Genomic DNA, 141,194 nt, shown 5'->3' with positions numbered 1-141,194 from the left:
GTAAGCTTTCAAAACTCTCCGTTAGTGTCAAAACATACAAAGAAACTGGAGCCTACCGATAAGCTTTTCTATCTGTATATACCACTCCAACTCATACTGATTCACTAGTGAGATTGCTACCCCAGATCGTCCAGCACGAGCAGTCCTTCCTACTCGATGAATATAATCCTGCGACTCACTTGTAGTTAGAAAACCAGGCGACAGTATTTCAATGATACAAGTACTAAACAATATTTTTTTCTTCAACCATTCTTCCTTTGAACTACCTAAATTGTTTTGAGGACGCATGATTTTCAAACTCATCATAACATGGAAAAAGGTTCAGAATACCAGGGAGATAAAATTTCAATAAAGTGGGAAATAAATAACAATAATTCAATTCCACCAGTAGAATCCATGATACGTTGGGGAAAGGAAGGACAATAAGGCTATATCAAAGACATTACTACTACTATCACATGCTGGTGATAAGTTTCATAATTGTATTCGAGTGCAACAGAAAGTGCTCTCAGTAATACCACAACTACAGAAACTAGGATAACTTTAGAGTGATATAATAAGGGGATCCAGATCTTCCCATTAAGTTACAAATGCAGCTTCAAAGTACATGGTATAGTTGTTTTAAACAGCATCAACTCCTCAACTAAGTAGCAAACATACATATTAAGACCCTGACACAAATGACAAACAACCAGCCCTACACTACATTAGCAAATAGAAAGCCTCACCTTAGAATTTGAGGGAATATCATAATTAATAACCATATCCACCGATGGAATATCCAATCCTCTACTTGCCACATCAGTGCAGATAAGTACATTACACTCTCCAGCTTTAAACATATTTAAGGCACCAAGTCTTTTTGACTGCCAAAAGGATGACACAAACAAGGTCAGAAAAATTCCATAATATCAACCAACTGAATATGCTACAAAATGAGTAAAGACTGGCAAGTGTTAATTCAGCGTAACATACCTGGCTCATATGACCGCTAATAGGGGTGGCTCTTATGCCAAGATTTCGAAGCATCGTAGCCAATAGGAGTGTTGCATCACATGTACGAGTAAAAACCATAGTTGTACATTGACACTTCTCAGTCAGAATATATACAAGATAACAGTCCTGTACGCACAAAAGTAGTGAACTTGAGTTTATATCAAAGGGAGTTGGACATTATACAACAACAAAAACAGCAGGAACTCCATGCACAAAGTAAAACTGCAAGCCAAAGTATATCTGGCATTACATCTCATTTACAGTGCACAGTATATTTCAAATGCTCAATAAATGCTTGATATTTGTCTGTCTTTGTGGCACCATTACTACCCTACAACCACCATTCATGTCTGACTACAATAGTCACTCATGCCATTCCCCTCCCTAAGCACACACACTTCAGGATGTTCAGCAGATATATAAATGAGTCCACTTCAGTAGCTATAATTGCCAGAAGGTTCAGAAGTTCCTGACATCTGTTTGAATGTAGTGTTTTAGAATAGACATATTTCTGTACTCTTGTGAGCAATTATTAGCAGCACGCTGAGCCCTAATATACTTTACTTATGAACATGAGAGTGCATATGACATCTAAATGAGTACAGGCATATCATAAAGGATTAAAAATACTAAAACTAGAAGAATAACAAAAGGGAAAGAAACCTTATGCTGGGACGGCAGAAAACGATACTGCTGCTTTAGTGTATCAACGGTAGAATATTTAGATGCTACTTCAATCTGAGATAACTCGAGAAATTAGGTTACAATTTGAGAGAAATTTGTGGAGAATGAACATGTTGCAGGCTCTCATCATACCTTCACAGGGTTCCTTAGACAAGCCCTTTGCAGCTTCTTGACCTGCAATTTTATAAGCGCAACTCTTTTAACTCATATAATAGCTAGTCAAGAGATTCTGAGTAAAATTTGTAAAACAAAAATATGTTCAAAAGATAACTTCTTCAAGAATGGTAAATGTCCAATCAACCTATCACTTTACAGTGTGTAATGTCCAGCATTTGATGGTACAAAAGGAAAATAATATCAGTAATACATCCACAACTGTAGATTCATTGAAATTGTTGAACCATACCTTTTTAGTCATGGTAGCAGAAAACAAATATGTTCTCCGTTCGCGAGGGATGACTTTCAGAATGTCATCAAGTGTCTTTTCAAAGTCCTCATTAAGCAATCTGTCTGCCTCATCTAGAACCTGCTCAATTGAAAGTAAAACGTTTCTTAGCATTTCCAGACAAGTATGAGATATGGGATATATGAGGTCATAAGAGAAGCGAGACGACTTGATTTAGGGCAATCATAAATAACAATGTCACTTTTCTTAATGGAAGGGAAAGAAGGTGCGAGATGTAGTCTAGGAAAATGAAAACAGGCTATTGTAATGACATAAAAATTCAGCAATAGTACAAATTTATGCAGAGTCTCTTATTACTTTTAATTTTTCTTTATACGATCTTCCTATTTTTCTTTCCAGTCAGTCTTCTTTCACCCTCTTGGTATTTACTTTCTCCTTTTAACAATCTTCCTCTGGTTCTAGTCTACATTGAATATGTTCACACCATCTATTCCATCTAAGTTGAAATTGCATCTACAACAGAATAGTGAAAATCATCGGATCAATGAGATCTTACCAAATACTTCAATGTGCGAAGAGAAAATCCTTTTGTGTTGGATACATGATCCATGAGGCGTCCAGGTGTAGCAACCTTCAAGGGAATATAACAGTAAAAACAACAATAAGTACCTAACAACTTACAGAAATTTCTATATCCTTTACGGATATTCCTATGTCGGCACAGAAATACCTACAGATCTATAACAAATTAAATTATGTTTTCTATCAGGAAAATATATCATATTTAAAAATTTATTTAAAAGCATTCGTAGGATAATATAAGAACAACATAAAGACAGACTTCGTTAAACTATACCTTCATTATGAGAAATGCCTAAGTCAACAAACCAATATTCTAAAAAGCCCAGACATCCAAGTAAACTATAGTACAGATGTTAAGGAAATCAAGCCTCGACTAGAAAAATAAAAACTTACAATAATGTGTGGCCTCTTTGCAAGCATAATAGTCTGTTGGACCATATCCACTCCTCCAACAAGCTGAAAGGATTAGGTAAACGAAGCTAAGAAGCATAAACAATGATTACATATACATAAATCAATAAGAAACTATGATGCAACCAACTAATATAGAAGCACTTGAAGCAATTAAAGTTATGCACACAATTTGATTTCATTTTCCGGTGAACTACAGAACTAGAAAAAATACACTAAAGAACCACCCATGTGCCACAACCTAGAGAGTACACACACTAGCAGAAGATTGCTTGCATCAGAAAACCATTAAGATGAAACAAGGTCAGATACTTAATGCAAAGCTAAATCGGGTTATATAGACATCTACAACGTCCATCCATTTTGTTCAACCAATACATATACTCGCAAAGCACATAAAATCCTAAGCTAGAACACTATAAATACGAAATGCTCACCACTGCGGACTTGGCACCAAACTCATACCCCAAAGCTTCAAACTGCTCAGATATCTGAATTGCAAGCTCCCTGTAGATTATGCAACTCACATTAATTTTTAAAAAAAAAAAAAAAAAAAAAAAGTAATCTTTGAGCCGAGTACAATACCTAGTTGGGGCGAGAACACAAGCAAAAAATGCATGAGGAGAATCAATGAGAGCTTGCAATATGGGAAGGGCAAAAGCAGCGGTTTTACCCGACCCGGTTTGGGCGAGTCCGATCAAGTCCTTTCCTTTAACACCAAAAAAATCAATATTCACAATCAGTAACCACAAAATCAATACTTGAATTGAAAAATTCGAACTCGAAAACTGAAAAAGATTGAATCTTTAGAGGAAAATGAAGGAGGGGAGATTCAGGGAACCTTCTAGGGCATGAGGGATTGCTTCGACTTGAATAGGGGTAGGGTTTTGCCAGTCCAGCTTCGCAACGGCCTCGACCAATTGGTCGCAGAGCCCCAAGCTCTTGAAGGTCTTGACCTCGCCGTCTAGTTCGTCGGAGGCCATTGTCGAATCAATGGGAGTTGCAGAAGAAACGGCGCCGTTGAGGTCGTAGGAAGATGGTGATTGGGTCGACGGCTTTGGCGGTGAGGGTTTAAGGGTTAAGGCGCAAACGAGCTTGGGGGTTTTAGGGGTTTGGGGCTCTACAGATATATCCTTACGTAGACTTCTCAATTTCCTTTCACCCAAAAATAGAAAAAAAAAAAATTGGTTATTATTTTGATGATTTCTTTTTTCTTTTTTTTTAAATATCAACTCCTTTCACTCATCAACAAAATTACACATGTGAATTCTCATATTTCAGTGATTTCACTGTAGGTGAAATCTTATAATGATCGACACGCATTAAACTCTTGATCAGATTGTGTAAAAGAAAAATTACGTAAATTATGACATTATGTATCAAAATTTATTCATAATTTGATTTTGGATTAACTTGTTCGTCTAATACAATTCTTTTGTAATTAACGTATTTATATTTTTCACTCAGTTCTCGATATTCAATTAACATTTATATTAATTAGTCGCAAGTATGAAATTTTAAAGTAGAAATAATATTCTATTCTCAAAAAACATTTATGTTCCAAATTTAGCATTTGGACCGTCATCTTTTTTAAATTGTTATTAGATTTTGTCAATTGATATGATTGAAAAACAAATAAGCACATAGAGAGAGGAAAAAAAAAAACATGTACTCTTCTTACCTCCACAACAAATCTTATCAATTTTTCTTTGCGGAGTGAAATTTATACTTCTTATTTTACAATTCACAATTCATGTTTTCTTTTTTAATATCTTAATTTGTCTTTTTTTTTTGTAGTTACACCGTCGTAGTATGAATTTCATTCTAAAAGAGAAAATAAGGAGAATGAATTGCAAATTTAAGAGTGTGAAATTCATCTTATTTTTAGAATTGTCCCTTCAATAGTTCAAATGTTCAAACTCTCATTATTTGGATTTTTTTTTTACATACTCACATTATTTAGATGCCAGAGGATACATTCATACATATGTGGAAATTTTCAAATTGCTATACAAAAGCCCTAATATTAATTGGTCCCAAGCCAAAGAAAAATAAAGACATGAATGAAAGATGTCACTCTCCCTCTACACATCCAAGGTCCAAGTTTGATAGTGAAGCCTGAAGCAGCAAAACGCAGAGCTGGCTAGCTCCTGCAGAAAATTCTCAGCTCTCAGGCTCCACCTTCCAATCCCAAACCCATCTTCTTACCTCCCCATTTCCACACGCAGAACCTACCTAAACCCAAAACCCATCTCCCTCCAATGCCTAGAACAACCCCAAAACCACGGCACCCATCCCCTTTCAGACCACCCCAACCCCGAAATCTCATGCTTCCCCCACAAGGGTTTCTCCCAGATCACCCAGGAAACCTCCGGCAAATCCCTACACGCATTGTGCGTAAAGGGCATTGTGCCTCTCAGAGCCTTCTGCTCAAACACTCTGGTCAACATGTACTCGAAATTTGGTCGTATTGGATATGCACGCAAGGTGTTTGATGATATTCCTGAGAGAAATGAAGCTTCTTGGAACACGATGATGTCGAGCTATGTGAGAGTGGGGTTGTATTCTGACTCGGTTAGGTTCTTTTGTGAGATGGTTGGCTGTGGCGTTAGGCCGAGTGGGTTTGTCATTGCTAGTTTGGTTACTGCGTGTGATAAGTCTGGTTCTATGTTTTGTGAAGGAATGCAAGTCCATGGCTTTGTGGTGAAACTTGGGTTGTTGTGTGATGTGTTTGTGGGTACTTCTGTTTTGCATTTTTATGGGACCTATGGTGTTGTTTCGAATGCTAGAAAGGTGTTTGAGGAGATGCCGGAGAAGAATGTGGTTACTTGGACTTCTTTGATTGTTGGGTATTCTAATGGTGGAGATTTGGGAGAGGTAATGAGTATATATAAGCGTATGAGGCGTGAAGGAGTGTGTTGCAATGATAATACTTTAGCCATAGTGTTTAGTACTTGTGGGGCGCTGGGGGATGAGTTATTGGGTCAACAAGTTCTTGGAGATGTTGTGAAACTTGGACTGCAGACTAGTGTTTCTGTGGCAAATTCGCTCATATCCATGTATGGTAGCTTTGGTAATGTGGGTGAGGCGTGCTATGTATTCGATCACATGGATGAAAGGGACACAATCTCATGGAATTCTATTATTTCTGCTAATGTGCAAAATGGGCTTTGTGAAGAATCATTACGGTATTTTCATCGTATGCGGCATGTTAATAAAGAAGTGAATTCTATAACAGTTTCAACGTTGTTGGGAGTCTGCGGTTCCACAGATAAACTGAAGTGGGGCAGGGGAATTCATGGACTAGTGGTGAAACTGGGGATGGAATCAAATGTTTGTGTTGGCAATACTCTTTTAAGTATGTATTCTGAGGCTGGAAAATCTGAAGATGCTGAGTTAGTTTTCAAAAGAATGATAGAGAAGGATATAATCTCATGGAACTCCATGTTAGCATGCTATGTTCAGAATGAGGAGTCCCAAAATGCCCTCAAACATTTTGCTGAAATGCTGCGGATGAGAAAAGCAATAAATTATGTGACTTTAACAAGTGCATTATCTGCCTGTTCAAATCCAGAATTTGTAGTTGAAGGAAAGATTCTTCATGCTCTAGCAGTCATTGCAGGCCTACAAGACAATCTGATAGTAGGAAATGCATTAGTTACCATGTATGGAAAGCTTAGTAAGACGCTTGAAGCAGCGAAGGTGTTGCAAACAATGCCCAAGCGAGATGAAGTTACTTGGAATTCTCTCATCGGTAGTTATGCTGAAAACAAAGAACCAGATGAGGTAATTACAGCTTTTAAACTCATGAGAAAAGAAGGAACTGCAGCAAACTACATTACAATAATTAATGTTCTTGGTGCTTTCCTGATTCCTAGTGATCTACTAAAACATGGGATGCCCATCCATGCATACATAGTTCTAACAGGATTTGAATCAGAAAAGTATGTGCAGAGTTCCCTTATTACGATGTATGCTAAGTGTGGTGATTTGAACTCAAGTAATTCCATATTTAGTGGACTAACTGTCAAGAACTCCATTGCATGGAATGCAATCATTGCTGCAAATGCTAACCATGGCCTTGAGGAAGCTTTGAAACTTGCTTTGATGATGAGAAGAGCTGGAGTGGACTTTGATCAGTTCAGCTTATCTATCGCACTTTCTGTTAGTGCAGACCTGGCTATGTTGGTAGAAGGTCAGCAGCTTCATGGCCTGGTAGTTAAGCTTGGTTTTGACACAGACCATTATATTACAAATGCTGCGATGGATATGTATGGAAAATGCGGGGAGATGGAAGATGTTCTGAAGATGCTTCCATCACCAACCATTAGGTCACGATTATCATGGAACATCATGATATCATCGTTTGCCAAACATGGGTGTTTCGAGAAGGCTAGGGAGAGCTTTCATGAAATGGTAAGTCTGGGTGTGAAACCTGACCATGTCACCTTTGTCTCACTTCTCTCTGCGTGCAGTCATGGGGGTCTCGTGGATGATGGTCTTGCATACTATAATGCAATGACTACAGAGTTCGGTGTCCCACCAGCAATAGAACATTGTGTGTGCGTAATTGATCTTCTTGGGCGATCAGGAAGGCTTTCTGAGGCTGAAAACTTTATTAAAGAAATGCCAGTCCCCCCAAATGACCTTGTGTGGCGGAGCTTGTTGGCTGCATGTAAAATTCATCGCAATTTGGAATTAGGGAGGAAAGCAGCAGACCATCTTCTTGAGTTAGATCCATCAGACGATTCAGCTTATGTTCTTTTCTCAAATGTTTGTGCAAGTACTGGAAGATGGGAGGAAGTAGAGAATGTAAGGAGGCAAATGGGTTCGAGAAACATAACGAAAAGGCCAGCATGTAGTTGGGTCAAGTTGAAAAGTGAGGTGAGTAAATTCGGGATGGGAGAAAAGTCTCACCCACAGACACAGCAGATTTATGCCAAGTTGGGAGAGCTTATGAAGATGATTAGAGAAGCAGGCTATGTTCCTGATACAAGCTACTCCCTGCAAGATACCGATGAAGAACAGAAGGAGCAAAATCTTTGGAACCACAGTGAGAGAATTGCCCTTGCTTTTGGGTTGATCAATACTCCAGAAGGTTCACCTGTTAAGGTTTTCAAGAATCTTCGAGTCTGTGGTGATTGCCATTCTGTGTACAAGCATGTTAGCGCAGTAGTTGGGCGGAAAATCATATTGAGGGATCCATACCGGTTTCACCATTTCAGTGATGGCAAGTGTTCTTGTTCTGACTATTGGTGAGGTCAAGAGGAGCTACCTAAAGATCCTCAAATACACAGTACCCAGATAAAGGGATCAAAGCTAATTTGATACTAGGCATAGGATAGGATCCAATTCCCATATCTTCTACATCTATTGGGATAGTATAACTTGGTTGAGGTCTAGTTAGCCGTTTAGGGTAGGAGAATGCCATCATTTTTTGTACCATCTAGAATAAATTTTAGGAACAGAAATTGATATAGCATATTTACCAAGCTAAATTGTGAACCTAACTCGGTCACTAACAGTGCTTTACAATGAATTTTCTAATCCTTAACATGAGGTCCATTTTTAATTTCTATATATTGATCACCCCATCAAAGAGATTTTATCCAATGATTTAATGTTATAAAGAAGGTTTTCATAAACGAGTTGGATTTCAGTTTCATTGACACACCAATTAATTAGGGTGGATTAGAAATTGTAAATTCCCAGAAGATTAATACCTCGACAGGAAGATTGACAAAATCCTATTCAGAGCGCTAGACATGTCATTGAAAGAGTTGAACATGCCTATGGTTTCATTTGGATTAGTAATAGCAGTTTGTAACGATTTGAATGTTAGAATCAAACTTGGTAAAACGCAATCCAATAGCATCAACCCTCCATTTAAGATGGATAACAACATGGTGTCGACTGCTGCATCTTGATATTACCTTACTTTTACCAGTTACAACTTACAAAAGAAAGAATCATAAATGGATTTAAGCTACATGTTGTATTGTGCGAATTAACCCTGGGTAGACATAAAACCTATTGATAACGAAGAAAAACGAAACATGCTATGCAGAGCACAAGGGCAGAGATCCACTGCTAGTGTTGCTTTTCACCCTTTGATTTTCCAATTATGAGCAGACCGGGGTGCAGTTTCAATCCCCTCGTAGTATCTGGATTCAAGCTTTTTCTTGTTCCAAGCTTTCACAAAGTCTGAAAACAGTTGCCGTGCAGATTCTGCAGAAAGATCAGAGAAGAACACCTCTTTCTCTTCTTTCAGCCAAGTGGAGAACTCATTGTTCTTAGAGAAATAGTCATCACCGGACAGTTCTTGGATCTCAATGTTCTGAAAGAGAAAAGATAATTTCCTAAGTACCAGCTACCAGAAAATCAATGCTCAGGAAACTAACAGATTATGCAGCGTGACCAACTAGATGCGTACCATTAACTATCAAGTACAAATATTTAAAACAGCACACTAGTGTCTATATTGAAACCAATATGTATATAACTTAAGAGTTCACACATTTTTACCAATTCATTGAACTAATGCTAGATAAATTTTATTTTCACAGGAGATAGCCTTGATGCAGTAAAACAAGGGAGCAAACATTTGTGCATTACTGCATTTATAGAGAGAGTTTATCTAAGCCTTCCAATAGGTTGAACTCTAAATTGCAATGAGAAATGCTTCCACACAAGTCTGTCTATAATCTAGCTGACTGCATAAGACAAGATAACTTCTGCTTACTTGCAAGTTGCAAGAAAGAATAAACAAGAACAAACAGTGGTAGCAAGATTGGTAAAAAGTTTGTTTTCTAGGTTCTTTAACTGATAATCAGAAGTAGGCAACTAATGGAAACTATGTGTTGCTAGTCTTCCTGTTCCCGCATTTTCTACATATTGCCCCACACAATCTAAATTTTCAATGCTCTGGAGATAATACTAATTACCAATGACCACAAGAACACATCTAAACAATCAAAATTAAAGTGTTGCAGACTTTAGAGATTCTGTGTAAATTTTAGATTAACATCACATCATTACCTCTTAAAGTTACCTACTTGTTCAATAACTGAGATCAGTTAAAGTATTCAAAAACTTATATTCGAGATTTTGTACTATCTTAAATGTAATGACAGATAAGTATTCTTTGTAAGATTGTGAACTTTGATATCCGTTGCTTTAAAATTTAAAAGGCACAGGTAAAATTCGATCATCAACAGCTCACAGATGGTAAAACAGAAACCATCAAGGCCTTATTAGTTATTAGAAATAAGATAACTTACCAAGCGGCGATGTTTACTTCTATGCTTATCCTTTGTCTTCTTTTCTGAGGCACAACAAGGATGTCAATATCAGAATCAATTTCCCATAGAAGAACGTAATCCTTAATAGGCCAAGAAATTAGTAACGCAAATTTCCTGACTCATAATCCATTAGAAGTAACATCATAAGGCACATAGTGTCATCTGATCTAGTTAGTCCCTTTTTCTTTTGTTTACTTTTCCATGTTCGAAACAACTCTGAGCTAACAGAGCATGTAAATACCCCAAACAAAAGATGCATCTGATAACACCACATACTGTACACTACTGGTGTGAATCGAAGCCTAATTTCTATCATTCCTGAACTAGCAATCCTGAATACTTAAACAATGACGGCATCTCTTCCCAACTAAGAGGTCAAAACAAACTGAACTTTACTCTAGGGGAATTCGATTAGGCCCAAAATCCATCTTAAACTAGTGAAGAAAATCAAAACAACATTCTCAATTAGTTCGAATTGAATACAATTCTAAGCCCGAAACGTCATAAACTTTGAAAAGATGAAGTGGCAGCCTCAGACTTATAGGGGTATATACCTTTATCAGAATGCTTATGTGATCTTTTCTTGTCCTTCTTGTCACTCTTTCTGCTCTTTCTATCCTCATCTTCCACTGTTCTATGCCTCTTACCTTTCCCCTCATCTGTAATTCCACAATAACAACAGAAAAAAACAAATTGTAAGAAATACAAAGCACATTAGCCCAAGAAAACCCACTTCGATATCATAATGAAATTGGAAACAAGAAAGTTATTTTCTTATTTGCTGGACATTAAAATTTCGAGGCTTTCTCAGTCGGAAAAACACAGAAACCAAATCCGCTGCTAACCCTAGCCTGATAGAGCTATTTTGACTCAATTGGGAATAACCAGAACAGCAAAAGCTATGAAATTGAGAGCTTTTTTTTTTATATGCTTTTCATCCTAGTTCGTTTTTTTTTTTTTTTGCTTTGTTTTTTAAGAGTAAGCAAACTGGGAAAAGAGAAAGAGTACCTTGTGCAGGTGAAGAAGAGCTCCTTTTCCTACTCTTCTTCTTCTCCTCCGGTTTCCTGTCGCTTCCCATTTTGGCTCAACAAAATCTTCAATAACAGGAATAAGCCGGATGGGGGTTTTTAACACTTTTATAAGGAACGGACGACTCGGACCCAAACGGGTTTGTTCATCCTTTAAACGGTTGAACCGGTTAAGGGTTGGGGACTTAGAAATATAAAATAAAAAAAATCATGAACCAAACCGAAGCTAATTAGGTTTGATTATCTTTGATTTTGGTTTATAAATTCCGAAAACTTCCGATCACACATTAACTAATGTTGTTTTAGCTATTCCGAGAACTTCCAATCACACGTTAACTAATGTTGTTTTAGCTGTTTAGAGAATCAAAACTTAAATCAAATTATGAATCGAAGACTTGGGATTTTGGCGTACCAGATGTATGAATGACGAGTTTGGAAGTATTAGAATCAAACCAAAGGATCAAAGGATTTGAAGTAATGAAGTGGGAGTTCAGGGAGATCATATAGTAAAACGGTTAGTATCATACGAGCTCGTTTTACTTCTTTATGATTTCCAAGAAAACATCTAGCCCAAGTATAATGTATTTGGGCTACTTCTTCAAGAGTTCATCAATTTAGTGTCAACTATGTTAAAGTTTTGGTATTGTTTACATATTTTTTGTTGTCCAAATTGATTTAGACACACTTGTACAAATTCTTTTCTTGTCTATCTCATTATGTACGATCAAATCATTTCTACAAAAGAAATTAAAGATCATTTTGTCATCTTAAGCAATATTGGACCGATTTGGACACGTGACAAGCTATCTCTAGATTTTTGCTTTTAAAAAAAAAAAAATAACTTGTAAGAAATTGTGGTTTTCCAATCAAGAAAGTCAGAAAGACATGAAATTTTTAGGCCTTTTCTTATGATATTTGATATGATCAAAACTATTAGTTTCTAAACCGATTTTCTAAAATCATCTTTACAAAAAAAAAAAAAAAATCAATCATTTGTCATCTCAAAACTCACTTTGTTCTTATAGTTGGGTTTGGTTAGTTGGATTGCCCTAACCAAGAAATACCCAGCCCAAAAGGTTAATCAAATCGACCCGACTCGGTTCTAGAAACTAGTGTAACAAACTCTTCGCCCAAGGAGCTCATTCTGTTTTTCATTTCCCGCTTCAACCCACACACTCCCACTCTCTCTCTCTCTCTCTCTGGCTCTCCTTCACAAACCGAAACGACGCCGTTGCAGACCTCACGAGCTCGCCGGCGCCGTTGAACAAGAAGAAGACGAAGATGTTGTTCGAGACGAAAGCGTGGCTGCTCTTCTTCGTGGCAGTGATCCTCTCTCTGCGAATCTCGTTGAACAATCCGAGAACCGGCGAATCGAACGGGAAGCCGTCTCTCTCTTCCTCCGACGAACCACTCGTCGCTTTTGTTTCTCTCGCTTCTGGCGACGGCGGCCTAGACGACTTCTTCTCCGAGACGACGACGACGGACTTGACGTCGCAGACTCTCGAGTACGACTTCTACCGGAACACGTGTCCTCAGGCCGAGGGGCTCGTGAGGTCGAAGATGGCTTGGATTTACGGCCAGCACAGGAACGCCTCGGCTCAGTTGCTTCGTCTCTTTTTCCATGACTGCTTCATTGAGGTATAGACCTCAGATTCTGAAATGGCTTTAATTTCTGTATTTAAGCACTGAAATTAGGGATTTCTTGGTTCTTTGGATTCTGTTCATCTAGGTAGTATCAAATGCTTCTTTTATGAACTGTTGTATTGTACATTGAAATTTGGGGATTTCTTGAGTCTTTGGTTATTTTATGAACTGTATACTATATACTGTGTATGTTTGTTATGAACTTTGTATATGGGGACTTGAAGAAAATTGTGCTAGCTGTCATGGTTGTACTGATTATGGCTATTAATTGGTTCCTGATTTCCAAGGGTTTCTTGATCTGGTAACTCTTAAGTTTCCTTTATGTTTAACATGAAGATTTGTGGTTTAAGGAATTTGGTATACCAGCATTCTTCCATTTTCCGATGAATTTGATTGGCTTAAATTTCTTCAGCTATTCTGCTTTTGGCTATTGAAATTAGGGACTTCTTGATACTTAAATTCTATGGATGTTTGTAAAGAGAAATATTGACCCTCTGTAGTCAATATGATGATGCTCTTTATGACCTGTTCTGGACCGATTTGAACTGCAGGCTTTTTCAATTGTATGGAAAGTTGTTTTCAGTTCAATTTGTCTTCTTTATACTTGCTAGGACAGTTCAGAGCTTTAATCAAATTCCCTGACCACAATACTATATTGTGTATATTTCTTAAGAAACTTGAATGTAGAGATTTACTTTATAATTATGACTTCAGTTGGTTCTGAATTTTATGGGTTCATAATCTCCAATTAGGTTCTTGTGGTGGTCTGGTAAGTGCTATGTTCTTTTTGTGTTTAACTGATGCTTAGTGTGTGTACACTATTTAGCTCTTCAAGATTTTTTTTTGGGAATTGACCATGTTATGAATATTGTGGATTTTGTAATTTCTATCAGTTATACCTGTTGTTCCTAATGTTGTGAACTTCTTGAATCAGGGGTGTGATGCTTCCGTGCTCTTGGATGACAGCAATGGGAATACAAACCATGCCATAGAGAAGCAGGCTATACCCAATAAGTCCTTGAAGGGCTTTGATAAAATTGATCAGATCAAGGAGATGCTTGAAAATGAATGTCCGGGGGTGGTATCTTGTGCCGACATACTTACTCTCGCCACCAGAGATGCCATTGTTCTGGTGTGTTTACTGCTACTCTAAATCTTGAGATGTTCCTTTCACTGCTTTGTTTTCTGCAGTGTTATCTTTACTTGATTTTTCCCTTGTATCTAAAATAGCTTTTTCAGGCAAAAATTTCCGGTCTCTCTCTTTCCTGCCTATTGTTATAAATACTAAATTAACAGAAACCAATAAGAAACTGAACATATCACACATGTAGTTGCATTGATCTTTGTTTGGTTTCAATTATTGGAAAAATCAACAATACAGTATTTAAGGTTTTCAGTTTCTCATCCTTTTCCCCTTAGTCCCCTAGTACTTAAGACGATGGATACATACCTCTTTCAATTTTACTGTATTTCTTGTCTTGACTCAATTATCACACATTTAGTATTATTGGAATACCACATACTACAGGTTTTGAACTTTCTCTTCCTATCCTCCTTAGTTCCTTGGAAATTCCCCTTCACATCAGAAAAGCTGCGTCGTTTCTGATGTATTTGTAATATCTGAAATGGCAGGCTGGTGGCCCCTTCTATCCAATTTTAACTGGAAGAAGAGACAGTACCCGCTCATTCTTTAATGAGGCAATGATGGGGATTCCAAGGCCAGATGACAACATCAATCAGACATTGCATCAGTTCTCGCTGAGAGGTTTCGATGAGAGAGAAACAGTTGCTCTTCTCGGTAATCATTAATTCTGTATTTCTTATGCTCTTGTTATTTGGTTTTGGAAATGTATCAGTTTAATCTATGAGTTGTTTTTTTTCAGGAGGGCACAACATTGGAAAGATAGGATGTGAGTTCATTATGTCACGCATCAACAACTTCAAGGGCACAGGGCAGCCAGACCCAACTATTCCTCCTGAATTTCTCAGAGAGATGAAACTGAATTGCGAAGATGATAATAATGAGTCAACTAGTACTGCTGCTGCTGCATCTCCTTTGGTATCAAGGGGACTGAGTGAGAGGTTTACCACAGATGGGATGTCATACTATCAACAACTGTCTTCATCGGTATCATCAGGGGCTGGTTTTGACAGTCACTATTACCAAAGCTTGTTGAGGGGAAGAGGACTCCTCTTTGCTGATCAGCAATTAATGGCTAATAAAAGGACTGCTCGATTGGTCGCAGCATATGCTTCAGATGATGGATCAGCCTTTCAAATGGACTTTGCCCGGGCAATGATGAAGATGTCAGATCTTAATGTTCTCATTGGATCCCAAGGTCAAGTCCGTTTTGACTGTTCTCTCCCCACCCACAGTTCCTAACTGTCAAACTCCCACGTTGTGGAAATCGAGGCTGTGCTGAAGATGACACATTTTTTAGGAGAACTTCTGTAAAATTCTACACCCTCTTGTTGTCTAGTACATCAGATGGTCTCAGAGTCTAAGATAAAAAAAAAAAAAATGGTATATGAGCAGACAGCAGTCTTTCATATGGGCATGCCCTTTTGTTCTTCTTCTTTACCCTTTTGGGTTTAGTGAATTGTTAGTACATGCATGATATATAGCCCCTCTTTTGGTTTCTGTGAATTCTAAAATGCCTACAAGTTTAATCAAGCTTACTCATTCTTTCCAAATGAACATTATTAATTGTGCACCAGATCATTATATTGAATGCCTCAGGCAATGTTGATCAGACTGCCTCTATCAAGTTACCGAAACAAGAAGGTTACCTCCTCGATCAGTTGAGTGCACTAGCTCATATTGTAGTGCATATAGTTGCTTATATGTATTTGTATACCGGGTACTTACTGGAAATGTTGGTGTTCCTGATTTTCCTAGGTTTTCTAGGAATACGGCTGCTTTGCTTACTAACACCATACACAAATGATCAATAATCAAAATCTCTACCCTTATGTACTTGGTTGAGTTGGATCAAAACAAATCATAAGGAATGAAAAAGTCACAAAACATGCGTCTTGTGATGGGCTCACTCTTAATGGTAGCTGTTGATGATATAACTGATCTTATTCCTCAGTCCTCACTAGATTCCATCTCGGTGTCGTACAAACTTCTTATTAACCTAATATTGATGCATCCGATTCAAAGAAAATTAAACATTCCCCAGAGTGTTGATTTTGGAAAGATAGACTAAACTTGTGACTTGTGAGAAAAGACTTCTCTCCCGGCAGCACAAAAGGGCTAAAGGAGTAAGTACAAACGATTGCATTAAAGGTTTATCAGAGACTAAAGAATTTCCTCTCATGTACAACAAGAGGGTGACGGGTTTAATGAATTCAGTAACTAAAAAATATGTCAGCTCCATCACACCCCCTTGGTTTATACCTATACTGTTGGAGTGTGTCAATAACTATTGACTGGGAGAGAACAGACCGATCGCACCTGACCTTGAGATCCAGTGAGGACACCAAGTGTTGACATCTTCGTCATTGCCTGGGCAAAGTCCATTCGAAATGCCGATCCATTATCTGAAGCAAATGCTGCGACCACTTGAGCTGTCATCCTATTAGCCATTAATTGCTGATCAGCAAAGAGGATTCCTCTTCCCCGCAACAAGTTCTGGTAATAGTGAGAGTCAAAAACTGCCCCAGATGATATGGACAAAGACGATTGAGATGCATCAGTATTACTGGTCGCCCTGTTAGCATTGTCTTGGCATTTTAGTTTCATCGTAGTGAGGAGATCAAGAGGTAAGGCTGGGTCGGGTTGCCCTGTCCCAGTGAAGTTGTTTACGCGTGACTGTATGAACTCACATCCTATCTTTCCAATGTTGTGCGCTCCTAATACAAAACAACTCAAAAGATTAAAATGACGTACTACAATCATAAGTTTGAATAAGGAATTGAGGGTCAGTGAGTACCAAGAAGAGCAACTGTTTCACTCTCACTGAAACCTCTACTTGAGAACAGATGCAATATATGAGTGATATTGTCATCAGGTTTTGGAATCTCCTCCAATGCCACATCAAAGTAGGACTGGGTACTATCTCTTCTACCTGTCAAGACTGGATAATATGGGCCACCAGCCTGCCATTTTCGATATTACTACCACATCAGCATGATGACTGAGTTTCTGATGTAAAAGGGAAATCCTAAGGAACTACGAGAAGGAAGAGAAAAACTCATTAACACACCAGGATAATGCCATCTCTGGCGGCAAGAACAAGTATATCGGCACAAGATACCACCCCTGGACAAACATTTTCGAGCTCCTCCTTGATCTGATCAATTTTATCAAATCCCTTCAAGGACCTATTTGGTGTCGCCTGCTTCTCTATAGAACGGTTTTTATCCCCATTGCTGTCATCCAAGAGAACGGAAGCATCACACCCCTGATTCAAGAAGCCCCACAACATTAAGAATGACAGATAAATAGCTGGAAAGAAAGTACAATATCCAAACTTGTTCATAGCTTGGACCAATTCCCAAAATAATAACAAGGTTCACATCTTGATGGTCACCAGTAAAAATCAGAAGAAGCTTAATACAATAGAAAGCTTCAGTCAAAGTAGCAAACTTCCAAATTCACCAAATCACAAAGGATCGATGAATTTCTTCCCCTGTTTTGGATTTGATGTAGCTCTATGTAGAATTGAGTCAAAGTTGGCTTTAAACTACCAAAACCAAGAAACCCTATTTGGAAACCAGGAATCGATAAAATTCAGAACCAATTTCAGAGAAATCATTGCAGCTAACACGATTTCTTTCGGTCTCCATATACCAAAATCATAAGAAATACACAGCATATATAGTACTGGTTTTGGAATTAAAAAGTCAATAAAACAGAAGACATTTAAATTAACAAAAATATTTATTCAGTTCAACCCTACAAAATATAAAACAGGTCACAATGAGCATCGGATTAAAGTACAGAAAAAGGCTAAATCCAACGAACACCCAGATGAAAAACACAACACCCATTAGGAAAATCCAAACAATGAAGCTACATTTTAAGCATTTCAAGAGTCAAGAAATCCCGAAATTACAAGAATCAATAAATCCCTAGATTTCATTGGTTAAGAGCAGAGCAACTACAACCGATTTGAGCAAAACCCCAAACCACATTCAGTGCCAAGCTGATCGGCCACAAACAATCAAGAAATCCGTCATTTCAAGAATCCATATATCCCTATATTTCGATACTTCAAAGCAAAAATTTATTAAACCCATATCACAAAAAACCTCACACCAAAGTCATGAAGAATTTGAGTTCCATACCTCAATGAAGCAGTCATGGAAAAAGAGACGCAGCAACTGGGCCGAGACGTTCCTGTGCTGGCCGTAAATCCAAGCCATCTTCGACCTCACAATGGTCTCTGCCTGAGGGCACGAGTTCCGATAGAAATCGTACTCCAGATTCAGCGACCCCTCATCCGTCGTCGTTTCGGTGTAGAACTCTGCTTGGCCTCCGTCGCTAGAAGCCATAGAGACCAGAGTGACCAGTGGCTCTTGGGACGCCGACGACAACTTCGCCGGCGAAGAAGAAGAAGAAGAAGAGAGAAAAGGCTTCTCTCTCTCCGACTCAACTCTCTGTTTGCTCCGCGAAACCACCACCGAGAAAAAAACCACCGTCGTGAACACCCAACGCGCCTTCACTGTGCCCAACATCTTCCTCTTCTTCCTTTCGCTGGTGTCGAGCTCGCAAACGGCGTCGTTTGAGGGTCACGTTGAAGCGGGAAATGAGAATCAGAAAGGACGTAGAAGTTAGTCATAGACTTATTATAGTAGGTTCTAGACGCTTTAAGGAGAAACGAGCTTGGTCGACCCGACTGAGGTCGACCGAGCCCATATTCTTTTTTTGGGTAGGTTGGGGTTTAATGATTCTTAACATGAAAAGCCCTTGCAATACACACAGTGTTCAATTTTTTTAGCCCTTATTTTTCTCTTTACACCCTTCTTCACACCCCACACCTCACTCACCTCTACCTTCATAATAATCTAGCACCCCACACCTCCACACCACTCACGCCTACTTTCATACTACCCACATATAGTATTCCTAGCACCTACTTTTGGTTATGACCTTAGCCCCCTAGGTAGTTCTACTGAAACGATATATTGGAATCCACTAATATATTGTACGATTTTTCACTATCACCTACCAAATCACTATATGATCTTCAATTTGAGAACATTGAAAATAAATGCAAAATTTTGAAGCCACTAGCTAGATTTACATCACTAATAATAAAATATATGGAGCTTCTATTCATACCTCTTAAATTATTATTTGTTGTAAATATTATTATCTATGTGGATGTCCATGTAAATACTCATTAGTTATGTACTTTGATGTAAACTCTACCTCTATATAAAGGAGGCTAATGCCTAATGAGACTGAATGATAACACTGTTTGGACCTAAAATGAGCATTTTTGCCTGACAAGGCACGTCTTGGAGAAATTGAGCCAAAGTCAGTGGCTCAAGCTATATATTGTCGACAAGTTCGAAATATATATTTAGAGGCTAAATAAAGCCTACTATGGAAGCATGAAAAGTCAACTTTAGCACATTTTCCTACTTCGGCTAGGAGAAACCGAGCTAAACAGAAGGAGCGGCCGCCTGACCAAATGAACTCTAAATGAGCTGAAACTCTGTATATCCATTCTAGACAGCCCAAGGATCATTTCTTATGAAGAGTGCCAGAGCTAGTTTTGAGTGGAAGGCCTTCAAACAATCAGTCCAATTTTCTGCAGAAGCAAAACTGGAAAACTGGACCTGTAAGAGGTCCAGCAGCGTTTCCGGCCCAACCACATGGAAGAAAGCTCTGAAAATTTGCCACAATGATCTACACTCATTTTGGATCATTTGATGTGAAGAGGTCAAAGGCCCATTTTGAGTTCTTGGTGGAGATATAGCTGCAGCAAAATTGGAGCAGTAAGTGCTTAAACCTAACATTCCATTAGTGTTTTAAGTGCTTAAACCTAACATTCCATTAATGTTTAAGTGCTAAAACCTAACTCATTATGAGTTGTTTAAGGCCAAATAGTGTTGCTTGGTAGCCTATATATAGAGGCTACAACAAGTATCAAAGGACAACAACACAATTCAACAACATCTCTAAGATGATCTAAGTTCTCTCTAAAGCAACCTCTCTAAGAGCAACTCCTCTCCTTCTCTTTCTCTTATCGGTGATCACACTCCTAGTCCTAGTCTTCTCAGAAGCCGACTTTCAGTGCCACTAAACCCTCTGTCAACGTGCTTCGGTCCTAGTCTCCTCGGGAGCCGACGGTAGTGCCGCGACCACAACGGTTATAGAACCAGCCAAGCAAGGGTAACGCCCTAGCAACCCAGCCAAGCTAAAGTCACGCTTTAGCAAGATCTCAATACTTCCCGGTGATTTCGCTCTGCTCAATCTGCAATATTGAGTATCGACTTGTGAACAAGAAGAAACTTCAGCAAAGTCCTCACCACGAGGCACAAAGAATCCCACGACGAGGTTGGTGCTCTCCTCGTCTACAATCGCTTGATAGAAGTTAGGTCAAGGGACACCCCCGACGGCCGCACCCGAACGGTGCTGGCACGCCCGCGCAGAAAAGAGACTGTTGACCAGCTGCAACAAAATTGGAGCCAAACATTTTGGCACGCCCAGTGGGACAATCTGGACAACACTAGAGTCTTTTTGTGTTCGCCATCATTGGGATGCCAGGGGAAAATCTTTACCAAAAGAAATTCTTAAAGTGACAAGATGGCCAATGTTGCCACCATTGGCAATATTGACATTGATGACGAGTTCGAACCACTCATCATTCCACCAGATGCTAGCCTGGATGAGAGGCTTCGCATCCTTACAGTGCATAGTGAAAATTATGGGAAGCATCTGGCAGCTTCGATCGCGAAAAGGGAACAACGAATTCGCGAGTTGGAGCAGCGAATGAATCAGAATGCTCAGAAAGCTAAAGAGCAGTCACAAAAGCTTTTCTCGAGCAGAGACAAACAGACTGCCCAACCTGCCGCAAACATAACATCTGAGTTCACAACCTTGCGCAAGGAGGGTTCCATCTTGGCTACCCAAGTCGGTTCACAGCAAGGAGAATTGAAAAGTCAAGAATCTGCTCGCGAAGAGGTGGTTTCTGAGGTTGAATTGCCTACAGATGGCGATAAACCTAAACGCCTCACTGGAGAATCACAGCCTTACACAGAGGTTGCTTTTGGAGAAGATGATCCACAAGATTGTTCTTCTGACAATAAAGTTGTCTCTGAACAAATATCTGAATTCTCCACTGACCCAGCCATATATGTGGCTACTGATCAGATTCTTGGGGGGCAAGATGGAGCTCATGTTCATTCTGTTGATCACCAAAATAAATTTCTTAAAAATTCTAATAGCCAAGCGGTGATTAAATATGATCTAGGCGACCAAATTGTCGTTTTTGAGGCTCTTGATCATGAGAATTCAAACCAACAAGTGGTCGTCTATAATGGCCAATCTGTGGCTAATTCTATGCCAACAAAGATACTTGGGGGGCAAGATTACTCCTCCTACGAGCTAAATTTATTCCAATTTTGGCACGCGAAGTATCTTTGTTGCTTTCCTTCAAGCTCTCACAAGGGGGGTTTTCATGCTATAAATTTTTACGCATCTGAGCTTGGAGTGAAGCATAGATGGCCTCCCCCGTGGCCTTCTGGAGGTTAGCTAAACATAGTGCTGCTAACTTCTTTCTTTGTTTTTAATTTCCTGTCAATTTTCAGTTTTCACTTTTATTTTCGTCATTTATATAAAAAAATATATATATATAAAAAAAAAAAAGTTGAATTTGGTAAGGGGTTGTGAATCATAACGGAATAGGTGAAGTCTCTTTTGTTAATATTGGCCTAAACTCCTTATTGATGCCTAGTTCAGGTCTCTTAAGGTTAAGGGCGGCTTTTATTAACACTTGTTGAACTGTCTTCACACTTATGACATTTCTCATCTTAGTAAGTATAGCCTATGTGAAATGGTGTCTAGAAAGGGGACAACGTTCATGACAGGTTCTTGAATCCAGAAGTGCGTGCAAATGGGCCTAAACCACTATGTGGGAGTAGCTCATGCCAAAATGGATTCTGCCTCTCTTGTTCGCCCTCCCCCACCTGGCCATTTCAGTAAGGTTGCCCAAACGATTTGAAAGAAAATTTGTGTCTAGGCGACTATACTTGGGCCGCATGTCTAAACATTGATTCACCTTGTCTTATTGAATTCAGCTACTTATTATAAAAAAAAAAAATACAACTCTTAGGGGACAATTCTAAGTGTTCCTACAAAGCTACTAAGCCGAGTCAGCGGCTCCGGAAACTTTTTCCAGCTTTGCCCTCGCAGGAAAGGCTGAGCTCAAGGGAAATGTGAGAGCCACCACCGTGACCGCCACCTCCATCGGAAGTAGTCTTCATGTTGCCAAAGATGTCCTCACCATGCATGGGGAACAGAGGAAGGGTTTCAATCTCCATGTTCATAGATCCATAACCACCATAGTTCCCCATCTGCCCGTTAACAGCAATCATCACACCAGCAGAAGAAGCAGAAGCAGGTGCAGATGAATTGGCAACATTGTCATCACCAACAAGCCCTGATCTTTGCATGGGCACATGAACATCCGAATTGGACTTCTTCTTCTGCTTCTCCCGAGCCCTTTGGTTCACGAACCAAAAATAGAGGTTCTTGAACTTGATCTTGCCGTACCATTTCAGCTGGAGATAGATCCTCTCAACCTGCTCTACAGTTGGGGACCTAACTCCCTTATTGTAGAAAAGCTCCTTGGGGATTCTTATCTGATCTGTAGTGGGAGTCCACCTACTCCGCTTATAAAGCATGTTAGCACTACTCCCGGCTGCTTTGTTGCTTCCTCCATCCTCGGTTGGTTGCTGGGTTTGTGGTTCCATTGGTGATGGATTGAGAGAATGCGAGAATTGAAGAGTGATGATGATGAGTAATTAAGAAAGATTGCTGTTAGAAATATTCGAATTGATGAAATGATTTTGGGATTGGAAATTTGGGTTTATAATGTGGAGGAAGATATAGGCATGCAAATATCCACCCTTGGATGGACGGTCAAAGAGGAGTCAAATCGATGTCAGTAAATCGAGATTAGTGATTCCAAATCTCGGGAAAAAAGGGACTAGCAGCATGTGAGGAGCGGTTTTTGAGGAGTTAGCTATTATTAAAGGATTAATAGCATGTGGGGAAACCGAACGGTTTTCGAGGAGGTAACTGTTCTTTTCACGAGATTATTTTTCACGACTGTTGTTTTTCAACGAGTGATTAGTGCATTAAATCTCGGAAAAGAAGGAGTTATTGACGCTAAGAGTTTTGGGTTGGGAGCCAGCAAGTGGATCCAAAAAAATATATATTTTCTCAAAACCCTCGCCGCAAGGCTCTTTTTGACGCGGAACATATTTTAAAAAGTTCATATTATTTTCAATATACAACTATAGGGGCCTATATTTGGGGCCTTGCGAGACACAATTATTGGCTTCTCACGGATATTTGGATATCAGGATAAGAAAATATTATTGTATTCATAAAGTGGCTTTGCGGCCAAAAGCAGTACATTCATTACAAAGCCAAAAGTGGCTACAATACAAAACAGAAATCTTCGGATATCTTCTGAATCTTTTCTCAAGTGGAAGCAGCTATGGAATCCAATGTCGGGTTGAGCCGCGCCATTATCTCAAGGAGGAGCAGACTTCAGGGAAGGAAAAAGAGGAGTAACAGAGCCCCCGCGCCCATTTACATGGAAGCGGTAGAGGAATACAACATAGGCTTGGCCAACGCCATTATCCATGAGAAGGGGAGAATCCAGTGAAAGAAAATGGAGCCCCTGAGCCCCCTCAATTGGAAGCAGTTATGGAATCCAACGCCGGGTTGAGCCGCGCCATTATCTCCTGGAGGGGCAGAGAGTGAAGGAACCGAATATCAACTTGAGTCTCTGCACCCCCTCTAGCCATGGTAACCACCATTAGTTGGACGTGAAGTATAGGAACAGCCATTCTGTGGCTTGAACCCATTCCTTCAAAGAGTCCATCCCTTCTCATCCCTCCAAGATTTCTATCAAGAAGAGAAAGGGGGAGAAGGAGGTGAGAACCAAAGCCCCTTCCATCTGGAGGGCACAACACGGGCCGGGTCCAGAAGGAAGAAAACAGAGGAGGAAAGACGAACCTCAGAGTGGCCGTCCTCCCTTTCTCCGTTTCACTCCGCGTGTAGGATTATGACAAAGATGATCTCGCATGATCGTGGATCCCACACTCGGAGCCCCCTCGCGTTTCTAAACCAATCTGAAGCCTGGCATTGTTGTTGCAGGATTCCAGAAGGAGAAACAAGGCGTTGCCTAAGATTACGCCATAAGGCCTAACCCAGGCTTAAGATTACGCCATAAAGCCTAAAATTTAGAGGCTATAGGTCATTTCATGAGGGGAAGATTTGTGAAGAAGGAGAAAAAGAAGCAAGGACTGAAAGGCCATTTCTTGAATATTCCAGAAAAGTTGTTGTGAGTATTCCCTTCCCTAAATACAACTATTTATAGGGACTTCAGGCAAATCCCTACCCTTGGATGAAGCTCAATTTCAAAACCGATGTCAGTAAATCGAGAACGGTTTCCAAGAAGGTAACTATTCTATTCACGATATTATTTTTTCACGACCATTGTTTTTCAACGAGTGATTAATGCCTTAAATCTCGGAAAAGAGAGGTAGCATGTGAGGAGACCGAACGGTTTTCGAGGAGGTAACTGTTCTATTCACGAGATTATTTTTTCATGACCGTTGTTTTTCAACTAGTGATTAATGCCTTAAATCTCGGAAAAGAGAGGATTAATAGCATGTGAGGAGACCGAACGGTTTTCGAGGGGGCCTACAGAGATTGGCTCACAAAGCTCAATTTCAAGCAAAGTTCCTCCACGCGGAGGTTCGCCGCAATAGCACTAGCTTCGGCCTGAGTGGCCCGTTCTCTGAGATGGGCCAGGTTGCGGCCCATTTCTTCAGAAGCTGTCAGAGGTTCATCGAGTTGGGCTTCTTCTGTAGCAATCGCATTTTCAACAAAGGCTAAACCGGTATGGAGGTCCTCGATCCGAAGTTTGAAGTCGGACCTTTGGATTTGTAGTTCCCGCAGTCGGTTGGTTCGCTCATTTAAAATATCGCGAGAGATGTCCATTTCTCGAGAGAGGCTATTCAAAGCTTCTCGAGTGTCATGAGTCTGGGCGTTCGCGGCCGGTTGACGTTGGCGGGCCTCACCAAGTTCATTCAGCAGATCGTCAATGGCACTAAATTGCTGCAGGGTCAATGCCTTCTCCTGGCAAAGATACCTTAGGGCTTCCAAGACTCGCGGGAGGATGTCAGTCTCCAATACCCGAGGACCCAGATGTTCGTAAAGCACCACCTTAGCCTCATCCACAGCAGAAAGAGGAGTTACCTCCAACACCCTCATCAATCTCTCGAATCTGGTAGGAGGAGGAGGCGGCAGAGGCGCCACAGGATCACGAACCACCAATGCAAAAGGGTGGACGGCTTCCTCAGTTTCTTCATCTTCAATAGGTTGGTCTGTCCCTTCAGCCGCGGGAGAATCTGGAAATTCAACTCGCGGCTCACCATGGGCAAGTGGAGCAGATTCAAGCACAGGGCCCTCGGCTTCGACGGTTGTCTTATTTATTCGCGAGACTTGGGGGGCACCACCACCGTCAGTATCATTTTCCATCTCTAGGGTGACTGTCCGGCCGATAGGACCCTCAGCGTTTGTAGCCACCTCCTCGGTACAAACAGAATCCTGGTTAGATTCAGAAATGTCAGAAAGCGGGGTTGGATCTAAAGGGAAATGGAAAGTATTGGCCAAACAGTGGCTTACTTCTCGAGCTGTCAGGTCAATATCTGGTACGTGGTCACCAAGAGGAAGAGGCCCCACCTCATTCACCTCTTGAACCTCTAGTGCCGCAAGAATCTCTGTCGTCATCAGTTCCTCATAAGCGGCAGAAGTCTCAGAGTGGCTTTCCACGCTTTCATCCTCCGAGGAGTCGTCATCAGAGATCGTTATTAGAATGGTAGGACCTTGCAGATGCTCTGTAGATGTAGGAGATGGAAGAGGTGCCACGGGGTTAGTTGATGCTTGAACTAGCGAGAGAATTGGCTCTTCTACAGCGGCTGAGGATCCAGCCTCACTCAGGCGAGAGGGATCAGTGGTCCTGTGACGGACCTGTCAAAAGATACATAATGAAGATCCTGCCAAGATTCTAAAATTTAAATAAAATAAAACAGGGCCAGAGCTTACCAGCCGCATTGACAGAGGCTCGTCATCCTCAAAGTCCTCTTCAGCGATTTGGGCGCGACCGCGTTTGCAAGTATGAGCAGCAATTACCTGCACAGAAGAGGAATCACAACTCAGAAAATAGAAGGGGTCTGGAAAGCCAAATGTGCAAAGTCAGAATTAGTCTGGGGCAGTTTACCTCAGCAAGGCTCACATCGTCATCATCAGAGGACTCCCCCTCAGGAGGCTCCTCGGCTACTGCCTTCTGTTTCCCGGCCTGAGTAGAGGCTGCCCTGCTCCAGGTGGTACGCTAAAAATAAAACAAATGCACTTAGCAATAAGGATTGATACTCAAGCCAAGGAAAAGGAATGGTGAAGAAAGAAAAAAACATACTGTTGCCCTAGGCTCGTGGATTTGTATCCCTGGACGCGATGAACGAGAAGGTAGAATAGGTCGCGGGGGTTGTGCTGCAGGGTTGAAGAAGCGCTCAAGAATCTTGCGGTTCTCCGGACTAGGACTAGTCATGCCACGAAAGATCAGGACGAAGAGTTCGTCATGTGGCGGGTCCCAACAGTTCACGGACACTTCTTTCCACCAATCAGCATAATCATCGTCTACATCATTGAGGGGGTACAGCGCTCTGACCCAAGGGGGAATCACTATCAAATTAAACCGACTTTGAAAGGGGGTAGACCCAGGTGGGGCTAATCTCCGCCAAGAGGTGTAGTAATTGGCAGAATCAACCAGAGGCCAGGGTACCAACTGGGCCAACCCAAATTGGCGAGCAAAGTGGTTAGGGGCATAGAGCTCATAACTTACGCGGTCAGTGGCAAGACGAATATCCAAGCAGGAGATGGCGCGACGAAAGGCCAGGAGGGCTCTTTCGCTATGATCCCGTCCACTGGGCAGAAAGCCATCATCAAGGGGAGGAGGAAATCGCCTAGAAAGGACTATTTTTGGGTCTGGCATCTCTCCCAGCAAGTACAAGAAAATAAAACACTCGGAGTAGGGTGGAGCTCGATACCTTACGTTGCGACAAAGCCAGTTCCCCAAAAGGGAATCAACTGGAGGTTCCTTTGGAATATCACCGCGACGGAAGAGAGGGAAATAAATCTGCAGCCAAAAGGCAAGGATCCAGAAGGGGCCACTAATGTCGGTATCAAATGGGCGCATTACGGCTCTATAAAGGGAGCGATATAACGCACCCAATACAGGTTGCCCAAGGCCAACACAAATACCATTGTAGAGAGCAGTGGCCAGAGAATTCCAAGGCCCAGTAGGTTTGTTGGAAGAAGTGCAAAAGATAAATCTGCAAAGCCAGAATTCCAGGAATGCAATACCTTCTGTATGGTCACGCAGGGTGCAGTAATAGTCGCGCCAGGATAGGTAGGATCTGCTGTGATGCCCTCGACCAGCCATATCCATTCTCAAAGAAAATTGAGTGCCATCAAACTGACCATGCACATAGGGGTCAAAGTCAATGGGCAACCCCGTGATGGTAAGAACATCCAGCAGAGTTATGCTCATCTGCCCAAACCGGAAATCGAATGTATTGCTGGAGGTGTTCCAGAAACAAAGAGCGGCGGCTAGCGGTGCAGGGCTAGTATTATTGGGAAGACAGAAGCATAGATCGATGGTTTGGGTGATACCCACCGCATCCCATCGGGCCAAATCTCTCGCTCGGACCTCCTGATACCAAACATTTTCCTCGGGAGCGACGGTAGGCCAGTAGCCCACTTTCCTCCTTGGTCCCCAACAGCTAAAATCACCAGGCACCTGCCGAAGAGCCGCTATGGGACGGCGGATGGGAAGCGCATAATAGGCCATAGCATCATCTGGCAAACGATCGCGAGGTGTGGGACCTAGACTCGCTTGACTATCACCGCCACCAAAGCCCATCAGTCGACTTCTCTCCTCTCCGGTCTGACTTCTACATCAAACACTCATGTTAGTCCGCCAGGCGAATGCGGCTTTCTCAGTGATTTCATCTGCCTGATCGATAACGAATGGTTTCTTGGATGCCATTTCTAGGTCGCAGAGAATACTTCTCCAATACGCCTTGATTTATAGCTCAAATATGTTTGGAGATTAATTTATTAGCTGGGCCAGTAAGTGGCCCTAGTTGATAATTAATGAGTCATTATTCCATCTTGAGAATCGCATCTAAGGCGACAGTGAAGATACTTCTCCAATACGCCTTGATTTATAGCTCAAATATGTTTGGAGATTAATTTATTAGCTGGGCCAGTGAGTGGCCCTAGTTGATAATTAATGAGTCATTATTCCATCTTGAGAATCGCATCTAAGGCGACAGTGAAGATATTCCACCTTTTCCTACCACCGCAGGGCCAGCATAGTGGCCTGATGTTTTTTAAATAAAACATGATTAAAACCGATGCGGTTTTAGATGCTAAAGTTGCAGCAAAATATGGTGGTTTCACTTGGTCACACGTCATGATGACGATAGCCATGATCCAATCATCCTCTTTGGCATAAGACTCGCGAAGGATTAAATGAAAGCAAACAGTTTGCTATTTTGCATCTTATTTCGCCAAGTACTATAGGCCTTCATCTAGCCAGGAAAGCGGCTCCAACACCTACATTTGAGAAAATCAACAGAGAGCCAGCAAACAAGGCAGATACTTGTTGCTATACACATAGCGAAGCTACCACCAAGAAAGAGAAGGATCCTCATTCGCGATCAAAAGCAGTCTCCTTCACATGGGGGGCACGCTAAATTTTTGATTGCCTACAACCTGCCCAAGTTTCGCTAGATCCATGGGGGGCAATAAAGTTGGCAAAGGAAGCGTTAGTTCATGACAGAGGCATTTCAGATTACGGCATTCAAGCTTTATGGCCTATTTAGAGGCCTATATGGAAACAGTCAAGCCAATACAAGTGGTTTTGGAGCGACAACATTATAAGAGTAGTGCTGATTCAAGACCTCTTCAGTCAAGACGAAGACCTTTGACTTCGAGGTCTGGGGGGCAATGTTTGGACCCAAAATGAGCATTTTTGCCTGACAAGGCACGTCTTGGAGAAATTGAGCCAAAGTCAGTGGCTCAAGCTATATATTGTCGACAAGTTCGAAATATATATTTAGAGGCTAAATAAAGCCTACTATGGAAGCATGAAAAGTCAACTTTAGCACATTTTCCTACTTCGGCTAGGAGAAACCGAGCTAAACAGAAGGAGCGGTCGCCTGACCAAATGAACTCTAAATGAGCTGAAACTCTGTATATCCATTCTAGACAGCCCAAGGATCATTTCTTATGAAGAGTGCCAGAGCTAGTTTTGAGTGGAAGGCCTTCAAACAATCAGTCCAATTTTCTGCAGAAGCAAAACTGGAAAACTGGACCTGTAAGAGGTCCAGCAGCGTTTCCGGCCCAACCACATGGAAGAAAGCTCTGAAAATTTGCCACAATGATCTACACTCATTTTGGATCATTTGATGTGAAGAGGTCGAAGGCCCATTTTGAGTTCTTGGTGGAGATATAGCTGCAGAAAAATTGGAGCAGTAAGTGCTTAAACTTAACATTCCATTAGTGTTTAAGTGCTTAAACCTAACATTCCATTAGTGTTTTAAGTGCTTAAACCTAACATTCCATTAATGTTTAAGTGCTAAAACCTAACTCATTATGAGTTGTTTAAGGCCAAATAGTGTTGCTTGGTAGCCTATATATAGAGGCTACAACAAGTATCAAAGGACAACAACACAATTCAACAACATCTCTAAGATGATCTAAGTTCTCTCTAGAGCAACCTCTCTAAGAGCAACTCCTCTCCTTCTCTTTCTCTTATCGGTGATCACACTCCTAGTCCTAGTCTTCTCAGAAGCCGACTTTCAGTGCCACCAAACCCTCTGTCAATGTGCTTCGGTCCTAGTCTCCTCGGGAGCCGACGGTAGTGCCGCGACCACAACGGTTATAGAACCAGCCAAGCAAGGGTAACGCCCTAGCAACCCAGCCAAGCTAAAGTCACGCTTTAGCAAGATCTCAATACTTCCCGGTGATTTCGCTCTGCTCAATCTGCAATATTGAGTATCGACTTGTGAACAAGAAGAAACTTCAGCAAAGTCCTCACCACGAGGCACAAAGAATCCCACGACGAGGTTGGTGCTCTCCTCGTCTACAATCGCTTGATAGAAGTTAGGTCAAGGGACACCCCCGACGACCGCACCCGAACGGTGCTGGCATGCCCGCGCAGAAAAGAGACTGTTGACCAGCTGCAACAAAATTGGAGCCAAACAAACACTTCTACTTCCTCCCAATTATTCTTTCTCTATCTTCTTCATACTTTATAACACGTTATCAGCACATTTTGCTCTGTTTTCTTTTCATTTAACTCTATGATGATCCATGAGGTTTATGGTGCAATTCTATTGCCTTGACGAATAACTTCGATCTATGAGTTTTCTTTTGTCTTTTCTTTGCTCAATTCATGATGTTAATTGTTCTATTTCTATGATCATGATAGAAGAGCCTTCATCTCATAGACGTTCATATCTAGGGATAATTGGGCTTTATGTTTGCGTCAATGCACAAATCCAATATTTGTTTTTCGGTGGGTATCAAATAATGTTTGTATCTATCTACTTCTAGTTTTTGGTTTTCTAAACCAAGCCAACGCATGTCGTTTTACGTTTGGTCTTTCAAATTCAACAATCAACATATACAAATATGCATCAATTTATGTTCCAGTGCATTTAATTTATTTAATGCGAATTTCATCTGCACCTCTTCGTCGCCTGCATCTGGTAATAACGTTTTCTCTATTGCTTCTCATCCGTTCTTATTGGCCATGGCCATGAGAGTATGATTATATGCTACTGTTTGTTATCAATCACTATTGATTGCACTATGGTCTATTATTTCCATTTATTTTATCTTTATATGGTCTGTCCATATGTATATCAACAACTATACATCAAGGTTTTGTGATTGAAGAACCAATCCATTGCACAAACGACCACTACCTATGGTACCCAAGCATTGGTGCACTGTGACAATCAACACATTTTTTTTTATTAGATATGTTCATATATTTATGATCAATTGATTCGATTTGTTTATCCGATTCAGGGGCTCTGAATTGCAATCCAACGAGATCGAAACCTGAAGTTTTCTGATCTGATTACCTCATGTTCCTCAGAGCTTCTGTAATTATGAAGGCCAGAAGATCTTCAAAGTTATACAATTGAAAACCACATGTTTTCTTAATCCCCAATAGTATGAGGGCCTGAAGTTTCCTCAACTTTTCTGATATTGGGATTCACTCCTCCATATGACATGTGGTTTTGAAGTTCAATATTGGCAAAGGAGGTAGCTATACATTTAGCTTGAGGTTCTACATATGATACCCTCGTGCTGTTAGAGGAGAGAAAAGGATATCATATTTTGTAAAGTTAACCGGACCAGAAGTTCTGTGTATTATTCATTTATGGAACCAGAAGTTTCCATCGTTAAAATATTTATTTATTTATTTTCTTCACCGCAATATTTCTATTTTATTGTATATCTTCATTACAGTACATATTTTTTTTTTTATTTATATAGGCCAGGAGCCCTATGTCTCAAACATATAAATTTCGAATGTAATATTTTTGAACCAGAAGTTCAAAATTTCACAGTAGAACCTGAAGTTCTAACAGTAAATCTCAAACCCGAAGCTTTGAGTATAAAATATAAATTAGTTAAAAGTGAACTTGAAGCTTCACTTTAGTCACCTCGAACCTGAAGTTTCGAGTACCAAAATTTATTTCAACCCGAAGTTCAAATTACGAAATTTTAGAACTTGCAGTTCATAGAAAAAAAAAAATTCGAACCTGAAGCTTCGAATAAGCATATAATTCATTCATAGTTTATTTGACTTTATGTCAAATCGAACTAGAAATTTCGAGTAAATTTTCATATGTCGATTGATACATTCTTCTTTATGCCTGCTTAAAGCATTCCACCTTAGAGCCTGAAGTTCTAATTGTGCAGACTCGAGCCATAAGTTTTGAGTGGATATATGAACAATTTATCGAAGAGCTTTAACCTCAAACCTGAAGTTTTGAGGGAATTATATTGACACCAATTTATACGTAAGCATATATTCAACCATTGGTTTATGACGAATGAGTATGAGTATACCCTTTGAATACAGGTACGTCATTTCATTAATTTAATTATGTCAATATCAATTTTCTCCTTATCATAAGTTTCGAGAATTTTGTAATTAAAAGAGATCAGAACATGTAGTTTCTTGATCCTTAATTACATGAGGACTTGAAGTTCCTCAGTGATCATACTCACTAGATGACAATCTAAAGTCCCTCACTTATATAGTATGATCGTGAAGCTAATCATCTCAAATCTTACATATCTGATTACTGGCTCCAGAAGAGCACATAATATTATTACCAAAGATGTACAATCTCGCACTACCATGGTCTCATTGTATAATAAGAAAGCCGATTGACATGACAACACCATGAAATGCCACCAGAAGTGGATCATGGCAAGAGAAAAATCATGAGTCAATGCAAATACTGCCCTAACATTCATACATGTGAGGAAATTGAGAAATGGGCGTGTCTGCGGTACACTATATGGTGGATCTTTCTCAAGCCACTTTCAAAATGGTACTAGTCAAATTAAATTTCATTGACTAATAAGAACATTGAGATCATCACACATCCCTGATGTCTTTTGCTTACAATAAGCAAAGTTGAAAACACTATTGTGTTATTCCACAGATTTATTGTAACCTCTTGAGTTTTCATTGAAACTAAATGTTTCTAAATCCGATTATCTAGGAACCTGATGTTCCTTAAGAGGTTGTTATAAATGAAAAAAAATCGAAATCTCAAGTTTCTTGGATCTCCAATTATATGAGGGCCTGAAGTCCTTCCTCTTTATGACTACACATTTATATGTGATGCAAAACTTGAGGTTCTCCACATGATAAAGTTACTTGTTATTATGGATTGTAGTCTTTAACTTGAAATTTCGAGTATATCATTTTGGCCAGCTGTTCAAAATGAAGTGAGTCCATTCCAATTATCAGTATTTCACAATTAATGTTTACTGAAGCTAAGGTAACACCCATATCAAGAGTTGTAGATCTTGATCTATGGCTCTGAATGAGCTACTATCATGTTACCAAATTTGAAATATTGTTGCATTAATTGCCTCCTATATGGTTAGATGTGACTTTATGCCATCGGATATATACTGTATCGAATTTTCTGTAGTAAACTAAGGCATATTATGTCATGAACCTGAAGTTCCTCGAACCAAATACATTATTTTGGCATGACCGGTTACGTCATCTTTTGTCTACCATGTTGCATGGAGGCACTTACAAGTTTTGATGACTGCTAACCTTATATACAAGCAAATTATTTATTTACCGCATATTTGCGAGTTGTCACTTTAATAAGACAATCCTCCTGCCATGAGGGGGAGAAAGATTGTTCCAAAAGAACGATATGAATTGGTGTGAGATATTTATCCACCGTCTCATTTTGACTTCGAGAAATATCAAAACTAGTGAATTGATAAAAGAAAGTGACAAAATTATATGCTAAATGCAAAGGCATCTGCTTGGGTTAAAGTCCTTGAGACCGACCATATTAATACAAACAATGTAGACTCCATTTGATTTTTGGGATGCAAGTGTATCCAATTGACATGGTTCTCCTGAAGAGAATGTCATTAAACAATATCACAGCTCCTAATATGGCTACACATACAAAGGTGTAAGTACGCCATTATGAAATGATATCTTAGTGATACAATAATAAATCAATATGGTTGATGCTAATGGACAAAACATTTTTGACCTAAAACTTGGTTTGGGTTCGCCACCAGCCAATGAACATCTTCACTCTAAAGAAAGTAATAGATTTTTGAACGCATCTTTTGAGCATGGTCAAAATAAGACAGTCTTCCAGCCGTTAGGGGGAGGAAAGACTACTGTCATTTGAATAACGGCGTGAATTTGTGTGGATTATATCCACCAGGTCTAAAGTTTTAAGCTCCCAAAATAGGGAAGATTATACAAGCCCTATAAATGCTTATACACGAGATTATAAGTAAAAAGATCGACATTCGTTACATGACTTATCTATGAGAAATGATTATCCGAGAAGCAACAATGTATGCCCCAGAAGTGGCATGGGTACCCCAACAATGTATGCCCTAGAAATGATTATCAATAAGCTTATTATAGCTAATGCATGCATATAAGAATGTGTGGGATCTATGATTGTTAATCATCGATGATAATTTACATTTGGTAGCTACCAAAAATCTTTAAGGGCTATATGGATGCTATACCACGTTTCACCATGAATGTCGACAAAGTATATTATTGGCCAAATTGGAAAGAGGCAATTCCAATGAAATTAAATATTTGAAAAGTGATGAAATACTTAGACCTTTAACCCTACATGCTACAAAAGGGTATTTATCAAAAGTGAAGATAAATCACTATGACACAATGTCTATTTATAGAGACATGAGATTGTGAACATCTTCCCTAAACGAATGACAATTTTCTATAAATACAGTGTTACATATAACTGTCATATTGACGAGAGATTTATAGCACGTTGTCATCGTACATTATGAAGATCTTAAAGATGCATTGCTAAAAGCAAAATCTCAAAAGTAAAGTGTCATAATAAGCGTATTGCTTATCAAATCCTCAAGGGATTCAAATACATGAATGATTCAAGTCCATGAAAGGTTGAAAGAGCCTGAAGCTCTGTAACATCCCGTATCTTAATTCACCGGTTTATTAGTCATTTGGACAGTAAACGACAATTTGATTTACTTTTACTCTTTTTCGGTAACTTTAGTGGCCCTAAAAGTTGACTTTTTGTTCGGGTCAAAATTTGAGAAAATGTTCTTCATGAAAGTTGTAGAGGACGTTAAACCGAGCGCGTGCATATGTGGTACGTAAAAATCGGAGTTCGTATGTGAAAGTTATAAGCGAAATACTAATGTTACTGTTCATATGATAAGTTTCTATAAATAGCCGAGTTACTGTGGTAAGTTTCCATTTTCGGAAACTTACCGAGCCCTCTCCCTTCTCTCTCCCCGACCCTCTCTTCCTCTCCGACCTCTTCACCTTCTTCCGGCCATAACTCCTCCATCCGGCGACGGATTTTGACTTATAAGATGTCGTTGGAAAGCTCTCTTCATATTCTTCATTTCTGGGTACGTTTCGTAGCTTAATATGAACTATGGAAGGTGCAGCAACGAGAAGAAGAGGACGGTCACTGTAGCAGTTTTGAGTCAACGCCGATATTTTCCGATTCCGGCAGTCTCCGGCCACCAAACTGGCATCGAAGGTTCGGTTTTTGACATAGCTCATTTGCCCTAAGGTCTTTCATTTCAATTTGCAGTGTAGAGGTCGAATTAACAATTTCAATTTCTAGGGTTCTTGGAATTTCTGGAAATTTTTCACCGGCCAAATTGGAGCTCTTCCAGGTAAAATTGGAACTTGTTGTAGTTGAGAAAGAGGTTGGGTTTGTTGAGTAGATGGTGCTGCCAAATTTTGGTGGCCATCGGAGGTGGTTGCCGGTAGCGCGTGGGGCCCACGCGCTGCCACTGTTGGTGGCGTGTAGAGGCGTGTAGGGCAGTGTTTTAATTTCAGTTTTTAGCCCATTAAATTGTAGAATTGTTGTAGAGCTTGTATGTGAAGTTTGGTGAATTTTGGAGGGGTTTGGAATTCTTTGTGAATTTCCGAAGTTTGAAGTTTTGTGATTGAATTGTGGGAAATCCGGCCGTCGGATTTCCCTCGTTTTCGTTGTGGAATATATAAATTGAGGAATTGGTGTTGTGGAAGAGATTTGGGTTGAATTTGAGAAGTAATGGAGATTGGGATTTTCGGGTTTCGTTTAGGTTCGTAATTATTTTATCGGATTGTCGTTTACGGAAATATAATTGTGTACAGGGCAATGCCGCGAGCTACGGTTAAATGAAGGAACTCGTTTGCGTGGTCGCCCAATAGTACTGTGAGTGGACTTTTATTTTTCAAAGAATGATGCATGCTTTTATTTAATTGGTTCCGAGGTTATAATTTGTTTATCGTATTAATTTCCCAAGCATATGGTTAATTTTCGGAAATGGTTTTGGATAATTTAATTATTTGAAAGTTTTATGGCGTGCGGGGTCACGTCATTGGATGATGCTTATTTTCTTTTATTTATTTATTTCCGATGTGATTTCCGGATTTATACTATTTATATTATATTTATATTCGGCGATTTGAGATTTTTGAAATGAGATTTCGATGGAGTAAATCTTTATATTTATTTATCTCCTATTTATTTTGAACTTGAGATTATCTTGGTGTGTGGGACACGTCGTTGGAAATTCATTTACGAGAGATGGGGAAGCTTTATGTACTTATGGATTTACTTGGTTTTCGGGTTTCTTTTGCCATACTTTGGGTGACTTATCATTGCTAGCATTGATTTTCCGCCTTTGTGGCGCGGTGATGGGATCACCGTAGCCCTTCCGCCTTTGTGGCGCAGGTTACTGTCTCTATGACAGTAATTCTGTAGCCCGGTATCCTATCGCTACACTTAGTGGCATAAGGGTATATTACGGGAGTTATGGGAGTATTTTAGCCTGGGAGGCTATCACCCGAGCCTGGGAGGCTCACTCGTATGGCTATCGTCTTCCCCTACTCACTTTACTATTTTTGACTAGCGGGGCTGGTTCGATTTCCGTTTAACCCGTGGGGCTGGTCCTATTTTTCTTGAGTACCGGAGTTTCAATCTTTTCTTTTAGTTGTGACTAGCGGGGCTAGTCGGTTTTTCTTGTACAGAACTTCTCTTGTTTTGTTGTCCTTAAACATTGCATGCATCGGGAGTTTTTAGAGAAATAAATGGGGAAAGTATTAAATTTCCTTTTGTTAAAATTTGTTTATTTTTGTCCACTCACGCTAACGTGTTTTTCAATACTTTTCCCCTGGGCCCTTCGGTTTCAAATGCCCAGTTTGCAGGCGAAATTAGTTGAGGTCGGGCGTACATGGAGTCGAGGCATAGCCAACAGTATTACTTCCGCGTACTCATTCTATTTCTGTTTTTCTTTGTTACCTAGTGGATTAGTATTGCTCTGATAACCTATGGGATTAATATTGTTTTTGGGTTGAGACTGATATTTGTGAAATTGAAGTTGTGATTTGGGGAGCAGATGGCTCCAGAAGATTAAGGATGGATGATTTAGAAGTGTAAATGTTTTCCTACAGGTTTTGGGTAGCCTACTTTTAGGGGAAGTTCCGCCAAATTTTTGGTAGAATCTCTTATAAAGTAGGCCCCGCAGGGCCACTTCGGATTTCAGGGTGAAATCTGGGGCAGGTCCTGTCAAGCTCACTCATGGAATCAAAGAATCTTAAGCTAGCTCATATGTACTCATTCCGTTATAGTTAACGCGACCCAAATTGCCTCGATGAGTACTATGACAAGACTACAAAATCGAATTCGAATTATGATTATAATGTTGCAACATATTCTAACTTTCGTAAAGTTATGAATTACTTAGAGCTCTTGAAGAGCTTATATGAGACATATCAATACGCAAAGATATTGATGTGTATGGCTAGGTATGCCATGATGATTTTTCAATGTTTTAAACTATACAAAGTTAAATGTGTCAATTTATTTATATTGTTTAACTATTACTTTGTGTATGAATTTGAGCATATGAGATTGTTTCTAACCTTATCATATGAGGTAAGGCTTTGTCGTCTAGTTTTGTTGGTATTTCTTAAACTTTACAAGTATGAAAATTTGTGATGAGCCCCTACATGCATGCAAAGCACACATGGTCTCACTTCAGTGATAGACACATCAAACTACTATACATGGTACATGTAGCTTATCGCATACATGAATGAGGCTTGCAACAATCAGGGGGAGATTCTCATCAGGGGGAGCATCCAGAAGCATGCAACCTAGGACATATGCGCGTTGTGCTCTTTTTGTCCTTTGACCAGGGTTATTTTTGTCCCACTGGGTTTTTGTTACCTGGTAAGGTTTTTAACGAGGCAACAATAAGAGCGTCCAATATCATCATTCATTGGTGGACATCCAAGAGGGAGTGTTGTAAATATTATTATCTATGTGGATGTCCATGTAAATACTCATTAGTTAAGTACTTTGATGTAAACTCTACCTCTATATAAAGGAGGCTAATGCCTAATGAGACTGAATGATAACACTTCTACTTCCTCCCAACTATTCTTTCTCTATCTTCTTCATACTTTATAACATTATTATTGTTTTTTATTTTTTTATTTTTTGAAAGAAAGCAAAGCCAATATATTGATCAAAAGCCAGAATGGCCCTTACATACCTTTCCGCTGCCATCAAAGACAGACAAGAAGATGTGTTAGTACCCACAGTGGTACATAGAAATTAGGTCACTCATTTGACATTGAATACATCGTAGACATAGTGGGATCCCCCTTTGGTACTACGCCGGAGGCGCTAGAAAGACCCAGCCCTCCCAACCTAACTCGGAAACAGTAAATCTAGTCGCCTAGAGACCTCAATTGGTGTACAACTAGAGACATTGAGAATTAAGTTGACAAGACCAAGACCCAATACTAAATACCTCTTAAATTATTATTTACACCTCCACTGAAATTTTTTTCTCAAAATTTTCCAATTTTATCCCTCATTGGTGTTTCTCTCTACACCTCCTTTCTTTTCAATTTGTACTAGCCCTTTCTACCTTCAGCAGCCACTTTGAAACTACTGCCGTCAAGACCAGATCGCGTGGCCCTTATTACCTTTAATCCTCTATCTTGACCGCTAAGAAGAAACTGGTTCCCTTTCTTTCTATTGAAAAAAAAAAAAGCAGGAAAATAAGAAACTGGTTTTGTATTGTGGTGTTCGAAATGAAAATGTTTGATTGAAACTTGATGGGGCCAACTGAAAATTTAACTAGAGAATTAGAGATGATGATAAGTTAATTGGTGCTATGCTAAAAATAGCACGCAATTTAAAACCCTTTTTATTGTCAAGTTGTAGTAGTGAAAGTAAGGGGTCGTTCTACGCCAAGGATCAAGGGTTCACCTTCAATTTACGTAACCTACAAGACAAAGAAAACTAGAATATTAACTATAGTACGAAACAAATTGAAAAACACAATTGGGGGGGGGGGGGGGGGAATTATTGACTAATTCTGCGGAAAATAAAGTAAGAACAAAAGATGAATCTCAATAAAGTTTGTGAATATGATGATGAGCAGTTAGGAGTTCATTATCCACCACTAAATACAATCCAAGTTCCAAAGTTTCTTCCTTTCTTCCTATGTTTATTACTAAGTCATGAGAAAGAGATTGACCAAGTTACAAAGCTAGAAGCGCGCTATGCCAAAAAAGCTATCAAACAACACACATCAGACGACATATAAATTAAATGTGTTGTCTGAATACATATAGAAACCCACTTGTTTTATTTTGAATATATAGCCAGATTTAGACGACACTTATATGTTGTCTGAAAAGATGGAAAAAAACCCTAGCAAAAATTTTAGATCTCCCTCCAACAAGTTGAGTCTTTTCCCTCTCAAGAACCCAAACTCTATAGCTAACTAATCAATGGGGTGATATTCAGACAACACAGTTAAGAAATTGTGTTGTCTGAATAAGGTGAGTCTGACTTTTTTTTGTTTTAGGTCTCTTTTGGCATATCAAAAACTCTTCGTGATTTTTCATTCCCACAAAACTCTCTCTCCTTCAACAAAACCCCCTCTTCCTCTCCATCTCTTTCATTTCCTTCCCCAAAACCCCACAACCTCCCAACAGACCACCGCAATCAAAAACCAACATGCCCCAAACTCGCCTCTTCCTCTTCCGGCTCAACCCTGGTTCAGATCCAATCCCCAGAAGGCTGCTTTTCCCAAAGACAATGGTTTTTTTTTTAATTTGGGCGTTTAGGGTTCTTCTGATTTTGGGGTTTGTCTGGTTTCTTACATTTTTCTCATGATTTTTCTTACTGCAGATTGAAATTGATGAAATCTCTCTCGCAAAGGCTATGCTTCGAGGCGTGGCCGGAGGAAGTGCGACCTGGCGTAGACTCGTGGGGCGAAGGGAAGGCAAAGTGGTGAGGAATCTTTGGGCGAGGACTACTTATACAGGCTGGGCAAAGAGGCCGATAACAAGAACATCGCCGTAGGATACTGAGGCGACGTCGTCGATGATCTTTTCGTCGGCAAATCCCTCAATCGAGACTCCGATATCGTCTTTGATTATCGATAGAAGGTCACCAGGACACCAGGTCCTTCCAGTACCTGCAAGGCAATTATTACATTGCGCCTCTCTTCATGGTATGATGGACTTCGATAACCTTCTCGACTTCGAGAACGACGACCCACTCCTCAGCCCTCTGCTAAAAATTGGTGGGTCTTCTCTTTTGTTCGATTTGGTATTTAGGTTTTCTTGCTTTCTCACTTTACTTTCTTGAATCATTTAAATGTTTTGTATTTATTTTGCTCTCTTAGAACTTAAAATTTCATTCTTTCTTTTTTGTTCTTGACCTTTTCAACTCTTGAGGTCGATTGAACGAGATTACTGTTCGAAATTGTCATAAATTGTTGGACTTGGAGTGAAAAAGTGAGAGCCCAACACTTAAACATGATCTGTTTCCATTTAAAATCATAGCAGATCTTGCTTTTGCATATACGTTAATGTGAAATTAACACTACAGGAATGCTAATATGCTAATTGTACAAACTGGCTAAGCATGATTAACGCGATGAGAGGTCTCCAACTTAAACTAACAGAGGCTTAAGACTACACTATCTAATTCTACTAATTGCTCCTATAGTTGACTTTGACTTGTCCACTTTTGATGCATTTCTATAGCATAGTCTGAAAGAAAGCTTCATCACTAGCTAGCTTCATTTTCTTCCCCAATTACACACTTTACATATTTTTTGGTCTATTCATTACTGCAGCTGCGGTTTGAAGTGGCTCACAAGTTTTGGCGTCCTTAGTAATTTACCCTGGACACCCCAAGATATATATATTTTGTCTAATCTACTGCAACTGCAATTTTTTGTTGTTATAGCTTTTGTCAACTGAGTTCTAATTTTGTTTTCAATTTTATTTTGGAGTGGTCAGTGGCATTAGACCAATGGTTAATACTAAACCAAATAGATTATGGATTTCAATTTGATTTGTTTCCAGGTTTTGTTGATCTCCAGACTTCAACCCAAAAATTGTTGTAGTATCACAAAAAAAGAGTCCAGGTATACTCTTGATGCTCTTGTATTCCATTACTTCTCAATTTAGCCCTCTGTGTTATACTTAGTTTGAGTCTTTAAATAAAAGTACCCGTGTCTTATCTGAAAAAATTTAAGAACTTCTTGAGTGGCTTAATGTGTAGGTTATAGATTTAGAATGATGTCATCTCAAGTTATGGAACAAATGCAAAGCAATGTGGTTGTGAAAGAGCACTCAGAGGACCTACCTCTTACATCGTCATATGAATCTGCCATGGAAGCACTTTCCTCTCTCATTATAAGTAAAAAACGTGGAGACGGATCATCTGTTGGTGGTAAATATGAAAAATTGGAGAGGATGACGTTGTATCTCAAGGTATGATGCTGACAAAACGATTAGCACAACATGCTCTTAGTAGTTAGTTAACAATTTGATTTACTGTTCTGAGGTTGAAATGCTGGATGATTGTTCTTACAGATACTAGACTTGGAGAAATACATAGGAGGACTCAGAATTATTCATGTAGCTGGAACCAAGGGACAGGTGTTTCTTCTTACCATAAACTATATATGCTTGATAAATCAGACTTAGACTTTCAGACACTTAGCACCGTTCTTTGAAATATATTATGATATCAAACCGTCATAATGCCATTTACTAATAAGGTCCTCAAACAAGGACATGTTTCTTACCTGTTAGATCAGATATGAACAGCCAACACACAGAGTCAGCAATGCATCTCCATATCTAATGCTATAGTTTGAAAACGTCCTTATTAGATGTGTGCATGTGTTTGTATTTTTAATGCAATTGAATTATGCAATTCTGTACATGTATAGTTGCTTTAAAAGGGTTCAAGGTGTCTGACATGATTAAAATGGAAAATGTTTTTGTAGTTTAGTACCTGCTTCTCTCTCTCTCTCTCTCTCACACACATTCTATTTTGGATTTGCGGATTTGCGGATTTGCATATAAGGGTTCAACATGCAAATTCTGTGAAGCTATTTTACGGCAGTGTGGTTTTCGGACAGGACTGTTCACTTCTCCTCACCTGATTGATGTGAGAGAAAGATTTCGTATAAATGGGTTAGTATTTTAACACACGACTCAGCTATATGGATTATCTTTTGCTTGTAAAACACACACACACAAACCTCAGTCTCTCTCTCTCTCTCTCTCTCTCTATTTCTATCTCTTTCTCTCAATAAGAATCGGTGTTCTAAACTAATAGGTGGTAGCAAGCCTCTAGTCCTTAGAGTTTCCCAAATTTGAAGAGTAAGAGCACCTAAATTTTCCATGAGTAGATAGTCTATTTGTACCTCATTTGTTTTGGCATAACCCCTTGTGGAAAAGAGTCTCATTAATTATTATACTGGAATTCCTTTTTTTATTGAATCTTTGAAATAGGTCCATCAAGTACATTAGAATTGAAGAGGAGATAAACTAGATGAAATGCAAACAAAAGTTCAAAAGCCTGTTTTCTTCCACCTCCTATTTTTGCAGAGACAACTATTAGAAATTATTTCCAGCATGCAGGATTGTTGCATTGCTTTTGGTAGCTGGGTTGTGGTTTTGCGCTTTGTGGTATTTTTGTGTCTTTTCTTGAATATGATATCCTCAGCAAATATCTTTTCTAGCTTCAGTTTTTGTGCACACAGTTAGCTTTGTTAATTGAATGTCTAGTTATAATGTAAACAAGTATTAATCCTTGTTCTGAGCATGACGCAGCTGCAATGTGATATGTGGTTATGTACTATGTCATCTTTGCTAAATTTCTGTGTTTGTGTTGTCTGCAGACTGCAAGAATTATATAGAACAATGGCAGTCTTCTCTTCAAAACTTTGATGCCTCAATTAGCTGATATCTCTGGAGGATTATCCGCTTCAAGAATCATAGCTGTTACATAATTGGCTAAATTAAAGCTTCTACTACTTAGTCACTCTAGATTAGTTTAGTTGCTCCAGATAGTAGTTTTTTTGCCTTATAAGTTTATTGAGCTGATGCTCTAGGTTTATGTATGAAACAGTTATGGATGTATGTGTTGATTGTAATGACAGATTGAATAATATATGCCAATTGTGTAGTTTCCAGATTACATCCTAATAGGAATACAAATGTGACCTCTGAAATACCATGCAACCACTAAATCAAAGCCAAAATGTGTTGTTGGAGCTACGTAAGAACAACATAATTAAGGAAAAATCTATTGTTATTTTCCCACTCAAACAACAGAAAATTGTGGCCTTACAATAAAAACAAAGTCAAAAATATGTAAACTTTTGTTGACTCAAAACAAAAACAACAACTTATAATTGTATCTTAAATGAATGTACAACAACAAATACAAAACAACATCAGTAAATTGTTATTATAAGTCTTGTGTTGATAGTTTAAATAACAGTTAACTGTTATTAAAATACAAAACAAACATCAGTAAACTGTTATTATAAGTCATTACAAACAACAAATAACTATCGTCTGAATTTTAATCAGACAACAGACAACTTGAAAACCTTCTGTCGTCTTGGGTTTAATCAGACAACAGATGACTTGAAAAACTTCTGTCGTCTGAAAAATCAGACGACAGAGGAAATCTGTCGTCTGATACCCGCAAGAGACGGCACCGTACTAGACAACATAAAAAATTTTCATCAGACGACAGATCTGCTCTGTCGTCTGATTGCTTTTCTGGCATAGTAAGCAAGCTAAGTACCTTATATTACTTCCCTAGACTGTTCTAACAAGAACAAGCGCCGTTATTAGAACATTTTAAAAACATGCAACATATAGATCACAAGCGGATCCTACATTTAGCAAGTTCTAAAGCATTAAGCACATATGGAAGGATGTCAATATAAGTGTACAAACTAGTACAACAAGCGTGTCTAGTGGCATTCCTCATCTTTGGTACACACCTTGGCGAGAGGCTTTACTACTTCGTTTAAAATCACAAAACTATTAGGTGAATTGTTATTTAACCTAGCATCAATTACATGCATATCCTATATATTTGCAACCACATAAAACATACATATAAAAGACTCATCTAATCCAGAACCAAAGAACAATCTCATCGACAAAGTAACTAAAACTAGCCCCTAACACAAAAGTATTTAGCTACTCATTGTTCTAAGGTAAACACACAGTAACATATTGAAAATAAGAAGACAAAGTCGCAGAAAAGGGAGCGAAGAGGCACGGTGGATGTTGCTTGAAGATGGATGCTCACGGTGGTGGCAGATGGCGACTTTGGTAGCTTCTTTTCCTTATGCTTGTATGGAGCTTCGAAAATCAGAGATCTAGGGGTGTTTTTGAGGCGTGAAATCTATATGATATGGTCTGCCAATGACACAAAGCAGCCTCCTATTTTTATGGTTTACAAGCCCCTTGCTTTTCTCCTCAAAACCGGGTTGAGTTCTCCTTATTCTTCTCCAATTCCACTTGCTTAGCTGCCACACAATCTTTCTAAACCTTCCTTAAGTCTTTCTAACCATCTTTTGATAAGTGCGTTGCAGAAAAAATCCAATAAAATTCGTCCCAATTCCCTTTCCTTTCTCAACTAGGATTGATTTTCCTCTCCTTATTTGACGAGGGTTTCTAGCAGATTCGAAGATGATATTCTGCCACAAAATACTTCTGATGTCACTCTTCAAAACCATGTAAAAAGCTTCTAGAAAGTTTCTTGAAAAGTGGCCCAACAACGGTCTTGAAAATGCTTCGCAGAAAGACTTGTCAGAAATTCCAGATTTTCCTTATCCTCTGCTCATATTTGCAGCATCATAACTTATGCGTTCCACCACCTTTCTGGATGATTCTTGATTGTAAACTGCTATACAACATATAGTCTTCAAATATGGGCAGAGAACTTCATGATTTTTATCCTTTAAGTTCAGTAGAAAAGTCCTTGAAAAAGCTTCCTGAAAAGTTGATGGAAACAGTCTTCTCGGGGTACCAACTTTGAGCACAGCCTCCGGTTTCTCTTTATCATTATGGACCAACTCTTTGCCTGCAGTTATATTAGAACATATGGTTTCTTCATAATTCCACTCAAAAGTTCTTCAAAACAGCTTCCCAAAACAGAAGAAAATAAGGTAGATTCTAATACTCTGTTTTCTGCTTTTCGGCAATTGTTTTGCTCGACAACTTTCTCCATTTTCTCTTGAGTTTTATGACCAATGAATGATCACAATCCATCCTTTGCATCACTACTACATGTGAAGTGCCTTGATTGTCCCATTGTAGCTCTCTTTTCTCCTTAACTGCTTCTCAAAGTACCTAAGAAAATAACAAAGTTAAATTGATATTTTTAAGGAATAAACTAAGCAAAAGTATAAATGTTTGAACTATAAATTCATCGCATTTTATGCTCCTATCAATTTGTCCTCTAGAGACGACTGGTGCATTTAATTAATTGGTCTTTTACAACTTACACAAAAATGAAATTGGGTAGCTGGTGTGTGAAATGAAGACCACCATGCTGACGTATCTCTACCTCCTCAACTCATTACCACGTTGTTCCTCCATCCTTGTTGACTCCCTCGGTCTTCTTAACTTCCTAAAAACTTTCAACCATTTTCATCTATCTACTCCATTGCTCCTATCTTTCATTCTTGTCTTCATTGGTCTTTTTTTTTTTACCTTAAGGACAAAATAGGATTTTAAAAAATTACTAAAAAATAGGGAGGTCAACGTACCAATTTGAGAGGTATGAATAGAAACTCCCTAAAATATATATATATAATTTTTTTTTTTTTGAGGAGAAACGTGAACACTTTCATTACTTCGGCCAACAAAGTTACAAAGGAACCCGCCACGTGTGTGGCCCCGTTAAAATGAGAACCTAAACATAACCCTATACTGACAAACACAGCACGCTCTAACGGTAGGGAGAGAGAGAAGGGCAGTACTCAAAAGAATGCCTCATGTGAACCCTAAACCTCCCCTACCGAGCTCCGTTTCATTATTAACAATACAACGAAAACAAAATAAAAAGAAAACTAAAAAAGAAATTAAAGAAAAGGATTAAATACTGTTTACTCCCTATACTTATAGGGTTTCATCGTTTCAGTCCCTGACATTCGAATTTCACCTAAAAAGTCCCTGAACTTTCAATTTCCTCCCAATTGGTCCCTGCCGTCAAAATTTTCTGTTAAAGTTGCCGAAAATGTCTATTATGCCCTCACTTACTTTGTTTTTTTTTAATTTATTTTTTCTCTCTCTTTTATTTCTTTTTTTCATTTCACCTCTTGAAGGTCTGTGGATTGGAACCATCTTGATGAGGAGATGAACAGAAGGAGGCGAGAAAGCCGGAAGAAGAAGAGGTAAAAAGAAAAAAAAAAGAAAAAATAAGAGAGGAAGAGAAATATTTTTATTTATTTATTTGTTTAAGTAAATGAGGGTATAATGGACTTTTTAGGGGAAGATAACGGAGTTTTTTACGGATGTTTGACGACAGGGACCAATTGGGAGGAAATTGGGAGTTCAGAGACTTTTTAGGTGAAATTCGAAGGTCAGAGACTGAAACGATGAAACCCTATAAGTATAGGGAGTAAGCAGTATTTAACCCTAAAGAAAACTAACTATCGAGCTCCCTAGCCCAATAGCCAACCAAAAGCCCATGGCCCATGACAAACCCTAGCCACCATGGACCCAAGCCGCCAGCAGCCATAGGTCCGAAGCCAGCGACACCTCCACTGCTAGCAACCCTGCCGTCTGCAGCGTCGGTCTTGCCATCTCTGCTGCCAACCAGAAACTCGCCACCCGGATCAATGAGCCAAACCGTAGAGCTTCCTTGAAAGGGAGGGTCTTGAAGCACTGAGACCACCGCCACTGGATTAGATGCCGGGAGGAGCCCCACCATCGACACACACTGGCCCGCACCACCGCTAGCCATGGTGGCCAATAGCATCAAGAAAACCGGACTGAAACCTAACAAAAGGATTGGGGGAATCGAGGGAAACAAGGAAGGCAAAACAGAATGCGAAGAAGGAATCCAAACTGAGGAATCAGTCTAAATTCAGGGAAGTGGATCAGAGATCTGATGACTGGGAGGAATATAGCAAGATCGGCCTTGTGGCTACAAAGGGAGGACGAGGAGAAAGGGTTTCTCGCTCGGACGTCTTGCTACTTTGGATTTAATTTTGATTGTTTCCCTAAAATATATTTTAATTTGTTGCATGATTGTTTGTCATTCTCTCTCATCTCATGGGTACGTAATAAAATAAGACTTTTGAGATATTATTGATACTGATGGATCCATCGTTTGTCATTCTCTCTCATCTCATGGGTCATAAAATAAGACTTTTGAGACATTATTGATACCGATGGATCCATCGTTTGTCATTCTCTCTCATCTCATGGGTCATAAAATAAGACTTTTGAGACATTATTGATACCGATGGATCCATCGTCTTCACCTTATATTTTTTTTAAAGATTTCACATTCAATTTACGAATCATTCATGAATTAATAGTTAACGGTTCCGGTTTGTGCTGATTTTTTTCTTTTATGACCGAAGAATTAAAACCCTATCGAAAGTTAGGTGAGGATACAGACCCTTTTGTTTATCCTCTTCTTTTTCAATATTGATTGCTATTTTCTTTTTTCTTTTTTTCATCGGACTTTGCTTTCTCTGGTATGCCTAAGAAGATGTCACTCTTGACTTTTCATTCTTTTTACTTTTCCCTGGTATGCCTTCGAAGATGCATGTCACTCTTGACTATTGTAATCCAAGTTAGGCCTCTTACAGCTTTCTTCTCTAAAGATACAAAAAGCCTTCAAAGCCACCTGGATTGAAAAAGTCTCTTACCTTGTAAAAGAAACATCGAAATATGATGACAGTTTTGTGCACTAAGTTTAATACACACACACACACACACAATACTTCCCACTCACAGTGCACTACTACAATTTTATGCAACAGCGACCTTTTATTCGACCTGAATTAAACAATCGGGGGTGCCGGATATTGTATGATAAAAAATCTACCTATTTTTCACATGCATGGTCATTGAAAATTCCTATTATAATTGTAGCAATGGACCCTTCTCTCCTCTCTCAATTCCTATTATATTTGTAGCTTCGTACCTTTGTCTCCTCTCATCTCTCTCTTCAGTCCTCCTTCACTGCCATCTTCTTTCTCTTCTCCTCGTACTCACCGAAACCATCATCCAATGAATCAATCCTTCAAATTGTTAACCCCTGTTTTAGTTCTCAACGGATCGACCTACAAATTTCTTCTAATCCAAGACTGAGTTTTGTGTTTAAGAGCTAGAGCCAAACAGCTAAATCACTGAAAATATGAGTACTACTGGATTCCCAGTATTCATTGTTTTAAGCTTTGTGTTTCTCTTCCTTCTGATCTTCAAGATCTATCACACACAATGGCGGACTCCCACTCGCCTACAGAAACTGATGGGTCTGCAGGGAATCAAGGGCCCTTCTTACAGACTTGTCCATGGAAACGCCAAAGAAATCTTGAACTTGAAGAAGGAGGCCATGAGCAGACCCAAAGGTTTATCACATGACATATTTCCTGTAGTTCAACCTCAGTATCACTCGTGGCTTAAGATATATGGTAACAAATAATAAACTCGATCGATATCATGAAATATGGCTTTCAAATATTTAGTATTTCCAATTAACATAAGTGAACGTTGCTGTGTTTTGTGACAGGAAAGATTTTTCTTCAGTGGTTAGGTACCGAAGCTCAGTTGGTGGTTATGGAACCTAAGTTGTGCAAAGAGATACTGAATAACAAAGACAGAGTTTATCTGCAAATGAAACAACAAGGGTTTGGGAAGAAGCTGTTAGGAAACAGCCTCGGGACTTCTGAAGGAGAACAATGGCTAAAACTTCGAAAGTTGGCCAACCATGCCTTCCATGGAGAGAGCTTAAAAGTAAGCTTTAGTTATTCATCGCAATTATTGCAAATTAAGACTGTACGTAGATATGGTTCTTTCAATTAACTCCTTAATTATAAGGAAAGAAGCTCCCACAATATGTGCACATGTCACTCAATTACTGATAATTCTTAGATTCACCATAAAGTGAACGTACTCATTCACCATTTTATCAAACAGCCTATCATATATTAACACGCGTACAATTTAAAAAAAAAAACAAAAAAAAAACAAAACAAAACAAAACAAAAATCACATTCAACAACTACAATGAACATGTTGGGTATTAAAAAATGTTGATATCATAAAAGATTAAAAATTAAGAAAGAGAGATGATGAAGGACAAACTTGTTCGTGCGTAGAGAGAAGAACTTTGATAGACCATTTTTTTTTTTGTTGAAGAGGAAACTTTGATAGACTTTTTGAAATCTTTGGTCTGGAGGCTGGAAAATTATTGGAGTTTGGTATGTATAGTTAACACTACAAAGTCCATGATTATCCATGATTTTCTAATTCCATAAGTATGAATGATATTTTGAATACCTCTGTACTTTTATTCATTTTTAAAAGTCTTAATTGAATACCCCTAGATTTTGGTGGAATTCATGAAGTCTTTAAAAATCCTAATTGAATACCTCAAGACTTTCATGGACTGTTAAAAGTCTATATTGAATACACCCAGACTTTTAAATTCCATAGATTTCTTTAAAAGTTCCACTAATTCCATATACAATACACCCCCCTTAGTTTTTTTCTGTGTTAAACTGTTAACTCACGCGATTTATCCATGATTCTTATCCATTCTAACTGACACTTGAAAGTCCTACACTTGCCACCCCCAGCCTAGAAACAAAACAAATTTGTGTCTCTCTAAGACCCAAAGTACTAAATATAACATGTGGCTCTGGACCAAATTGGATAACCATCCCATTTCTGAAAGCTTGTGGGCAATGGACTGAAGAAATTCAATGTTGTCGCTCAATTCTGATTTTGGTTTGAATGCCAAAAGGCCAATAAAGAAGATGAATTCAACAACTGTTGAGGAAATGGTTTCTTCAACATTGCTTTTAACAAGAAAAACTAATTGGATATATGGCTACTCGGTCATTGTGGTTGGAAAATGAATGACATTATAGATGGGAGGGAATCAGGTTCATTGAGAGAATAGATAATTTTTTTAAAAAATTATTTTTTTTATGTAAATAGATGAGAATTGAGTAAACGGTGAGAGTTAACGAGAAGTCAGTTAATAGTTTTTTTTCTTTTCTTTTTAATAAATGTACATGTGTCAATATATATTATATAGGGAAAATGATCATTTACCCGATTTTAGGCTAAAAATTGCCCACTTGCTCCACCAACTGTTTAAAAACCCCATTTACCCAAAACACTCTAAGGGATTATTTCCCCTTTACCCAATTAATTCTTTTTTCTTTTTTTTTGAGACTTTTTTGCCCTCTCCTTCTTTCTCACTTAGAGAGAGAAGTCACCTTCCACCTTGCTGTGCTCCGGTGACCAATGGCCGGCGCGGTCTCCGGCGACCGGCGACCGGACTCCGGCAAACGGTGACCGGATTCCGGCGACCAATGACCGGATTCCGGGAACCGGTAACCGAAATCCGGCGACCGATGACTGGAATCAGGAATCCGGCTATTATTGCCCTCCAGTAATCATATTACTGCCCCCAGTAATCATATTACTGCCCCCCAGTAATCATATTATTGCCTCCCAAAAATCATATTATTGCCGTCCAGTGAATTGTATGAACTCCCAAAACCAAAATGAATACACTACAGGAACAATTGATCAATTTATAATCATATTAGTGCCTTCCAATAATCATATTATTGCCCCCCAATACAAAGTCCAATGTCTCTACTGCCTCCCAATAGACCACCAAAAATGCACCATTTTGTAGGATTCACAGATAATTTGACTTTAATACACTGAAAACAACATGTAACTTATCAAAACACCACACTATAGTGATCCATGTCCCTCGTATCAAAGTCTACTGGGGGCTAATAATGTGTCTACTGCCCCCCAGTAGACCATTAAACAAACCCCACAGTTACATTGCAATCTCAGGATACCGGAAAAAAAAAAAAAAAAAAAAAAAAAAAACCATAACCACAACATAGGCCCAAAGCCAGAGTCCAAAGCTCAAAGGTAGGAGACCCAAACTCTAAACTCTAGATGCAGTCCCACCAAGCCTGCTCGACTCCTGTAGCCCTAAGACCATCCACGCCGGAAAACCGTCGCTGCCAGAATCCTCCATCAACAGAATCGTAGCTTGGCTGCCAGCGCTCAAATCAGCACCCCTAATAGCCGTCCTTGTGAAATCCAAAGCCTTCGTCACCGCGGCTCCCAGCTTGAAGTCGCGCACAGCTTCAACGCTCAACCCATTAGACCCATGGTAGTCCGCTCCTGGCCCGTCGCCGAGTTCCCAACCAGCATCTGCTCCACTGTGGCAACTTAAAAGATTGCCTCGAAGAGGCAGCCACGCTGCTCTTTCTTTCATCAACAAAACCAAACCCCCCTTCAAGAAGAGGAAGGAAAGGAGGAGGAGGCCGAGTCTAACCCATGACCCCAGAAGGGGATGATGTCGGAACTGGGATTATTCATATTATTGCCTCAACGGTGTCAAAGCCCCGACCCGGACCAGAACTGTGACTGCCGCGTGGAGCTTCGGATGACGACCGCGGCGGAGCATCAAATGTTTTCTTCTCGTGGCAGCGGTGCTCGCAATCGGAGATGCAGTCGAAGAGGGGAGGGAAGAGAGAGAGAGACATATCAGTGTAATTTATAAATTAAAATGAGGGCAATACTGTCAAATACTGTTTGATTGGGTAAATGGGGTTAAAAAACTCTTGGTGGAGTAAGTGGGCAATTTTTGGGCTAAAATTGGGTAAGTGGTCACGGCCCCTATTATATAATATGCTGGCTGGAAAAAGAGGTGCATAAACAAGTTCACTCTAGAGGTGAACCTAAGAATTATCCATTACTCAATTGAGAAACTATTTTTTATTCTTATTTAACTTAGTAGAGACTTTTTCTTAGTTAGTGCATGAGTTGTCAAAATCGTAGCCTAAGTTGTCAAGTGATAAAATTCTTACATGAAATACAACATGTATGAAAGATGTGCATGACAGTCTTATTTAGAAAATAATTTTTTTTTTCCTTCCTTACATTATTAAAAAGAGGATCAAAGAATTTCATTCCTACCCCCACGGTGACTCGAACCAATTACCTCGATCTTAGATAGTGGGTACTCGATCTATCCACTGAGCTAACACCACTTCGTCATTATTTAGAAAATAATGAGTTGAAGGAAATTTAATTTACTACAATGAGATTTTTTTTATTTATTATTATTATTATTTTTTTACCAGAATATGGTTCCAGATATGATAGCTAGTGCTGAGAACATGCTACAAAGGTTGCAAAATAGCGAGGGCAAAGAGATCGAGATGTATCAAGAATTTAAGTTGTTTACTTCAGAAGTGATTTCCAGGACAGCATTTGGTAGTAGCTATTTACAAGGGAAGAAAATTTTTGACATGTTGACGGAGATATCCTTGTTATTGTTCAAAAATTCTTATAAGATCAGGCTTCCTGGTATCCGGTAACTTACTTTAATTAATGTCCATTGTATTTGAAGGAATTATATGAAAGAACCTATCTTTCTTGTAGTTTCTGGTTCTATCTTTGATTGATATACACACACACACACGACATGTGACTACTCTTATATGTGGGATATTTGGTTTGGACATCACTAACTATGTTGTTCCTATCTGCTACATAGTACAGAACAATTCAATTCTATATTGTAGGAGGATTGTGTATGTTCTTATTTCTCATGTTTATTGCATTCCATATTGCAGAAAGCTTTTCAAAACTAGTGATGAAATTCAAGCAGAGAAGCTTGAGAAGGAAATACGTGACACGATACTGGAGATTGTAAAGAAAAGAGAAAATAAAGCAGTGACTCAGCAAGATGAACACAACTTTGGGGGGGATTTTCTTGGATTACTTTTAAAGGCTCATCATGATGACAGTAATGACAGATATAGGGTCACGATAGATGATATAATTGATCAGTGCAAGGCATTGTACTTTGCTGGACAAGAAACCACTAATGGTTTGCTCGCTTGGACCGTCTTTCTTCTGGCACTCCATCAGGATTGGCAAGAGGAAGCGAGAAAAGAAGTCCTGCAATTATTTGGAAAACAGAATCCAAATTCCGAAGGCATTTCCAGACTAAAAACTGTAAGAATGTCAATAACCGTTACACTGAAATTGTCATCAGTTAAGTACGAAATCCTGATTTCTGTTCTGTCTCATTTTGTTTCGATCTTCTTAATGCAGATGAATATGATCATCAATGAGTCTCTAAGGTTATATCCTCCTGTCAGTCAACTTGTAAAGAAAGCTGAAAGGGAAAGTAGGCTGGGGAAGTTAATTGTTCCTGCTAATATTGATTTGGTCATCCCAACTGTAGCACTTCAGCATGACCCTCAAATATGGGGACAAGATGTGGAACTTTTCAAACCAGAGCGGTTCTCAGAAGGGGTTGCCAAAGCTACTAAGGATAATATGGCTGCATTCATACCCTTTGGAATGGGACCTAGAATTTGTGTGGGTTTCAACTTTGCCACCACTGAAACTAAGATTGCTCTGTCAATGATTCTGCAACGCTACGCCTTCACCCTTTCCCCGGGTTACGTCCACTCTCCTCTTCATTTTCTTACAGTTCGCCCACAGCATGGAGTTCAAGTAATGCTACACTCCCTGTGAAATGTTGAAGACAAGACTTGCTCTCTATGTCGAGGATTCATGGATTCGCTAAATAAATGGAGTCCTATAATAATGTATGTTAGTTGGTGTGCATTTTATCTAGGATTCATGATTGGCTAGATACATGGTCCTCTAGTAATGAATAATGCTTCAATGTATAAACAGCCACTAAGCCAGCCTAGCTAGTACAAGGTTTGTGTACCTCACGTTATGTATTTGAGTGAATCTACAGAATTTCCAGCAAGTTTGGTGCATAAAAGTTTCAGAAAATTAGGATCTCCTGTAATGAAAAATCTCACACTTTTTTCGCACATTTTTGTGTGCCATACTTTAACATGCTGAATAGTTAGTTGTCAACTTGGTGCAGAAAATGTGTACTAACTTCTTGGTCCTTAGGGAATCAAATAACAGAAAGAAGAATATGACTGCTCTAACAAACCGCAATTGTTCTGTACTTTTTCAGTCAACAAGAGACCAAAGACCATGACATGGATATTAAACAAAAATCAAATGCCCAAAATGGCATGATACCCTTTTGCAGACTGCAGACCAAGTGTGTGAATAGCCCAAAAGCTTCTTCTACTTGCTGAAAATGGACTACTACTGCAATCGAAAAACCTCCACGCCGAGAGGAGGAGAAGGCAGAAGCTCGGTGATAGGCTACCAATACTGCGTTGACTAGTCCGTATAATTTACAAATGCAAGTACTCGATGCCCTTAATGAGCTCACTTGAACTAGAAACCACCACATGCTAATTTCTAATATATATATATCTGTGTGTGCGCGCCCGCGTGCGCTTTTCTTGCCTTGTTGTAGATGACTATTATTGAGGGACTTACATTAAGGGGCTGCAGACAAATGTGAACATCTTACAAGAGAAGCTATTTGAGATGGAAGCATCAGCGCAAGAGGCGCTAGAGCTGAGAAAAATGAAGTTGATGCTGCAGAAGAGATGAAGAAGTTTGGGTTTCAGGTTTATACTTAACAACTTGACCAGCTAATGATTCTGCATATTGTTGTATCCCTTGGAATATGGGAATACTTTTGCTTGTATATAATGTTTACTATTGTTATTGGTGGTCAGATAGGGGTTGATGTGGCTCAGCTTGATGGGAACAAAAGTACATCTATTATATGCTGATGCTAAGTTTAAGTACACATGCATATATATAGTCATAGTCTCGTAGACGGAATATACTTTGGTTGCACTGAAATGAAGTTTAATGATTTCAGGGTTTCCATTGTGACACGCTTCAAGTCGATCGAACAAACCAGGGAACTTATGTGCTACAGATCGTTAACAGCATATAAATAGAGGAAATGGCAAGGGAACACATCATATGTGTGCCTATTGGTGCCTATAGGGACATATGTGTGCCCATTGATGCAAAGGGGACACATAGCCATTTGTGCCTATTGCTAGTGTTTCTATTGCTAAATGGAACAAACAACTTATGTGTCCCAAAATAACAAAGTGGGACCCATGGTTTCTCAAACTACAAATATAGTATAAATACCATACATTTGTACAAATACACTACACCCATTGGGGACACTTTAGCTATGTGTGCCCAATGGGAGAATGTTTATTTCTTTTCGCTTCCTCCTCCCTAATGGGGAATAATTGCAAAACCAGGCAAAAAAAAAAAAATCAATATTGATTATATACCACAACAGTAAATAATACAAGAGTTAATCCCATTATATATTTTCCATTAAACTCAGATATCCAACAATACATCAACAAATTCCAAAACCCTGTATTACATTCTCTCCCCAAACCAACTAAACTCAAATTTTGAACTTTTGAGTAGAGAGAGAGAGAAAATATTTACCAGCATAATTAATATATATATATATATATATATATATATATATATATATACAGTCCGGCTACACTAAGGACGTCCTTAGTTTTTCTTAGGTACGGATTTCCGGTTTTCACCCACTTTCCGATCAAATTTTCACATCTTAACCGTTCAGTTTTTAGGTCCTAATGTATAGATCACCTCTGAAAAATTTCAGCCAAATTGGTGATCATTAAGGCATTCAAAACTGCAAATTACAACAATGTAAACGAACGGTTCCGGTTCGACAGATTCGGTTCGTTCGTGTAAATTGCAGTTTTGGACGCCTTAACGATCACCAAATTGACTGAAATTTTGCAGAGGTGATCCATACATTAGGACCTAAAAACTGAACGGTTAAGATGTGAAAATGTGATCGGAAAGTGGGTGAAAACAGTAAATCCGTTCCATAAGAAAAACTAAGGACATCCTTACCTGAGAAAAATCCTATATATATATATATGTATATATATAGATGCAGTCCTTTCATCAGCAGGATTTGAAGAAGCAAGTGAATTTCTTGAATTTCAGCTCTTCCTTCTTAGTTGATGAGAAGATGAGATGCTTCCACAGGTTATGAAGGTCGTTTAGATTGGATATTGACCTCTTTGATGCACTCGTTACCTACATGAGGACATGCCCAAGTCCATCAAATAGATTAAACAGAACCATCAAATAATTTCACTATGAGAACACACGCTGGTCCCTTCAAAATTACAAGTTTCATTTTGTGCTCAGACATAAAAACCACTGTAAAATGGTACTGTTTATTATCTAATTGTTTGAACTTCGAGCGTGCTTTTCTTTAATAGTCTCAAACACTCACCTGCACTGTATTATTGCCAAGATCCAGCAACCAAAATCCAATAATAAAGACAAAAGCTGCCCTTGTTCTGGTACCTTTGAAGGTTCTGCATTTTCTTACATGAGTTGGCTAACAGATCAGGAAGTTTTGCAATATAAAATACAAAGAATCAAAATAAAGCAACCGACCTGCAATGCTCGTGTGTATCTACTAATAAGTATCCAATGTCTGGGCTTTAACAGTAGATGACCTCTTTTTTTAAGCTGCAACAGATCAGGAAGCTTTGTCAGGGCTTAAGCAAAGCTTCTTCTCGAACATCAAAGCACTTTGGTAATTAAATGAAGGAAAGAAAGAAAAGAATTAAAGAAAGCACCACCTTTAGAGGTGGAGCAGAGTAAATGTATGATAGCAAGGATCCACCCAGAGCAAGGTAAAAGACTATTGGGAAATCATGTCCTGCATAAAATGGACACCATTAATTTCATCATCGAAATCCATCCAGATATGTTTACAAGAGCCAGTCCACCATTTACATTACTTACCCACACATCCAACATACCAGCTGAGACAAGACCTCCTAAAAGCAGTACCCAGATTTGAGTATAACCTGACGGAATTCAAGAAGGAAAAAAGAAAAAAAGAACAAGATAAGAAAATTCAGTCACTGCCGATGGTTATCCATACATAGTTCAGTGAGTTACATCGTTACCATGTAGTATCTAAACATATTAAGACAGAAGAGGTACAAGTACAATTGATAAAATTTTTGTTCCAACCAGGGATTTCAAATTTTCCACAGCCTCTTGCCCAAATTTCCTTTTCATTGAGCTAAGAAGATATATTATTTTTTGTTCATGGACATGCGTTAAAGTTTCCATGCCCCAGACCTAAATGTTAATAATTAATGCAATCTACAATAGTCTAATACATGTGCAAAAGGAGTTGAGAGACTTAGAGAGGTAGTAATAGTATACACCATCCTTCTTCTACTTTTAGTATTGCAATCACTAAAAGCACTCTGCAGATAAGAAACTCTGAGCCCTTTTCAATGGAAGATTGTAAGAAGAGAACGGGGGAGAACCCGTTAGACATAGTTTTCTAGGTGCAAAACCTATAGCTCCAAAGAAGTCAAATTCTCAGACTCACGTCGTTTGCTCACCAATTACTTCAATTGAAAACCCTAAATTACTCAATCAAATTACCAGTTACTCTCAATTGAAAACCCTAAAATCACCAATTACTCATTTCAATGCACAAACTACCTACCTACCTTTGACAATTAAACTGAAACCCAGACCTTCAATTTCACACAAACAATAATTGAGGAAGAGATTGAAGTACCTGAAGTGGTCGATGGCGCCGGAGCAGTCTCTTTCATTCTTAACCATAGCCATTGCCCAGCACCAAATACCCTACCGAAATGCTTTGATAAACCAGAAGAACAGAGTGGGACAGTGATTCGATAAAGATATGGCAAATCGAGACACTTTGGGGACAAGTCTCCATATGGGTGTTCTAGTTTCAAAAGCACATCTGTGCCTTTTTATCAGTTTTGGGGACACATAGCTCATCTGTGCCCAACATATGTATCCCCTTATCCTTGTTTTCTAGTAGTGATTGTGGCATTTGGCAATCACCGACATTATATATGATATATGCGCGCCTCATCCTTATATAAATGTACCATTGTAATATTAAAGACGTAAGAAACTGTTAGTGAACCATCTGTAAATTCCCTTCAAGGTCTTGCATCTGTTGACCCTGATCGATCTTATATGGCTTCTTACGGCTGATTTTTACTATTCTATGAAAAAAAAGATATACCTGTTGTAAAACAGAAAATAGGATAATTTAGAGTGAGAGATTTTGGACGCAGAGAATAGAGTGTGTTTTATTTAGTAGAGAACCCTCACTTTTTTTGTTTTTTTTTGAAGTAATGATAATTTTATTGATAAAATGCGCATGCCAAGAAGGCTATTACATACCCACCCGCTATCACATACTGATGGACAGAACAAGGCTTCGTGGGGGAGCCACAGTGGTACATAGGATAGACCTACTATCTTAGAACTTACCGCTCACTTATTCAAGTGAGCCTATAACTATGACAAATAAAGCATAGCTTATAGGCTTTACAAACTTTAAATAAAAAACCTATATCTTCTCCTTGCCCTTTAATTTAGGGCTAGGAGGTTTTCCTGAAAACAGAACACTCAGGACTTCTTCAGCAGGAACTTTCTTCACTTTAGGAGGATTTTTGTTTTTGGATCCCAAAGCCGGAAGCTCACTTTGCATAGGTTTGGGCAACATTACCTCTGTAGGCACTAACATACCACCTCGTGTCTCAACTAAACCCAGAGATTTTGCACTGAACTTTGTAGGGAACTTAGGCATTTTCACTTTCTTGGAGGGAGCAATAGGGCTTGTTTTGCACTTTTGCCTTCCAGGAAATCAGACATCAAAAATTGAAGCTTTTTTGGAGAAGGAAAAGACCGGTCTCTCTTTGCTTGCAAGTCGGTGTCCACGGGTACCAAAGCCAACTCGTTGCCTTCAGTAACCTGTCATTTTTCTGCACTACGAATAACAATAGGTTTGCGTACCATATTTGTCTCGGTTCCTCCAAACAGAGACCTACCCACTGGCGGAAGAATAGGGGTATTGAGACCTTGGAAGTGAAACAGTCAATCTTTGAATTGAGTTCCCGAAAAACCTAACAATGAGCCATTGAGCTCCAGCTTTCTTGATGCCGGTGCTGGAGTAGCAGTGACCGGTGGAGTTGCAGCTTCACCCTTGCATGCTTCTCCCTCATGATACACACGCAGACAAGTCTTGCATTTTCCCACGAGGTTCTCAAAGAAAAAGTGAACCTCTTGCTCAATTCCTTTAGCAAACTTTAGGGTTTTTTGCATGAAAAAAGGTTTCGAAATTGCATGTGAAACCCTAACCCTAATCTCTCCAATTGCATCCAAAAGCTTGTGGTCCAGTTCAATGAATTTACCTGCAATAGTAGCAACGTTTGCAATAGTATTCCTCTGTTCATATGCCGGTTGCATATTAGTGAAACTCCAAGGACCACCCATCAATACTTTGTTTCTATCTCCTCTGAGGTCAAAGGAGAAGAGAAAATGATCTGAAGATCGCTGTTGAACAGTAAAGCCCTTATTCAGCACCCAAATTAGGCTAAAATGTCGTTTGAAATCTGCAACATTTGTGGGCTTTAGTGTTAAAGGCCGTGTCAGAAGATACAACTGGGAGTTTCGCTGTGCTCCCCCCTCTGCCATGGAAGAGATGTCCACGACCTCATTGGTAGCGATAGCAAGAGAGGTAGCAAAGCTTTTGGTAACAGAATCAATGTTGGACATGGTTGATGATGCCAAATCAAGATCTGTGTGGGAAGAGATCGGAAAAAGAAGGCAAAGACGGCGACGCCTTGGTCGACGTTTGGCTAGGGTTTAGTGCGGCAAGGAGGCCGCTTAGGGTTTGAATATGGTGTAATATCTTTTTCTTAGAGAACCCTCGCTTATATAGAGATAAGATTAGGATATAAATTACAATAATATCTCTTGTTGACTAATTACAAGATGCCCACTGAATAATAACTATTTACAACACTCTCGCTTGAGTATTCTTTGTCATTAGTCTTCTCTGTGTGTGATGTGGTGTTGCATCATCAAAGTAGGACTGAGTACTATCGATCTCTTCTACCTGTCAAAAATGGATAATATGGGCGACCAGCTTGCCATATTCAATATTTTTTTGTAAGTAAAAATGGTGACCGAGTGAGCTACCACTCCAGGGCTGAGAACAAATTGGGTATGGCCACTCCCCAGAGGATGTTTTTCACAAGATGGGGTTCAAACCAGAGACCTCCTATTACCAGGAGAAGTCCTCCAGCGTCCACCCCACTTGCAGCCTAACATGCTTCCACTAGACCAGTGTTACCGGGATCGCTCGGTTTGCTGGCGACCCGCGATCCGGATCGCACGACCCGGAACACGGTGCGTTAGCGAACTGGATCACAGATTCCAGCGATCCGATCTGAAACTCGAATTCTGATGATTCTAAATACCAAAACTGACGGGATACCATTCTCAGTCGTGCAAAATAGTTGCAGAGTTCTGCAACTCCTCTTTCTATCTATTAAAAATAATTTTTAATTCCTTCCTTCTTTTTGGATAAAAGCCAAGGAGAAAAAGCTATTTTACTTTAAATTTGTTTTAATGCTTAAACTAATCTAATTTGATAGATTTGACCATTGTAAAAAGATTAAATTCATTTTATCTTCATTAAAAATTACTTAATGAATTTTCCTTTTACAATATATCAATTAATATACATTGAATAAGATATACCCTAGCGTACCACGTACCTAGATAGCTAACGTACCGCATACCCGGCCGTACCGCGTTCCCGTACCGAAACGATCCGCGATCCAGGTAACACTGCACTAGACTAACCCCATTGGGTTGGCATTTTCAATATTACAACCACATCAGCATGAAGACTGAGTTTCTGATGTAAAAGGTAAATCCTAAGGAACTACGAGAAGGAAGAGAAAAACTCATTAGAAGGAAGAGAAAAACTCATTATAGCAGTTTAACACACCAGGATAATGCCATCTCTGGTGCCAAAAGCAAGTACATCGGCACAAGATACCACCCCTGGAAAAACATTTTCGAGCGCCTCCTTGATCTGATCAACTTTATCGAATCCCTTCAAGGACCTTTTTTTTTGGGTGTAACCTTCAAGGACCTATTTAGTGTAGCCTGCTTCTCTATAGATTAATGGTTTTTTATCCCCATTGCTGTCATCCAAGAGAACGGAGGCATCACACCCCTGATTCAAGAAACCTCACAACATTAAGAATGACAGATAATTAGCAGGATAGAAATTACAAAATCCAAAATTTTCATAGCTTGGACCAATTCCCAAAAGAAATCTTGAAGAATAAAAATGTTCACATCTTAATAATCACCAGTAAAAATCCAAAGAAGCTTAATACAATAGAAAGCTTCAGTCAAAGTAGCAAACTTCAAATTCACCAAATCACAAAGCATCAATGAATTTCTTCCCCTGTTTTGGATTTGATGTAGCTCTATGTAGTATTGAGTCAAAGTTGGCTTTAAACACAGACAGATAATAACAGTCACCAAGACCAAGAAATTAACCACATTTGGAAACCAGGAATCCATAAAATTCAGAACCAAATTCAGAGAAATCAATGCAGTTAACATAATTTCTTTCAGTTTCCAAATACAAGGTTCATAAGAAATACACAACATACACATACTACAGATTTTGGAATTGGAAAGTCAATAAACAGAACACATCTAGCTTGCAAATTAACAAAAGCCTATTCAGTTCAACCATAAAAAAATACAAAATACAAAACAGGTCACAAAGTGCATCGTATTAAATACAGAAAAAGGCTAAATCCAATAAACACCCAGATGAATAACACAACACCCATTAGGAAAATCCAAAGAATCAAGCTACATTTTACGCATTTCAAGAGTCAACAAATCCCTAAATTACAAGAATCAAGAAATAATTTCAATGGTTCCGAGCAGAGCATCTAAAACCGATTTGAGCAAAACCCCAAACCACAGTCAATGCCAAGCTGATCAGCCAAACACACCCATTCACAAAATCCAAACAGTCAAGAAATCCCTAAATTTCAATGCTTCAAAGAACAAATTAAACCCATTTCAGGAAAAAAAGGAAAATCATATCAAAGTCATAAAGAAACGAAAGAATCTACCTCAATGAAGCAGTCATGAAAAAAAAAGACGGAGCAACTGAGCCGAGACATTCCTGTGCTGGTCGTAAATCCAAGCCATCTTCGACCTCACAATGGTCTCAGCATGAGGGCACGAGTTCCGATAGAAATCGTACTCCAGATTCCGCCACGCATCATCCGTCGTCTTTTCGGTGTACAACTCTTCTCGCCCTCCGTCGCTAGACGCCATAGAGACCAGAGTGACCACCGGCTCGTCGGAAGACGACTTCGCCGGCGAAGAAGAAGAGAAAGAAGGCTTCTCTCTCTCTCCCACTCTACTCTCGGTTTGCTCCGCGAAACTACCATCATCGCCAAGATCCACCGCACCTTCACTGTGCCCAACATCATCTTCTTCTTCCTCCTTTCGCTGGTGACGAGCTCTGAAACGGTGTCGTCGTTTTGAGAGTCACGTTGAAGCGGGAAATGAGTTACGGAAGGACGAAGAGTTGGTTATAGACTTATAGTAGGTTCTAGACGCTTTAAGGGGAAACCAACCGGGTCGACCCGACCGAGCTTTTTTGGGTTAGGTTGGGCTATGGTGATTCTTAACATGACATGCCTTTTCAATTCACAAACGAAGAGTTCAAATTTTTATCCCTTGTTTTCTTCTTTTTAAATCCTTACCTCACTCACCCCTACCTTCAGAATAATCAAGCACCCCACACCTCAACACCACTCACCCCTACCTTCATACTACCCACATATAGTATTCTTAGTTTCTTACCCACCTCTAAGTTTTCTATGGAAATATGAAAGTTGAGTGAGGATACAAAGACACCTTTGTTCACCCTCTTCTTTTTCAATCTTGATTGCTATTCTTCAGAAAAAATATGAGAAGATTGAAATGTCATATTTGAGATGCAACTTAAACAATTAAGCAAAAGAACACGAAGTTACCAAGTTATAAGAAAAGGAGAACGTAGATAGTCTAGCACAAGTGACGAAGTCAACTTCTAACAAAATGTGCTTCTAATCACGTACCAAATTAAAGTCTGATGTACTTAAACCTGGTGTTAACTGGTTTTTGGTGCATCCAAATTAGGTAGCTGCTCACTTGAGAAAGGCACTCAACATGAGGACGAGTACATGATTAGTGAGAACGAACTACGGCAAGGGAGAAGTTGATCGAAACCGAAGAACAAAGAACTCGATTTCAGGGATTGTTCCGTTCATTCCCATTCTACAATATATGCCCTTAAGAATTGTGCATTTTTTGAAGAAAAAGAAAAGAAAGTATGATCTATTAAGCAGTGAGGAGAGCCATGTTGGATGTGTGTTCAAGGGGATGATGGCCTTTATTGTATCAATACAATTTATGTTCCTTTATTGTGTCTCTTGTTGGCCTAAAAATGGCTATTAATGCTCATTGTCAAATGTTACTATATAGTTGAGATTGTAAAGTAATTGTTCTGAACTAGTGTGTATTTTTAAAAACTTATGAGAATGTATATGTGATCGTTTCTATTTCTGAGAACTTATGAGAATGTATCTACAAACATTTGCAAGCAAGCAAGCAAACAAGCATATATAGCATATGCAGGGATATATAACAGATGTAGGGATTGATAAAACTCAATGACTCGGAAAGTAAATGAAACAACCTGAAATTAGAACAGAGTTGCACCCCAGTACAGAAAAATAGAAAGAAATACACATTAAACAAACATGACAGAATAAGACAATGTATATTTACATAAATGGAGGCCGATTTGACAAGAATAATCACACTAGCTGATGATTTAACTATTCAAATATTGAACTTGAATAGTTGAACTTGCTGTTATGAACAAATGAAAAGTCTAACTAGAGATTTAACTATTCTCAGTCTTCTTCTGCTATTGCTTCAAATAACCAAATTCTGCTTACTTTACAAAAAAAAACTAGCTTCAATATTAATGCTGAGAACCAAATGAAAAGTCTAGCCTCAACATTGATGCTAAGAACCAAGTGAAAAGTCTAGCCTCAACATTGATGCTGAGAACCAAAAAGCAAACACTAGCAGCAGCTAATCAAGCACAGTATGTCTCCTCTGTCTATCCAAATTCTGCCTATTTCACAAAAAGTCTACCTTCAACATTAATGCTGAGAACCAAATGAAAAGTCTATCTCAACACTGATGCTGAGAACCAAAAAGCAAACACTAGCAGTAGCTAATCAAGCACTACAGTCTCCTTCTCTCCAAAATTACTACTGAAAAGAAAACTCTACTTGATCAAGCACAGCAGCAGCTAATCATCCTGACCACAACATTCACATGGGAAAAAGGAATATATTAATTCTTTGAGAAAAAGCTTCAGACTCTATGTATGGTATAGAGATGTATTAATATTACCTGTGACGAATAACTGTCATTATCTATGTCATCTCCACTAGAATTTTCATTGGTATCAACATTAGCAGATCTGAAAGAAAGAAAAGGAATTATATTTAGTGACACTACCCAAACATTTAATTAACAACAAAAAATGAAATATGTTAAATATATATTCTTACTGATTGAGCAGCACTGGACAATTGCGTTTGACATGGGTCTGCCCATCTTTACCACATCCATGACAATGTCTACCAGTACTATTGCGTTTTCCATTTGCCTTCTCTTTTCCTCTCTTAAGTCTTTTTGCCCTTCCTTTTGTCTTAACTTAATCTGGTTCACGAAAAGTGGTTTGATGAGTTGAACTTCTTTTTGCACAAGGCTCCACACCTTCACTACTGCTATTGGCTAGTATTGGCTTAATCTTCTCAATCAAAGAATCCATTGTTTCACAAAACAATTGACTTGCTTCTTCACTTAAGACAACGCTATCAATTACATGTGAATATTGCTGGAACAGTAGACCACGTTTTTCAAGTAAGGACTTCCTAACAGTTATCTCCATGTCACTCTTATCCATCACAACCTCAGATCTTGCAGATTTTGTCCATATCTTCAAAATGTATTGAGCTGGCAATTTATGAACTTGACGTATTTTGTGCAAGTATGCTAAAACATGTCTACATGGGACTCCAGCACTCTCAAACAATTTGCAGCTACATGAGGCAAAATCTTTTGATTTATCATACATAATGACCGGAGCTCTTCCATCCTCATGATCCTGACGCATAACCTTAAATATGCAATTAGTTTCATCCTCTTTTGTGACCTCAAGATTGTAATTGTAGCTCTCCCACAACTGATCTTGAAATATGTAATAGTACTTCTGTGTATAAATATCAGCCATTTGCTTTTCCATCTTAATGGGGCACTTAAATCTAGGCTTCTCATTGATGTCAATGTGATCTGAAATCAACTCCTCATGCCGTTTATGTAAAAAACCTCGACTAAACTGAACCATGAAGCAGTCTACTAGAGAATTTTTATCAGAAACATAATCCTTAAGGAAGGAATGCGCACTTTCTTCTCGTTGACTATTTGACATGCCAGTTGAGAAACATGGTTCATATAGGCCGGCACCCATCTAAACCGAATTTCATAAATTGATTGCAGCTAGTTATGTCTGCTTAATCCACTTTTTGCAAGAACTTATTTCCATTTGAAGTCAAACTCCTCTCCATTCTCAGATGAGTAAATGCAATTTCTGAAGTCATCATAGTGATCTTTGTATTTGATTGCATCAAGCTTCTCAGAAAACTTTCTTAAGATATGCCAGCTACAATATCTGTGAAATGTGCCTGGGAGGACTTCAGAAATAGCTTTTTCCATAGCTGGATCTTGATCGGTAATAATCATTTTAGGAGGACCACCTGGCATAGCATTCAAAATTCTTTCAACAACCACACAAATGAATATGTAGTCTCATCACTTAAGAATGCAGCTCCAAACACAATTGTCTGACCATGGTTATTTATCCCCATCAATGGTGCAAAAATCAAACTATACCGATTGGTCTGGTATGTAGTGTCAAAGATAATCACATCACCATAAAACTTATACGATTGTCTTGAAATAGCATCAGCCCAAAAACAAAAGCATGAACGCTTGTCCCTTTCAAGATTGTACAAATCTTGTTGTGTACAACCAATGTACTGAAATCCTCCTGCTTGCACTCCAAGAATGTCAAATTGCTGGTGTGTGGGTATGTTTACCATGGATAGCTATTGCCATAATGATCTCTGAGCTTTAGTAAGTCGACGATTGGACTTTAGCAAGTGGAGTCTTTTTCGACTTGTCATGGGATGATTGTGACATTCATCAAATATATTAACTACAAATCCACCAGATTTGTCTCTCATAACTATCATTCTCGTCTTACAGTACTCCTCCCTTACTACACCACGAATCCTTTTCTCATCACCAGTCAATTCGCTCGGACTTTTTCCTTGCCTATTGCAAAAAAAAAACTCTTTCCTTATAAACTCATTAGTCACTTTGCTCCTCCTACTGGAACCAATTCGTACAACAAACCCAGCTGCAGATGCACATTTGATATAAAAAAACATGTGCCTCTTCCCATGTTTTAAATTGCTGACCTTTGAACGGTTTAAGCTCATTCCTTACTTGAGGATAGAAAGCTGAAGAAGAGACATTTTCTTGTGACGGAGGGATAGCTTGAATAGGTTCAGTTTTCATTTCCCCAAGTACAATCATCCCATTAGTCTCTAATGGCCAAGGTACTGACATCTCAGTAGTTTCATTTTCCATGGGGATTACTGACATCTCATTAGCTGCCATTTCTTGAACAACAACAATAATATAAAAATTAAAGCTTGCAAACTAACCAAAGACAATCAAATTCAAACAAAGTATATTTTCCCTTTTCAGAAGCAAGCCAAATACAACAAGCTCACAGTACATGTACCAGATAGCCTATCTAAGCTTATACTAAACTCATTAAAGTCTAAAGGGACGCTCGCTGGAGAGCAAGCCTAGCTAAGCAAGAAAAACTCGCTTCCTAAGGAAAATCAATCAACTAGCCTAATCTGCCAACACTCAATTGTGGTACAAACAAAGACTAGAAACATCTTAGAAAAGCTCATAGAGAAGTTTCCCACTTGAAAAGACTTGCATCCAGATGTCTAGGCACCATAAGATTTAAGAAAGCACCATCTCCTTCCCCTTAGGGTTGGAGGTAGTACCATCTTCAATCCCTTCAGCAGCTAACAACCTCGGCATTAGGTTGGTCTTCCTGCTCACGTTTGGAACCTTCTTCCCCGAGTCACCCTCATTCTTGGAATTTTTCCCTTTCCCAGCCATGCCATACGGCAACTTATTCACACTTCCTAGAGGCCGGCCTCTCTTTCTTTTCTGTTGTTCAGCCTGCTTAGACGGCCCTTCCAACAGTCCCATAGTCACTGCATCCAGATTCTTTTTGCCTATAGCCAAACTCAATCTCAGCTTTTTGGGTGAAACAAGTACCTCATCACCATCTCTAACCCTACGTTGGCCAAGAACAGATGCGACTGGTTGTCGTGGTTCTGTGATCTCCCTAATCTGTACCTGTCTCTTTTCACACCTCACTGCGGCCATTGCCGGAGGGAGACAGAAGGCTGGAACATTGCTAGGTAGTTTTGCCTTGAAAATTAAGGTTGGGCCAGGTACCGAAACCCTAGATGCATTGGAGCTTGTCCCTGGTTCTTCACGGAGTACCGCTAGGGCAGACGGTTGCGCCACTACTCCCGCGACCTCCTCTTCATCCTCCTCCAGTTCCGGGCCAGAGCACGGGAGACCAACATGGGTAACAAAACCACACCGCCCACAGCGCCCAAAAAGCTTATCATATTTGAACTTGACCAGAAACTGGACGGTATCTTCAACCCAGAACCTCTGTTTGAGCAAAATAGGCTTCGCATACTCGATCTCAACCCTTATGCGTAGAATCCGTTGCCGGAAAGCTGTTCTATCAAACTCTTTGAACTCTCCCAAAGTACTGCCAATGAGCCTCATAATCCTTTCAGATTGAAACGCAGGAGGAACCCCAAATAGCGTCATCCAGTACGACGACGTCTTCAATGGCACCGCCGAGATCTGTCCGACGCCGTCATACTCTGCAAGTGCAATCGGAGCTTTGTTGAAACCCCATGGTCCTCCCTTCCAAACCCTAACTCTGTCAGCCGGATCCGAAAAGGAGAACAAAACACGGTCATCTTCTCCAGTTTCCTCCACCCGGAGAGTGCCATTCACCCTCCATGCAGATCGGAACATCCCCAGAAACGAACGGCGAGTATAGTCCCGTGCTGTGAGAAGCTTTCCCACCATGAAAGCCTCCTGTTGTCGTAGTCCCTTGGAAGGACGCAAATCCACAGGCCTCTTCCCCTCTGCCAGAGCAAGAGAGGCAGCGAGACGCGTGGCCATTGCAACAATTGCCATTGATGTTGGAGAGAAAGCTGCAGTCGCGAAAAAAACCCTAACCCTAGGTGTGGTTAGAGAGAGCGCGGCTGCCTAGTTTTTTCAGTAATGTTGAATCTTTGATTTTGGTATTCTTTATGTTGTGTATTATATGAATAATAAGAGAAAACTAATCAACCAAAATGTTACACAAAAAATAAAGTAGTAAACTAATGACATAATTTATTTCATATCTAATCTACAAAAGAAACATGTGTGTATGTAACGGCCGATTCTGGCTTTAGATAAATATATGTATATATATCAGCACCCGGCTTGGGTTGGATTAAAAAAAAGAAACATGTGTGTATGTATCATCTTGACAATACCATTGAAAGTGAGCTTAATTAGCTAGAAGGATTAAGGCTTCCAGAGCTAATTATTAGATGAGAGCAGAGGCAGAGGCAAAGGAGGATAGTGGGAAGATAGGTCTAAGACAAAATGGATGAGTGTCACCTATTGAGAACTGCTTCTTCTTCTTTTCTTTTTTTTTTTGGTGAAGAGCTTCTTCATTTTTTTAGTGAGAAAGAATCCATCAAAATCTTTTGGGAAGTGGTTGGATTGTTTTTGAGTTTTGATATGTATAAAAAAACACTATAAAATCCTCCAAAATCCTGCATTTAATGAAATCCTTAAAAATCTTTATACTTTTGAATATCTACAGATTTGAATGGATAATTTTAAATCTTAATTGAATACATCAAGATTTTAAAGGATTGTTTAAAATCTCAATTGAATACCCATAGACTTTCAAAATACAAAAAAATCTTGTAGACTCTTAAATGAATACACCCCCCTCAGTGTGAATTTTTCGATCAAAGAAAAAATCAGTGTGAATGAATGCTTGAAATATTAATTTCTATATTTTTATGGTAAATAATAATAATTAATAATTTGGTTTCTTGTTCTAGTTTAATGGTAATTGTAATGAACTAGTCATCACTTTCCCAATCTGCAATTATCTTCCTCCACAACATCACGTCTTCCATATATGCAGCAACATCCACCCCGAACACTCGAGATATCTCAGTTCATCTTATTCACTATCCATTTGTCCCACACGATATAACCATAACCAAACCTGAGAAAAAGATCAATATACCAAAACAATTAAGTTCAAAGTAAGATTAAACAAGACTGACAAAAGAATGAGTTTTTGTTAAAATCAAAAAGAAAAAATTTCAATCCAAGCTCCTCCCTTACCTGAGATCAAAAGCCATTACCAAGATCATATAAGCAGCTAAAAAATCGCTCAAGGCCGAGGCTACATAAACTGATAGTGCCACAGAAGTGATTTGAGATTTGGGAATGGATCTGAAATTTGAGATATGTAAGAGAGATCCTAGATCTGAGATATCAGAAAAGACAGAAACAACGAGAACTCAGCAGCTATGGCGAAGGAGCAGAGATCTCAAGCCATGGAGCTTCGGACCTTCGGTTGTGGATGCGATGTTGTTTTCGATCCAGATCTGAAATTCTATGGTGGCTAAAAGAGGCTGGAGTTTATGAAAATGTCTTATACTGTATGCGTAATTGACTTAGGCCCCGTTTGGGATTGCTTCGCTTTTAAAAAAATCAGCTTTTGTTCAAAATTTTAGGTTTTGTTGTGTTTGGTAAATAAATAAAAAGCAGCTTTAATTGAAAGTTATAGGTCACTGGCAGCAGATTTTAGAAGCAGTCTAGAGGTTGCTTTTAGAAGCAGTTGTGGATCAAAACACACTCTGCAGTTGTTTATGTACTGACAACACTTTTAAAAATATTATTTACCAAACACGAAACTGTTTTAATTCACAGCTGATTATTCTCACAACACAGCAGCAACAGTTTTTTTTAAAAGTCACAGCAATCCCAAATTAGCCCTATAGCCATACATGAGAATTATTGGGCAACTTTGATTAAGGTAGAATGTTAAAGATTGCAAAATGGAATAAAAGACAAAAAATATAGAGAAGAACAATCGAGAAAATAATTTCTATTTCCTATTCCTTTTGTTTCTTTCTAGTTTGGGTTAATTGCTTCACTTCATAGAGTTGATCGTTAATTGTTATCTTGGTCTCTTTTTATGGTTTTTTTTTTTTTTTTTTGCTAGAGTAGACTTTATCGTTAATTGAGTAGAATATTGTTGGCTTTCAAATCTCTAGCTATGAATCACTCTCATTCTGGAGTATTTGTGCAATTAAAGCAATCCTTGAGCAACTCCTTCAATTATATATGTTCAGAAATTCTTGGATTCATGCTTTCATCGAGTAGAATATTACTGCCTTTCAAATCTCTATGAATCACTCGACCTCATTCTGGATTATTTGTGAAAGTAAAGCAATTAATCCTTGAGCAACTCTTTCAATTATGTTGAAGCGCTTTTTCCAATCTAGTAGTCAGTGGCGGATCCAGAAAATTTTTTCAGGTAAGGCAAGACAATGGCAGGTTGAAGGAAAAGGGGAAGGGAGGAAAATTAGAGGGAAGCTATAGATTTTGGAGGGAATTGTGAAGAGTTTGCCCTGGTTTTGCCATATTTCTGCCATTTTCTTCCCCAATTCACCTGATTTTGCCCTATTTATGCCATTTTCGCATACCTTGCCTATACCAAACCTGTGTAAACTCAAAAATCCAATCTAGGCAAGTGCCTAAGCTGGCCTCTATATGAATCCGCCAGTGCTAGTAGTACACTTCTGTTTGAATTTGTCAAATATGTAGATTTAACAAATTATCATATTGGCAAGTACTGTACAAAATTAATTTTTTAGAATATATACATATAAATTTGAGTGATAGTAGTCTTGCCTACCAAATAAAAAGTAGTCTAGACTTTTGTTTGGCATGTACTCATAATCTCATATATCAACATCCTCTCTTCACCATGAATGCAAAATCCAAAAAGTCGAACAAGGTTAGTATGTTGGAGTTCATATACGAGTATAAATTCATTCTCAAACTCTAGGGCTCCTTGCTTTGAATTTTTTGAAAACTTCTTCACAGCTATTTCTTGTCCTGTCACCTATTTTCCCTGAATGGATAAACCATGCATAATATGTCACCCTATCAACTATCACTATGTACATTTCTTAGTTATCTCAGAGTGAAAAAATCACTATGTATATGTAGTTTTCAGCTCCTATTATAGTTAGAATATATAAACTACAAAGGGCCTTAAGATCTAGATCACCTGATAAACAGATCCAAACCCCTCTTCACCGAGCTTGTTTTCGTCGGAGAAGTTACATGTGGCAGCCAGAACAGATGTGTAGCTGAAAACGCTTATATCATGTTCCATCTTTCCATCGTTTTCAAGTCCATTCTCATGAGTAGGTATATTAGGTTTCAACATTGTAAGAATTTCTTGAACCCTTGCCCCATTTCGGCAGTACGTATATGTAGATATGTGCAGATAATTGACATTTGACACAATATATGAAATATTGACATCTTTAATGACAGGCTGCATACATAATGTTTAAAGAATATACTTGAAAGTACTAATTTCCTTCCTATTCTTCGTATTAGTAGACAGTGACATAGCCAAAAATCTTATTTAGGAGGTGTTTGGCTCCAATTTTGTTGCAGCTGGTCAACAGTCTCTTTTCTGCGCGCGGGCGTGCCAGCACCGTTGGGTGTGGTCGTCGGGGATGTCTTTTGACCTGACTTCTTTCAAGTGATTGTAGACGAGGAGAGCACCAACCTCATCGCAGGGGTCTTTGTGCCTCGTGATGAGGACTTTTGCTTAGTTTCTTCAATATCACACAATTGATACTCGACGTTGTAGATCGAGCAGAGCGAAAATCACTGGGAAGTGGGGAGAACTTGCTAAAGCGTGACTTTAACTTGGCTGGTTTACGAGGGCGTTACCCTTGCTTGGTTGGTTTCGTAACCGTTGTGGTTGCGGTACTACAGTCGGCTCCTGAGGAGACTAGGACCGAAGCACGTTGACAGAAGGTTTGGTGACACTGACAGTCGGCTCCTGAGAAGACTAGGACTGGAGTGTGATCACCGGTAAGAGAAAGAGAGGGGTTGCTCTGGAGAGGCTTGGATAATCTTAGAGATTGTTGTTGATGAATTGTGTGTTGTGTTGTTTCATTTTAGCCTCTATATATAGGCTACCATGCCAAAGTGGTTGGCCTTAAACAAATGGAGATAATGGAGCACTAAATGGAGATGAAAATGATGAGTTTTGGAATGATTTTGAGTCACTTTTTACTCCTTTATTCCTTCAATTATATCTCCACTAAGAATTCAGAATGGGCCTTCGACTTCTTCATATCAAATAATCCACCATGAGTGTAGATCATTCTGGCAAAATTTCAGAGCTTACTTCCATGTGGTTGGGCCGGAAACACTGCTGGACTCCTTACAGGTCCGGTTTTCCAGTTTTGTCTTTCAGAAACTTGGATTGATTGTTTGAAGGTTTTCCACTCTAAACTAGCTCTTGAACTATTCATAAGAAATAATCCTTGGGATGTCTAGAATGAATCTGAAAAGTTTTAGCTCATTTGGATTTCGTTTGGTTAGTCTGCCGCCCCTCCTTCCTTGTTTAGCTCGGTTTCTCCTAGTCGAAGTAGGAAAATGTGCTAAAGTTGACTTTTCATTTCCATGCTTCCATCATTTCATTTTCTTGCAGCTCGCATAATCTTTCATAATTCTGCAGGTAGGCTTTATTTAGCCTCTAAATAATATATCTTGAACTTGTCGACAATATATAGCTTGAGCCACTGACATTGGCTCAATTTCTCTAAGACATGCCTTGTCAGGCCAAAATGCTCATTTTGGGTTCAAACAGGAGGGTCAAATTTTATTAACTAACAAATTAAACTCATTTCAGTAATCATCTAGGAATAACAAAATCTTTTTCTAAATATATATATATATATATATATATATATATATATATATATAATAACACATCTTTCAAAACATACTTGATGATTAATGAATGAATAATTCCTTTGATAAAAAAAAAATACATATTAGTATAAAGAAATTTAAGTGTAATATTTCTTGCACTAATGTGGAAATTGAAAGACTCTTAAATCATGTTGAATAAATTTTGGAATTTGAGATGAACAATAAATATAAAAAAAAATATGTTTTGCTAAATTTATCAACAAAGAAATGTAAATATGAGCATATGAGCATATATCGATCAATAATCTTTTTTTTTTTTTTAGAAAAATTATTAAATAAGACTGAAGTATCAGCCATTCAAATTTATCTATTTTAAAACTACCCAATACTTCATTAAAATGAAATATCCATTATTTTGGTCAAACAAAGCTCGACTTTTCAAGTAAAGTACAGATTCTAGCAACAGAGTCGGTGAGGTAAATTGTTTAAGTGATCTGTTTCTGAACATTTGAGACGCCGGGCAGTCTCACCGCCTATGCTACCCTCACTGGAGTCGCCCGCATCCTATCCTATCCTATCCCAACCCGACCAGGTATTAGCTTTCGTTCTATTCTGCTCAGAAATATCAAATATAAACCCAAGAGAAAAACTAAATTAACGAATAAAGTTTCAATCTTTGAACGATTTCAGCCTAAAGCTCTTAACTTTGATGCCTCTTTGTTCACAGCTGATTGTAAATGCTAAGTTCAGAACTTTGAGAAATGAGTTCTCCAATTGAGTGATGTTCTACTGTGTCCAGTTTCCTCTGTTCTATCTTTGTTCAACTCTGTTTATTCGGTGTTATTGATTGGAATATGAAAAAGGGGTTACTGGTTGTTTGATTTTGAATCAATTACATTTGTTTCAATTTGCTCTACTCTTAAAGAAATAAAGAAAAAGGAAGTTGTGGGTCTGAAATGTTCTAGCATTTTGATGTTCTTGTAGAGTCTAATGGGTTCTAGATGTAAAGAGAAGATCACATGTCGAAGACAGTATTAGCTTCAGGCTTCCCTAAGCCGATCGGGTTCTTAAGGAATTTTATGTCTGTGCAGTGTACTTTTCACAGTGTACTCGATTAATTAATCGAGTGTGCTTTTGAAAACCGTTATTGCAAATTTACAATGGCAAAAGATAAGCAATGGTTTTAGTTGAGTACGGAGGAGGGCTTTTATTTATGCTATTGTATTGTGTAAAATGGCTAAAGAGTGATAACCAGCTTGGTAGAGCATGAAACTCAGAAGAGCGTTGTTTCTGTATTCTTATAAGACTTATTCTCATCTTAGATTGAAAAGTTGGGTTGTCATGCCAGGAATCATATATGGTGTGGTCTTTGTTGCCGACCGTCATCATCCTGCTGTGGTTCATTTTGAATATGCGGTGATTGTGTTATCCGTGGAGGATGGGGATGTAAATAAGCAAATGAGGGGGGTGTGGTCTGATATACATTGCAATACTTTGTGGAGGTGTCATGAAGGTATTGCTAGTTCTTCATATCAGCTGAAACGGTCATAGTGCAAAATCTCCACCATGTTTGGAGAGGTATACTATTGAAGAGTGCCGATGACAAGATGGAATCCAGAACAATGCTGTGAAGATCAGCCAGTAGTTGAAACTGAAAGGAACCAAGTCAGAGATATAATCTTTTTTTTTTCACTTTAAACTTTACTGCTATCAAGTAAAAGTTATGCTTCCTCTTTAGCTAGAATCAGGAGCTATTGATGTGCTAAATATGTTTCCAATTGAACTTCTATGTATTCTTACTGAATATAATCACCGCTTTGATGAACTTGCTCTACACTTCCTCTTACAGTAACTATATATTTTTCAACACATAGAGCCTTGAGTAGTATCTGTTACGGTAGATCTGGTTCTTCTTATGGAACTGTACAAGATTAAATAGGCACTACATCACCCTTGTACCATGAATGCCGTATCTGTACTAACATGTGGCTGGGTAAATATCTGTTGATCATCAGTCTCATTGGGTTGATCCTCCATTGGCTTCTCCTGTGGACAGAAGAGAGGTTAATGGAGGCATTTTCAAGTCTTCAACATCACCATAGAGCACAATGACTTTCTTGGCTATTACTTTATGATACTCATATGCACACACAATTTCAATAATGAATCAATTTATATTTTCTCATAAATCCAGGAAGGGAAGTATATATAGCTTGAATTTTGCATTCAAGTTCCTCCTCTGTCCTGCCATTTCATGAAACAACTTTCCAAAACTATTAACATGAATGGTTTGTGGAATAGTGCGGGAGCTATATAAAACCTAGGCTTAGTTTGGGATTGATTTTGGAGCTGCTTTTGAACCTGCTTCTGCTTTTGGGCTTATGCTATGCTGTTTGGTAAATTGTCTAGAAGCAGCTTTTGGTCCGAATTGATTCTCCTAGAAGCTGAAATTGAGAAGCAGCCAAGTACCAGCTTTGGGAAGCTGCTTCTGTGGAAACACGGAGTGAATAGGGATTCATTAAATGAAATTTACTCTTTTTTCCTATTATGTCCTCATCTTTTCTATGACTTACCTTTGACCCAGATAAGTTTTTGTTATGCATTCGGGTTCTCTCTTCCCAGCCTCCTCTGCCGTCAAAGCTCATTGCATCTGCTTCTCTCTTCCCATCGATCGATCTCTCATGTGTCTTCAAAACCCGATTCCGTCGCTTCTCTCTTCCCATCGATCGATCTCTCCTCTGTCTTCAAAACCCGATTCCGTCGCTTCTCTCTTCCCATCGATCGATCTCTCCTCTGCCGTCAAAGCTCAAAATTAAAGCTTCTCTCTGCCGTCAAAGCTCAAAACTGAAGCTTCTCTCTTCCCATCGATCGATCTCTCCTGTGTCTTCAAAACCCGATTCCGTCGCTCCTCCCCCACACGCCCCAAACCCAAAGCATTCCCGGACCCCAGCTTCTTCAACCTCCTTTCGTACCTGGTAAGCTCCTCATCAGAACACTCTCCACATCTTCCTTGTTTTTCCTCCTCCCAGCATCTGGTCGAAGAGGTTTGATGAATTTCCTAATCTTAATTTTTTTTTTTTGTATCCTAGAACAAGAATTTCTAAAACAAATACTACTTGGTATAGAATGATGCTGACTACATATATCATTTACAATTTACGTACGGGAATGTTATAGCCTTTGCCATTTTCTGTGTGTTAATATTGTGGTTAATTTATTAGTACATAATTAAGTTCTTGACCATGAATTAATGGAAGGCAATTCTAAGTTGCAATTAATTAATTTCAGGTCTCTAGTCTGGTTGTGTTCCTTCAGTTGTGAATTCATGTTGTTTGGAAATTCGTGTTTAGTTTGTATGTTTGGTATACTTGCTTGTTCACCCAAAACTGAAAACTAGATGACTGATGTGCAATCTTATGGCAGGGGAAGTGAATATGTAGAAATTAATGTAGCCATAGATAGCCTTCATTCAACAATGATAAACATGTGATGCTTGTTAGCAATGAAGCAAAAAACTTGCCTTTGTCCCAATCCGTTATCAGGATGATAGCTGTCGGCTTACATCTGTTGGTATTTTCTGTTCTACTACTGTTTTTCATCAAACTGTAAATCATGACTTGATTTTAGAAATACAGCATGAAAGTTAAGAATTTGGAAAACTGGGCAGTTGAGGGAGGTATCAAACAAGGTTCATAATGCAGAACTGAAGTTGTTCTTTTTTAATGTGATTTGGGGTGTTCAATGGATGTCATGATCAGATTAAACCATTTTGGATCAGTTCAACAATTTGGAATAACTATTATTGAAGATTTATTAGAGTTGAAAGTCAGGGATTTGTTCTCAAAGTATGAAACCTGAAAAGTAGTCATTACCAATCAACTTTCTTTATTGTTTACCTCATAAACCAACACCCTACATTTTTTTGGTCTTGAAATGGAAGTGAGAATTGAAATGTTACTAAATTGACCTGCAAATAATGCTTCAGTTTCTCTGCATAGTTTGGGTCAATTTGGTTTTTGGTGATTCTTATTGGTTTACCTTACTGAGTGTATGAGTATGGACCTTTTTGTTTGCTTCTGTAGATAAAAAAGGAAATGGACTTAACAAACATAATAGTATCCCTGTTAAAGCTCTGTATTAATCCAGCCTTTTCTCTTGTTTGTATTAATCCAGCCTTTTCTCTTGTTTGTATTAATCCAGCCTAGTCATACAATCCGGCGAAAACCCCACTGACATGAGCGGCGCAGGGAACCGAGTAGTGAAGAGATGGAGGATAATGAACATGATGGAGATGGTCCGGGAAGACAAGAAATGGAGGTGTTAAGAAATGCAATTGCACAAAGTCTAATGAATGCATCTACTTAGCATTTAGTTGCAAATTTCAAGTGACTTTAATTTATTTTGTGTAATGGTTCCCGTTGAACTATGGTCGGGAAATTAATCCAAATATTCTTGACTTATTTTGTGTAATAGTAAAACATAATATGCATATTGAAGAGTTAAAAGTAAATCTTTTATTCGGTCCAACCAAGGGTACAAGAATAATACATGAGAAATTTTTTTATTTGGTATAGTTACATAATCAAAAAACAAAATTATGTATTTTAGTAGTATATCTTAGCATGTATGCCCATTTTAGTAATTATACCCAGTCAAAGCACTTTTGCCTTGCAACTTACCAAACACCTATAAATTGCTTTTCGTTCTCACAGCACTTTTAAAAACAGTTTACCAAACACCTCAGCTGCTTCCTCTCACAGCAAGTTCGGAAGTGCTTCCTCTCACAGCAAGTCCGGAAGTGCTTCCTCTCACAGCACAGCAATCCCAAACTAAGCCCTATTTTCCCTCTTGCCACAGTAAGAGAAATAGTGTTTTAATCTTCAGGGTAAAAGCTTGCAAGCCGAGAGTCTAAATCTTTAAGTAAAATTTCTGTGAAGAAGAATGTGTGGGGTTTATTATTAAAATTCTAGATTTTAGCATCTGATACCACTTGAGTACGTATTCCTCCTATCCCTATTGAGTAATACATTTTTCTTTCTCTGGAAATAGCTCTGTCTAGAGATGTAATATCCCATTAGGCATGAAATCAGGAACAAGAGGTCTCTTTGATCGGTCGGAACCAAACTTGATCATTTGCACCACATTGACATGATGAATTCTTCCTATTGCAAAAACTTAATTAATGAATAACCCTTATCTTTGGACCACACAACATCTTAAACTACAACAAGATGGCAATTTAACAGCTCTGTTCTAAACAGAGCCAAAGCCTCCCAGACCAAGTTTATCTTTGAAATCAAGTGTCATGTTCTTAATATCTGACTTCGAATATTTACTTGACATAAATTTTGGATGCTAGGAATATTAATGATGCACACAAAATATTCTGAGTATATCATCTCAATAAAAGTTCTTATAATATTCTGTTACTTGGGGATAATTGAAAATTGCTACTTTTTAATGTCTGCCGGCCAAATAATTAATTCCAATCTTTCATGATCATAGCTTATTTTGTTAGAACTAATGCTCTGTATTTTCTCTGTCATTGCATACAAGAATATTTCAACTGCATCATTATATTATAGGAACTTTTACCAATAGCATCCTTTACTGAGTCTTTTCGATGCTCATTTTATTAGCTTTATATAATTTTGAGCAGAGTAGTACCGTCATTTGAATTTAGGATACATATTGCAAGATGCATGGATCTTCATGTCTATCACATCATGTTATATATTATAGACTATTTGATCTGGAGGAGATGCAACCAAGTCCTATCCCCTAAACCTATCAAGTTTAAGGGATTGCAAATGCAAACCCATTTACGACGTTGAAGTTCTATATGGGGGAAGCATAAAGGCCATAGGCTGGATACCCGAGTCCTGCCTGCGCTAAACAATATTGCTGGGCCTTCATTATTTATTACTAGAGGTTGACTCTTTGTCACTACATGTTGTATTGTATAGGAGCTGACTACGATTTAACAGTTGTTGTTTCCTTCCTTCATAGAGTTGACTTGCGCCTTCCCAAAAGTTTAAATGATAGCCGTTTCCTGTCCAGGAGGAGACGTCAAGGGAGTTCTATCCAGGTCTATGCTGGTATTCAATGGTATCATCATGCTATTGTGCCAAGTAAAGGCAACACCAGTAAAGGGCATCGAAACAGGACCTGCATCCTTCAAAGAAGCTAACAAAATGGATGTATATAGTGACACGTTCAAGAGAGATGACATTATGCCGAGAATAGAATAGTTTTGTTTAGTGTGCACAAACAATATGACTACCCGCAAATGACGGTATGTTCCTATCCAATCTTTCATAAGCAATGGCATCATCCTGTTGTTTATTGCCCCAAGTGTTGAAAACTTGAACACTGCCAGACTTTTATCAAGAAAAGTCGTATCATAAAATTTCCCAACAAGATCCAAGGATCATCAGTACCAGGTTTCAAGAATAGAGTATCTTTTTTTTGTGGTTCCTCATCATAAACTTTTCTTTCATTCCATGGGATCTTAGAGCGAGTCAAAGTCTTCTATTGCATTTTCCAGGAGAATATTGTAATCTAACTAATCCAAAAGACAACCTGTCACCTTAATTTTTTGTCCTATTATTTTTTTATTTTTTATTGTCTGACTAAAATTTATTTTTCTTGTTTGGCACGTCATGAAAGTAGAAGATAGGTTTCATTTTTATAATGGGTATTGCTGATTTTCTAAGGCATATTGGGGCAGTAGACAATACTTGACCTTAATCATGGTTAATGTGATGATCATGTTTGCTGGTTTGCAAGATCATCAGGAGAAAGCAAAGTACTTTCTAATCATTAACCATGGGTTTAGGTTTGATCAACTCTTAATTTTCTTCCTGATCATTCTTTCAAGCTTGTGGAGTTGTCATGTTGTTGCTGCAGCAGACAATATTGGGGACACACTCAAAATTGGCGACACTCTCAACTCCTCAAGTGCTTTAGTTTCTGCCTCTGGGAAGTTCACGTTGCTTTTCTTGCCAAACAGTTCAAGTTCCAACTACAGTTATCTATATATTAGGCGGTACAATGTAACTAGTGCGAATAAGGGGTGGGTTGGCAACCGAGACTCACCTGTCTTGTACCCGTTTGGAGTTCTTACCTTGGACTCCAACAACACTTTGAAAATCATTACAACGCAAGGTGGTCCGGGCGGTGGTGATGATGATCCTCTTGTAGTGCTTGGCTCCGCTCCAAAAAGTAGTAGCAATGTTGCGGCTACTCTGTCGGATTCTGGCAATTTTATCCTACAAGAGTTGAACTCCGATGGATCAACGAAGCAGGTATGGTGGCAAAGTTTTGATTATCCAGCAGATACCTTTTTACCAGGCATGAAGTTAGGTGTCAACCGTAGCAACGGGCACATTTGGTCTGTTACGTCATGGACATCCGTTAACTACCCACCGCCGGGGCCTTTCATCCTAGATTGGGACCCAACTGCCCGCCAATTGGAAATTCGGAGAGAAGGGGTGGTTTGTTGGAGAAGCGGAAACTATAGTGCTACAAACAACAGATTCCAAAACATTTTGCCGAATGCAAAGGTTAGCTACAAGTTTAGCATTGTTTCAAATGAGAATGAAGACTACCTCACTTACACTTCTGAAGATGGTGCATATGAGTTACCAGAATGGATTCTAAATTATTATGGGAAGCTTTTTAATTATTATGGATTGGGAATTGATATTGCACGAGCAGATCAGTGTGGAGGCTACAACACAGATGGAGTAGGGTGCCAGACAACTGGCCGGCCAACTACTTGTATGGCGGATTTCGGCAGTCCATTTGTGCTAAAAAAAGGTTACTTTAAACCAATCACCTCGAGTTCAGCTTCAAGATGCCCATACTCGCTCAACTTTGTATCAAATGGAAGTTACAGTGGTACTAGTATTGACTGTAACAATACTTGTTTGCAAAACTGTGACTGCCTTGGATTGGACTTTCAATTTGATAATCAGACTGGATGCCGATTTTGGAGTGTGGACTGTGAGTTCGTTGAAGACCTCACTCGACCTGATAATTCAAGCAGTTTGGTTTTAGCAAAATTACCACCAAGCAAAAGCGGTAAGCCCCACTAATTATAGTCAAGCTTGATGCATGTTTGGTTAGCATATCTGCATATGAATGGAATGTGTAGTGAAATTAAATCTTTGTCAAAACTGAATATAGCTAATTGATTAATTTTCACTTTCTGTTTAATTAACAATAGGATATTATTTGTTACTCTCTAGGTGCAACGCATAAATGGATCTGGATTGGGGTTGCTATTAGTGCTGCTCTAGTGATAATGGCCTTTTCCATCTTGTGCTATCTACGAAGAAGAAGAAGAAGACAATCTAAACTTTCAGGTATATAAGTTAAGCATGATATGTGCTTGTTAGGCAGGTCCAACTTCACATATTTGACGATTGCAAATTGAAATTTTATTCCTCTTAATAGGTGAGGGTAAGATCGACCAGAATGAATTGCTGAACTTCAGGAGTTCTAAGAGGCCTACTGATTTGAATGGACTTCAAAATGATGGAAAGATGGGACGTGATTTGAGCGTATTTAGCTATGCATCTGTGATGGCTGCCACAATCAACTTCGCTGAAGAAAACAAGCTTGGAGAAGGGGGCTTTGGACCTGTCTATAAGGTAATCTATTTTCTGTCTATTATAGAAGCTTAAGACTTGAAGTAGTCTTTTTTATCTATTAAACTCATTAGAAATATGATTTTTGATGATCCGGTAATGCATCTGATGGATATATGATTAATTTATCAGGGGAAATTGGCAACGGGAGAAGAAGTAGCTGTGAAGAGGCTTTCAAAATGTTCAGGGCAAGGAACACTAGAGTTTAAGAATGAATTGATCCTCATATATGAACTTCAACACACAAACCTTGTTCAGCTTTTTGGATTTTGCATTCACGGTGAAGAGAGGATGTTGATATATGAGTACATGCCAAACAAAAGTCTGGACTACTTTTTATTTGGTAATTCAGTAGACTATGAGTTCACTCTTAGTACATATATACATCTATTTTTTTACATATGTTTGTGTCATCTAATTTTGAACCTCTAAATATTGACCAGATTCAGTCAGAGGTGTTTTTCTAGATTGGAGCAAGCGTTTCAGCATAATTGAAGGAATCGCTCAAGGATTGCTTTATTTGCACAAATTCTCAAGAACAAGAGTAATTCATAGAGATTTAAAAGCCAGTAACGTACTACTTGATGAAAATATGAACCCCAAAATTTCGGATTTTGGTATGGCTAGGATTTTCTCCATTAATGAACTGGAAGCAAATACTAGTAGGATTGTTGGGACACGGTAAGTAAACAATATGTGCTTATATTTTGCTTTTGGTAGCTTGCCATGGATACATGAAGATTTATGCAGATAAAGTAAGAATTCATTTCTATCTGGTGTAGTGGTTACATGCCTCCTGAGTACGCAATGGAAGGAATTTTCTCTACAAAATCCGATGTCTACAGTTTTGGAGTGTTGGTGCTTGAAATCATAAGTGGTAGGAAAAACAATAGCTTCTACAATGATGATCGCGCCATCAATTTAGTAGGATATGTATGTCAAACAAATCTCAGCACACTTATGTCTTTATATAGCTATAGTATTCCATCATTCTGTCATCCTAAATCAACTGATATGATCTGGATAATTTCAGGCATGGGAGTTGTGGAAAGAAGGCGCAGGGCTACAACTAATGGATCCAGCATTAGCTGATTCGTGTACTAACAAAGATCAACTGTTAAGATGCGTTCAAGTTGGTCTTCTATGCGTGGAGGATAGTGCAGGGAATCGACCTACCATGTCAGATGTGCTCTCCGGGTTGACAAATGAAAGCTCACCATTACCTGCACCTACAAAGCCAGCATTTTCTACAGATAGACATGCGGTCACCAGTACTATAGCTGAAAAGGAACCACAAATTTTATCTGTAAATGATCTGACCATTTCCGCTTGTGATGGACGTTAAAGCCTTAGAGGCACTAGCACATTGTTTAGGAGTTCTATCTCAAGTGAGATTGAGATGGATGAGAAAGTAGTAGGTCTTAAGATTGCATCTCATAGTTTCTGAAAAACATAAATAAATAAATAAAAACAATGCAGAAGCTTCAATTGTAATATCAGTTTTCAGTTTCATACTGGGCCTGTTGCATGCCGATTTGGGTTTTATTCATTTGAGCCCATCGACAAATAGAAGAACAAAAATTGAGTGGTATTAATGGACTTTGTTGTACGAAAATATGATTTGAGAGAAATTGTGTGTTCTATTATTGATAATAGGAGCCCTTTATATAGGGGATTACAAGGTACATACAAGGTAATAGAATCTGAATATAACTAGGAAATCTAGAACCTTCTCCTATTACAACTCTAGAAAATAAACCCTAGTTTGAAGAGGCACATTAGAATACAACATCCTTAAACACTCCCCCTTGTGCCGCTCAAACTTGGTGATGACGCTTTGATCGTTGCCTCACTAAAAACCTTGCCAGGTAACAAAAACCCAGTGGGACAAAAATAACCCTGGTCGAAGGACAAAAAGAGCACAACACGTCCTTCATTCTTCGAGATCGAACATGTAGACACCATTCCTCCCCCTGATGTCAACATCTCCCCCTGATTGCTACAATCATGGGAGTTCGGATAACTTTCTCAATCCGATGCTCTTCACATGTTTCTCGAAGGTGGATTTAGGTAACAACTTAGTAAAAAAGTCCGCTACATTATCCTTTGATCGGATTTGATTTACTTCAATCTTTAGAAGTGATTGTTGTTGTTGATTGTAAAAAAAACTTAGGCGATATATGCTTGGTGTTGTCGCCCTTGATGAAACCTAATTTCATTTACTCAATACAATCTGCATTATCTTCAGAAATGCATGTAGGTTCATCTATGGTAGACTTCAAACCACAAGTTCCTCGAATGTGTCTAATTATAGACCTTAGCCATATACATTCACGTACGGCTTCATGTAGAGCAATAATCTCTGCATGATTCGAGGAGGTAGCAACAAGGGTCTGCTTTGTAGACCTCCAAGATATCGCAGTACTTCCCATGGTAAAGACTTAACCCGTTTGGGAGCGACCTTTGTGAGGGTCAGAGAGATACCTTGCATCAGCAAAACCCATCAAGACATCGCTGTCATTTTGATGGAGGGGAGGAGGAGTAGGACGCCGGCCACTTTGGGTAGTGGCGTCAACGGCTACGTTACGGAAATTGGCGTTTTGCCTTATGGGGTCCGATCCCAAATTTCCGTCATTTCTTCTCTCTGTAGGGATAAAAACCTTACCATCCACTATATATGCAACTTGAAGCACAGTCAACATAATCTTTGTTTCATTCTTGTGTTTGGAACAACCCCATGTAGAAAGAGCCCCCTCAAAATTTGGTACCATGTACTCATCAATTTTAGGCTGCTCTGTTGTGCTTTGGCCAATCACGGTGAAAGCAGAATGCATGATCCCATCTTCCACAATCATAAGATCCTGTTCCGAAATATAATCCAGTCGACAATAACTTGACCAAACTACAACATGAGGAATATCACAGTTGAACAGTGAAAGAACCCATAATGTAGAGTAGACCATGTGAAAATCTTCATTGATGTTTCGCAAGACAATCGTAAGACCATAATCAAAAGCAACTTGGAGATATGCCCATGTATAAGTGGTTTCCAGTAAAATCACATTTGTCTGCAGCCAACACATATTAAAGTGATCCGTGTGTGGATATGAATTGGTAATGTGTAAGTCTCCACCAGAATGACAAACACGTCTAATAACAATTGCTCCAGTGGGAATTATGTGACATTCATTATCAAACAGGAGCTCTCTTTTCAAGAATGCATCACCAATTAACATTTTAGCCTTGATCCCAATCAAACCATGCAAGTTAAGTACCCAAACCTGTAAACGTAACAGTGTTGTAGGAAGCCAAATCCAAAAGGTAGCTATCTCTTTCTTTGTCATGTAATGTCCAGGAAATTCCACTATTTGATATGGCATTAATTTCTCTACAGTTAGCATATGCAGAAACAACACATAAGCAACATAGAAGATGACTGCACGGCCAATAACATCGGGTGCTGCTTTCTTGTAGTTCGACTTATTGACGAAGATAGCACTCAGAGATTCAAAGACATGTGAGGTAGTTCCAAGTGCAAAATATGGTAAAGTAAGAAATGAAGTACTCATGCTAATATTGTGCTTATGTGCATGAATCAACAACAACCAAGCATGGCAAATTAGGTGCACAACAGATTGGGTAGCGGCAGTAGTCATTGAAACAACTGGACCATAAGTGTACCTTGAAGAAGAGAACTTTGAATTGATTTGGAGAAAATCAATAACTTCATCAATACAAAAAGTACTCCTTGGCTGACAGATGGCTTCAATTTGGCTATTTAAACTCTCAGACATGGCACCCAGTAAAATTGTAATGATTATTGTACTGTGGGTTTGCAACTGATATATTTCCTTGCAATTTTGAGCCGACCACAAAGCACTAGGTAGAGCAGCACAGTTAAAATTTCTCAAAGAAACCATTTGATTGCAAGTTGTTGGCGAATAAAGGTTTTCCTGCAACAAGATAGAGTTACGAAATTGGCTACTGAACACAATGAAGAAACCATTTTTGTCACCAGGTAATGCAAGCAAACGAATCCACAATGCCCACGGACTTGCAGCTCTCAAATGAACTGGTTCTAGTGCTAGTAAGATCAAATGTCCTTGTGTTGAGTCGAGCATATGAGTCTTAGAGCACTCCTTCTCACATTGCTTTTCCATCTCAGGGATAAGAGAAGCTCCAAAACTGATGATCGCAAAAACACAATCAAATGATGCTATTGTGTAGAACCGAGTGACCGTAAATTTTGCATTCTGGCCATTTTCTATAATCACTGTCACAACAAGCTTAAGAAGCAAATTGACAGAGTCCCTATCATTGGTCTGAACCAGCGTTGAGTCTGTTATCCAAGTATTGATAATTTCATCAGTAAACTTTCTCAAGTAATCATGCACAAAGGTACCTGGCACCCTTGAATAGTGGAATAACCCATCTGCCTTTGACATTTGAATGAACACTTGAGGAACAGTAACAATTGTCTTCTCATTGTAACTCAAGACACATATAGGCTCATTGTTACATGTAAGAGTACAAAAATCAGATGTGGAAAGACGATTGCAACGCTCCCTCTTCTTCAATAGCAAAGTAGATAGTAGTCTCAAAAAGTGACAATTATCAAATAGAGAAGCAAATACCTCCACCCACTTGCAGTAATTGTTGACGAAACCAGTTGTAAATGTAACATTGGAAGAAGGATTGTGCTGCGTAAGCTGAACACTTGCCAAGCAATTTTCCGAATTCATGGCAGGACTACGACTTGGAAACTTGTCATTCTTCTCAACAATCAGAACAAAATCAAGCGAAGACGAGCACTCATCAATTTTGACAACTGATAATGGATAACACTCCAATGGTGCTTTGACACCTGACACTGGAGTCTCCACAAACTTCAAGCTCATCCAATACGCTCCTCCAATTTGAGGTGAAGACTGGCGATAAGTGGTGCCTTCAGGCTCGTTGTTGTCGACAAGCGCATCTACTAGGATTAGAGCGGGCTCGTCGTTCTCATCCACAGTATCCTTGTCGGTCAAGTCCTGGAGCAACTGAACGTCGGCCAAGTTCTCAGCCAAGACCGAGAGGTCGTCGACGTCGTCATCATGTTGGCGTTTTGCATCGCGAGTCCAGCCCGGTGAGGCAAGGCTGACTTCCTTGGCCACGGCGACGGAGAAAGGCTAGCCAAGCTTCTCGAGCTCATCCAAGATGGCAGAGACGGAGGGCCTAGAGTGGAGGACCTCAGTTTGCTCCGGAACATCAGAAATTGGTGGCTGAGAAGAGGAAGAGCTAGTAGTGCCTGAAATGGCTGCAGATACCGGTGGACCGAATGGGGATGAGTTAGAACCCGAGGTCAGGGACTGAGATGGGGTTGAGCCGAACAGAGTCTGTGATGGAGTCGAGTCGAGTGAAGGTGTAGAAGCTGCGGTGGTGGTGGTTGGGGCGTTGGAGGATCCGACTCCGAATGATGGAAACGGATTCAGAAATTGTGTTTGGGGTAAAAAGGTGGGGACTAGTGGTGATTGAAATATTGGAATCGACGGATTCAGGTCATGCTCTGGCTGAAATGAGCGAAAATTTGGGTAGATTGGTTCGACCACATATTTAGATTGTGCGTAAATGGGTTGACTGGTGGATGTATTTGTTGGGTTGGGGAAAGGGAATTGCTGTGGGAATTTGAAGCCATTGATGACAGTCTCAGTAGGTCTCTGATATTGGGGATAGAAGTTTGGGTATTGCGAAGGACAGGTAGAATCGGAAGAGGCTGTCACAGGTGAGTGATAAAACGAAGGGGGAGAGCACGACGACTGAACCCAATAAGCTGGTTTCTCATACTGGGTGATGTTCATCTCAAGGTTCCAGTAGTATAAGCGCCCTGTATTGCCATCAATGACCCCTTTCCATGGCGGTGGGAGGGAGGGATCATCGGGAGCAAACCAAACCTCGCCCATATTGGATCGAGGGCTCTGATACCAGTTGTTACGATCCCCGGGATCGTAGCCATGGTATGCCATAGTAATGAAATGAAGCAAAGAGAAATTTTAGAGAAAACTAAGAAAATAGAAATGCAGATTTTCATTCATTGAATTCCATACAATGGAGGCTGATAGCTTATATAGCTCTATCTGCAAACATCCCCTAGACACACCAATTTACTTGATGACCCGACCCGAGTCCAATCAGCTATATACATCTAAAGCCCAAGCTGGAAACACAGCCCACTTAAGTAGCTCAACACATTAGCCCATAACAATATGTAATTATAGAACAAGAGTCTAACATCTACATTCATAATAATCTAACGCCCGCACCTCCACACCACTCACCCCTACCTTCATACTACCCACATCTAGTATTCTTACATCTAGTATTCACATGCGCCGAAGGGGTTTATCTTGGGCCTAGGAAGCTTTTGGTTTCTCCTTGACAAAGTCAAAAAAAAAAAAAAAAAAAAAAAAAACACTATCACCTACTTTCGGTTATTAGTTACTCGTGAACTACAATGAAATCACACATTAGATTTTTCGTTGTCACCTCACTATATAATCTTCAATTCACCGAAAATAAATGCAAAAATTTTGGAGCAGCGCATCTTACGTTTCTCATAACTCCATATTAAATTGTTGCGTAATTGTTTGTGGGAATTAGTGAAACTCTCTCATCTAATGGGTTCGACTTTTGTCTCAAAACTCTCTCACCTTATCTCTTTGTAAAAGATTTCACATTTTTCTTCGCACATAAAACTTAAATGAGTTAAATCTCAGGGTAGTTATTTTCCCCCCACAAAGTCTCCTTTGTCGCTATACCTTTCGTCACCTCTAACCCTATCACATTTACCAGATAGCTAGCAAACAGAAAGCAAAGCTAAACAAAGAAAAGTCCAGTTTTTCTGGAAAGAGGAAACTCAAGTGAGGATACAAAGACACCTTTGTTTGCCCTCTTCTTCTTTTTCAATCTTGATTGCTTTTTTTCTTTTTCTTTTTTTGTTCTTCATCGGACTTTGTTTACCGACTGACCGTAGCTAGTATGCTGTATGCCTAAGATGTCACTCTTGACGTACTATTGTATTTCATTCTTTTTACTTTTCCTGGTATGCCTTTGAAGATGGATGCCATTCTTGACTATTGTACCTTCCTTCTCTAAAGGCCAAAAAAAAAAAAAAAAAAAGCCTTCAAACCCACCTGGGTTGAAATTATCCGAAAGTCTCTACATAGTGAAAGAAACATCTAAATATGATGACATTTCTGTGCAGAGAGTTTAGTGTATATATATTACAGTACTCCCCACTCACATTGGTAGACTGAGTTTTGCGGTCGAGAGCTAGAGCCAAACAGCTAAATCACTGAAAATATGAGTACTACTGGATTCCCAGTATTCATTATTGTTTCAAGCTTTGTGTTTCTGTTCCTTCTGATCTTCAAGATCTTTCACACACAATGGTGGACTCCAACTCGCCTACAGAAACTGATGGGTCTGCAGGGAATCAAAGGCCCTTCTTACAAACTTGTCGATGGAAACGCCAAAGAAATCTTGAACATGAAGAAGGAAGCCATGAGCAGGACCAAAAGTTTATCACACGACATATTTCCTGTAATTCAACCTCAGTATCACTCGTGGCTCAAGACATATGGTAACAAATTATTAACTCAATCGATCTCAAATCTTCGTTATTTCTAATTAACGCAAGTGTTGTTGTGTTTTGTGACAGGGAAGATTTTTCTTCAGTGGTTAGGTACCGAAGCTCAGTTGGTAGTTATGGAACCGGAGTTGTGCAAAGAGATACTGAATAACAAAGACAAAGTTTATCTGCAAATGAAACAACAAGGGTTTGGGAAGAAGCTGTTAGGAAACAGCCTCGCGACTTCTGAAGGAGAACAATGGCTAAAACTGCGAAAGCTGGCTAACCATGCCTTCCATAGAGAAAGCTTAAAAGTAAGCTTTAGTTATTCATCGCAATTATTGCAAAATAAGAGTGTAGAGACAGTTCTATCAATTAACTCTTTAATTATACGGAAAGGAGGACAGGAAACTTCAACAATATATGGCATACATGCAATTATCACTTTTAAAATTCAATTACTCGATCAAGAAGCTATTTTTACTCTTGCTTACCTTAGCGAAGACTATTTCTTAGTTACCACATGAGTTGTCAAAGTCGGAGCATAAGTTGTCAAGTGTTGAAATTTTACATGAAAAATGCGCATGACAGCCTTATTTAGAAAATAATGAGTTGAAGGATATTTAGTTTACTACAATCAGATTTTTTTTGTACCAGAGTATGGTTCCAGATATGATAGCTAGTGCTGAGAAGATGGTGCAAAGGTGGCAAAATAGCGAGGGCAAAGAGATCGAGATGTATCAAGAATTTAAGTTGTTGACTTCGGAAGTGATTTCCAGGACAGCATTTGGCAGCAGCTATTTGGAAGGGAAGAAAATTTTCGACATGTTGACGGATTTATCCTCGTTATTGGTCAAAAATTCTTTTAAGATCAGGCTTCCTGGTATCCGGTAACTTCCTTTAACTAACTAATGTCCATTGCATTTGAAGAAATGATCCCAAAGAACCTATGTTTCTTGTGGTTGCTGGTTTTATCTTAGATTGATCAATATATATATATATGATATGTGACTACTCTTATATATTTGATATTTGGTTTGGACAGTACTAACTGTGCATGTTCCCATATGCTACGTGGCAGAGAACAATTCAATGCAATATTGTAGGAGGATTGTGTATGTTCCCATTTCTCATGTTTAATTCATTCCATATTGCAGAAAGCTTTTCAAAACTAGTGATGAAATTCAAGCAGAGAAGCTTGAGAAGGAAATACGCGACACGATACTGGAGATTGTAAAGAAAAGAGAAAACAAGGCAGTGACTCAGCACGATGAACACAACTTTGGGGGTGATTTTCTTGGATTACTTTTAAAGGATCATCATGATGACAGTAATGACGGATATAGGATCACAATAGTTGATATAATTGATCAGTGCAAGGCATTGTACTTTGCTGGACAAGAAACCACTAATGGTTTGCTGGTTTGGACCGTCTTTCTTCTGGCACTCCATCAGGATTGGCAAGAGGAAGCAAGAAAAGAAGTCCTGCAATTATTCGGAAAACAGAATCCAAATTCCGATGGCATTTCCAGACTAAAAACTGTAAGAATGTCAATAACAGTTACACTGATTGTGTAAGTGGTAGAAATGGTCATCAGTTAAATATGAAATCCTGATTTGTTTTCTGTCTCATTTTGTTTCGATCTTCTTAATGCAGATGAATATGATCATCAATGAGTCTCTAAGGTTATATCCTCCTGTTATTCAACTTGTAAAGAAAGCTGAAAGGGAAAGTAGGCTTGGGAAGTTGATTGTTCCTGCTAATATTGATTTGGTCATCCCAACTTTAGCACTTCACCATGACCCTCAAATATGGGGACAAGACGCGGAACTTTTCAAACCAGAGCGATTCTCAGACGGGGTTGCTAAAGCTACTAAGGATAACATGGCTGCATTCATACCCTTTGGAATGGGACCTAGAATTTGTGTGGGTTTCAACTTTGCCACCACTGAAACTAAGATTGCTCTGTCAATGATTCTGCAACGCTATGCCTTCACTCTTTCCCCGGGTTACGTCCACGCTCCTCTTCATTTTCTTACTGTTCGCCCACAGCATGGAGTTCAAGTAATGCTGCACTCCCTTTGAAATGTTGAAGACGAGGCTTGCTCTCTATGCCTAGGATTCATGGAGTGGCTAAATAGATGGAGTCTTATAATAATGTATGTTAGTTGGTGTGCATGGTATCTAGGATCCATGGTTGGCTAGATACACGGTTCTCTAGTAATGAATAATGCTTCAATGTGACAATGTATAAATAGCCAGCTTAATTAGCTAGTACAAGTTTTGTGTACCTCACCATAGGTATTTGAGTGAATCTACAGAATTTCCAGCAAGTTCAGAGCATAGAAGTTTCGAAATTAAAATTAGGAGGTCCTAAAACAATCTCCCACAATGAAAAATCCCACACTTTTTTCGCACATTTTTGTGTGCCATACTTTTAACTTGCAGAATAGTTAGTTGTCAACTTGGTGCAGAAAATGCATGTGTACTAACTTCTTGGTCCTTAGGGAATCAGGAAGAAGAATATGACTGCTCAAACAAACCTCAATCGTTCTGTACTTTTTCAGTCAACAAGAGACCAAAGACCATGACATGGATATTAAACAAAAATGAAATGCCCAAAATGGCATGATACCCTTTTGCAGACTGCAGACCAAGTGTATGAATAGCCCAAAAGCTTCTCCCACTTGCTGAAAATGGACTACTGCAATCAATATCTGAATGATATGGAATTTGTAGGTTCTGCATTAAGTGAATTAGGCACAACTGATCAACAAAAACCAGGCTGCAGAGGAGGCAGGATGTGGGGTCGAAGGAGACACCAAGAAGACGATTCATCATTCAAATCGAAAAACCTCCACGCCGAGAGGAGGAGAAGGCAGAAGCTCGGTGATAGGCTACTAATACTGCGTTCATTAGTCCCAATAATTACAAATGCAAGTACTCAACCCCCTTAATGAGCTCACTTGAACTAGAAACCACCCACATGCAAATTTCTAAGTTATATATATGTGCTTTTCTTGCCTTGTTGTAGATGACTAAAGAAACCATTATTGAGGATTCCATCACTTACATTAAGGAGCTGCAGATGAATGTGAATATCTTGCAGGAGCAGCTATTCAAGATGGAAGCATCAGCGCAAGAGGCGCTAGAGCTGAGGAAAGATGAAGTTGATGCTGCAGAAGAGATGAAGAAATTTGGGATTCAGGTTTATACTTAACAACTTGACCAGCTAATGATTCTGCATATGGTTGTATCCCTTGGAATATGGGGATTCTTATGCTTGTAAATAATGTTTACTATTGTTTCTGGTGTGCTCAGATAGGGGTTGATGTGGCTCAGATTGATGGGAATAAACTTTGGGTAAAGGCGATTATTGAGAAGAAAAGAGGTGGCTTCACTAAACTGGTGGAGGCCATGACGTACTTTGGCTTTGAACTCACTGATACCAATATCATAACCTCCAATGGAGCAATGGTTGTTTCATCCATTCTAACAGTAAGTCCTGAAAAACCGAAGTACATCTATTATACGGTGATGCTAAGTAAGTACAAATGCATATTTAGTCATAGTCTCATAGATGGAGTATACTTTGGTTGAAAGGTTCTACTACTGAACTGATAACGAGCATTAAAATGAAGTTTAATTATTTCAGGGATTTCACTGTGATACGCTTCAGGTCGAGCAAACCAGGGAACTTATTCTAGAGATCGTTAACGGCATATAAATAGAGGAAATGGTAGTTCCATAATTCCATTTACTTCCATAATCTGAAGGTTTAGTGCATGTTTAGTCATTTTGGCATTTGGCAATCAAGGACATTATATATGATAAATGCGTCATCCTTATATAAATGTACCATTGTAATATTAAAGAAGTAACAAACTGTTCGTGAACCATCTGTAAATGCCCTTCAAGGTCTTGCATCTGTTGACCCTGATCTTATATGGCTTCTTATGGCTGATTTTTATCTATGAAGACAAAAGATATACCATCCTCCTACACCAGATATGTATACAAGCAATCTCCCAAATCAACTCTACCCCCACCTTCATGTCCAAAAGAGTACCTTTATTTTCAGTATGGAGGTCAGTGTTATGGTTTCCAATTTTTTTTTTTTTTTTTTTGGAAAATAAAAAAAAAATCTAAAATCTAAAATCTATGTTCTAAAATCAATATTAACATTTGAAATCGGTGAGCTGTGGCATGTTGGTTAACTAACCTAACTAACACCGTGGAGGTCACGGGTTCAAATCTCACTGTCACCAGGAATAGGGTGGGATGGAGAGTTACATTGTCGAAAAAAAAAATGTAAATTTATATACTATTGAGAATCGAATTATATGTCAATTAATTAGAATCATTGGATCGTTTATATACTATGATCTAATGCTGGATGATTTAGCATCACTGATATAATTGAAGGATTGTGATTTGTTCCATCACATTCAAGGGTTTCTAATCGTCCATAGAGTACCTGACCTTTTGCCCATTCTAAATTTTAGTACCTCTAGTTTCAAAAATATTGCAACAGTACCTAAGAACTTAAGTACCTGAAGACATTAGCGCTGTTACGGCGACTGTCAGCTGGCATATTTTGAAGGATACTTTTATCCTTTCATATTTTAATCCATTATTTTCTTTTATTTTTCTTTGATATTTTTTTCTCCCTCTTTCCAGATCAAAGAAAAATCTCTCTCTCTCTCTCTCTCATTCTTTCTTCTCTTCTTTCTCCCTCTTTCCAGATCTTTCCACGTGATATGATTATACAAGTTAGCCAGAGTCCACAGGTTCTCGAAGCTTTTGAACACGATGCCAGGTTCTTTGTTTGCTGATTCAATGCCAAGTAACCAGGTTCTCGAAGCTTTTGAACGCGATGCTAGTTGCCATAAACATCCAAGCTACCCAAAAGTATTTTCAAATCAATTCACTAGTCATCGATCTCATAAACAGATCTGATCTCCAAAAAGAAAACAATGCAAGTTTTGGATGCCAATAATTAACCAGACCTTGCCAAAGGGGAAGAACTGCGCTTGCCTTTAAACTGAAGAGGTTCCAGTTAGATGGTTCCTACCAGCCCATCCACCAGATCCCAAAAGGATTTATCGTTTTGTTGTAGTATATATGACTCATGTTGTAGTATGTATGAGTCATAGTATAAATGTCTATATCATGTAATAAGTACTTGAGTGTATAGATAGGTACTTGAGTGTATAAACATAGGTACTTGAGTGTATGAAGACTTGTGTGACATGCTTTATACCAAGAGGCAACAAGCATGGCAGATTTCATCATTGAATGCAAGTATGTGGAGCTGCAGCCCTCAATCAACAAGAGAAGATTGTTACCAAATTGAGTTTCTCTTAGAGCTTTCACACTAGCTATGTATTCCTATAAATACACTCCTTTGTGAGAAGAATAATACACATGAATTCTCATTCTCTCTGAATCGAAACTCTCTCTCTCTCTCTGTCAATTTTGATTATCCTTAAACACGTTATCAGCACGAAGTTGCTCTAGAATTAGAATCGAAAATTGACAAGAGTAGAGTTCATCATCAATCGAAGTCATTTTTCCAAACCTACAAAAAACCTCCAAAACCTAGCTCATATCAAAGCCATTGATCCCAGAAACCCAGAACCGGCCTCAGAATCGCCGGAACCGGCCGGAAAAGGCCTGAACCGGCCGCCGGAATTTTTGAACAGAACCAGACCGCTGCCAAGTGCTGCCGAGACCCTGCGCAGCAGCTGACGAGAAGCTGCGCAGCAGCTGCCGAGCGACCTGCGCAGCAGCTGCCGAGAAGCTGCGCAGCAGCTGCCGAGTCACCTGCCAAACACTTTTAAGTGATTTTCCTGTGCAGATCAGCCTGTTTACACGCCCCGAAACATCTTGATAGGGACCTCAGATCAAAATCCTTCCTTCATCAAAGTTGTTCGTCTATGTCTCTTCTATCTGACCTCCAAATTGTAGCCCTGTTGGAGTAGTTTTGAGACCTGTACACCATTCGAAGTGGGAGCTGTTCAGCACGCTCGTTCCTGTGCAGATCAGCCTGTTTGCACACCCTGAAACATCTTGTTCAGCACCTTTAATCAAAATACTTTCTTCATCAAAGTTCTTCATATATGTCTTTTCTATCTGACTTCAAAATTTCAGCCCTGTTGAAGTCGTTTTAAGACATGTACACCATTCAAAGTGGGAGCTATTCAGTATGATCGTTCCTGTGCAGATCAACCTGCTTGCACGCCGATAAACGTCCTTTTCGGGACATCTAATCAAAATCATTTCTTCATCAAAGTTGTTAATCTCTGTCTCTTATATCTTATCTCCAAATTTCAGCCCTGTTGGAGCAGTTTTGAGACCTGTATAACATTTGAAGTGCGATCTGTTCAGAAGCAAATTTGCTCCGAATTTCAACAAGTAAGTTTTAAAGATTAAAGTTCCTGTTTTGAGTTTGTATTCCTTTTTCTCTTCTTTTCAGGGACTTGTAATCAAAAAGCAGAAATTGTGGGATTCACTCTAAACGAACTAAGAGTGTTCGTAAATCAATGAACTAAGAGTGTTCATAATAATCGGACTAAGAGCGTCCGGAAAACATCAATTTATGGACTAAAAGTGGAATCGTGGGGATTCACTCTAAACGAACTAAGAGTGTTCGTAAATCAATGAACTAAGAGTGTTCATAATAATCGGACTAAGAGCGTCCGGAAAACATCAATTTATGGACTAAAAGTGGAATCGTGGGGATTCACTCTAAACGAACTAAGAGTGTTCGTAAATCAATGAACTAAGAGTGTTCATAATAATCGGACTAAGAGCGTCCGCAAAACATCAATTTATGGACTAAAAGTGGAATCGTGGGGATTCACTCTAAACGAACTAAGAGTGTTCGTAAATCAATGAACTAAGAGTGTTCATAATAATCGGACTAAGAGCATCCGCAAACATCATTGTTTTCATCTAAATCCAAATATTCTTGGAAATTGATTTCTTGGTAGCATAGCTCAGAAATCTTATTATTTTAGTTTTCGTGGAAGTTTAAACTCCGAAACTAATATATCTTATCTTCCTATTGTTCAGGATGTCGAATGAACCTAGACTCGACTTTCCAATGCTTGACTCAACAGGCTCGGAATACCATGGCTGGGTAACCAACGTTGAGAACCATCTCACTACGAGAGGGATATTGCCCATAATACAGGCACCTAACCAGGGCCTTGTGTTCCAACGAACACCCACAAAGCATGCTGCTCAAGTAATTATCTTGATGTGATACCATATGGATCAATTGAAGCATTGGTTCAAGCAATGCCATGCAAGTACCCAACTAGCTGCAAGCTACAAGGAGTATAGGCAATTGAGAGAGCAAGAAATCAATCTTGCTGAAGATGAAGATATCAATCTTGCTGAAGATGAAGATGGTGAAGATATCACTCTCACCACTGAGGACTTCAAAGCTGTAAAGAGCACGAGGATGCCGCAGACTTTGATTAGAATAGTCCTTTTCTATTTTCCAATAAAACGGCAAATGTGCCTTAGTCAACAAATGACAATTGTATTGACTCTTTCTCATGTGGCGTACCCAATGAAGTATGATGTCTAGGAAAGTAATTGAGATCGGGGTATTTAAGCGAGCCTCGCTCCACCAACATCTCTCTACTTCCCTGGTCATATTTCATTGGAATTACCAAACGGATTGGCAATTACAATTTGTATAAGTTTGATTTTATTTTGGAATAGATTTTGGAAACTTTGATGTAATCATTGGCTATTAATAAAGTGTCGCATTATTATTCAAATGTCATGGACATGTGTTAATTTCCGAACTTTATTACTTGAAAGATATAAGAGCCAATGATTTTCATGTGAAAACACATTGTAAGAATGGACAAGAGTTCCTTTGCATCGCCTCTAATGACTACGGACATAAATGAGTATTAGAGAAACTTATGTGTCGCTCTAGTGGGTTGCATGCAACCACTATTCGAGTCATTGAATCAAACCATGTCATAAGAGATGACTTATGGGATTCTGACACATATAGGCTTTGGCAAGACCGTTTGGGATATCCAGGTCGTGATATGATGTTCCGTATATTAAAGACTTCACGGACATCCATTCCTCAAAACGAAAAGAAGTATGAACCAAAGATTGGTCCAAAGAGTTACTTCGTTTTGCAAAGCTTGCTCTTTAGCAAAGATAGGATCGAGACCATCCTATGCAAAGGACACTAAAGAAAATATACCATTCTTACAATTAATCCAAGGTGATATTTATGGACCTATTCAACCAACTTGCGGACGTTTGAATATCTCATGATGTTGGTTGACACGCAAACACACTAATCACGTGTTGTGCCATTGTCCATCTATAAAAGCTACGTATGCTATACTCCTAGCACAAATCATATGACAATGGGCTCACCCCCCAGATTCATCCTTCAGTCAAATAGATTTGACTATGCTAGAGAGTTTACATCGAAGACTTTCGATGGTTATTGCAAAGGGACTGATGTTAGACATCACATTCCCATATACACGCCCAAAAGGTCTCGCGGACATAACTACGATGGTAGTTCAGATATTGGTGATACGCACCAATCTTCTTATATCCGCTTGGGGAGATGCAATATCGCATACAACTATGCTAATTTCTCTATGACCTACCGCCACTCAATGTATATCTGCGTTACAGCTAGTGACTGGGTACAAATATTTTGTACTTACACACATTCGAGTGAGCCATTTATGTGCCAATTGCGCTGCCACAGCGCCTATGGTAGGTCCTTACCAATAAGTGAGCAACTTAGTTGGATTTGAGACTCCAACAATCGTTCGCCACTTAATGACCTTGCAAGGCGATCTCCTTTCCGTTTGATTTACGGATGTCACTTTGATGAGACAGTCTTCCCATCGTTAGGGGGAGATAAGAAACTCGAATGTTCAGCAGGAACGACAGGAATTGTCGTGGTCTGTCCCCACTATGTCTCATCTCGATCCCTATTAAAAGTGATGAGATCACACACATTTGCTGCAAAAATGCCTGCAAGGAAGGACGTCCCAATAAGAGGACATAGCACCACCCTACACAGAGGTAGGCAAGGCGCCAACACCATAGAAAGTGGCACTCTGGTGTTACAGGCCATGGCCCCAGCTAAGATGCTTGGGAAGCCTGTGGATTCGAAGGATACTTTGGCACAATCCTTGGATCATCGACACTCAACATCCGTCTTATGAGTATCTTCCGGATTATGGTTATCGTTGGGGGACGCCTCAACGTCAGAACCTATTTCCGAGAATATAGAGCTCTATGAAAATCACACTAGTGTACATAAGACGTGGAATAGAAACTCCATCATAATTGATGATGTATTTGCGCATTTTGATGCACATGAGTTTGTTGAGATCGATGATATCGAACCACTCTCCGTTGAAGCATGAATACCAACGTAGAGAAATTTGGCCTAAATGGAAAGATGCGATCCAGGTTAAGTAAGATTCTCTAACGAAGAGGAAGGTCGTTGAGCCAGTGATGCCAACACCTTCTTACATAAAAACCTATTGACTAATGGGTCTTCGTTAGAAAGCGTGTTGAGAAAAAGAGATGGCAATCTCGCCTTATGGCGCAAGGCTTCTCACAAAACGCCCTGGAATTGACTACGATGAGACATATTCTCTCGTAATGGATGTCATTGCACTCCACTACCCTGTCAGTTTGGTAGTTTCCAAATAACTGAACATGCAGCTTATAAATGTGGTCACTACGTATCTCTATGGGGATCTAGATATGGAATATACATGAAAGTTCATAGTGAAACTTTAGTTACCCAAATCAAGTGGCTCTAGACCACTGAGCGCGTTTGCAATAGAGTTGAAACGCTCGCTAAAAGTGACTACTTGATTGGGAAGGGATATGCCCGCGCGTTTCCATAACAAGTTTCGGATTCTATCGCGGTTTTCATGTTGGACATGATCTTCATTAGAAGCCCTTAAAGAGTTAAGGGAAACCGCTGAACACTTGAAATCCGAGTTTGAGATGAAGGATTTTGGGGGAACACGATTATGCCTCAGTTTGGAACTTGAGCACCGTGTTGATAGATGCTTAGGCATTTTGACAAAAGGTCAAGCCTTCAAGCACCCCATGATCGTTCGTAGTCTTGATCCTAAAAAGGATCATCTTTTGTCTGAAGGATGATCAGACAAAGATGTGCAAGAGGCAGAAGTGCGAATAAGCGCATTATTGTACTTAGCTCAATGCACAAGACTGGACATCTCGTTTTGACATAAACTTGTTAGCTAAAAGGTATAGCTCTGCGCCAACGCGACGCCATTGGATTGGTGTAAAAGATATCTTTCGATACTTGAGATGTACGATCGATATGGGCTTATTCTATCCCTACAAAGAGATGATGGAATCAGACCCATCACACACCAGAAACGCCGCCAAACGCTGGCCTGCGTTTTCTATCCCTACCCCAAAATGACATAAGTGTTTTTGGAAGGTTTTGCTGATATTGGGTATCTGTTGACCCATACAAAGGCCTTCCCAGACTGGTAAAGTGTTCACCATGGGTAAGACCGCGATATCTTGAAGGTTTACAGAATAGACCTTAGTCGCTATATCTTCGAACAATGCAGAGAGTATTGCTCTTCACGAAGTAGTTCGTGAATGTATATGGACTGGATCCATAGTTACGCATGTTCGAACAGTTGTAGTTTGAAGTCTACCACAGATGAGCCTACAAGCATTTAAGATAATGCTGCTTATTTTGAAACAAATGAAGCAAGGCTGCATCAAAAGCGACAACATCAAGCATAAAATCAGCAATAAAAGACTCTCCTCAAAGATCAATCAGAGGGGGAGATGTCTACATATATGGTCTCGAAACGTGAAGAGTGTGTTGTGCTCTTTTTCCCTTTCGACCGAGGTTATTTTTATCCCACAGGGTTTTTATTACTCGGCAAAGGTTTTTAATGAGGCAACGAGAGAAACACCACGTTTGGGAGACACAAAGGAGATGTTGAAATCAGGGGGAGTATCCAGAAGTATACCCACTTGACCATCGTGTACTCTTTTTGTCCTTCGTCCAGGGTTATTTTGTCCCACTGGGTTTTGTTACCTGGCAAGGTTTTAACGAGGCACATCTTTAGCATGGTCGCCCCACTTATACTACATCCTGAAGATGTTTTGATTCAACATATATGCTTTTGCTCATCTTTTCCCTTCGACCACGGTTTTTTCCCACTGGGTTTTCCGGGCAAGGTTTTGTTGCAGCAACTCTAAATGCATCCCTCTCGTAGACATATATACTACCTACTTATGATGCTGATAAGAAGACTCCACTTATCTCTGAAGCTATGATATTGCATACTCCACACTCAACGCGCGTTGTGCTCTTTTTCTCCTTCGACCAATGTTGTTTTTCCCACAGGGTTTTATTACTTGACAAGGTTTTTAACGAGGCAACTTCGAAGCGCACGGCATAGACAATACTATTGACATGAAATATCCAAGGGGGAGTGTTGTAGTATATATGACTCATGTTGTAGTATGTATGAGTCATAGTATAAATGTCTATATCATGTAATAAGTACTTGAGTGTATAGATAGGTACTTGAGTGTATAAACATAGGTACTTGAGTGTATGAAGACTTGTGTGACATGCTTTATACCAAGAGGCAACAAGCATGGCAGATTTCATCATTGAATGCAAGTATGTGGAGCTGCAGCCCTCAATCAACAAGAGAAGATTGTTACCAAATTGAGTTTCTCTTAGAGCTTTCACACTAGCTATGTATTCCTATAAATACACTCCTTTGTGAGAAGAATAATACACATGAATTCTCATTCTCTCTGAATCGAAACTCTCTCTCTCTCTCTGTCAATTTTGATTATCCTTAAACACGTTTCTAATTTTCATTTTTTAATTTTAAAACAGAGAAATATGCATAAAATTTCAAGGGACGTATTATTAGTGTAAAGAGTATTTGTCGATATGATCTGGTCTTCCCCAACGCACAATAAGCTAGAGCACAAGATGTGAACAATAACTTGTATATAAATTATCGTAAAGTGAATGTTTTAACTGTACATTTGATTAACAAAAACTAGAGAGTGAAGTTTGTTGAAAACAGTTTCGACAGAAGCAAAGTCAACATCAAAACCATAACTCTGACCACCATACTGAACATAAAGGTACTCTTTAGGACATGACGGTGGAGGTAGAATTTGGGAGATTGCTGGTATATCTGGTGTTGGGGGTGAAGGTATATCCTTTTTCTTCATAGAATAGTAAACATCAGCCATAAGAAGCCATATAAGATCAGGATCAACAGACGCAAGACCTTGAAGGGCATTTACAGATGCTTCACGTAGACCAACAACACCACTGCAAGCTATCCCTACCACAAGACCACTGATCTTCTTGAGGACAATGTCCAATGCTGAAGCACTCCTTTTGTTTCGGGACAATTCAGCGATCATGTTGAGCACCGCAACCTGGACTTTGAGATTAGAAGTTTCAGCCATCGAACTCTCTGAAGAACTGGATGTGCTTCTGCAGGGAAGTTGCAGAGGGATTCTTTCTTCTTTGAAGTTGGGTTTTCTATGGAATGGGGATGTGGATAAAAGTTTCCAGAAGTGGGAGCCATCAGTATGGAAACGTCGTGAAAAGAAATCTCCCCCACAAATTTGCACTGCATTGCTTACTACAGATAAACATATTCGAACAGCCTGCGACCAAACATACAGACAAGTTAAAATCCAACAAAAGGAGGCATATTATCAATTCGGCAAATATCTTGGTCAAGAACTCAGAGAAAGAAAAACATCAATTCCAACTAATTAATGTAGTGGGAAACACTAGTCAGTAATCGCATAAAGCCAATACTAAAACACTGAATTAAGATTAGAAAGGGGAAAAGATCAACTACGCACCACTGGATTTTTATTTCGAATACAAACAACCAGGAAAGGCCATATTTTATTCATTGCTGGAAGCAACCTGTTCTCATCAGCCCCTTCATCGGCAGCATCTAAATTATCTTGAAGATGATAGAGTGAATATGACTGAATTACTTCTTCAATTGCTTCCTTAGTATCTCTCTCATGGCGATAAGCCTCTTCCACTTTCGCCAATGATGTAACACCATCCTATATAGAGAGAGAACGCAGGTATGAAAATGTTTATCAACATCAAATTAACACCAGTAGCGTATCTTAGGTTAGAAGAAAGAATGAGCTTGGGACAGCATAATATATAGTTACAGAACAGCACAATAAAGGCCCAAGATCTCTCACAATACACATTATCACTTCAATTACATAAAGTGATACATGACAAGAAGGCAGTAGAAAGTTACATCAACTATATCCAAGGCTACCAAACAAGCTGCTTGATTTTCTGAAGCCAGAAGAGGGGTTGCAGCCATAATACATGAACTGGCAATAGCACCAACTGTTCGTCTATATCTCTTTGAATCATTCAGCTTAAACAAAATGCTCTCCCATTTCTCTGCATGCATAACATCATCAATTAAACAAGATACAGTTTAATATATCTCAAAACTGATATATCTCACATCCAGTGATTTTTCTGAAATATAAAGAACATATATAAATGAAAATGGCTCCGATGCCAAGACAAATATATTTCCAAGAATGACAATGCTTATAGTAAAGAAGTCTACTTTTAGTCTTTCAGATGCTACCCCTATTGTAAAACTAATGCAGGGTTCAGCTCGCCCTCTTTAATAAATTGACATAAGAATACAAAATTAATAAATGTAAATTTTATTATTGTTCAAATTAAAAGCAAAAACCTTCATATATATGCCCTATCATATTCTGTCAAAGAAAAGATTCATTGTTGGATAACTCAACCCATCAGTCAATTATTGGCTGATTTGAAAACTTAGCGCACTAAGTTTCACAACCACATAAAAATAACAATAAATAAATAAACAAATTCCATTAAATAGAAATATTTAGATCAGAAACCTCAAATCTAATGCCACAAAACAAGAACATAAATTCAATGATTCAATTCCATTCTAAATAAGCACACATGCAAATAGCAAATTGTTCACCTGATTCCACATGAGACATATTAATGTCATCCTCATCTTTCTTTTCCATATCAGATATTTTAGCCTTGACATCCAACATGTAAGACTCTGCATGGGTTGGCAATGAACAAGCCTCACGTTTTGATGCCTTGGCGATTTCTGCTACAGCCTACAGGACATAGAATAAGCATTATAAAATTTCTGCCTGAATAAATAAACAAATACATGGAGAAAAATAACTATAGCTCAACACATTTTGCAATACTTATGCTCATGCAGTGCTTCTATACTACGTTTTACTTAATTGAAGAAATTGGACCAAAATATCATCTTCCAATTCATTACACTCCCATCTCACCCATTCTCAAATGGCTTTATAACCCCCTATTTAGCTAGCTGGATTTGGGTCCCAGGAACAAAAGCACTGCATCAAATAAATGGAAAGAAAAAGACTACAATAGCATTACAGATGCCCACTTTGTGCAAAACTATTCAATTTTTTCCAATGAGTTCCTAACTTTTCATGTCTCCGATTAATGAATCAGAATATCAGAAATCTGCTTACATGAAATTAGAATAATAAAAATATGAATGTACCAATAAAGAATATCATTTTGATCAAATCAAGGATAGGGAAAAAAAATATCTAAATGTAATTAATATCCTCTTCTTTCCTCCGGCTTTCCCAGTAACACAATGAAAACTAATGATAAGATTACCTTTAAAAAGGGAATCGTTAATTCAGGGTGCTGATGCCTGCCAAGAATCTCAAGCTCCAGAGAAACTGAGCGCATCTGCACAATCAGAGCCAGAGCATTAGCACCACAATTTCTCCAAATACCAAAACAAAATGAAGGAAACAGGAAGGGAAGGGCTAAAATAACTTGCTGCAGAAACCTCTATGTGTAGCAATAAGGAACATTACTCTCTAAAATGAGCATGCTAAAAAAAACAATCTAAATTAAATGGAGAAGAATGTGATTTCAAGATGCATCAGGAAATTGAAAATTAGTGCCCTAAGCATCGATTAACATCAAGGACTCATAGGCTTACTGGCTCCTCAAATAAAGGCAATATCTTGTAAGCTACTCCAATATAAGATAGCATTGCAGCAAGCACACTTGGTACATGGGGATTAATCTCCAAATGGCGTAATTGTCTGCATATTGAATCTATCACATAATCTGCATTCCCCAATACCAGATGCCCAACCTACAAAGAAAATTAAAATGGATAGGTCAGACAAAAAAGTAAAATCCCCAAAATCATAACAACTTTGAGATTATGTATTGCACTGACTCACTGTCGGATAACCAGATGTAGCAGCCAGAATATGCAATACAGCATCAGAAGCGCTTCTAACATGATAGTTTGAAGAAATGAGATTCTCGAGCAACAAATAAAGTGACTGATGAAGAAATCCGCTAGAGGCAAAATCACCTCCAAGGCAGATACTGATGATGCCTATTCCTTCAATAATAACCTGTTTCAAGAAAAGAAAGCTACATGAGTTTAATGTGCATCTGCTAACGCAAAATGGTTGATGCAACATAACCAAATAACATGCACAATGGGGGGACGCAAAATGGTTGATGCAACATAACCAAATTACATGCACAATAGGGGGAGCAGATTTTATATACCTGCTGTAGCATAGCTGTGTCATGAAACAAGTTTATGCTAATATCCTCAGCTTCATAGTCATGAAGTATAATCGAAGATCTATTTTCTGTTGGAAGATCCCATACTTCATGAGATAGATACTCATGTAAAATTCTACCAATACAATCAATCAAGTAACTCCTTAAACCCTCATCCTGTAAAACTTTCCACCTAGATTCACCGAACATGGATAATTCGGTTTTGAAAGGTTGGCCACCAACAAATTCTGCATCAGATTCCGGAAATTCTTGGCTTCTTTTTCTCGAATTCTGAAACCTCCTTCTGAAATATTCAGTGGCTTGATCTGATATACCAAATATCATCTCGTTCAGAATACATACAGCCGTGCTTGCTTGGCGTAGCAACTGTCCTGAACCAGTTCTTTTATACCATGAGTGCCAACTTGTTTCATTATAATCCTTCATGCGGACCTCAGAAACTAATTTTCGCAAGTAACCCAGTGGAATGTCAGTGACAAGTGCCAAATGCTGTCCATTTTTTTTATCTAGCAACAAAACATGAAATAACTTCATAAGTACAGAGCACTAAGATGACAAAAACAAAAAAAGAAAACCCAAAAATTCAATTTGAAGACTTGAAATGACCTGCCATCAAGGATAGACCCACAAGTCTGAGAATCCCTGAAAGAGATTGGTATAGTTTTCGACCCCCAATGTAAACAAACCAAGGAGGCATGTGTGGAAGCTCATAATTCTTCTGGGTATTATCTGATGTATAGGGTGTATCTTTCTCCTGGATGGCCGTAATCTTTGGATTTTGAGGGGTAGCAGCCATGTTTATCAGGCAATCACTGGTAAGGTTAATTCCAGCTTTCAACTCAGAAACAGAGTCTAGGTATATTACTGAGGATGGCCTCGATGTAATTAGCTTATCAAGAGATCCAGCAAATACCGAATTTTGACTCATACAAATAGCAAAAATGTCCAAGAAACGAGTAGCTGTTACCTAGGAATCCCCAAGGAGAAAATGTCATAGGCAAGAACAAAATAAACAAAAAAAAGAGAGAAGATAATAATAATAATACTAAAACTTGGAACTGTAAGAATAAGAACTATAAGAACATAGTAACAAAAAAAAATAAAAAAATATCAGTATTGTGAACACAGTATAGCTATGACCAGCAATTTTCTGTCATAAAGGAACCCTTATTTCCGTCACATGGACGGTCAATAATTCTTCCAAGACTGACCTAAGTAGTTTATTTATCTTCTTTCTTCAGATTACATAATAGTGATAATACATTTCTATACTACCAAGCATGCAGTTTTTTCTAAAAACATAATAATAAATACAAATAGAAATTTTATCAAGCATGCACAAAAGATTTGTTATGCTGTACATGGGAGACAGAGAATCTTGGTCTTCTACTATGTATATATCTTTTTATAAGAGGTCTTATCTTATATTAATGTAAAAGTGGCCAGTAATAGAGATATGAACTAGTTAAACCTCATTTGTGACTCAAAATATACATGTTAAAGTTACAAAGAAAGTGGAAACATACAGGAGACTGAAGGATGTGATCCACCACAAATTGAGGACCAGAATAGTACATGATTACAAGTAACTGCTGAGCGTGTGACAGTGCAACTGATTCCTCACTCCCAAGCACCACTTTTGGAAGCTTATCAATGAGCCTGGTAACATAAGAAAGTGTCTATGAAGGTTGAACTATCCCTTACAAAAGTCAAGGACCCACTATGCGCAATATTTTGTCCAGTATCAAGTGAAGCACAAACCTGCTAAAAATCTGAGCAACATCTTGTTCCAATTGATATTTTCCAACCAATGAGAATAAATTTTCAAGAAATTCCTGTGCACCTGCAGACACCTCTTCAGAGTCATCGATAACCAAAACACATAAGCACTCCTGCATGAGTAGTAGCCAAAGAAGAGTTAGCCTGAAATGGCAGTTCAATGTTCACACTATACCACATCAAGAGATTAGGAATCCAGATGCGTATATTGCGTCTGTCAAACATAACATTGCTGTCATACGAAATTGAACTTCATGAAATATCTTTCCTGGTTGTAGGAACGAAGAATGCACTATACCTATCATTTAGGACAAAATGAGAAACATTGACCAAAAGTAATACAGCGAATACAGAATTTTAGGTAAATAAACTAATCTCAAGAATGAACTCTCACGCCAGACATGCTCCTCTCCCTGCTGAGCCCCTGTTTCTCAAGCAAGGGATTCTTATGTGGGGCTTTCTCTAGTGAGGACCTTACAAGAAGGACTAAATAAGGACTACAAATGAAGGATTGGATGAGTTTTTTAAATTTTAGTTGATAGCTTAAAATTTCAACAAGCATGTCATCTAACCGTACATTTAAAAATCCTCACTTGGTCCTTATTGTAAGGTCCTCATCAGAGACTCCCACTCTTATGATATGTTGGAATCTTCTTGTGATAATCATCATGTCAAAACAACCAGAGATCAGCTAAGATCATTATTAAAGGAGCCTAAAAATTAAAAGTTGAATTCCATGAAGCTCATTTTTCAACTATACTGAGGTCAAGACAGAGAAAAATAAAATTAGAAGTTACAAAATAGAAACAACTAAAGACATACTTGAACCAACATATTTATTTATTAGCTAAAAAAATTTATGTTTACATCAGACAACATCAATAATGATTTCAGAAAAGGCCAATGAGTTGAGGAAAACAATTGCAGTCCCTGACAAATTCATTTTGAGATGAAGTACTTGTGTGATTAATTTTTATCCAGAGGGGAATATTTCTTGTGTGATTAAATAAGGGGGTTTTATGGGAATGAAACAATGGTTGAAGTATAAATTCAAAGGTATTGAAATCATGCAATGGAAATTCATCTACTTAGGCAGATATGTAATGAGAACCCACAGATTAAAAACAGAAAAACACAAATACACTTCTCAGCTTACCAGAAACATTTGTCTACTCTGCCTCAGCGTATAAGTGCACTTTGACAACAGTCCTCGTATAGAAGCCAGGAGCCCTTGTCTCACTTTTTTTGCTGGATGAATGCAAATCTAAGAAGTAATTGAAGGATTTACTAATTGAATAAGAGAAGTAGAAGTACAAGAATAAAGCATTGACCAACTGTACAGGATGCAAATAGCCTATGTACAACTGGTAGAAATGAAATAAAAGAACCTACATGTCGAAAAGTTGTGCCCAAAAGTTTATCCACATGAACAGAAGTTTTCTCAATCCAATCATCCGTACGATTCACATGAAAAGATGCATCACCCTTGCCAGAATTAGTTTTCCTCTCAGATTTGGAAGTAGCTGTAATCATTTGACCACTTGAATCGTCCAGTAAAATTTTACTTTGAGCATGCGCCTTAGTAGGCAATTGACGAAGCTCATCCATAAAAGATTGTGTAGACTCATACTCTTTGTCAGAAGTAACAGTTATTGACATATCACGTCCAGATAAATTAGCATCATCCAGCAGAACTATCATCAGATACTCAGCCAAACCTCTAATTGCTTGATCAATTGCATCCCCACTTCCAGCAGCTCCACTGGTCATCATTTTGGAGGCATGCAAAACTTTGGCAAACTGACTAACAACACCAGGTAAAAAGAAGGCCAATGCGTCAGCAGTACCAACCTGTAGGGAGAAAATGTAATGAATAAAACTAACCTAAAGATACTGACCACAAGATTCTAATTTGCATTCAAGAATGTTTCATTATACTTGTAAAATTAAAAGAATCTATCTGAGCTATGTGCAAGAGTGTGTGAATGATAATAAATTTAAAAACTAAAATAAACCACATGACAACCTTAGCAACAAGCACACGAAGAGTCAGAAACGCTTCAACACGAATCTTTGCACTGCCTAGATGTCCTCGTGCAGCCTCATTGTCTGCAGCCTTTTCAGAAACCACAAAGGAAATAAACAACATAGCAATATTAAATGCTATTCAATAATCAGTTGTTACAGGAAAGAAGTTGACATACTTTGAGAAGAAGAGATAGCCAGTGTCCAACAGCTGCAGAAGCAGCTTGTGACTGTAGAAATGAAAGTAAACATTCATCTGATGCTGAAGCGTACTTTGGAGAGCGAATGGGTGGAGATATGAAATCTCTCTTTTCTAAAAGCATAGGCAGACCAAAGATTTGATTACATGTGCAGGACTTATCAGAGCATGGAAATAAATTCAGAAGCAGTGCCCTGAAACACTTAATAACTCCTTCACGAAACTCTTCTGAGGCATCAGATGGTGAAAGCAAAGCCCCATAAGTCAACTTCTTGAGCACAACAACCATCTGTAGAAGGATGTCATACAGTTCAATTGTTAACACCAGCTTGAAAATTTATTCAAGAATTCCAAAAAACATTTTCTAGGATGACAATTCACATGAGGAAACTAGTTGAATCATCAAATAAGCCAATACTGCAAGAAAGACCATAATCTAGTTTTTAGGAAATAAAACATTTTGTTAAGTAGAAGAAGGGTCTGGATTTGAAAAGAAAATGATACAAACAAGAGGATAACAGGGATAAGCATTACAATAAATTCATAACTCCAGTGCAATTCATTCACTTGTAAAAGAATCATAGATCACGCCCAATAAACCCTAAAAGGAATATCCCTACCCTACAGTGGTTGACCGTGAAACCCATAAAGACACTACAATCTACAGCTCCCCCATAGAAAAATCAATTCCTCCACCTATTCTGCATCTCCCATCTTGAAGGAGTGGGTACCTTGGTTTGTTTCGTTGAAGAAAAACACCAAACATTTAAGGTTTTCCGAATCAAACATTAACTAGTAAATCTACATGGAACATGTCCGAGAATATGTTAATCAATAAGATTACCTGATCTACAGATCCTAAGAGACACTTTGCGAGGAGTTCCTCCAGACACTGAAGCACACCTTCAGCCACACTGTCACTCACTTTTTGAGGAACTTTTGTGATATTAGCACTCACAACTTTTTCTTCAGAACCAAGCTTCTTTGGGGATCTACAATCCACAGAGGCATCCAATAGAAGTAGCAATGGAAACAACGTATAGCTGAAACAGAGATAAAGAAGTCAGTCAAGCTAACTAATTCTTACGCAACTACAGACACACATATACGCATTTTGAATTTCCCTCTGAGGTACACAAGTCAAAAACAAATAACTGGCTTCCTTGAGTGTGGATCACTAGTTTCTTCACTATCAAGCACCACCACATTCACCACAGTATTATCACAACATTACAACACCTAACCAAATTCAACATTCCATATAACAACAAACAAATTCGAGCTTTAATTGCAAATTATTAAGGAAACAAACTCGATCCAGGTCACGAATCATTCACCAAAGCTCAGCTCACTGCTAAATACTTGTACAACAAGCAAATGTACTTACACCCTATCCATAAACACAAACTTACATATACAAAAACAGAAACAAGCTTCATCAAACACCTCTATACACACACACATTCAAATTTTTTACATATTTAGATACAATTTCAGAAGCTTTCTACTAATTCCAGCCAAACAAAAATTTTAAAAAAAAAAAATGGTAATGTTTCTGCTAATGAGGGAATTAAAGCACAGTAAAGAACGAAAATTGAAGCAAAGATGAGTGCTTACTCGAAGAAGGGCTGGAGAGCATGAGAAGGAGTCTGTCGCAGAAATTGAAGCAGAGAAGAGATTGAGGAGGAGCTCTTCTTAGGGCTTTGGACAAGCTCCAGAAGCTCGAAGCAGTACGACTTTAGCTGCGTAAACACTCTGCTTCTTCCTTCTTCGGCCGAGACTGCAAATTCATCGTTTTCTTCCATGGCGGAGAGTGAGAACCGCGAAATTGAGAGGCGGTGATGGAAGGAGTCGTTTTTGAGAAAAGAGAGTGGAACGGGTTGAAGTGAAATATGGCCGGAAAACGTCGTGTGCGGTGGGGAAGGTGGCCGAGTCGGTGACGGAGGTTAGTGGCGGTAAAGCTGGGAGTGACGAAGAGTCGGTGAAGAACCCAGACTCTTCACGTTCTACGGGTCATTTTATGTGACGGGCTTATGGGCATTCGTTTTGACCCGGCCTGGTGCTTAACGTTCGGGTACGGGTTCGGGTTTGGGTTTGTCAAATCTCTATATTGTTGCACGTTGCACGCAATATCATACTTATATAAAAACAGTATGAGACCTCCATTAAATTTTTTTCTCCACAAAATAGAGAAAAAGAAGAAAAAGATGATGGCGGATTAATAAGAAAGAGAGATAGAAGAGAAGGTGAAAGGCGTGGTCTGAAGCCCCATTTATGTAGAACATATGTTTTGTTTAGTCTAGTTTCTTGATCTTTGGTGTGAATTGGTTGTTTTATTTTGATTGATTGAAAACTTTTGCATGTGTTTGTTTTATGGTCGCGAACATAGGATTTATGCATGTAATTGGAACTAGGATTTAGAAAATAATTCACCTAATCGTCTTGTTTTCTAATCCACAAATATACAAGGCTTTGGACAAAAGTTGATGTTTTAAAAGTTTTTCTCTGTACACCTCGTTTCTTTTCACTGTTCAACATCTTTTCTATCTCCGGCAAACCCCTTGAAACTACCGCTGTTAAGAGGGAGATAACATCATCAATATCTCATAAAATTAGATAATCGTTTCCAGACTCTCTCAGTGAGGAAACCCGATTCCCTCTTGCAAGTTGCAATGGAGGTTCATGAATTATTCTGAAAAATTCCATTTGGAACCCATGTATTGCGAGAATGTTTGAATCTTGTGTGGACGCAATGAAGAATCAAATAGAGATGATGGGTCAATCACCCTATTGATCCACTGGTGTTGATTGCTAATTGGTATATTGGATAATTAAGATGAAGATGTTACTGATAGTAACTTAATCCAACACCCACCGACGACTAGATTAAGATCAAGATGAAAATGAAGATGTTACTTATAGTAATGTAAGCCACCATTAAGATGAAGATGTTTCTCCCCAACTCATCTCCCTCCCCCTTGCCGCCGCCAACAACATCCACATCCCCAACGTACGTACCCACCCGCTCCGACATCCCGTCTTTCTTAACTCTCCAAAAAAAATAGACTTGTAAAGTGATTCATCAAGTATAAAATTTCAACCTAAGGAAGACTGGGTTTTTCATGGTCTAGGTGGGTATTGGGGGATTAAAGAAATTTGTAGGGTTGAGGAGGAGATATCAACCTCCTGTTGAAGAAATAGACAAAATGAAATCTGGAAGGGTGCGGCTATTGCCACCCTACAATTTTTTTTGTTCACTCTACTTGCTCATTACACCCTATATTTTAATTTCAATTATTAAATTTACTTATCTAACCCATTTTTCTTTCTAGAAATATCCAATCAAAAAAAAATTTAACTTAAATTTCTCATTTAATTTATACCAATAAAAAAAAAATTATATATATATATATATATATTAAAGTTTTCCTAATAAGATCATAATTAGATTTACTCCCATTTTTTTTCTTTCAATTCCAATGATCGGCTATTTCAATTCATGTCAAAATATTAGTAAGTTAATAACTATGAGCAATGAAGAAAAGAATGATTTTTTTTTTTCCGTATTTTAAATTTTTCACTTTCGGTGTTCACAAAGGGTACTACAAAGATTTTGATGAAGTTAACACTAATGGTTTTGTGATTTGAATAACGAATTAACGATGAGATTAATAACATGAGAAATTAAGTAGTATTTGTATTTAATTAATTGGTTATGTATTTATTTTTTCTTATATATTTAGATTTTAGAAAATTAGTGTACTTATTAGTCATTTTGCACTTGGGTAATATAGTCTTTCAATAATTCAAATGATTGTATGGTGAACTAAGAAAATGGTAGGGTGGTAATAGCCGCACCCAATCTGGAATTTTTTTTTTTTTTTTTTAGAGAGAAAATCTGGTATTGGTATTCTTTCTTAGTCAAGAAAAATGAAATTTATCAGTTTTTTTTTCCTCAAGGGCAATATAGGATTTTGAAAATTACAAAAAAAGTTAGGAGGTCCACGTACATGCTAGTTTGGGAGGTCTGAATAGAAGCTTCCTTTTCTTTTTTGGATGAAAAAAAAAAACAACAACAACGCCTCTTTCTTGTTCGGTTAGACTTACGTTAGATTCTACAAGCATCTTATGAATGGCGATTCAAAAGTTTGCTGCGACGTATCGAGCTTTTTCCTTTAATCTTTGATGGTTCTCAACTAGAGCTAACATGAAAAGTTTGTCTCCCTTTTTTGGTGTTTTCTCTCGTCGAGGATTACGTTTCTTGGCTATCTGTGACTTGTATTGGGGTTTAACTTTGTCTCTTTTTTTTTCTCTTTTTGTGATCATTTTCACCGTCGTGATCTATGTTGGTGAATCTTGATGGCCCGATCAGTTGTTTAACCTGATAGGTAGGAGTGCTCGTTTGAATCATTTATGATCCTATATTAGTCATTTACAATCCTACCCTTGATACATAAATTTAAAATATATACGAGTTTGAACTCTAGTATATTTGATTCGTAAAACTCTTCTTCTTTGTTTTTTTAGTAGAAAGAGGTTAGAGTTTAAGGATATCTCTATTTGTGTTTGGCCCAAACTCTAGGTTACTTGACCTAGTGGTAATAGGGTTAAATTAGAAGGATCTAGATTCCTATTCAATGTACGATTACTTTCCTTGTACGATTGAGATTCTATGCATTGTAATCCTCTATATAAAGAGGCCCCTATTATCAATGAGAATACACAGCAAATTCCTCTCAATTTCAGTTTCTCTACAACACGTTATCAGCACGAGCCTTAACCCTAGCTTTAGAAACCAAAACCCCAGAAATTGATCAAGCTCCACCGGATTAGCCTTGCCTGTGCTACTACAGCCCCCGCGTCGCAACTCAACGCTAACCCTACCAGGTTAGCCTCGCTGCCCATGCAGCACCCGCAAGCCCTGCTTGCCTTCTACCCTCGCGCGCTCACCTGCCCTAGCGACCGCGACTCACCAGCGACCTCGCGGCATCCTCGCGGCATCGCGGCATCCCTGCAACGACCTCGCGGCATCCCTGCAGCATCCTCGCGGCCCTGCATTCTCGCAACACCGCGACCCGGCGACACAGTCCACATTCGCAACCCCGCGACACGCCCACGATACCGCGACCCCCGCGACCTCGTGCCCTCGCGACTCCGCGATTCCGCGACCCTCGCGTCTTCGCTACCACGCTGCAATCCTACAAGTCTACTTACTTGCACTAGGACTAAAGCTCGTCTACAATCCTACGACAAGGACCATATGTGTTCTGCAATCCTAAGAGGTAAACTTTTCTAAAAGTTCCTGTTTTTCAAGTTTTTCATTCTTTTCTTCTTTTCTCGGGGACTTGCAACCTCCCCTCTTCTACCCCCCTTTCTTCTTCATAGGGGAGACCAATAGCCGAACTGTGGGGGTTCGTGCTCACTTCAAGCTTGGAGCTTGTTGAGATCTCCAAACTTAGAGTTTGTAGAGAATCTATGATCGACCACTTACATCATTGTTTCGATCTAATCCAATCCCTCTTGGAATCAAATTTCTTGGAAGCGACTACGCTCGGAAATTCCTAATTTCTTGGAAGCGACTACGCTCAGAAATTTTATATGTTTTCGTGGTAGCTTTTTCCGCTCCGAAACTAACCCTAATTTCTTGTTCTCTTTCAGGATGAGTAACCTGAACAAATTGGACTTTGCTCCATTGGGAACAACTGGCTCTGGATATCACAGGTGGGTTCGTGATGTCCGCCAGCATCTCAAGGCCAATGGAATCCTGGATACGATTCTCAAGCCTAGCCAGGACGTGCTAACTGTTGAGCAAGCTCAAGCTTTGGAAGCAAATAGAGCAGCCTTCGAGGCAAATAAGGCGAAAGCCATCATCCTAATGACTCGTCATATGGATGATTCGCTCCAGTACGAGTGTATGAATGAAGAAGACCCCAGAAAGCTGTGGGCCTCACTCGAAGAAAGATTTGGCAACGTCCGTGACTCCCTGCTTCCTGACCTAGAAGTGAGATGGCATAGCCTCCGCTTCTGTGATTTCAAGTCAGTTCTTGACTACAACTCGGAAGCACTTCGCATTAAATCCTTAATGGAATTCTGTGGTAAAGAGATCACAAATGCGATGTTGATTGAGAAGACTCTCTCTACTTTCCCCGTCTCTGCATTGATGGTTGCTAAGAACTATCGAATCGATGTTAATGCAAGACGAATCACAAGGTTTCATGAGCTCATTGGAGCTATGAATGTCGCTGAAAAGCATGACAACATCCTTGTGAAGAACTATAATTCGAGATCCGTGGGAACAGAGCATATTCCGGAATCCAATTATAGTCGCGCCCTAAAGAGAGGGCGCCAAGAGCGAAACCCTAATATTAGGGATACTTCTGGACGTTCTGGTCCATATAATTGCTCTACTTGGGAAGGTAACCGCCAAAATAGGCGAACACGAAACCGAAGAGGTAAACGTGGAAAGAGAGAGGGAGGCAACGCCTCTGGCCATGTCGGTGGCGCCACCAACACTAAGAGCCATCTAAATGACGCTTTCAAAGCGCCTCAATCAATGGAGTTTGAGCAAAGAGATGTATGTTCCCGATGTGGAGTGTCTGATCATTGGGCACACATTTGTAGAGCTCGTGAAGAAATTGTCACCGCCTACAAAGCATATTGTGAAGCAAGAGAAGCTCACTATGTAGAACAAGAAGATCAAGAAGATGATCTAGAGTGAAGGGTTGAAGACTACGAATCTGGCTGGGATCAATAGATCGCCAATTCTGTTTAAGTCTTTATTTTCCAAAGAGATGTAGGCAATTGCCATATTATTTTTGTAGTAGATGCCTATGGTTTAGTCTTTCTTCAAAGTAGGCGTACTCAATGTAAATGTGATGTCTAGGAAGGTTTTGAGATAAGTGGTAATTAAGCGAGCTTTGCTCCACCGACATCTCCCTACTCACCTGGTCACATTTGCGTTGGAATTACCGAAAGAAGTTAGACGACTACCATTGTTTTGCATTAGCTAAGCATTTGGATTAGATTCTCCTAATGGTTAAGAGACAATGATGTACTCCGTTGGCTTATGAATAAAATTTTGAGTTCTTTTCATTATGACTCCATTTTGATTCATGAGCATGTTACTTTGTGACTACGATGGCTGGGCCATCAGTATTAATTCAAGGACATGGAATAGCCCAAGTTCTCTTTGCCAAATGGCACCTTGATTAATGTCACAGAAACTCTCTACGCTCCTAGGGCAACTCGCACCTATGGATAGCCAACGGATTCCATGCGAAAACGCATGTAGAGAACAGAAATGAGTTCCTTTGTAATGCCTCTAATGATTGCGAACGAAGGCGCATCTTAGAGAAGTTTATGTGTCTCTCTAGTGGACTCTATGTCACTATTCGAGCTATTAAATCCAATAAAGTTATGAGAGAAGATCTCTTGGATTTAGACACATATTGGCTTCGTCTCGACAGGATAAGTCACCCTGGTCATGATATGGTGATCCGTCTACTAAAGACTTCACATGGACACCCTCGAGCGAAATGAAGCAAGAATCAAAAATTGATTCCTGGACTTAGCAAGACTGCAACAATTGCAGCATCTGGCACTGCAGCTGTCTTGGAGCGCCATATGGCCGCCCAAGTCCCTCATGACAACGCCATATATGGCGCTACCCATGGCCATGACGCCATGGATGTCAATCCCTATGGTTATAACGCCATGGATGCCACTTCCCATGGTCATGACACCATGATGGGTGATGTAGTCACAAACTTTGCTTCAATATGCGTTTCAAACGCTCAGGCCCAACCAAAACTCTCCTTGGTTGCTTCTAAGGCCTCTCGCTCATTTTACAAAGCCACTTCCTTAGGAAAATTAGGACTGAGACCGTCCTATGCAAAGGATATGAAAATACTCATTATGTTCTTACATAGAATCCGTAGGGATTCTGTGGACTGATTCCACCAACTTGCGAACGTTTAAATATCTCATGATGTTGGTTGATATGCAAACACGCTGGTCACGTGTTGTGCCATTGTCCACTTGTAATGCTGCTTATGAAACACTCCTAGCACACATCATATGACAATGGGCTCACTCCCCGAATCATCCTATTCAGTCAATTGGATTTGACTATGCTAGTGAGTTTACATCGAAGACTTTCGATAGTTATTGCATTTGGGACTGATGTTGGACATCATATTCCCATGAGCACACCCAAATGGTCTCGCAGAAACGGCTACGATGGTAGTCCGGACATTGGTAATGCGCACCAATATCAGCCTGGGGGGATGCAATATCGCATGCAGCTATGCTAATTCGCCTACGACCTACCGCCACTCAATGTCTCTCTGCCTTACAGCTAGTGACTGGGTACAAGTATTTTGTACTTACGCACATTTGAGTGAGCCATTTATGTGCCAATTGCGCCGCCACAGCGCTCTATAATGGGTCCTTACAGACGAATGAGCAACTCAGTTGGATTTGAGACTCCAACAATCGTCCGCCACTTAATGCCCTTGCTAGGCGATCTCCTTACCGCTAGATTTGCGGATGTCACTTTGATGAGACAGTCTTCCCGTCGTTAGGGGGAGATACGAACACGAATGTTCAACAGGAACGACAGGAATTGTCGTAGTCTGTCCCCACTATGTCTCATCTCGATCCCTGTTAAAGTGACGAGATCACACAAATATGTTGCAAACATGCCTGCAAGGATGGACGTCCCTACGAGAGGACGTAGCGCCACCCTACACAGAGGTAGGCATGGCGCCAACGCCATAGAGAGTGGCACTCTGGCGTTACAGGCCATGGCCCCAGCTAGGATGCATGGGAGGCCCGTGGGTTCGAAGGATACTTTGGCACATTCCAATCCTTTTATCATCGACACTCAAAATCCGTCTCATGAGAATCTTCCGGGTTATGGTTATCGTTGGGGGACGCCTCAACGTTAGAACCCTATTCCTGAGAATATAGAGCTCTATGAAACTTACACTAGTGTACATGAGATGTGGGATAGAAACTCCATCATAATTGATGATGTAGTCGCGCATTTCGTTGCGCATGAGTTTGTTGAGTCTGATGATATCGAACCACGCTCCGTTGATGAATGAATGCCAACGTAGAGAGATTTGGCCCAAATGGAAAAGATGCGATCCAGGTTAAGATGGATTCTCTAACGAAGAGGAAGGTTTTCGAGCTAGTAATGCCAACACCTCCTGACATAAAACCTATTGACTAATGGGTCTTCGTTAGAAAGCGTGATGAGAAAAAGAGATGACAATCTCGCCTTATGGCGCAAGGCTTCTCACAAAACGCCCTGGAATCGACTACGATGAGACATATTCTCTCGTAATGGATGTCATTGCACTCCACTACCTTGTCAGTTTGGTAGTTTCCGAATAACTGAACATGCAGCTTACAAATGTGGTCACTACGTATCTCTATGGGGATCTAGATACGGAATATACATGAAGGTTCATGGTGAACTTCATTTACCCAAGTCAAGTGGCTCTAGACCACGGAGCGCGTTTACAAAGAGGTTGAAACGCTCACTAAAGTGACTACTTGATTGGGAAGGGATATGCCCACGCGTTTCCATAACAAGTTTCGGATTCTATCGCGGTTCATGTTGGACATGATCTTCATTAGAAGCCCTTAAAGAGTTAAGGGAAACCACTGAACACTAGAAATCCGAGTTTGAGATGAAGGATTTTGGGAGAACACGATTATGTCGCGGTTTGGAACTTGAGCATCGTGTTGATAGATGCTTAGGCATTTTGACAAGGTCAAACCTTCAAGCACCCCCATGATCGTCCGTAGTCTTGATCCTGAAAATGATCATTTTCGTCAAAAGGATGATGACGAAGAAGATGTGCTAGAGGCAGAAGTGCCTTACTTGAGTACAATAGGCGCATTATTGTACTTAGTTAAATGCACAAGACCAGACATCTCATTTGCAGTATGCTTGTTAACTAAGATATAGCTTTGCGCCAACGCGACGCCATTAGATTGGTGTAAAAGATATCTTTCAGTACTTAAGATGTACGATTGATATGGGCTTGTTCTATCCCTACAGAGAGATGATGGATTCAGTCCCATCACACACCAGGAACGCCGCCTATACTGGCCTGCGTCCTCTATCCCCATCCCAAAACAACATGTGTTTTGGAAGGTTTTGCTGATGTTGGGTATCTCTCTGACCCACACAAAAGTCTTCCCAAACTGGTTAAGTGTTCACCATGGGTAAAGACTGCGATATCTTGGAGGTCTACAGAATAGACCCTAGTCGCTATATCTTCGAACAATGCAGAGACTATTGCTCTTCACGAAGAGATTCGTGAATGTATATGGATTGGATCCATAATTACGCATGTTCGAACAATTGTGGTTTGAAGTCTACCATAGATGAGCCTACTAGCATTTAGGATAATGCTGCTTGTTTTGAACAAATGAAGCAAGGCTACATCAAAAGCGACAACACCAATGATAATCAGCAACAACAGACTCTCCTCAAGATCAAAATGAACTAGGTTCGATCTGAGGACAGTGTGGCAGACTTGCTCACTAAGTCATTGCCTAAATTCCACTTTCGAGAAACATGTTGGTAGCATCGTTTACGGAAGTTATCCGAACTCCCATGACCGTAGTCATCAGGGGGAGATGCAGACATCAGGGGGAGATGTCTACATGTATGGTCTCGAAACGTGAAGGGTGTGTTGTGCTCGTCCCACTGGGTTTTTGTTACTCGGCAAGGTTTTTAACGAGGCAACGAGAGAAGCACCGCGTTTGGACAACACAAGGGGGAGTGTTTAAGGATATCTCTATTTGTGTTTGGCCCAAACTCTAGGTTACTTGACCTAGTGGTAATAGGGTTAAATTAGAAAGATCTAGATTCCTATTCAATGTACGATTACTTTCCTTGTACGATTGAGATTCTATGCATTGTAATCCTCTATATAAAGAGGCCCCTATTATCAATGAGAATACACAGCAAATTCCTCTCAATTTCAGTTTCTCTACAACAGTTAGCTATTTTTATTCAATATGGAAAAAGAAATATTACACAATGACCTACCTCAGTGGGACCGTCAGAAACAGACACTGCTAAACGCAATACCACTCCACCAATTGATCGAGTGAAACTCAGAGGGAGTAAACTAATAAGAAACTAACAATAAAATTTTCGGCATAATCCTTCAATAGACTCGCTGACAACCTCAGACTAATAATCCCTGCAGTTCCTCACAGGTTTGATCCCAATAAAAATAACAAATTTGATACCAAAACGGAAATCGTCCTGGATCCCAAATTTTTATAGAAAATCCACCGAGGTCCCAAATCTGGATCCAAGCCATTATGAACCCAAGTACCACTATCCTAATCCACCCAACCAAATCCAAGCCCAAATCGAAGCCCAAGCCCAAATCGAAGCCCAAGCCCAACAAGGGTGAACCCTAGCAGCCAATCTAGCCAAGCATGTTTGTTCCGCCACTGCTGCTCTAACTCCTGCCTGAACCTCTAACCAGCTGGCAAGGAGGTTCCGCAAACCTAAACTACCTGATCAAGAGAAAGTCGCCAACGTCAACTCCTTAGAAAGACTCATGAACAGCAGGCTCATGAGGATCTGCAACTACCCCGCTGCTCCTCGCCGCCACCATCTTAGATAGACGACGCTACCAGACTGATCTTAGTTGGTGATCATGTTGAAGACGAACCCGATCCGATAATAACCCTGCCGGAGTCTCTGCTAGTACAATTCCAAAGGACAACTCGATCTTAATCCAAGACTTGACCTCCATGATGCCATAAGGAGCCATTTCCTAGTGTTTTCTCTCATTAAGGGCTACGTTTCTTAATTATCTATGGCTTGTCTCGGGTTTTAACTTTGACTTTTTTGTATTTTTTTATTTTTGTGATCATTTTCACCGTCGTGACTCGTGCTGGTGAATCTTGATACAGTTGGTTGTTTAACCAGATGGTTAGGAGTGCTCATTTGGATAATTTATAATCACTAGCAACGTGCCCGCGTTTTTCGCAGGTGATAATGTGATGTTAATGGAAAATAGATCGATTAAAAAGAATAGTGGTTATTTATTTTTTAGACATAGAATAGTGGTGGTTTGGGTATTTTTTTTTTTCAATTTACTCTTTTATTTATTTATATTTTATTAACTTAATTTAATAATTATGTTATGGGCTAAATACAAATTACTACCCTGTGGTTTAGGTCCAAAATCAATTCAGTCCATGAACTTCTAATTTCATCAAAAACACCCCTGCACTTTCAATTTTGATCTAATAGGTCCAATTTGTTAGTTTTCCGGCAATTGAGTTATTTAACTTGTTAATGTGGATCATATATGGCCTATATTTTATGATGTGGTGTCAAGGTGGTCTGCATTGTCAATTTAGGAGTGAGTCCTACTATTAAAAATAAATAGTTTTTCAACAAATAATCCAACTATTTGAAAGAATATTAACGAATTGGACCTATTAGATCAAAATTGAAAGTGCAGGGGTGTTTTTGATGAAATTAGAAGTCCAGGGACTGAATTGATTTTGGACCTAAACCACAGGGTACTAACTAGTATTTAGCCCTTATGTTATTGAAGGGTATTATAAGCACTTTCAAAATTTGGTGAAGCCTTTGACACCAAAAGAGGGCCTCCGATTATAGTAATAGAGATATATTTATTCATTTACAATCCTACCCTTGATATATAAATGAAAAATATATACGAGTTTGAACTCTAGTATATTTATTTGTAAAATTCTTGAATAACTTGTACGTCTCTATGTATGTCTAGCGGCTCTGGAGTAGTACCAAAGGAGGGTCTCCGCTACTCTACGTCTTTGCATGTATAATGAGTAGGTCTATTTCTATGTACCACTTGTGGGTACTACCACTATCTTCTTGTCTGTCTATGTCCTTAAATGACATCGGAAGGGTATGTAATGGCCTGTTTTGACTTGTGATGAATATACTATTTCCTCCTGATTCCAAAAAAAAAAAAAAACTCAAATATTTAAAATTTGATTGATATAATATACTTTACCTTTTAGGTACTTTTAAGTATTAAGTGTTACTATTTGTTTGTTAATAGTCGTGTTTACCTAATCAATTAATTCCTTATTTATAGTGCTCACGACCTTTCTAACAGTGTGCACCTCACGATCTCTGTCATCATCACTCTTATCTTCTCTTCTCTTCTTTCCTTTATGTGTTTTCTCTCTAATGAGAGGCAATTTGCTACAGGCTTGTGGCTCGATGTTTCTAGGCTTATGCCTCACTTGCGAGACCCAAAACACATCTCCTTGCACTACTAAAAACATTGGATAGAACACACTATTAATGTAAAGATCATCGTACATATGAGGTCAGGCCTCGAAAGAAAACATTGAGACTTAGATAGATTATATGTGTTTTCCTCTAATACGAAGGATACACACGTTATGAACCCTAACGGCGATCAGTGACGAAACAGTTGGAGGACTTAGATAGAACCACACTATTTACGTGAAAGGCATATACATTTTCACACAAAACTCCACTCACCCAGTTATTTGTTTTTTTTGTTTTTTGGCAAAAAAAAATTATTAAATGAAAGAGAGACCAACATCAAAAGGGGGCCAGGGACATGAGACCAAAACCTTTTATAAAGAATAAAGGATAAAATTCACTTTACCCCGCTGAGGTTTGGGGGTAACTTCATGTTAGTCCATGTGCTCTCAATTTAATCAAAAACACCCCAGAGCTTTCCAATTTCTCAGGCTTTGGACGTTAACTCTGACAGTGGGACCCACTTTATATATGGGCTAAAATTGTCATTTGAAGACTCAAAAACTCGTAACAACGGGATTTATCTTCTCCTTCCTTCAATCCCACTCCAGGTCTCTCTCTTCTCTAACCTGGTCTGACCTTGATTCCCATTTCACCTCCCATCAAACTCCCTCACCCAAAAACTCCAAACCTTAGAGTTAAGTCCCAATCCCCAAACCCTTGTTCCTCTATCTCAATCCCACAAACCCAAAAACCGCAAGACCCGTCTATTCTCTCTAACCTGGTCGGACCCGTTTTGTGTCTCGTGGCATGCAAGCTCATCGAAGGGTCTGAATTTGTCCCCATTGCCATGTCGATGTGGGTTCTAACAAGAAGCACCTTATTAACCTGATTGGCTTGCTACTCTGAATCTTGGGCTAATAACACAATTCTTTACCTTGAGGAAGCTCATGTCGCCAAGGTAGCCAAGGCTTTGGATCCCGAAATCACAGCCCTTCTCCGTAAGTCTTCAATCTTCAGCTCACTTTTGCAATTTTGACTGCTTTCGGATTTTGCACCTCGACCGGTGGACCTCCGTGCACCCAATCCTTTATCAACCAAGCTCTCTCTTGTCTCAACAAGCGTGAATTCCCTCTTAAGATCCAGCTCCTCGTCTTCCTCAAAGTGTTCTCTGACCCGCTCTTCACACTTCTGAGTCGGATTCCCTGCCCAAAACTCGTCATCCTAGAGGAACAATTTTATGATACCAGCACAATTTGGATTTATCAATTAAGCACAATTTGGGGTTTATCAATTTAGCACAGGATTCTCTTTTTGTTCTTCATTTTGGGTTCTTGGTTTTTTGTTTTGCTCATTTGTTGTGTCTAATTTAGAGTTCTGTAGCCACCGAGATCGAGGTTTTGGTGGTTTTGGCAAAATGTGTTTAATTCCGTGATGGTTTTGAAGAAAAGGTTCGTAGTAGGTGATTTGATTTTGTGAAATGAATTTAATTTTGTGATCAGTTTCAAAATGAGGGGACAGTGATTACTGTGTTTTTTACCCTTTTAGGTATGTGTTTTACTTGTTCAAGTATGAAGGAAGAAGATAAGGGTTAAAAGTATAATTTAGCATTTCAGGTGGGTCCAAAGTGGGAAAGTTAACATCCACTTCAGCAATTAATGTCCAATTTGGACGGAGCCTGAGAAATTGGACACGGCTGACTGAAATTGGAAAGCTTAAAGGTGTTTCTGATTAAATTGAGACCACATGGACTAAGATGAAGTTACTCCCAAACCTTAGGGAGATAAACTGAATTTAGTCCAAGAATAAAAATGCAAAAAATATTAGCAAACCATGAATATGGTTGAAGATTAACCATAATACAAACAACTAAAGATTGAGACGCACCGTGGGTGCCCGGTTGCGTGCAAGGTACCTTGAACTCGTTTGACATTGATTTGCCTTGAATTTCTTGTGTTGATGCTTTAGGAGAGCCTGAAGAAGATTCTCATCTAAAACTACTTCACCCTCATCAAACCAAGTTCCACTCACCCACTGATTTGTTCCCCAATTTGCCAAATCACTGGATCCCATTTCCTTTTTTATTACCTGTTATTCTTATGACATGTATGGTCTAGCTTGTTCGCATAGTTGCTCAATCTATTGGAAGTGTTTTTTTACGATAAATAGATTTTAATAAAGACTTCTATGGTGCCGACTATGTAAGATATCTTTAGGGTACGGCTAATACCACCCTACTATTTTCTTTGTTCACCCTACATTAGATTTTTAACACCAAAATTTCTAATATTACCCTTGAATAAAAAAATAATTACAAGTAAATAAACAAGACAATATAAACCTAGTACAGATCTATACCAATCCATATTTGCAGCATTGTACAAATATCCTGGTCTCTTTCTTTCTATCTCTTCCTTTCTCTCTCTCTCTATCCACTTTTTCTTCTAATATTGTTAGTCGGTTCATCGTAGAGCACATGCACTTTGTTGACCTGGGTTGGAGTTAATCAAGATGCACAAAAGGCTTGATGAAAAATAAAATCAAAGTAAACTGAGATTGAAAGACAAAGAGAGAAAATTCGTGGGTGGAAAGGAATTCCATCAAATCAAGAGCTCATTGAACATCGGATTGATGAAGTCATGGAGCCAAGGAGAAAAATACACAAGTAGAGTGCGATGGCAGGTGAGTTGTACGTTAAAGGCAGAGGCAGCTAGTAATCTGGGCTGCACAACGGGAGGTGCAGTGGCCTAGTACACTGCAAACGCTCTTGAGTTTTATTTTTTGTTTTTATTTTATAAAATTTCTTAATCACAAGGTTAGTATTGTTGTGCTTTTTATTTCAATGATATAACATTAACATTTCTAACAATGAATATACAGTTTTGCTAAAATTAGCGGGAAATGATCGATTGAATGTGATGGAATTAGCAACCGACAAGATCTCCATCAATCTTACAACACTGTATTGGAGCATTTCATTCTTATGTACATCATAATAATGGATTCTTAATTAAAAATGCAAAAACGTGGTTATGAACTTATGGTGTGTGTGTGTGTGTCTATAATAGCGGTTTTAATTAGTACAAAATGTCGATCAATTCTCAGGTAGGAAATCACTTTAGATACTGAATTGCTCAATCATTCTCAAGTCAGATGTAGAAGTATATTGTTTCTCAACTTTTGAATATGGAGAAGGATCATGCACCATATGAACACCTTCTTCACTTCTTCTTCTTCTTCTTCTTCTTCTTTTTTTTTTTTAATTATGGGGTTTGGAACCTAGTCAAGCTGGGAGACTCAGCCCCCCACTCATATTATGAATATTACTATTTTGACACATCGGGAGGGACGTAATACCTTCTTCACTTCTTTAAAAAACAATAGAATTCAAACGAGTTAGGGAAATCTAGGGTTTGAAAGTTAAAAGACTAAAAGATTGAATAGCAATATATGAAAGTAAATTAAAGCCTTAAATGCTTTAAAGAATTGTAAAACTGCAAGGTTTGTTTGTATGTTATTTGTTTTGATTGAGTTGAATAACAATGAAAGAACAAAAAATTCGTTTACAATATAATTAAAATATTTCTCAGCTTGTCAATGGAACTGTACTTGCTCGAATATGACAGCAAAAGAAGATCACCAATGATTAACTAGCCGAACTAACATATACACACCTCTACTTTCTTACCTTGTTAGAGCAGTATGCATGATACATATTTTAAGTCAAGCCTAGATCAATTGCTTTCATTGGTCTACCCGTCTTGAAATAATAATATGTATACAGCTTTTGCTTACTGAAAATTTTATACAAAATAAGGTCAAATCAAAGTGGCCGATTGCGTTAGTTGAGTAGGATGTAAATTGTTAGTGCAAACCCAGCTAGGTATACTTAATTTGTACTTTCAAGCTATCTAGCTATATGTTTCGTCAAACTAAATTGCTGTAAGTGGAGATAACCCACCCACTCGCATATGTTTGACCACATTAATTATGATTCATCACAATAAGGATGATGAGGAAATATTAGTCATTAATCATCATCATGAGGAAGAGAGTATACTTGACTAGCTAGCTAAGTTAACCAAAGACGCATATAGTTTTTCTTTCATGATAAGGGAGTAATGGTAAATAACTTGTTATATAATTGTTCGATATTCTACACTGTTTTAACTTAAATTAGAAAAAGGGAAGAAAAAAACTACATGGACCTCATATAGCCATACATTCCGGCATACAGATCGACCTAGTTAGGACTTGGGGACTCAACGCAACTAACTGTAATTAAGGACTTAATTTGAACTAATTACTCAGTTGCCAGAGTTGTCTGGCCAAGAAGGCCACATTCCGAAGTAATCATTCATGTCCTGGTCAATTTCTGCAGGCATTGGCAACTTGTCACAGTACTTCTCCGGCACTAATTGTTCAGTTGCATCCTTCATCACAAAATCCTGGTTGTTGATCTCGGTCTTTGTTGAATCCTCAAGGCCAAGCTCACTCTCCAAGTAACTGAGCCACTTTCCACTTTCAACTAGCTCTAAGTTTGAGCTCTGGTAGGTCTGATCCGCCTGAGGTAATAGAGGTTCAGGGTTTGACTGAAAGGGCACAAACTCATCTAACATGTTCCAGAAATCATGGTCAGACTCGAATGGAATTTCAAAGACTTCCTTGTCTGCAATTTGAGGTTCATAAGCTCCTTTAAAGTCAAACACCAAATCATCTGGCCTTGAAATACCGCCGCCTTGGCTGGAACTTGAGCCGTTTGAGGAGTCATGAGATGAAAAGGAAGAACTTATGGTCAACGTTTTCACGCCTTTAGCATCATCAACCCTAACTTGATTTGTTACTTCCATTGGTATATTTTGATCAAGTTTTTCTTGGATTGTCGTCGAATTGGGCAGTTCACAGTCGTTCCGGTTTTTGGACATGTTGCTTTCTTGGTTAGATTGATTCTCGAATTCAGCGGTGGCTCCTACACTTGGTTTTCCTCTAGACAACTGAAATGAAGCACTAGAAGAAGATGAGGAAGAGGAAGTTATGGAAGATGACTCCTTTGATTGATCATCTCCACAAGATTTCTTCAAAGCCAATCTCTTCCGCAAATGAGTGTTCCACACATTCTTGATTTCGTTGTCTGTTCTTCCAGGAAAATGGGATGCAATCTTGGACCACCTGCACAGGATCACACTTTCATTAGCTAGGAAAACATTATGTCTTGATTGATTCAAATATATAGGTGTGATGGAATATTCCTAGTGTAGTTTAGTGGACTAATCAGATCTATTAAGATTAGTAGTTTTGGATCTTCATGGATATCTTACTTGTTTCCCCAAGTTTCATGTAGCTTAATTATGGACTCCTCTTCCTCTTTTGTGAAGTTACCTCGCTTCAGATCAGGCCGAAGGTAGTTGATCCATCTCAAACGACAACTTTTCCCACATCGCAGTAGACCTTCAAAACAAATATTGTGTTGTGAAATTTGATTAAAATTAATTTTAAAAGTAAAAATGGATGGGATTGAATATTGTATGGCATAAATAGTGGAGTACTAGTATGATTTGTAATGGTTGAAATTTGATGTGATTGTAAATGGTCAGACACTTGTTCTCAACTCCTAACTTTGCCTTTATTTTCAGAGGTGATTGGTAAGATTTTCCAACTATACCATTTTCCCAGATGTGACATGCAATTTATAAAAGTTAGGAAACATTTCCCTATCACTGCAAGCACGCACGCACATATTTCTCTAGTCTAATAGATGATGAAATTGGGTAACATTTAAGAAAAATAAAGGACTATCAATTATCCAAGGTTAAATTTTAAACTACAAAATAATGTCGTGTTGGATACATGTAATATCAACAGAAAAAAAGAAGAAGATGAAATTGAGCAATAAGTTCTCGCTTTTCACTAATGAAGTTCTATTGAAGCAGATGTGGTGGAAGATAGTTTTTTCCTGGTCAATTTAGGAAAACCATAAGCTAATACGGAAAACAAAACAACATATTGATCAAGAGATCGTAAAACGCTTTTGGCTCAATTTTTCTCTTGAGAAAATGCTATTAATTAGGTTGTATGTACATGGATGTCACCTGAAAGCAATATATGTGGTTTCATACTGTTGTGAATCTATCAATTTATTACGCTTAGCCATAAAAGAACATGTATGTTATGGAAATTGGTTTCTTGTTTAAGTAGTTAATATTTATTTTTCTATGAATATGGCACAAAACCTGGCATAGTCTTAATTAATGCTAATTAGAAAGTAAGAAAAGGTATGTTCTATCAACTTAGTCGTATAAACATGGTAATATTGTGAAGTAGTTCTTTTTTCGTTTTTTTTTTTGGTTTGGGCAAAGAGTAAAGTCATTGTTTATTTATTTTTATTTTTTTTGAATAAAAAGTCATTGTTAACTGTTAAGGGTTGAAAAAACAAAAAAACAAAAAAATTAATAACGTTTCAAACTTGCCATGCTTGTGCTTTTTAACTAACAACATCACAGTCAACAGATTCTCAATTTCTCCTGATAGTGGCAAACACATTTATCATACCACACAGGGTCATAAAACAGACTAAATTCTGGGTAAAACGCTCTCTTTTCTCTTTTTCTTCCTTTTATTAGATCATTTGTCAAACAGAAATTCATTTGTAAAAAATTTAATAGTCAACAATATTCGGAAAAAAAATTTCATTTTCGAGGGTTTTGTAAGTGCCCTACCACTAATAGTACTTATGTAACCACTGCAAGTGGCCTAGTGGTTCTTGTCTAGTTGGGTGTGCTCCCCAACTTAGGTTCGAACCTCGAAGCTGTCAAAGTGACGAGGCACTGTGCTGCAATGCACAATTAGAGCATTTCACATGCGCCGAAGGGGTTTATCTTGGGCCTAGGAAGCCTTTGGATTCCCCTTGACAAAGTCAAAGTCAAAAAAAAAAACTAACAGTACTTATGTATCAACTTTGTAAATCTCGAAAACAGAAGTGTAGAGTGTGTGAAGCCTAAGTGCTCTACCGCGAAAATTATGAATATTAGCCATTATATTGACATGGACAAAATAATAACAATAACAAGAAAAAAAATGGCGGGCTGATAATTTGATCACACATGCATGACAAAACTAAAACCGTTTTGAAGGCAATTTGATCTTAGTTTGCAATGCGATCGATAAAAGAAAACTATCTGAATCAGGGATCTCATTGTTTTGAAAGACAAAAATTATGGTTTGAACCTTACTCCCTTGTCTACCACCATTGCAACAAAAAAAAGGTAAATTCTTCACTAGAGGGAGAATCAAGATTACCTGCTTGTTTAGGGAGAGCCCTCCAGTTACCATGGCCGTGTTTCTGAATGAAGCTGATAAGCCTCAAGTCCTCAGAAGGACTCCAGGGACCTCTCTTCACTTGGCTCTTATCACAACATGGTGTTCTTCCCTTCCCCCCCATCTGAATCTGTCTCTCTGTCTCTCGATCTCGGTCAAGTACGTTTCTCACACTATACCAGGCCTGACTCCTGATAACTGATATTACTCTCTAGATTCAGCCCCCCCCTTTTACCTCTCTGTTTTGTGGTGTTGATATGGATAGTTTCATTTATGCATCACCTTGTGTTTCCTCCCATATATATATAGAGAGAGAGAGGGAGAGGACTTTTATCAAGCCAAGGCCACCAGGATCATGCCTGTAATGCTGCAATAAATAGGAGATCCAGGGGGATTTCTAAATATCTATAATTCTTTCTGATTTATTTATTATCATTTGTCCTCTATTACTGCTGTGAAAAATTCCCAACTATATATCACTGTGATGAAAATCTTGTACCTCAATTCTCATTTAAACAAATGATTATATGTATTAAAGAAATTAATCACTTTACTGCCCAATCACAGCCGTCCACTTCAACAAAAATGACATCATTCTTGCCATAAACTATTATTTTCAACTATCCAGGACTTTTGGGTTTGCTTCCTTAACTTCAACCCTGGTGCTGCTTTTTTCCTCAATAAACTAGATTTCTTCTTTTACTATTATTTCACTTCTAGTATTATATCTAAGCTATGGGATATCTTAACATTTCCAGGTGGCTAATTACGGTTAAAAGCATCTCTGAGGTAAATGTTCATCCCTATCCCTTGATTCCTTCTCTTTTTTCTTTTCTGTGGATAAAATAACACAATATATGCAGGTCTCCTTCCTTTTCTTTTCTTTTCTTTTTTTGAAACCGTTGGGATAGATAAAATTGCCCAAAAGTAAAAAGCAACCTATGAAATTGCATGCATGGTTTGTACTTTGTCCCATTTTGAAAGAAACATGTGATTCGAATTTGTGGTAATTTCCTTCATTAATTCAAAGATGTTAAAGAGGTCATGGTGAGATATACGATCACAACCACCCCTGCCAATGAGAAACACATTTCAATCGAGCAAAAACTCATCTTTGTTATTGGGACGAGTGTTAACCATGCATCCGCTACTATAGCATAAAGATACAACAAGATGGAGATGTACATTATCCAAATAAAAAGAAATATTAAGTTTTTCGAGTCAATGGCATATTCATAAATTTTAATTAAGTCCGGATTTTCTCGTGTAGCAAGAATTTATTCACTAAGTCCGAACTCTAATTATAACGAAATATAGTTACTCTAATTTTTGTGCAACGACGTTCGTGTGGCGGCCATAGAAGTATAATTTTTTAAAGAAACCCTTTGAACTACATGCAAGACAATTATCAAACAAATTTAACCGTTACGTTAACTACTATGTTTGCGTAAAATAGGCATTTCTTGTTGCCGGCCTTTACTAATTCGTAACTTTTACTTATGCGTAACGGTTGCCAAAGCACCAAGTGAACCTGAAATAAGCTATTTGTTTGTGAAAAGTGTAATTGCTATTGTAGTTTTCTAACATATAACGGAATCACGTGTAAAAAAGATAAAAAGTAAATAATTTGTGTGTGTGCGTGTAACGGAATCACCTCATAAAGATAAAATAGAAGTGAATAGTATTCCAAAATCTATCAGAAAAGTGAGAACATGTCATACATGCATATAGCAACGTTCAATAATTTGCTAGTGTTCATGGCGACATATAAACTTTTACACTAGTAGGACCAGGAAAGCAAATCTTACCTAGTGGAGAATGAAAAAGAATTATCATGCTTTCCTAAAAATAGACAAATCCTAGTTTGTTATATAATTTCTCCAAAATAAATGCGGATCTAAAGTTACACTGAAGTTAAGTACTACTTCTATTTCACCCAGCAACCCTGAGCATCCAAATCAACCACTTTCTAGTAGCCTGCTCGAGTGTAAATGTTCGACTTTTAAATAATTTTCTTTTATTTTTTGCTAACCAAAAGACTAAGCATACACACTTGATCCACTCCCATACCAGTTATCAATGCCTTAATGATCATCATTTTGGCTGAAAATTTGTAGAGATAATCTATACATTAGTACCTAAAAACTGAACGGTCAAGATGTAGCTGTGCGACCGAAAAGTAACCCAAAACTCAAACTTCACACGTTAATTTCAAAGCGGAGCTCCGCTCTAGATAGCATATGTATGTATGTGTGTGTGTGTGTGTGTGTGTGTGTGTGTGTGTGTATATATATATATATAGAGAGAGAGAGAGAGGACCCTTCCACTAAGGGATTCTTTTTTTTTCTTTTTTTTTTCTAGGGATAGGGCATTAGACCAACTTTTCGATCACATTTCGTCATCTCAACCGTTAAGTTTTTAGGTCCTAATGTGTAGATCATTTCTGCAAATTTTCAGCCAAATCAGTGATCGTTAAGGTATCAAACTAGATTAAATCAACGGACGAACCAAATCTGTCAAACTTGAATCGTTCATACTTATAATCTTAAATCGTCATTTTGAATGCCTTAACTATGATCAATTTCGCTGAAAATTTGCAGAAGTGATCTATACATTAGGACATAAAAATTGAACCGTTGAGGTTTAGGAATGTGATCGAAAAGTTGATCTAATGCCCTATTCCTAGAAAAACCAAAACAAGGGATCCCTTAGTGGAAGAGCACTATATATATATATATATATATATATATAGAGAGAGAGAGAGAGAACCTTCTCGAGTTGCTCTTAAAGACACGTTCCCTGTGTAATTAAGTAATTAACCCATCTTAGTTTTTGTTTTTCAAAAATTAGCAGGTTGATAAAAAAAAAAAAATTGAGTATTAATACATCTACATGTAAGGTTATATATATATATACATATCCTATAACGTGTGAGGTTGGAGTTTAGGGTTACTTTTCGGTCTCATATCCACATATCGACCGTTCAGTTTTTAGGTACTAATGTATAGATCATCTCTACAAATTTTCAGCCAATTTGATGATTTTAAGGTATCTAACTCACTTAAACCAATGGACGAACTGAATCTGTCCACCCCGAACCGTACTAGCTTTAAGGCAGTTATCAATGCCTTAACGACCATCAATTTGGCTGAAATTTTACAGAGATGATCTATACAGTAGAACCTAAAAACTGAACGGTCGAGATGTGGATATGAGACCGAAAATTGACCATAAACTCCAACCTCACACGTTAATTTCAGAGTGAGACCTCACTCTGGATAGGATCTGTGTGTGTGTGTGTGTGTGTATTCAGCAAGGATGATGAAATTTAAGGAAATAAATATTAAATGATAACTAGCATGCAAACACTGCAAAGTCGTTCAAAATATTTTAAAGGGTCTTTGACCAAAAGAACCAAAATTGGACAAAATTATCTCACTTACCCCAGCAATAGATTTTTATCTCACTTACCCTGTTTATAATAAAATGACAATTTTGTCATTCCCATAATTGAGAAATTACATCCACGCCACTCTTTCATCTCTCTCTCTCTCTCTCTCTCTCTCTCTCTCTCTCTCTCTACTTCAACAAAACCGAGCCATTTCGGAGAAAGAGGCTGGAGGAACTCAAATAGTCGCAAAACCTTGAGAACAAAGCCGAGGTGACTGGATGGTGAATTCTCGTGGCAGCCAATCAAAATGGCAATCGAGGTCGTCAGGATCATAACAACTCGCGATTCTCGAGAATGACGGAGGTAACCTTGGCGCCGGCAGATGAAGCAGAGGAGTTGGAGGGGACCATCTTGCCCTTGAAAATCGCCACCATCAGATCCAACGGCAAGATTTTCATCGAGCTATCGGAAGTCAACTCCATCGTTGATCCTGATTCAAACCAGCAATAGACGGTCCCTCTCGCCATCGCCAATCCAATTTTGAAACCGCCGACTTGTAATCAGTTCAGTCCTTCCAAGGTCTAACTCCCAGACCTCCAATGTCAAAGAGAATTCTGCTCCAATGGTGTAGAGGCTTAATTCGGCGGCATGTAATCGCAAAGAAAGGGCAGGTCAGCCATGCTCGAACAGCATCTCCTCGATTCAGGTTGGATCCCTCAACTGTACCCAAGGTCTGACCCGATTTCTGTGTGTGTTTGCTCCAATTTGGTGCCCATAGCATTTCTGGGTGTCAAAATCTTTTTTTTTTTTTATAGTAAACTATGGGCATAAGGCCCAGAAGGAAAGAAAAAAGAGAAAAGAAAAATTATTGAGGGCAATATAGGTCTGTTAAAGGTCTTTTGGGGGGCAATAGACATCTATTGGGGGTCAATAAATGTTTTGAATTGATGTAATCTCCTCTTTTTTTCCTTAATCAAAGTTTTATTTGTCTAATTTTAGGGAGATTAGTTCCCATTCTGGCAACCGAAAGGTCTATTAGAGGGCAATACAAGTCTATTCGGGGGGCAATAAACCTCTCCGGCCCCATATGAGATCTCCAACAACCTCTTTTGGGACTTCCGACGAGGTTTCATAAACCTCTATTACCCCCCAATAAAGGTCTATTGGGGGGCAATAGAGGTTTATTGGGGGGGCAATACAGGTCTAGCTACTTGTGGACAATAAACATTTTCGACGATCTATGAGATCTCCAACGAACTCTTTAGGGACCTCCGGCGAGGTTTTCAGAGAAGTCCGGTGGGCAGCGGCTGATGACCGGAATCCGACGGTCGATGACTGGAATTCGGCTACCGGTGATCGAACTCCCGCGAAGTCTCCTATGGCCTCTCTCTCTCTCTCTCTCTCTCTCTCTCTCTATGTAACAAAGGGGTAAGAGTAAAATAGTCTCATTAAAAAAAAATAAAAACTAATTGGGTATTAGGGATTTAGGGTGTAGGGCCCTTATTAGAGTTTTTATGGGTAAGGGGGAATGAAAAAAAAATTAATGGGGTAAGTAGGAAAAAAAAATCCTAGAATTACAAACAAAAACCCTATTTTAAATTTGTGTCATGAAATGTTCAAATTGAAAACCGTGCATCTGTCACGCGCCGAATTTGGGCCTGGTGCAGGTGGACCTTGGTCCACAGAAGACTCTTCGTCAGATTATAATTTATACCCGTAACCGATTGATGAACTAGCTTTCAGATCGTACTTGAGACCTGCGCTCTTCTACTATATTATGAACTGAAGTCATCATACGCAAAGCAGTACGTCGACATCGTTTTAATGCAAGTTCTGGTTTTTTTTTTCTGACAAAAGTAAGTTCTAGTTGATTCGTTCGTGTAGACAGTTTTGTGGAATTAATGATTGAATATACACTAGTGTAGGTAAGAGCCTGCCCAATTTGTACTAAGTTTTGTCTTTCATGCAAATTTGCACTGACTACATAATTTTCTATTATTTTTTCCTCTTATGAAGTAGTAGTCAAAATATGCTTTAACTTGCAGAAAAGTCCAAGACTTTATAGGTACATAAACTCACCAAATTTTACCCGGAACTTGTGAAAGATAAAAAGTCGTCGACATCAAGAGGTACAAGGCTTAAGCTCTCGAAGCACATTGGTGTCTAGAAAAAGGTACTGTTGGCAGCAGTTGAAAATGGAATTATAGTTAGTGACTTGGTAATGCACTGCTCCAGATGAAACCTTACCTATCAGATAATATGCAACAGACCACCAGAAAAAAGAAGTTGAACAATGCCCTAGCGACCAACTCAAACGCATAATACTTCTCTATTAAGACTAACTTTGTGATGAGATGTCTTTGATTATGAATCTTCAAACTTGCTGTTAGTCGTCAATGAAGCGGTGTCATGCATCCAAAATCTAGCAAATGCGCTGGGAAAATTCTACAAAATGTTAATGTATGACATGCACAATCTTATATTACATATCTAAGTGCTGAAAAAAAGATGATGCATTAAAATCTTTTTGGTATTTGTATGCATGATTAGATGTAAACACTTAGATATGTAATATAAGATTGTGATTACTGTAAACTCTTAGGATTTTAAAGCAACTGAAAACCATCATCGCACTGCTCGACTGAGTCACATCAAGGCATGAAATTTAGCCGAACTCTATACTATTACTGATTTACTGTACAGCAAGTGGAATTAGCGTTGAGAGTGATGGTCGTACCAATAACCACCATGCTTTGAACAATTGAACTATACAAATTAGGTCACCCGCCCAGGTTCAATCCCTTTGAATATACAATATGTATAAATTGACACTTGATAGTAAAGTTAACTTCATTTCCATGCAAAAGCAGCCAGACCCCTGCCCCATGCATCCACCGTGATCAAGTAGCCTAACAAATGAAGTCTAGCCATTTGAAAAAGATCGAAAATTAGAATTAACTAAGCTCTCTTTAAGTCGATCTCTTGTTAGGAAAACTAACATTTATATTACTTTGTACCATTTGGTACCTAATATTGACATTTTTTTTTGTTGGGTTAGTAGGACTCTACTAACCACTAGGACTTTTTATGACTTTCAAGAAGACAAGTCAAAGAGAAAGAGTCATGAGCATGAACTCTAACCCTAAAAATAATTACAATGACAATAATAATACCATGCATTAGCATGACGTTTTGCTTATGTGAGAAAAAGGGTATTTAGCAATGTGGCATGCTCTTCTTCTTTTTTTGGTTTTTTTTTTTAATCAAACGACGTTAATCTTTATTAATCACAAACATAAATCAGAACTTACAATGTGAGGTAACAAAACTCTTACTGTCAATGGGAATACAACCATATTGAGTAACTTTAAAATGACCAAAAAGAGCTAACATAGCTTCTGGCTTATCAGTAGCAGAGTTGGACTCCCTAAACACATGAGAGAAGGAAGCACCAGATAATTAATTCTCTCATCAATCAAACGACCCCAAGTAGAAGTGTCCCCTGGTATTGATGGCTTGCACCACCTGCAATCTGCTTCAAAAAAAATGGGTGCACACTGAAACTATTTGGATTTTTAGTATTTTAACTTGGTTTTTTTTTTTTTTTCCAATCTTTCAGGGGTCAAGGGACGGTGGCGATACACGAGTACTTGGAGTTTTCTTATGTAAGAGTTTGAGAAAATATATTGATTTGCATTTACAGGTAGCTAGTGATTGGACAAATCCGATCATGTCATATTCAATTTTGGTGATTGTAGTTCACGATGGGAGACTTATCATGCATGCCATTTATTTTTCAAATGAAGTGACTGAAACATTCTCGAGGTGGGTGGCATGATTTGTTGACGATGGTACTTTTATTCCAATCACTAGTACGTATTGTACGTTAGAGATCATAATTTTAAATTATTCATTCAAGGCAGATTAAAATTTGTGACATGTTTTTTTTTTTTTTTTTTTTGTTCAATAATATATGTGACATGTTTAATAAGTTTAAACTACAAAAAGTCAGATGCATGGTGTATGTGTTTATTGTTCGAATAGCGTATAGCATGCCGCTAGGTGCATGGCCTAAGTTTGAAATGTAATTACTAATTATTCTTTTTCTTTTTCTTTTGAAGGGACTGATTATCCTTTTTTTTTTTTCTTTTTTTTTTTTAAAGAAACACAAAAACAACAACTACAATACAAATCTTCTAAAAATACTCTCTCCCAACTTATCCAGATGGAACGCTGGGAACACGGAAATGGGGAGACAGTTATGTCAAACAGCAGAGTCTCGCTCGGAACACGAAAATGGATAGACAGTTATGCCAAACAGCAGAGTCTTTATCTTTGAGATCAAAAAAATAGGGAGGGTCTATTCAGACCTCCAAATTTGGTATTTATACCTCCATCTTTTTTAATTGTTACCTGATTTTGTTATCTCATATGAAAAGACAAATAAGGACACAAAAAGAAAAAAACCCAGATCAACACATTCTTTTCCTACCCCGAGTCCTCCATGACAGACTAACCGGTTTCTCTTCTATTTTCAAAGCATCTTCCTCCTTAGTCTTAGATATGATACCTCTATAGAAATTTCCAATTTTCTAGTCTTTCCGGTCAAAGTCTTGTTTATAAAAATTCACAAAATTTTGAGCTCAGTATGATGATATGGGAAGCAGTTGAGAAACAATGGGCACACTAGGAGGTTGAGTGCCAATCATGGAGACAACAAACAACACAGATCAAAAGAAATTTGTTTATAGTATATGATCGATTGTAAGTTTGTAACCCTTGATATCGATGTTAGGGTAATCAATGAAACTTTGATGCACATCTCCGGGCATTGCTTTCAGTATGCAATTTTTTTCTTTTGATCGAGAAAGATACGAATGCCAGTATGCTTCATTTAGGTCGCAAAGATAAATCTCCAGAAAAGGATGGAGGTGGACCTGAAAAAATTTAATATAGGTAAATTAAATTGGAATTTTGATGTGTAAAACTATCAAAGGAGGTCCATATAGCAAATAAGAGGTTTGAATAGAACCACCCTTAACATTAACAACGTCCTCAATCAATTAAGTACAAATTCTTATGCTATTCTGAGGTGCATATACCAACTCGATCATAAGCTCTCTCTCTCTCTCTCTCTCTCTCTCTCTCTCTCTCTCTCTCTATCATGATTTGGAGCAGAAATCATCTCAAAGACAATGCAAAAGTTCAGAACTCATCTACCATCTTTTGTTTGTTTGTTTTTTTTGGGTGCACGCCTCCATCATGTTTTTCACGCCTCAAACGCTTTTCACACCTAAATATACGCCTTGTGATGAAATCTCAAACGAAATATACAAAAAGTTACGCCTTTTGCGCCTCAAGTGCGCTTTTTAAAACATTAGTTGTGAGACCTACTTTTCAATTACATTTCGGCAAATTAACCATTGGATGTTTAGGTATGCATGAGTAAGTCACTTCTAAAAATTTTCTTCAATCAATAGACAAATTCATAAATGGCAAATCACAATTATGAATGCCTTCACCATTTTCAATATAGTTGAAAATTTGTAGAAAATTTACTATTAAGTGGGATCATGTTATGCCAAATTTGGTCATTTGGTCAAGACCCCATATCTAAACATCTAACGATTAATTTGTCAAAATGTGATCGAAAAGTAAGTCTCATAGCCGTTAATTAGAAAGTCCTCATAAAGATCTCATTTTTAAAGTCCTCATTATTCTCATGTTCTCACTCACGAGAGGAACAATTTGGAACTTTCTGAGAGTTTTTGTTTAGAGCGTTTCTACTCAAACTCCACATTTAGTATTTAGACCAGTAAAAATTTATCTCAGCCCCTTAGAAAATAAAAAAGCATGTATGCATTCCATCTTCTGTAGGAAAGTCTGATCATGCATTTCTCACATATTGTGATCCTTCTGCAATGCAAAATTCATGCAACCAAAAAAAAAAGAGAACAAAAGCTAATCGAGAGTCCAATCTCCTCTTTCTTGTCAATGAAGTAGAATTGTACTACCATACTATCATTACCCCAGAAGAAAACTCACTAACATCCAACGGGATGCATCCTAAGTAAAATTTTAGCAAATTTCAAAATAGACAAGGCATAATATCTAATATCTGCAGAACAATAACAAGTAGAGGAAAATGATGAAGTTGGCCAGGTCAAGATTCCAAGATTTGCTTACATTGCAATGGTTTTACCAATATCCCAAATCCAAATACCATAGGCAGTACTTGCCAGTTGCCATTACTTTTGTATCATTAAAAACAGTAAGGAAATAACACTATCATCACCATTGGAATTGGACACCACTTCTTATGGACATGAGAGCAACAACAAGTGTTTAACACGCACAAATTGAAAGCCAGGTCTGAGCTCGAACCGATTTCTGATATTTAGAGGCTCCCACCCCTTAGTGCAAGCACTAGATGAAGGACAGAACCACCTTCAATGTTGTACTCTTTAGCTGTTTTGTCATCTCCAAGTTGCTTGCCAGCATAAATAAGCCTGCCACAGTTGTAAAACTAGTCAATGAAATGACATTGAACAACAACCACTTAAAAATTGCCAATATTCAACTGTACTCACTATAGATAACTCTAGTTCGGCTGCTCAACTAAAATTTTACTGTTCCAGTTCAATCAAGTATAACAATATATATATATATACCTTTGCTGCACTGGAGGAATGCCCTCTTTCTCCTCAACTCTTTCCTTGATCCGGTCAATGGTATCAGTTGGTTCAATATCAATTTCAATTTCTTTCCCGGTAAGAGTCTTCACCTTAATCATAGTTCCTCCCCTCAACCTCAAAACAAGGTGGAGAGTTGACTCTTTTTGGATATTATAATCTGCAAGAGTTCGACCATCTTCCAATTGCTTACCAGCAAAAATCAGTCTCTGCTGATCAGGAGGGATGCCTTCCTTATCCTGAAAAGAAAACATATATGAGTTACCATGCAATTTCATAACAAAAAAGAAAGGTCCACCCTTGGATTCATAAGAAGGATAAGCAAAGAAAACTGAGAAAATTGCAAGGAAAAACTGCATGTGAAGAAGCTAACATGTATGAAATGCAATTCTGTCATTAAATTGCTACTGATCTGTCTTAGGTGATAAATTCTTATTCACCATCAAACTACAGAATCAGTCTACAGCGTTGAATGATGAAAATATATTCTTTGAAGAACTTTGGGTCTTGTAGCCCCTATTTATTCTATTTGCCAGCTAGAGCCACAATTACTATGGTGACAGAATAATTGATGAATACCATACTTTATGATTGAAAATTGTGTACCAACTATGCACAAAGAATTGTCATGTAACAGAACCAATGTCATAATGGTTTAGTCATTAAAGT

General features: G+C 38.7%; 13 protein-coding genes and 5 long non-coding RNA genes across 19 annotated transcripts in view; 10 read left to right on the top strand and 8 right to left on the bottom strand.

The window, feature by feature from the left end:
• Nucleotides 1-4,205, bottom strand: part of LOC133732388 (DEAD-box ATP-dependent RNA helicase 10-like) — a 4,863-nt gene extending 658 nt beyond the window's left edge. The window contains exons 1-11 of the mRNA XM_062159932.1: nucleotides 3,921-4,205; nucleotides 3,665-3,788; nucleotides 3,517-3,586; nucleotides 3,062-3,124; nucleotides 2,643-2,717; nucleotides 2,087-2,206; nucleotides 1,813-1,854; nucleotides 1,660-1,734; nucleotides 976-1,122; nucleotides 729-866; nucleotides 57-168 (exon numbers count right to left, since the gene is read on the bottom strand). Coding sequence (XP_062015916.1) covers nucleotides 57-168; nucleotides 729-866; nucleotides 976-1,122; nucleotides 1,660-1,734; nucleotides 1,813-1,854; nucleotides 2,087-2,206; nucleotides 2,643-2,717; nucleotides 3,062-3,124; nucleotides 3,517-3,586; nucleotides 3,665-3,788; nucleotides 3,921-4,062 — 1,108 coding nt within the window. The 5' untranslated portion in view covers nucleotides 4,063-4,205. The remainder of the gene's footprint in view (nucleotides 1-56; nucleotides 169-728; nucleotides 867-975; nucleotides 1,123-1,659; nucleotides 1,735-1,812; nucleotides 1,855-2,086; nucleotides 2,207-2,642; nucleotides 2,718-3,061; nucleotides 3,125-3,516; nucleotides 3,587-3,664; nucleotides 3,789-3,920) is intronic.
• Nucleotides 4,206-5,198: 993 nt separating this feature from the next.
• Nucleotides 5,199-8,633, top strand: LOC133728629 (pentatricopeptide repeat-containing protein At3g24000, mitochondrial). Its single transcript, XM_062156052.1, has one exon. The coding sequence runs from the start codon at nucleotides 5,528-5,530 to the stop codon at nucleotides 8,336-8,338; it is 2,811 nt and encodes a 936-aa protein (XP_062012036.1). The 5' UTR covers nucleotides 5,199-5,527; the 3' UTR covers nucleotides 8,339-8,633.
• A 284-nt stretch (nucleotides 8,634-8,917) lies between these two features.
• LOC133732386 (style cell-cycle inhibitor 1) lies at nucleotides 8,918-11,549 on the bottom strand. The gene is made up of 4 exons (XM_062159931.1): nucleotides 11,389-11,549; nucleotides 10,935-11,039; nucleotides 10,360-10,403; nucleotides 8,918-9,416 (listed from the first exon to the last, which is right to left on the bottom strand). The coding sequence occupies exons 1-4, from the start codon at nucleotides 11,456-11,458 to the stop codon at nucleotides 9,183-9,185; spliced, it is 453 nt and encodes a 150-aa protein (XP_062015915.1). The 5' UTR covers nucleotides 11,459-11,549; the 3' UTR covers nucleotides 8,918-9,182.
• A 1,023-nt stretch (nucleotides 11,550-12,572) lies between these two features.
• On the top strand, nucleotides 12,573-15,675 carry LOC133734160 (putative Peroxidase 48). The gene is made up of 4 exons (XM_062161798.1): nucleotides 12,573-13,046; nucleotides 13,987-14,184; nucleotides 14,685-14,850; nucleotides 14,936-15,675. Exons 1-4 carry the CDS (start codon nucleotides 12,690-12,692, stop codon nucleotides 15,433-15,435), a joined length of 1,221 nt encoding a protein of 406 aa, XP_062017782.1. The 5' UTR covers nucleotides 12,573-12,689; the 3' UTR covers nucleotides 15,436-15,675.
• Nucleotides 15,676-16,473: 798 nt separating this feature from the next.
• Nucleotides 16,474-18,780, bottom strand: LOC133731087 (putative Peroxidase 48). The gene is made up of 4 exons (XM_062158547.1): nucleotides 18,348-18,780; nucleotides 17,264-17,461; nucleotides 16,991-17,156; nucleotides 16,474-16,910 (listed from the first exon to the last, which is right to left on the bottom strand). The coding sequence occupies exons 1-4, from the start codon at nucleotides 18,735-18,737 to the stop codon at nucleotides 16,474-16,476; spliced, it is 1,191 nt and encodes a 396-aa protein (XP_062014531.1). The 5' UTR covers nucleotides 18,738-18,780.
• A 16,627-nt stretch (nucleotides 18,781-35,407) lies between these two features.
• On the top strand, nucleotides 35,408-38,134 carry LOC133729280 (uncharacterized). The gene is made up of 4 exons (XR_009856328.1): nucleotides 35,408-35,678; nucleotides 35,766-35,817; nucleotides 36,284-36,344; nucleotides 37,333-38,134. It is a non-coding gene; the product is annotated as an uncharacterized LOC133729280 (long non-coding RNA).
• A 10,313-nt stretch (nucleotides 38,135-48,447) lies between these two features.
• On the top strand, nucleotides 48,448-54,584 carry LOC133728622 (cytochrome P450 CYP749A22-like). The gene is made up of 5 exons (XM_062156046.1): nucleotides 48,448-49,146; nucleotides 49,245-49,468; nucleotides 52,864-53,096; nucleotides 53,359-53,743; nucleotides 53,843-54,584. Exons 1-5 carry the CDS (start codon nucleotides 48,870-48,872, stop codon nucleotides 54,269-54,271), a joined length of 1,548 nt encoding a protein of 515 aa, XP_062012030.1. The 5' UTR covers nucleotides 48,448-48,869; the 3' UTR covers nucleotides 54,272-54,584.
• Nucleotides 54,585-56,571: 1,987 nt separating this feature from the next.
• On the bottom strand, nucleotides 56,572-58,527 carry LOC133732382 (uncharacterized). Its single transcript, XM_062159921.1, has 6 exons — nucleotides 58,266-58,527; nucleotides 57,467-57,531; nucleotides 57,301-57,380; nucleotides 57,113-57,187; nucleotides 56,946-57,030; nucleotides 56,572-56,743 (listed from the first exon to the last, which is right to left on the bottom strand). The coding sequence occupies exons 1-5, from the start codon at nucleotides 58,316-58,318 to the stop codon at nucleotides 56,956-56,958; spliced, it is 348 nt and encodes a 115-aa protein (XP_062015905.1). The 5' UTR covers nucleotides 58,319-58,527; the 3' UTR covers nucleotides 56,572-56,743; nucleotides 56,946-56,955.
• Nucleotides 58,528-61,188: 2,661 nt separating this feature from the next.
• LOC133734125 (uncharacterized) lies at nucleotides 61,189-63,101 on the bottom strand. Its single transcript, XR_009858100.1, has 2 exons — nucleotides 62,686-63,101; nucleotides 61,189-61,760 (listed from the first exon to the last, which is right to left on the bottom strand). It is a non-coding gene; the product is annotated as an uncharacterized LOC133734125 (long non-coding RNA).
• An 11,173-nt stretch (nucleotides 63,102-74,274) lies between these two features.
• Nucleotides 74,275-75,695, top strand: LOC133732780 (uncharacterized). The gene is made up of 2 exons (XR_009857311.1): nucleotides 74,275-74,453; nucleotides 75,210-75,695. It is a non-coding gene; the product is annotated as an uncharacterized LOC133732780 (long non-coding RNA).
• A 500-nt stretch (nucleotides 75,696-76,195) lies between these two features.
• On the top strand, nucleotides 76,196-78,388 carry LOC133728621 (uncharacterized). Its single transcript, XR_009855925.1, has 2 exons — nucleotides 76,196-76,836; nucleotides 78,062-78,388. It is a non-coding gene; the product is annotated as an uncharacterized LOC133728621 (long non-coding RNA).
• Nucleotides 78,389-80,599: 2,211 nt separating this feature from the next.
• LOC133732378 (cysteine-rich receptor-like protein kinase 10) lies at nucleotides 80,600-84,009 on the top strand. 2 transcript variants are annotated; one of them, XM_062159917.1, is made up of 7 exons: nucleotides 80,600-81,946; nucleotides 82,114-82,230; nucleotides 82,322-82,518; nucleotides 82,648-82,858; nucleotides 82,959-83,196; nucleotides 83,298-83,448; nucleotides 83,549-84,009. In XM_062159917.1, the coding sequence occupies exons 1-7, from the start codon at nucleotides 80,614-80,616 to the stop codon at nucleotides 83,858-83,860; spliced, it is 2,559 nt and encodes an 852-aa protein (XP_062015901.1). In that variant the 5' UTR covers nucleotides 80,600-80,613; the 3' UTR covers nucleotides 83,861-84,009. The 2 variants fall into 2 exon arrangements, with proteins under 2 accessions (XP_062015901.1, XP_062015902.1); XM_062159918.1 differs by lacking the exon at nucleotides 80,600-81,946 and having other exon boundaries at nucleotides 82,116-82,230; nucleotides 82,362-82,518.
• A 5,781-nt stretch (nucleotides 84,010-89,790) lies between these two features.
• On the top strand, nucleotides 89,791-92,420 carry LOC133733897 (cytochrome P450 CYP749A22-like). Its single transcript, XM_062161544.1, has 5 exons — nucleotides 89,791-90,136; nucleotides 90,215-90,438; nucleotides 90,782-91,014; nucleotides 91,282-91,666; nucleotides 91,782-92,420. The coding sequence occupies exons 1-5, from the start codon at nucleotides 89,857-89,859 to the stop codon at nucleotides 92,208-92,210; spliced, it is 1,551 nt and encodes a 516-aa protein (XP_062017528.1). The 5' UTR covers nucleotides 89,791-89,856; the 3' UTR covers nucleotides 92,211-92,420.
• A 431-nt stretch (nucleotides 92,421-92,851) lies between these two features.
• Nucleotides 92,852-93,852, top strand: LOC133731086 (transcription factor DYT1-like). Its single transcript, XM_062158546.1, has 4 exons — nucleotides 92,852-93,061; nucleotides 93,160-93,333; nucleotides 93,447-93,623; nucleotides 93,781-93,852. The coding sequence occupies exons 1-4, from the start codon at nucleotides 92,852-92,854 to the stop codon at nucleotides 93,850-93,852; spliced, it is 633 nt and encodes a 210-aa protein (XP_062014530.1).
• Nucleotides 93,853-94,815: 963 nt separating this feature from the next.
• LOC133733601 (uncharacterized) lies at nucleotides 94,816-97,883 on the top strand. Its single transcript, XR_009857795.1, has 2 exons — nucleotides 94,816-96,542; nucleotides 97,203-97,883. It is a non-coding gene; the product is annotated as an uncharacterized LOC133733601 (long non-coding RNA).
• A 4,279-nt stretch (nucleotides 97,884-102,162) lies between these two features.
• On the bottom strand, nucleotides 102,163-111,867 carry LOC133728620 (uncharacterized). Its single transcript, XM_062156045.1, has 17 exons — nucleotides 111,470-111,867; nucleotides 110,697-110,895; nucleotides 109,833-110,141; nucleotides 109,655-109,744; nucleotides 109,021-109,479; nucleotides 108,785-108,892; nucleotides 107,611-107,741; nucleotides 107,376-107,508; nucleotides 106,456-106,816; nucleotides 105,832-106,355; nucleotides 105,492-105,671; nucleotides 105,242-105,400; nucleotides 104,908-104,982; nucleotides 104,210-104,357; nucleotides 103,484-103,635; nucleotides 103,059-103,274; nucleotides 102,163-102,854 (listed from the first exon to the last, which is right to left on the bottom strand). The coding sequence occupies exons 1-17, from the start codon at nucleotides 111,655-111,657 to the stop codon at nucleotides 102,204-102,206; spliced, it is 4,083 nt and encodes a 1,360-aa protein (XP_062012029.1). The 5' UTR covers nucleotides 111,658-111,867; the 3' UTR covers nucleotides 102,163-102,203.
• Nucleotides 111,868-127,256: 15,389 nt separating this feature from the next.
• LOC133732857 (transcription factor MYB63) lies at nucleotides 127,257-130,804 on the bottom strand. Its single transcript, XM_062160458.1, has 3 exons — nucleotides 130,425-130,804; nucleotides 128,447-128,576; nucleotides 127,257-128,297 (listed from the first exon to the last, which is right to left on the bottom strand). Exons 1-3 carry the CDS (start codon nucleotides 130,564-130,566, stop codon nucleotides 127,436-127,438), a joined length of 1,134 nt encoding a protein of 377 aa, XP_062016442.1. The 5' UTR covers nucleotides 130,567-130,804; the 3' UTR covers nucleotides 127,257-127,435.
• Nucleotides 130,805-139,969: 9,165 nt separating this feature from the next.
• The window catches only part of LOC133728619 (ubiquitin-NEDD8-like protein RUB2), a 2,291-nt gene continuing 1,066 nt past the window's right edge, over nucleotides 139,970-141,194 (bottom strand). The window contains exons 2-3 of the mRNA XM_062156044.1: nucleotides 140,505-140,764; nucleotides 139,970-140,342 (exon numbers count right to left, since the gene is read on the bottom strand). Coding sequence (XP_062012028.1) covers nucleotides 140,231-140,342; nucleotides 140,505-140,764 — 372 coding nt within the window. The 3' untranslated portion in view covers nucleotides 139,970-140,230. The remainder of the gene's footprint in view (nucleotides 140,343-140,504; nucleotides 140,765-141,194) is intronic.

The sequence above is a fragment of the Rosa rugosa genome, chromosome 2 (assembly GCF_958449725.1).
Source record: "Rosa rugosa chromosome 2, drRosRugo1.1, whole genome shotgun sequence".
Lineage (NCBI taxonomy): Eukaryota > Viridiplantae > Streptophyta > Magnoliopsida > Rosales > Rosaceae > Rosa > Rosa rugosa.
The sequence above is the reverse complement of the archived record's forward strand: the minus strand, read 5'-3'. Positions and strand labels throughout refer to the sequence as shown.

Coding starts and splice junctions, on each gene's coding strand:
- LOC133728629 (XM_062156052.1), top strand. CDS start 5,528: ATGTACTCGAAATTTGGTCGTATTGGATATGCACGCAAGGTGTTTGAT.
- LOC133732386 (XM_062159931.1), bottom strand. CDS start 11,458: ATGGGAAGCGACAGGAAACCGGAGGAGAAGAAGAAGAGTAGGAAAAGG. Junction 10,404..10,934: donor ACATAAGCATTCTGATAAAG/GTATATACCCCT, acceptor GTTGTGCCTCAG/AAAAGAAGACAAAGGATAAG. Junction 9,417..10,359: donor GAAGTAAACATCGCCGCTTG/GTAAGTTATCTT, acceptor TTTCTCTTTCAG/AACATTGAGATCCAAGAACT.
- LOC133734160 (XM_062161798.1), top strand. CDS start 12,690: ATGTTGTTCGAGACGAAAGCGTGGCTGCTCTTCTTCGTGGCAGTGATC. Junction 13,047..13,986: donor TCCATGACTGCTTCATTGAG/GTATAGACCTCA, acceptor TTCTTGAATCAG/GGGTGTGATGCTTCCGTGCT. Junction 14,185..14,684: donor CCAGAGATGCCATTGTTCTG/GTGTGTTTACTG, acceptor CTGAAATGGCAG/GCTGGTGGCCCCTTCTATCC.
- LOC133731087 (XM_062158547.1), bottom strand. CDS start 18,737: ATGTTGGGCACAGTGAAGGCGCGTTGGGTGTTCACGACGGTGGTTTTT. Junction 17,462..18,347: donor TCCATGACTGCTTCATTGAG/GTATGGAACTCA, acceptor TTCTTGAATCAG/GGGTGTGATGCTTCCGTTCT. Junction 17,157..17,263: donor CCAGAGATGGCATTATCCTG/GTGTGTTAATGA, acceptor CGAAAATGGCAG/GCTGGTGGCCCATATTATCC.
- LOC133728622 (XM_062156046.1), top strand. CDS start 48,870: ATGAGTACTACTGGATTCCCAGTATTCATTGTTTTAAGCTTTGTGTTT. Junction 49,469..52,863: donor TCCATGGAGAGAGCTTAAAA/GTAAGCTTTAGT, acceptor TTTTTTTACCAG/AATATGGTTCCAGATATGAT. Junction 53,744..53,842: donor GCATTTCCAGACTAAAAACT/GTAAGAATGTCA, acceptor TTCTTAATGCAG/ATGAATATGATCATCAATGA.
- LOC133732382 (XM_062159921.1), bottom strand. CDS start 58,318: ATGGCTATGGTTAAGAATGAAAGAGACTGCTCCGGCGCCATCGACCAC. Junction 57,532..58,265: donor GGCGCCATCGACCACTTCAG/GTACTTCAATCT, acceptor GAATTCCGTCAG/GTTATACTCAAATCTGGGTA. Junction 57,381..57,466: donor CTGGTATGTTGGATGTGTGG/GTAAGTAATGTA, acceptor CATTTTATGCAG/GACATGATTTCCCAATAGTC.
- LOC133732378 (XM_062159917.1), top strand. CDS start 80,614: ATGGTTAATGTGATGATCATGTTTGCTGGTTTGCAAGATCATCAGGAG. Junction 81,947..82,113: donor ATTACCACCAAGCAAAAGCG/GTAAGCCCCACT, acceptor GTTACTCTCTAG/GTGCAACGCATAAATGGATC. Junction 82,519..82,647: donor GCTTTGGACCTGTCTATAAG/GTAATCTATTTT, acceptor TTAATTTATCAG/GGGAAATTGGCAACGGGAGA.
- LOC133733897 (XM_062161544.1), top strand. CDS start 89,857: ATGAGTACTACTGGATTCCCAGTATTCATTATTGTTTCAAGCTTTGTG. Junction 90,137..90,214: donor CTCGTGGCTCAAGACATATG/GTAACAAATTAT, acceptor GTTTTGTGACAG/GGAAGATTTTTCTTCAGTGG. Junction 91,667..91,781: donor GCATTTCCAGACTAAAAACT/GTAAGAATGTCA, acceptor TTCTTAATGCAG/ATGAATATGATCATCAATGA.
- LOC133731086 (XM_062158546.1), top strand. CDS start 92,852: ATGGAATTTGTAGGTTCTGCATTAAGTGAATTAGGCACAACTGATCAA. Junction 93,062..93,159: donor TAGTCCCAATAATTACAAAT/GCAAGTACTCAA, acceptor GCCTTGTTGTAG/ATGACTAAAGAAACCATTAT. Junction 93,624..93,780: donor TTGTTTCATCCATTCTAACA/GTAAGTCCTGAA, acceptor TAATTATTTCAG/GGATTTCACTGTGATACGCT.
- LOC133728620 (XM_062156045.1), bottom strand. CDS start 111,657: ATGGAAGAAAACGATGAATTTGCAGTCTCGGCCGAAGAAGGAAGAAGC. Junction 109,480..109,654: donor TTCGTGTGCTTGTTGCTAAG/GTTGTCATGTGG, acceptor TTCTCCCTACAG/GTTGGTACTGCTGACGCATT. Junction 106,817..107,375: donor ATCACATCCTTCAGTCTCCT/GTATGTTTCCAC, acceptor GGGGATTCCTAG/GTAACAGCTACTCGTTTCTT.
- LOC133732857 (XM_062160458.1), bottom strand. CDS start 130,566: ATGGGGGGGAAGGGAAGAACACCATGTTGTGATAAGAGCCAAGTGAAG. Junction 128,577..130,424: donor GGCTCTCCCTAAACAAGCAG/GTAATCTTGATT, acceptor TTTGTTTTGAAG/GTCTACTGCGATGTGGGAAA. Junction 128,298..128,446: donor CATGAAACTTGGGGAAACAA/GTAAGATATCCA, acceptor GATCCTGTGCAG/GTGGTCCAAGATTGCATCCC.